The sequence below is a fragment of the Macaca thibetana genome, chromosome 13 (genome assembly GCF_024542745.1).
Source record: "Macaca thibetana thibetana isolate TM-01 chromosome 13, ASM2454274v1, whole genome shotgun sequence".
Taxonomy (NCBI): domain Eukaryota; kingdom Metazoa; phylum Chordata; class Mammalia; order Primates; family Cercopithecidae; genus Macaca; species Macaca thibetana.
In genome coordinates, this window is record NC_065590.1 from 106,784,433 (window position 1) to 106,928,253 (window position 143,821).

General features: G+C 43.0%; 4 protein-coding genes and 2 long non-coding RNA genes across 24 annotated transcripts; 2 read left to right on the forward strand and 4 right to left on the reverse strand.

Moving 5' to 3' along the window:
- Positions 1-21,639: 21,639 nt before the first annotated feature.
- On the reverse strand, positions 21,640-25,480 carry LOC126933470 (uncharacterized). The gene is made up of 3 exons (XR_007718611.1): positions 24,097-25,480; positions 23,554-23,653; positions 21,640-23,035 (listed from the first exon to the last, which is right to left on the reverse strand). It is a non-coding gene; the product is annotated as an uncharacterized LOC126933470 (long non-coding RNA).
- Positions 25,481-28,410: 2,930 nt separating this feature from the next.
- ALKAL2 (ALK and LTK ligand 2) lies at positions 28,411-36,621 on the forward strand. 3 transcript variants are annotated; one of them, XM_050753226.1, is made up of 5 exons: positions 28,411-28,663; positions 29,903-29,956; positions 30,043-30,123; positions 33,083-33,147; positions 36,040-36,621. In XM_050753226.1, exons 1-5 carry the CDS (start codon positions 28,411-28,413, stop codon positions 36,043-36,045), a joined length of 459 nt encoding a protein of 152 aa, XP_050609183.1. In that variant the 3' UTR covers positions 36,046-36,621. The 3 variants fall into 3 exon arrangements, with proteins under 3 accessions (XP_050609183.1, XP_050609184.1, XP_050609182.1); XM_050753227.1 differs by having other exon boundaries at positions 36,043-36,621; XM_050753225.1 differs by lacking the exon at positions 36,040-36,621 and having other exon boundaries at positions 33,083-34,967.
- A 2,051-nt stretch (positions 36,622-38,672) lies between these two features.
- On the reverse strand, positions 38,673-53,467 carry ACP1 (acid phosphatase 1). Of its 3 annotated transcripts, none has more exons than XM_050753228.1 (6): positions 53,407-53,467; positions 45,945-46,018; positions 45,585-45,698; positions 40,973-41,034; positions 39,094-39,199; positions 38,673-38,953 (listed from the first exon to the last, which is right to left on the reverse strand). In XM_050753228.1, the coding sequence occupies exons 1-6, from the start codon at positions 53,447-53,449 to the stop codon at positions 38,876-38,878; spliced, it is 477 nt and encodes a 158-aa protein (XP_050609185.1). In that variant the 5' UTR covers positions 53,450-53,467; the 3' UTR covers positions 38,673-38,875. The 3 variants fall into 3 exon arrangements, 2 of the variants coding, with proteins under 2 accessions (XP_050609185.1, XP_050609186.1); XM_050753229.1 differs by lacking the exon at positions 45,585-45,698 and adding an exon at positions 45,740-45,853; XR_007718596.1 differs by lacking the exons at positions 38,673-38,953; positions 39,094-39,199 and adding an exon at positions 39,207-39,708 and having other exon boundaries at positions 45,585-45,853; positions 53,407-53,461.
- A 151-nt stretch (positions 53,468-53,618) lies between these two features.
- Positions 53,619-103,379, forward strand: SH3YL1 (SH3 and SYLF domain containing 1). Of its 13 annotated transcripts, none has more exons than XM_050753208.1 (12): positions 53,619-53,711; positions 55,531-55,683; positions 65,171-65,281; positions 68,571-68,684; positions 70,826-70,890; positions 85,133-85,245; positions 86,176-86,304; positions 88,212-88,380; positions 89,373-89,451; positions 94,093-94,149; positions 101,662-101,769; positions 102,526-103,379. In XM_050753208.1, coding segments are annotated over exons 2-12 (1,137 nt in total). In that variant the 5' UTR covers positions 53,619-53,711; positions 55,531-55,682; the 3' UTR covers positions 102,717-103,379. The 13 variants fall into 13 exon arrangements, with proteins under 13 accessions (XP_050609165.1, XP_050609170.1, XP_050609168.1 ...); XM_050753213.1 differs by having other exon boundaries at positions 53,620-53,738; positions 55,564-55,683; XM_050753211.1 differs by having other exon boundaries at positions 53,620-53,711; positions 55,564-55,683.
- On the reverse strand, positions 79,113-80,475 carry LOC126933466 (10 kDa heat shock protein, mitochondrial-like). Its single transcript, XM_050753232.1, has one exon. The coding sequence runs from the start codon at positions 79,732-79,734 to the stop codon at positions 79,423-79,425; it is 312 nt and encodes a 103-aa protein (XP_050609189.1). The 5' UTR covers positions 79,735-80,475; the 3' UTR covers positions 79,113-79,422.
- LOC126933474 (uncharacterized) lies at positions 94,470-96,187 on the reverse strand. 3 transcript variants are annotated; one of them, XR_007718619.1, is made up of 4 exons: positions 96,091-96,187; positions 95,071-95,170; positions 94,831-94,910; positions 94,470-94,510 (listed from the first exon to the last, which is right to left on the reverse strand). It is a non-coding gene; the product is annotated as an uncharacterized LOC126933474 (long non-coding RNA). The 3 variants fall into 3 exon arrangements; XR_007718617.1 differs by lacking the exon at positions 95,071-95,170 and adding an exon at positions 95,591-95,670; XR_007718618.1 differs by lacking the exons at positions 94,470-94,510; positions 95,071-95,170 and adding exons at positions 94,555-94,630; positions 95,591-95,670.
- Positions 103,380-143,821: the final 40,442 nt, after the last annotated feature.

A 143,821-nucleotide genomic window follows, 5' to 3' on the forward strand; every position in this document is an offset into this window, starting at 1 on the left:
CCCCTGGTGCCTGGGCTGCAGACAGACGCCTCAATGTTTTCAACTTGGGAAACAGCCACGCCATCAAGACAGACGGCCTTTCGCTCCCACTGCAGCCAAGCCTCTCCACACCTTCCCAGTCAGCAGCAGTTGTTTCAAGAGATTTCGAAGAAGAAACAGGTTCAGTCTTGATGCCAGCTCTACACAGCAGTGACCGAATAGCCCCAAGGTTTAGTCACCTAAAGCCAGTGAGAGAGGAAGTACAGGCAAGCCCCCAAAGCTCCTGTCCAAATGGACAGAAACGTATTTGTCTTAGTTGCCTCCTGATCCCCGCCTCAAACGGTGCTTTGTAATCTGTGTTTTCTTTGGATTCACTGAAGTGGGGGATTGTTATGCATTTCTGAGCTGCACAAATGCTACCTCTTTCAGTAACAACTCTCCTAGGATTAAAGATGATAAAAAAAAAAAAAAAAGCCGCTGGCTGGCAAGCCCCCAAGCTGAACACAGACCTAGATGTGTATCACCCTCCCCACAAGTTATTTTTTCCACTGAATTAAATTCCAGATGTTTACAAGCACAGATTTCTGTGTTTCTCTGGTCAGAAACGTGATGTGGTCCGTTGTGTGGAAGCCAAGAGAGGCGCTTGGAGGCCCCCATAACGTGACGCTAAATGCGGAAATCCAGTGAAATCATGTTTGCGTAAAACTGGCTCACTTTGCTTTTTAAGATGCAGTTGTGAATGGGAGCTAGGGCACCTCCATTCCCCGTGAACCGAATCCATCTCAGGTTCTTCTAGTCAGCATGGCTACGTACCAAAACACACCTAGGGTTAAACTGGGGGTCTTCCACCTGTCCCTTAATCCCACACTGGGGACTTCACAGAGGGCCCACGCCTGACCTCCAGTGTCAGTGGAATCAGTCCCACAGCAGCCTCACGGCCCTGCGGGGCCTGCACCCAGTCTCAGGTCACAAACACTGGCCCTTCTGCCTGACCCTTGTCTGGCTTTGCGTTTCTCCTTAGCATTTCATCACCTGACACACTGTATGCTCGATTTGATTTGTCTTTATTCTCTCCTTGCCAGGATGGAGGTTCCATGAGAACAGGGCTTTCCTCTGTTTGCTCAGGACGGAGCTCCTGGCACCTGGATGAGTGTGTGGTTCGTGGGAGCAGGTGTGTGCTGAGTGCTCGGTGCAGTTACTGGCATCGAGTGGACACCCGCGGCTGTGAGCAAAGCTCTAGCAGTATAGACACCCAGGAAAGTTGGGGCCCAATTAGTGAGCTGCTCCTCCCCCTCCTCCCCTCCAAATTTTGAGTCTGTGTTGTCCACTTTGCACCTTTTCCATCTACTCTGATAGAATCATCTCAATAGGACAATGCATATTCATTTTTTGAATCTAAGTACTCTTGCATCAGTCACGAAATAGAGCCCCTGGCCACTGAGGCCTCCCTGTTCACCTCCCAGAGGCTGCCACTTTCTTCAGGGCTATCAGATGAAGGCAGCAACAGAAACACCATGACAAGGCCGACTTCAGGCTGGAAAGCTGATGACGCCCCACAGGCTCTCCAGCTCTCCCCACGTGCTTCACCCCTTTCCCTGAGGGAAAGCCCCCAGGCATTCCTGATCCCTAGTCAGAGCTGTGCTGCAGCCCCGGGGCTAGGGTGGGGACAGCGAATGTGTTTGTCCACAGACCTTCCTCAGGTCACGTTCTGAGTCTGCTTCTCACTCCTGCCCCCTCCCACCCTCCTGGTTCTGCCATGGACAAGCTGAGGTCTCCCTGGGACCAGGGGACCTGCATGGCCCAGCCGCCCCACCCCACCATCTCCCAGGCATGTGAGAAAAGATCACATTCCCTGTGTTTTGGAGATTTCTTCTAAATGTATTTTCCAACTATCATTTCATAGCAAATCAGCAAGAAAAAAGATAAGTATGTGTGTTCACCTGGCCATCTTAAACCAAAGCCACTTAACCAACTCATTTGTTTTTCTAAGTATGTTTTAACACTGCTGTGAACAATTCTCCCTCCTATTCTTTCATTCTCTCTCAGTACACACATACACACACACACACACACACACACACACCTTCCCTACTGAATAGGATCCCTCTGCTATAGGAACAATGTCTTACTCTCTCTGGTGTCATTTTTAGTTTGCATAGGAACCACTTGGCATGGTTGTTTAAAATATAAAGGGCTCTAGGCCTTAGACAGTTTGATGCAACAGCCCCAAGCAAGCCTACAAATCTGCATTGTAAGAGCTCCCAGTTTTTTCTGATGCTAGGAGTTGATAGCACATTTTGCAAAATATGCTTGGGTGTTCTGTATATAAGGCATGCTATAAACATATATTGCCTTCTTAACATAAAGGAACTAACATTCTTTCTGCCTATTTACAAACAAGAAAATAGACTTTACTTAGAAATGAAACTCAGCTAAAGGTAAAAGATGGCAGGAACATCTCCAAGAAAGCCAGAGTCAGCCTCTAAACTTTGCATCAAGAACGGCAGAGGCTTCACTGAGGGCCCAGGGACGCTTGGAAGCTGTGAGGCAGCCCCTTCTGTGCTATCGAGGAACTGGGCACTTCTCCACTCTCTTCCCACAAGGTGGGTCTCTGCTCACGGTCCCTCCTTGGGGGCCTTCCTGGGTGAGGGAGGTTGTAAGCCTACCCGCTGCACGGGGAAAGCCTAAGAGCTGGGAGAGAAGTCAACAACAGTTAACAGCCTCTGTATCAACAGTCAGCACCACAATGTACAGTAAACTTAGAAATTCAACTCCAGTGAACTCTTATTTACTTTATGGAGATCATAGACCACTTAACATGATTGAAATACATTCAGGATGGTTGTAGTCACAGATTTCCCAAAAAGGATGTAGTTATCCAATATTTCATATGTACTCACAGTTGGAAACATGTCAGGCAACAGAAAGCAACTGGCCAAGCCGCTGCATGCATGTCAGCATGGCAGAAAAATCAAGCCCATAAATCACTGTGACTCTTTGCTGCCAAACCACAGCTAAAGGTGTTCGTCAGCACCATGGGCCACCTCTCAGTGGAGCTGAAGGCAGCAGAACACTTTGGGTGGGTAGAACTTTGATACAAATGTAAATAACTTTTAACATCTCTTTTGGGAAGTATGCTTTCTTTTGTGGTTATAATACATCTAGGTCATTAACAGCCATGAGACTTCTATTACAATACATAAATGTAAGCAGAGAGGCCAAACAAACGCGTCCAGTCACAGGAGTCCTGGGAACTCGGGAAGAAGGCCAGTCACGCTGGAGGACGGGGACCATGATTATTTAATTTAAAATATGTAGATGTTAAGTAGAGTCATCTAACTCCCTGTTCAGGTGGAGGTTTTAAATCTCAGGCTTCCGGCTCTCATGTTTGATCTGATGTGGATGCTGTTGACGGCTAACAGCAGATCAATTCTTGAGACTAACATTGACTATTTCTAATCCACTTTAAGGAAAACTTGCCATTCTCTCATCACCTTTACGGGGGTGGGTAACATTTCTGATGAGAACAAAATGCTTTCTGGTCGGATATCTGAAATGAAATTGAGAAGTAGAGCAGTGCCTCGGCCCCGAACCTCTGATATCATCACCTTTCCAAGGGGATCAATTCACTTTGTAAAACTCACAGAATTACACCACCTCCATCATTAGTGAGAGTAATTAATGTCCTTTTCATTTTATTATTTTGATGTTTTTATGAAACCGTTTAAGGAGACATGTTAGACTCTGGAGGAGGAAAATCATGAACATCAGAGGCGTGTTCTTGAATTAAATGGTCAATCTCATCCAACATGGATTTCCAATCGAATTCTGAGTCACAGCCTGACAAGAAGAAATACTGGTCTCCGGATAAGTTGGAATGTGCGGAAGAAATGCTTGGGCAAAATAGATGAGTTTCGCTCTGTAAAAGATTCAGGACTTAGTGCTTGTGGTTGGAGTGGTGGACACGGCAAGATAGGAGCGGAAGAGAGAGATGGAGAAGATGCAGGGGAACTGCATCTGCCTCTGCTGCTCGTGTGGAGACCAGTGCAGGGACCATGGACGGGAGAGTCCTGATGTACTCAATGTAAATACAAATTGTGTGCTTCTTTTACAGTGAAAATGTATTCCTCATGTTATGGTGTTATTTACCAACATACAAAACTAAACACTATATCATGCTGTGTTCTCTTATGCATATCTCTGTGAAGGCCAGCCACCAACACAGCATAAAAAATAACTGTATACACTGAAAAAAAATACTCAGGAGGGAAAAACATGCTACATTAAGCAGAGCAATAGCTGACTGTAAAATCCCCAGATCGAAGTCTCGTGGTCAGCAGAAAGAGCAGAACTTAATGCTAATTAAAGCTTCATTTAACAGGAAAGGTGAGTTAATAAGTGGTCACCATAGCAACAGAAGCAGCGAAGGGTGGCTGCGTCCCCACACTGCACACCTGTTGAATCCCTTTATCTTCACAATCCATTGCACCAACCCTTACCTGACAGCACATTACCCTCTCTCAAACAGGTGGGGTCATAGTGGAACAAAGCATTTTGTAGATTATATTAAGAAATAAACTCAGAAACTACTACTTTCATATAAGACAACATGAGTTCGGTGGACCACTGATTTCAAACTCATGCACTTCACGTCCCACTGATGGTGAGCACCATGGGATGAATTCACTGTTTGGCAGCCTTGGCTTCTCGGCTGCTCAAGCTCCAGAGTCCCATTCTCGGTTTGCTGTGCTCACCTGTGGAGACTCTGGACTTCACCTTTCCTTCTGCAGCTTTTCTGGAAGGCCAGAGCCACCACCTGGGCCCCTCCTCCATCTTTACCCGGCTGGTCCCCCAAAATAATCATTATCCACTCAGCTGTCCCAGCCTCCTTGTTTGATAAAATAAGCCTTTTTACCATCTTGTTTACGTAGTTACCTTTAAAAGCCAGCATAAAAAAACAAAAGCCTTGATTCTGCTACTTAGTGAAGGGTGCCATCTTAAGTAATTTAACTTCTCTGAGAGCATGAGAATAAATCAGTAAATATTTTTTTAAGCAGTGAAACTTTTTTTTCTAGGTACAATATTAGGCAGAAACCCAATTTAAAAATAAAAGCCGAGTTATAGATTCAGCGAGGGTTAGGGACCTGATTCCGATGTGCCATCTCCCCGTTCAGACAGGGGCTTCCTGGAGCTCCTGCACCCCCAGCTTCGGTTCCTGTGCAGTTCTAGGATCAGATCAATTAACTCGACAACAAGAGAGACATATGGAGATTCCTACACAAAGACTCTCAAGCACAAAGAAATCCTGCTGCCTGCAAAGCGGAGCTGCCTCAGCTCTTGATGAACGACTTAAAATGTAAGAGTAGTTGTCATTTTCATAAGTAGTCACCTGGATTCATATCCACAGAAAAGATAAGAGTAAGCTGTCATTTTCACAGGCAGTAACCCAGACTCCTACTTGCAGCAGCAGCGCTAAGTCACATGAATCGATTGAGTCGTCAGTGGGTTCACTGATAGGTTAAAATCGTCTATATTAGGGTTGAGTTTGGTAATATGTACCAGAAAACCAACTTGCAGTGGCTTGACCAAATCAATAATTATCTTTTGCATAAAACCAGCAGCCCACAGTTAGGCAAGCCAGATTGAAACAGCAGGTCCACAATTCACTTAAGTCCCAACGTTTCTCTGCTTCATATACTCTGGGTTTAGTTTTTGTCTTAATGGTTTTAAAGCGGCTCTTACTTGCATGATAAGAGATCATGTGTGCAGCTGCCCAAAGGCCACCCTCACAACTGGGCTTCAGTGAGTAAGGAGGCAAGGGCTACCTGCCGGCAGGTGTGCTGAACACCTGTGCGACCACAGTCGGGCCCCACGTCCCCTGTGCAACCACAGTCGGGCCCCACGTCCCCTGTGCGACCACAGTCGGGCCCACGTCCCCTGGGGCTGCTCCTGTGGGCTAAACAGGTCCCCAAACCTTGCTGCCTGTTCTCACTGCTCCCTGGAGAGCCACCCCAGCGGACTGTCTCCACACTGGAGATCACCCCTCCTGGAAACTCCCTCCCTCACTCCTTCTGGTCTGGAAGTGGGCGGGGTCCCTGGGTGTTACAGCAGCTCTGTTTCTCCATAGCCTGCCCCTTCACTCTGTAGATGATGACATCACCAACCCCTCCCCTGAGTATTCTGGCAACAAAGGAGCCAGCAGACAAAACTCTTGCACAGACCACCTACTGCCAGACCTCATTGCCTCACAAAACGCTCACCCACCTACTGCTTTTAGTTCAAATTCCAGGAATTCAGATGAAGGGAAGTGCTCTCATGGGACCAGGTGCCGTTCTTCCAGTCCACTGCCCTGCAAGCCTCAGGGGAGGCCCACTGCCCGTCAGGAAGTAGCATGTGCTTTGTTGGAGGCGTTGGAAGTGCCACACGCTACATGTCCAGCCCTGAGCGGGAGAATAGGTGTAGGGACGTGCTGTGGACGCTGACTGTGGCTGGATCAGGTCCAGCTACAGAAGAATAATGAAGACTGAGGGTTGGAAAAACAAAACCTCAAGTGTGAGGCAGCCAACCTGTGACCATGAGGGACTGTCCTACAGCACAGCGGGGCCATGAGAACAGCAGCAGAAACCCCGACCTCCTCACTACCTGTGTGTGTATTAACACCCCGGCCTCCTCACTACCTGTGTGTGTATTACACACCCGGCCTCCTCACTACCTGTGTGTGTATTACACACCCGGCCTCCTCACTACCTGTGTGTGTATTACACACCCGGCCTCCTCACTACCTGTGTGTGTACTACACACTCCGACTTCCTCACTACCTGTGTGTGTATTAACACCCCGGCCTCCTCACTACCTGTGTGTGTATTAACACCCCGGCCTCCTCACTACCTGTGTGTGTATTAACACCCCGCCTCCTCACTACCTGTGTGTGTATTACACACCCCGGCCTCCTCACTACCTGTGTGTGTATTACACACCCCGGCCTCCTCACTACCTGTGTGTGTATTACACACCCGGCCTCCTCACTACCTGTGTGTGTATTACACACCCGGCCTCCTCACTACCTGTGTGTGTATTAACACCCCGGCCTCCTCACTACCTGTGTGTGTATTACACACCCGGCCTCCTCACTACCTGTGTGTGTACTACACACTCCGACTTCCTCACTACCTGTGTGTGTATTAACACCCCAGCCTCCTCACTACCTGTGTGTGTATTAACACCCCGGCCTCCTCACTACCTGTGTGTGTATTAACACCCCGCCTCCTCACTACCTGTGTGTGTATTACACACCCGGCCTCCTCACTACCTGTGTGTGTATTAACACCCCGGCCTCCTCACTACCTGTGTGTGTATTACACACTCGGCCTCCTCACTACCTGTGTGTGTATTAACACCCGGCCTCCTCACTACCTGTGTGTGTATTAACACCCCGCCTCCTCACTACCTGTGTGTATATTAGACACCCCCGCCTCCTCACTACCTGTGTGTGTATTACACACCTGGCCTCCTCACTACCTGTGTGTGTATTAACACCCCGCCTCCTCACTACCTGTGTGTGTATTAGACACCCCGCCTCCTCACTACCTGTGTGTGTATTAACACCCCACCTCCTCACTACCTGTGTGTGTATTAACACCCCGGCCTCCTCACTACCTGTGTGTGTATTACACACCCGGCCTCCTCACTACCTGTGTGTGTATTAACACCCCACCTCCTCACTACCTGTGTGTGTATTACACACTCGGCCTCCTCACTACCTGTGTGTGTTATTACACACTTGGCCTCCTCACTACCTGTGTGTGTATTAACACCTGGCCTCCTCACTACCTGTGTGTGTATTACACACCCCGCCTCCTCACTACCTGTGTGTGTATTACACACCCCGGCCTCCTCACTACCTGTGTGTGTATTAACACCCCGGCCTCCTCACTACCTGTGTGTGTATTACACACTCGGCCTCCTCACTACCTGTGTGTGTATTACACACCCCGGCCTCCTCACTACCTGTGTGTGTATTACACACCCCGGCCTCCTCACTACCTGTGTGTGTATTACACAACCTGGCCTCCTCACTACCTGTGTGTGTATTACACACTCCAACTCCTCACTACCTGTGTGTGTATTATACACCCCGGCCTCTTCACTACCTGTGTGTGTATTACACACTCTGACTTCCTCACTACCTGTGTGTGTATTAACACTCCGGCCTCCTCACTACCTGTGTGTGTATTACACACTCGGCCTCCTCACTACCTGTGTGTGTATTACACACCCGGCCTCCTCACTACCTGTGTGTGTATTAACACCCCGGCCTCCTCACTACCTGTGTGTGTATTAGACACCCCGCCTCCTCACTACCTGTGTGTGTATTAACACCCCGCCTCCTCACTACCTGTGTGCGTATTAACACCCCGGCCTCCTCACTACCTGTGTGTGTATTACACACCCGGCCTCCTCACTACCTGTGTGTGTATTAACACCCCACCTCCTCACTACCTGTGTGTGTATTACACACTCGGCCTCCTCACTACCTGTGTGTGTATTACACACTCCAACTCCTCACTACCTGTGTGTGTATTAACACCCCGCCTCCTCACTACCTGTGTGTATATTAGACACCCCGCCTCCTCACTACCTGTGTGTGTATTACACACCTGGCCTCCTCACTACCTGTGTGTGTATTACACACCCCGCCTCCTCATTACCTGTGTGTGTATTAACACACCCGGCCTCCTCACTACCTGTGTATTACACACTCCGGCCTCCTCACTACCTGTGTGTGTGTTAGACACACGTGCTTTATACATGTCTACTTTAAGCCACCTTTGAATTTCCTGTTACTTATCACCAAAATCATTGCTAAATGTTTCCATTTCAACTTTCAGATCAACTATGGCCTGAGTATGATAGACTTATCCATGCTTTAAACAGAATATATTATTTTCAACTTTGAAAATAAAAATATGTAAATCCAAATGCAGAAATGTGAGAAGAAAAGAGAGCAGACAGAGGGAAGGTCAGGCGACCTTGCCTGTCATGAACATTAAGGTCAAGGTGTGTGAATCGTGAAATTTCCAAGAGAACCTCACTGAAGCAAAGGATGGAGAAAGAATCGCATTTGGCGCTGGGAGGGTGCAGGCGTGGGTGGTGCAGGAGCTACATCATTTTTATACCCAGAAATCAACAGCCACTATTTGAAATAATCTAAATTTGTGCTGCTAACCTTCAGTGTGACACAAATCACCTGGGGATCTTATTAAAAGCCAGTTTCCAATTCACTAAATCTGTTTGGGGTGAGAGTTAAGGGCAGAGAAGCTCTTAGAGGGTGTCAAGCTGACCCTGAACCAGACTTTGAGGGTCAAGGTTCCAAATGGCATTGCCAGCAGCAGGGCAGACACTAACATTGTAGGAATCATCTCAAGAAATGAACAGCCTCTAAGTCACATGTTGAATGTGAAAGAAATCAGGGTGTGTGCGTGTGTGTGTGTTTCTCTGTGTGTGCACGTGTGGGCCTGTGTTTGGCTCTGTGCATGTGTGTTTCTATGTGTGCACATGTGTGTATGTGTCTGTGCATGTGTGTTTGTGTGTGTCTGTGTGTGTATTGGTTTAGATCTGTTCGAGAGTTTCTATTTGATGAGATCGATATATTTCCCCACTTTTTGGAAAGGACGATGTATATAGAAAGACAATGAGTACTTACGTCTTGTGAACAGAGTCTCTCTTTGACCCTCAAATGTTTTATAGAAAGTAATGATGATGGTGAGGATTATAATAAATCATGTTTCCTGAATAACGAAAAGGAGTTACAGTACACTTTTACCTATTTTTTCAAAGCGCTAGGTCAAATTTAGGTAAAGTGTGCTTGGAATTAATGAGGCTTGGAAATGCAAAATCTCAGAGCAGTAAACATCTCTTTGTTCTAATGTTCTTATGTAGTCATTAAAACTTAAATATTAATACTAAAATAACTACTGTAAAATAAAGTAAAAATGTAAGAAAATAATCAAAATAATTCTAAACCATCCACAAATGCTTTTGAAACTCCATATCTACACAGTGACATAAAGAAATTTAGATGTACCCAAGAAATAATGAATAGTGATTTTCCTTATGAAGAACTGATTGGCTTTAAAAATAAATTGACCACAGACTCTTTAAATAACAAACATCCTTAGCACATTTGAGGTTCAATTCAACTTAAATTTCACCTACATTTCTCAGGGACACACATAAGTAATTATGAGCATGTCGTCTGGGTCAACTCTGAAGAAATGCTCTGTAAAGACTCTGTAAATATTTGAAATATTTTGGTTTCCCAGCCAGTTGCTCAGGAGGGATTTCTCAGGGGTGCCAAACATTGGGAAGCATCAGGATGATGAGTCCCTTGTTTCATTTTACGTCCGAACGCTCTTGCGTCATATGGCATAGACACTGGTATTGCATATAACAGTTTCTCAGAACTGACTGCATTTTAAAAGAAGGAGGAAATTATAATTACCAAACCCCTGCGTATGGGACTATTTTTCATAAATCTGTTAATCATAAGGGTTCAAGTAAAAGCCAAAAATGTAATGAGCTCTTTCCCTTTTTGTACATACAAGTTATACTAATATAAGAAATAAGCTGGGCCCAATGAAAGCTACAACTTGAGAGTTTTATGAATTTGTTTCCACCATTGTCTTTGACTGCGATTTCAATCTGCTGACAATAAGAACGGAACTTCTTCCTGTGGTGTTATGCACATGAAACTCTCCATTAGAAACATTCATTAAGGGCCGGGCGCGGTGGCTCACGCCTGTAATCCCAGCACTTTGGGAGGCCGAGGTGGGCGGATCACAAGGTCAGGAGATCGAGACCACGGTGAAACCCCGTCTCTACTAAAAATACAAAAAATTAGCCGGGCGCGGTTGTGGGCGCCTGTAGTCCCAGCTACTCGGGAGGCTGAGGCAGGAGAATGGCGTGAACCCGGGAGGCGGAGCTTGCAGTGAGCCGAGATCGCGCCACTGCACTCCAGCCTGGGCGACAGGGGGAGACTCCGTCTCAAAAAAAAAAAAAAAAAAAAAGAAAGAAACATTCATTAAGGTTTGAATAAGGTCAAATCACAAGCATAAGAAGAGCTGTCAACCATTTTAAACAGCCATCAATTAATTTTGGCAAAAACAGTCCCTTGAGAACTGTTTATTTTTAATATTTCAACTAGAAAAGCCTTTAACATGACACTCTTCGGTGTCAGGTGTCATTTCAGTCTGGACTCCACAGGACTGGCCACATCCGCATTAATGTCATGGTTATTGGTGGCACTGAGTAAGGGTCCTCCTAAAGAAATCAGTATCAAATGTACTGAATTGTGCAAGTCGCATTTACTTCTTGCTATACAAATACTATTTATAATATAAATGCAATATAAGATCAATTACTAAAATGTGCCAAGTAGTTAAAATATATCTTAATCTTAGTAAAGTTAAAGCAATTTAAAGATACAGGCTTTACCATAAAAATGTCCCTTTTAAAGGAGGAATCTCTTCTCCAACTCAAATGGTCCCACGGGGGAAACCAGTAATCACCCACTGCCATCTGCCAACACCCCACTCAAACCAGATAGTGTTCAGACCTCAATGTGATGGTGCTAGAGCTGACCATTATTATTCTTAGTATGACAATTTTCTAATGTCTATTTTTTAATGTGAAGTAATGATTACATAGAAAATAAAAGCAATATCCAGGCTCACCTTGGAAATAGTGCAGGCTCAGTTCCAGGTCATCCAAATAAAGAGATATTGCAATAAAGTAAGTCACCCAAATATTTTGGTTTCCCAATGCATACAAAAGTGATATTTACACTATAATGTGGTCGATTAAGTACACAATAGTATTATGTCTGAAAAAAGTATAAACATTAATTTTAAAATGTGTTGCTAAAAATGCTAACAATGCCTTCAGTGAGTCATTATCTTTTTGCTGGTGGAGGTCTCCTCCATGTTGATGGCTGATGAATGATCCGGGTGGTTGGGGTGGTGGTGGCAATTTCTGAAAATAAGACAAGAATAAAGTCTGTTACATAGATCGACTCTTTTTCCATAGACCATTTCCCTGTAGCATGTGATGCTGGTTGATATCATTTTACCCAGAGTAGAACTTATTTCAAAATTGGAGTCCATCTTCTCAAAACCCTGCCACTGCTTTATCAACTAAGGTTATAAAATACTCTAAACCCTTGGTGATCATTTCAACAATGTTCACAGCATCTTCACCAGAAGTAGATTCTACCCCAAGAAACCAGTTTCTTTGCACATGCATTAGAAGCAACTGATCACCTGTTAAAGTTTAAAGTTTTATCATGAGATTGAAGCAATTCAGTTCCATCTTCAGGCTCCACTTCTAATTCTAGTTCTCTTGCTATTTTCACAACATCTGGTTACTTCTTCCATTGAAGTCTTGAACGCCTCAAAATCACCCATGAAATTTAGAACCAACTTCTTCCAAAGTCCTGTTTATGTTGATATTTTGACTTCCTCCCATGAATCATAAATGTTCTGAATGGCATCTAGAATGGTGAATTCTTTCCAGAAGGTTTTCAATTTACTTTGCCCAGCTCCATCAGAGGAATCACTATCTATGGTAGATATAGCCTAGCAAAATATATTTCTTAAATGATAGGACTGGAAAGTCAAAATTGCTCCTTGATCCATGGACTGGAGAGTGGATGATGTCTTAGTAGGCATGAGAACAACACCCGTCTTCTTGTACATCCCCATTGGAGCTCATGAGGGACCAGGTGTCAATGAGCATTAATATTTTGGAAGGAACCTTTCTGTCTCAGCAGTAGAGCTCAACAGCAGGCTGAAAATACTCACTAAACCATGCTGTCAGCAGAAGTGTTTTCATCAGGCTTTGTCATTTTATTTATAGAGCACAGGCAGAGCAGACTTAGCATCATGCTTACAGGCCCTGGGATTTGGATAGTGGCAAATCATCACAGGCTTCAACTTAAAGTCACCAACTCCATTAGCCCCTAACAAGAGAGGCAGTCTTTCTTTTAAGCTTTCAAGCCAGCCATTGACTTCTCCTCTCTAGCTATGAAAGTCCTAGATGGCATCTTCCTCCAGTAGAAGACTGTTTTGTCCACATGAAAAATCTGTTGTTTAGCGTTACTGCCTTCATCAGTGATTTCAGCTGGATCCTCTGGAGAACTTGCTGCAGCTTCTCCATCAGCACTTGCTCCTTCACTTTGTACTTCTATGTTATAAAGATGGCTTCTTTCCTTAAACCTCGTGAATAAACCTCTGCTAGTTTCACACTTTCCTTATGCAGCTTCCTCACCTCTCTCAGCCTTCATAGAAATGAAAAGAATTAGAGGCCTTGCTCTGGATGAGGCGTTGGCTGAAGGGAGTGTTGTGGCTGGTTTGATCTTCTGTCCAGGCCACTCAAACTTTCCCCATAGCAGTAACCCGGCTGTTTTGCTTTCTTGCCGCTCATGTGTTCACTGGAGTAGCATTCTCAATCTCTTTCAGGAACTTTTCCTTGCACTCACAACTTAGCTAACTGGTGCAGGAAGCTCAGCTCTGAACCTATCTTGGCTTTTGACCTGCCTTCCTCACTAAGCTTAATCATTTCTAGATATGATTTAAAGTGACAAACATGAGACTCTTCCTTCCACTGAAACACTTAGACTTCATTGCAGGGTTATCAATTGGCCTAATCATAGGCTGGGTGTGGTGGCTCATTCCTATAATCCCAGCACTTTGGGAGGCATAGGCGGGTGGATCGCTTGACGTCAGGAGTTCGAAACGAGCCTGGCCAACATAGTGAAATCCCGTCTCTATTAAAAATACAAAAATTAACTGGGTGGGGTGGCACATGCCTGTAATCCCAGCTACTCGGGAGGCTGAGGCAGGAGAATTGCTTGAACCTGGGAGTTGGAGGTTGCGGTAAGCCAAGATTGTGCCACTGTACTCCATCCTGGATGACAGAGCAAGACTCAGTCAAGAAAAAAAGAAAAATGACCTAATCTTAATATTGCTGTGTCTGTGGGAATAAGGAGGCCTGAAGAGAGGAGAGAGAGAAAAGGAAATGGTTGTTCATTGGACCAGTCAGAACACACACATTTATCAGTTAAATTCACCATCTTATATGAGTATAGTTCATGGTGCCCCAAAACAGTTACAATAGTAACATCAAAGATCACTGATCATAGATCACTATAAAACACATAATAAAAATGAAAACGTTTGAAGTATTGCAAGAATTCCCAAACTGTGACACAGAGACATGAAGTGAGCACGTGTGGTGGACAAATGGCACTGATGGACTCACTGGATGCAGGGTGGCCACAAGCCCTTGATTTGTTAAAAGGAGACTGTCTGTGAAGCACAATAAGGCAACACATGGGAAACGGTGAACATCTGTCATACATCAGCATAGCAAGGAATGTTAATGCCTAACAAGGGCATGTCATGTCCCACTCGGGAGCCCAGCGTCAATGTGCAGATAGCAGGAACCAGGAGATCCTCAGGCCACTGCCCATCTTCTGAAAGCCTTTGAAAATGATCCAAGGGCATAACAGCTGCCATATGATAGTGGTAAATCGTTCATAGATGGGGGAAAAAGGTAGATATAAAATGAATCTTTTCTGAGCACCTAAGAGGATATGGGTGGTGACAACGCACATGGTGACGGAGGTTTTATTTATTTATTTATTTATGTCTTTTATGATGTTGACTTTTTTTATTACACTTTAAGTTCTAGGGTACATGTGCACAACATGCAGGTTTGTTACATAGGTATACATGTGCCATGTTGGTTTCCTGCACCCATCAGCTCATTATTTACATTAGGTATTTCTCCTAGTGCTATCCCTCCCCCAGCCTCCCCACCCCACCGACAGGCCCCAGTGTGTGATGTTCTCCTCCCTGTGTCCATGTGTTCTCATTGTTCATCTCCCACTTATGAGTGAGAACATGTGGTGAGTGAGAACATGTGGTGTGTGGTTTTCTGTCCCTGTGATAGTTTGCTGAGAATGATGGTTTCCAGCTTCATCCATGTTCCTGCAAAGGACATGAACTCATCCTTTTTTATGGCTGCATAGTATTCCATGGTGTATATGTGCCACATTTTCTTTCTGTAGTCTATTATTGATGGACATTTGGGTTGGTTTCAAGTCTTTGCTATTGTGAATAGTGCCATAATAAACATACATGTGCATATGTCTTTATAGTAGCATGATTTATAATCCTCTGGGTATATACCCAGTAATGGGATTGCTGGGTCAAATAGTATTTCTAGTTCTAGATCCTTAAGGAATTGCCACACTGTCTTCCATAATGGTTGAACTAATTTACACCACCAACAGTGTAAAAGCATTCCTATCTCTCCACATCTTCTCCAGCATCTGTTGTTTCCTTTTTAATGATCACCATTCTAACCGGCGTGAGATGATATTTCATTGTGGTTTTGATTTGTATGTCTCTAATGACCAGCGATGATGAACATTTTTTCATATGTCTGTTGGTTGCATAAATGTCTTCTTTTGAGAAGTGTCTGTTCATATCCTTCTCCCATTTTTTGATGGGGTTGTTTTGTCCTTGTAAATTTGTTTAAGTTATTTGTAGATTCTGGATATTAGCCCTTTATCAGAGGGATAGATTGCAAAAATTTTCTCCCATTCTGTAGGTTGCCTGTTCACTCTGCTGATAGTTTCTTTGCTGTGCAGAAGCTTTTTAGTTTAATTAGATTGCATTTGTCTATTTTGACTTTTGTTGCCATTGCTTTTGGTATTTTAGTCATGAAGTCTTTGCCCATTCCTATGAACTGAATGGTATTGCCTAGGTTTTCTTCTAAGGTTTTTATGGTTTTAGGTCTTACATTTAAGTCTTTAATCCATCTTGAGTTAATTTTTGTATAAGGTGTAAGGAAGGGGTCCAGCCTCTGCCCTCTACATATGGCTAGCCAGTTTTGCCAGCACCATTTATTAAATAGGGAATCCTTTTCCCGTTGCTTGTTTTTGTCAGGTTTGTCAAAGATCAGATGGTTGTAGATGTGTGGTGTTATTTCTGAGGCCTCTGTTCTGTTCCATTGGTCTATATATCCGTTTTGGTACCAGTACCATGCTGTTTTGGTTACTGTAACCTTATAGTATAGTTTGAAGTCAGGTAATATGATACCTCCAGCTTTGTTCTTTTTGCTTAGGATTCTCTTGCCTATGCGGGCTCCTTTTTGGTTCCATGTGAAATTTAAAGTAGTTTTTTCCAATTCTTTGAAGAAAGTCAATGGTAGCTTGATGGGGATAGCATTGAATCTATAAATTACTTTGGGCAGTATGGCCATTTTCATGACATTGATTCGTTCTAACATAACATGAGCATGGAACATTCTTCCATTTGTTTGTGTCCTCTTTTATTTTGTTGAAGAGTGGTTTGTAGTTCTCCTTGAAGAAAACCTTCACATCCCTTGTAAGTTGGATTCCTAGGTATTTTATTCTCTTTGAAGCAATTGCAAATGGGAGTTCACTCATGATTCGGCTCTCTGTTTGTCTGTTATTGGTGTATAGGAATGCTTGTGATTTTTGCACATTGATTTTGTATCCTGAGACTTTGCTGAAGTTGCTAGCAGCTTAAGGAGATTTTAAGCTGAGAAGATGGGGTTTTCTAAATATACAATCATGTCAGTGACGGAGGTTTTAAACCTGTGAGCTGAGGGAGGGAGTGCACCACTGAAAGCCAGGCCTGTTGAGGGCGTCGGCACAGCAGAAATATTGCTGATGCTGCCTCAAAACTATAAAGAAAGAAGGCGAATTTCCATTTGAATATATATAGAGAGAAATACATGAAATACATCTGATGCATTGTATTGATTTTTGACCATTCAGCAGCAGAGCCTGGGAGTCACTACTGATGGGGGCCCCAGATTCTGTGAAAGCAGAGATGACAACTAAATGGGACCCAAATTCCTGAGTCGGAACGAGGGTGGCACATGCACTGTGACACTCTGAATGAAGTTGTAATCAGTACTTCACCATGACAGGTTCTAAGACAACAAAAACCCAAAATGTTACCACATAAACACAGTCCCTGAAACATGGGATTCTGAAAGGAAAACCAGGAGTGTATTTGGTCAAAGTCAACTAAATTATGAACAGCATGAAAAAAATAACACAGCCAGCTGCTTAGTTTATAGAGACAATTATATTTACTAATTGATTCAATCCTTTAAAAAGACCTACACACTAAAAAGAAAGGGAAAGCAGCCCCACTTTGCTCATGAGGAGATTAAAAGCCCAGAGCCACAGGGACTGGCTGTGGCCACAGTGAGTGTCGGAGTAGGATTCAAAATCAGCTGCCCTGCCTGGTCTCCTCTGACTCAAAGCCTTTCCTTAACTCTTACACACGACTGATGGGAGTGTAAACTGGTACAGCCACTTAAAAGCTAAAACTGAGAACAGAGCCTCTATATGGTCCAACAAACCTCCTACTGAATGTTAATCAAAGGGGAGGGAAATCTCGATATGGAAGGGATGTCTGCACCCCCCAATTATTGCAGCACTATTCACAACAGCCACAATGCAGATTCAATCCAAGTTGACAGCAACAGCAGGTGAATACAGAGGAAATGTGGCAAAATACACACTGGAATACTACTCAGCCTTAAAAAGAAGAAAATCATGTCATTTGCAACAACATGGGTGAACCTGGAGGACATCGTGCTAAGTGAAATAAGCCAGACATAGAAAGAAAAACACCGCATGGCCTCACTTACATGTGGAAGCTAAAGAAGAGCTCACAGACGTGGTGAATAGCACAGTGGTTACAGGAGACAGTGAGGGAGTGGGGTGCTGGCGGGGGGAGCTTGGTTAACACGAACAAACCTACAATTACAAAGGAAGAAGTTCTCGTCTCCTCAGAGGGTAATTGACTCTGTTTTCAAGCAGCAGAAGAGAGGATTTTGAATGCTCTCAACACAAAGAAACGAGAACTGAGGTGATGGATATGCTAATTAGACTGATTTGATGGTTACACATGGTACACATGCACCAATATATCACACTGTACCCCATAAATATGTACAATTATTACATGTCAATTTAAAAAATCCATGGGAGCAAAAAGTAGAGTTGCTTTTGCCAGAGTTTTGGGGAAGAGAGAAATGATGAGCTAGTGTTTAACAGGTCCAGAGATTCTGGTCAGGATGATGAAAAGTTCTGGAATTGAACAGTGATGATGATGGTTGTACAAAATTGTGAATTTACCTGATGCCACGGGGCTGCACTCTTAAAATGGTTAAAATGGTAAGTTTTATGTTACATATGTTTTATCACAATTAAAAATTAAATAGTACATGCATTCATTCTGAGAGAAAACAAAAGTCTCCTTCTTCAGTTTGAAGGTGTCAACTCCCAGCCCATAAGGACAAAGAGAAAACCTCAGAGTCGTGTTTAAACATGTCTGATTTATACTGAGGACAAATTGAAGAAAGTAATTTATATTGTGAAGAGTAAACTTATGGAACTCGTTGCCGAAAGAGGAGGTACAGACATAGAAATATCCAAAGACATCTACGAGAAATTGTTCATTTATTGACAGCAGCCTAACAGAACATGGTGTACGATCAGGTTTTGAGTCACCCTGAGGTTCACATCACAGCACATAAGCAGCTTTTTGTCCCACTGCCACTGTGCCCCAGTGTGTTTCTGAGGACAGGAATGAGGAACTGGATGTATCTGCAGGTCCTCGCCATAGCACAAACGCTGCACCTTGCACACACCTGGGTCCCTGCTGTGTCCAGCCCCAACCTGTGCACAGTGAGGACAGCATACCTGGTGATCAGGACAGGGTCAACCCTGAGATCCCCAGTGCCTAACTGTGCACAGCGAGAAGAGTACACCTGGTTGTAAACACAAGGTCACCCCTGAGATGCCCAGTGCTTTTACATGGTGAGGGCAGCACACCTGGTTGTCAGCACATGGCCACCTCTGAAATGCCCAGTACTTGCACATTGTGAGGGAATCACACCGGCTGTCAGCACAGCGTCACCTCTGAGATGCCCTCCCTTTCACATGTGTAGCAACAAAAAATGTCTGGCTTAACAAGTGCCATTCTCAGCTCCCAGACAAAGCAGAACAGGGTGTTGTGCTCATATTTAAAGCTTTATTTTGTATTGTGTCTGTTTTTATAAATTGTCTGTTTCTTTTTTCACGTAGGTAAAAGTTACATCTTCAATAAGCCAAGTAATAGGAACTTACTTTGCTCACCACAGTGCCTGCTCTGCCTAAAACTATGCTCAGGATGTGGCTGGCACGTGGTCAGTTTTTGCTGAATGGAGGGAAGAATTAACTTTTGGAGGCTGCACATGGTCCCAAGCTCAAGGCTATGTTTTCAACAGTACTTTTAAATGCTCTTACAGAAATGTTCATACTGGGAATGCCAATGTCAGGATGAAACAGGTGATTTCTATAAAAGATGATTCTCATAGGAAGCCAACACTTTCTCTACTCTCCATCCTCATCTCCATGCCCCAGTTCTGAGCCTCCTCCTTTTTTCGCCTGCATCAACTACAAATTTGGCTGCATCCATGCTGAGGTTTCGATTCAAATACCATGTCCTCAGAGATGATTCTACAACCACCTTATCAGATGCAGGTCCCCTCTACCCTCACCATCTTATCTCTATCTCAGCATTTGTCTCTCTCCTTCTTCCCTCTTTCTTCCATGCTCTTTTTATAACTTCCTACTGTTTCATATAGTTATCTGTTTGCTGGTGTTTACCTTCTGCAGCAGGAAACCATGCAGGAGGGACTGTCATACCTGTGGCACCTGGTGCAGTGCTGGACGTGGGGGACACTTCTCATCTCTCTGCTTAGCAACAGCATCTGACTGAAGGAGGGAAGGTCAGAAAGCCCCTGGCTTGCCTGTCTGCCCACTGGGGAGGGTGGGCAGAGGCAGGCAGGACTGGTCTGTCTACCCACGGCCCCAAACTCTTTTCGTCCATCATCCATAGCCACCTCCATAAAACACAGATCTGATCATGTTTGTCCCCTGCTCAAGGCTTGTCAATCATTTCCCACCGCCTGCAGGACGAAGTTCAGAGTACTGCAAGTGGCACTGAGAACGGCCTCTTCTCCCCTTGTCTCTCCTACACTCGGCTCCAGAAGGGCCCCTCACACATTCCAAGCATGCTGGGACCCGGCACCTTGGCTACTTTACATGTGCCTTCCCTGCCCCCTTCATCCATAAACCAGCCTCAAGGGAGTGGCCCCCACTCTACACTCAGCCCAGTCTCCAGGAGCACACAACACATGGGACACACTGCACCAAACAATGCCGGTTTCTTGTGGACAGAATTTCTCCCTCTGTCCCCTGAGCACCTGAGGACCCAAGCAATGGCCATGGGACGTGTGAGTGAATCAAAGCTTTTTAGCACGAATTCTCCCTTCCTTCCTGGAGGTGCAGACTGTTTCTGTTGGATGTCCATTTCCAAGCATGTCCAACCTGTGGCCCGCGGGTCACATGCAGCCCAGGACAGCTTTGAATGCACCCAACAGGAATTTGTAAACTTTCTTAAAACATGGTATTTCTTTGGTGATTTTTAAAAAATCTTATCAGCTATTGTTAGTGTTTGTGTGTTTTACATGTGGCCCAAGACAATTTTTCTTCTTCCAGTGTGGCCCAGAGAAGCCAAAAGGTTGGGCATCTCTGCCTCCGGTTTCTCCTGGGACCAGCAACTGGCCTGCGTTATACTGGTGCTGCCTATCTGCTGTGGTCTCAGTGTCTGTGTCTCCCCAAAGTGCTTGTGCTAAAACCTAATCCCAAGACTGATGGTGTCAGGAGGTGGGGCCTTTGGGAGGTAATGGGGTCCTGAGGGTGGAGCCTGATTAACGGGATTAGTGTCCTTAAAAAAGGGAACCCAGAGAGCTCCCTTGCACCTTCCACCAAGTGAGGACTCGGTGAGAAAGCTCCATCTATGAAGAAAGCAGGCCCTACATGAGGACTCGGTGAGAAAGCGCCATCTATGAGGAGAATGGGCTCCACGTGAGGACTCGGTGAGAAAGCGCCATCTATGAGGAGAATGGGCCCCACGTGAAGACTCGGTGAGAAAGCGCCGTCTGTGAGGAAGGCGGGCCTCACGTGAGGACTCGGTGAGAAAGCGCCATCTATGAGGAGAATGGGCTCCACGTGAGGACTCGGTGAGAAAGCGCCATCTATGAGGAGAATGGGCCCCACGTGAAGACTCGGTGAGAAAGCGCCGTCTGTGAGGAAGGCGGGCCTCACGTGAGGACTCGGTGAGAAAGTGCCATCTATGAGGAGAATGGGCTCCACATGAGGACTCGGTGAGAAAGCGCCATCTATGAGGAGAATGGGCCCCACGTGAGGACTCGGTGAGAAAGCGCCATCTGTGAGGAGAATGGGCCCCACGTGAGGACTCGGTGAGAAAGCGCCATCTATGAGGAGAATGGGCCCCACGTGAGGACTCGGTGAGAAAGCGCCATCTGTGAGGAGAATGGGCCCCACGTAAGGACTCAGGGAGAAAGCGCCATCTATGAGGAGAATGGGCTCCACGTGAGGACTCGGTGGGAAAGCGCCATCTATGAGGAGAATGGGCTCCACGTGAGGACTCGGTGAGAAAGCGCCATCTATGAGGAGAATGGGCCCCACGTAAGGACTCAGGGAGAAAGCGCCATCTATGAGGAGAATGGGCCCCACGTGAGGACTCGGTGAGAAAGCGCCATCTATGAGGAGGGCGGGCCCCACGTGAGGACTCGGTGGGAAAGCGCCATCTATGAGGAAAATGGGCCCCACGTAAGGACTCGGGGAGAAAGCGCCATCTATGAGGAGAATGGGCCCCACGTGAGGACTCGGTGAGAAAGCGCCATCGATGAAGAAAGCAGGCCCCACGTGAGGACTCGGTGAGAAAGCGCCATCTGTGAGGAGAATGGGCCCCACGTGAGGACTCGGTGAGAAAGCGCCATCTATGAGGAGAATGGGCCCCACGTGAGGACTCGGTGAGAAAGCGCCATTGGTGAGGAGGGCGGGCCCTCACCAAACACCCAGTCTGCCTTGATATTGGACTTCCAGCCTCCGGAACTGAGGAATATGTTCCTGTTGTTTATAAGCTACCAGTGTATGATATATTGTTCTAGGGGCACACATGGACTAAGACAGTGTCTCAAGCACTCTGCCTAATGGACTGCATTACAATAGTGGCAAAAATATCAGAGAAAGCAGTCTTGAAATGTCCCCATGGTTTTAGGGAAGGGTCAGGTGAGCAAAACATACACTGTTCTTAACTAGGGCTATGAATTCCTAGCCCTAGCATATCCCAGCCAGCCACACTTACATACCATCCTAACAGCACAGGTACCATGCCTCAGGCAGCAGCAGGGGCCCTCACGCACAGGTCTGAATCCGACTGCACTGGACTGAGCCCTCACCCACTGTTCTGAGTGCTGGTCACATGGAAACTTACTAATTCAGGATATTTCAGTCCACTTCTAACTATAGATTTTCTATGCAGCTGTGAACAAGTCACCAAATTCTGATGCCCCAGACATTCTCCAGGATTGGATAATGCTCTCTTTCATGCCATATTGTAAGGGATAAAATATAGGAAAAAAATAGACCATTATGACAGCAGACACTCTGAAAGGCAGTAATAGCAATAATTGATCAGTTACAAGACATTTAAACTACACTAAAAAGTTAACATACTTTACCTTATGTAATGTTTATAAAACCTCTGAGGTTGTACATACTCCTGTCACTTTAGACATGAAGAAACTGGGCTCAAAGAAGTTGTCTTGCCCAAGTTCACACATATGTGAGCAAGAATCAGAACCTGAGCCCATTTCTGTGACTTTGAAGCCCACATCCTTTGCACTCTGCTGTGCTGTGTTCTTGAAAGAAAGTGGAGTTCAGGGGAGGTGACTCTCCATCTGTTCCTCCCACCCCCTTCCTACAGCCCGTCTTCCCAGCAGATCCAAGAGGTTCTGGTGCCTCCTCCTTGGGAGTTTGCAGATGCAGTTCCTTCTATCCAGGAGGCACCCCCATCACCATGGTTAGCTTATCCTAGAAACAAACAAAAACATACTTTGGTAGGTGGTTCCTTTATGACACTTTGGATGTCTCTGTGATGAACCTAGATCATTGTGTGTGTCACTTCTGATCAGGATATTTGCTTTCCTGCAGAAAACAGATGGAATGTAGATATATCGTTGTTGTTACTCAGCATCTATGAATATAGTTTGTTGAAATATTGTCATGGATGAGTTTGACTGTTGATGTAGCCTTTATACCAAATAAAAGGGTTTTTAAAAATATGTTGATGATGGGTGTGTTCTTTCAAATTTATTCTTACTGCTTCCATCAAAGATGTCAGATTGGTGCCTCCAAATGGCAAGTAAGCATCACAGTGTTTTTAGATTTTATAACTAAAATTCAGTTTGAAGGAACAAGGTAAAGTCCATACTACCTTTAAGCCTTTCCCCATGAAAAGTCCTCTTTATCTTGGCCATGGAACAATAAATTTTTTAAAAAAGCAAATCAGCCATGCTATCTTAACCCAACCCTTTAAATAAAACTTTCACCTGATTTCTGCATAGCAGCGTGCATTTGTAAATGCAAAAGCGGTGTCGAAGAATGGGACGGCGGTAGATGACCATGTTTTTGGAATGATCTTCTTCCTCCCTAGAAGGAGAGAAGCGTTACATAGAATGCTGTACTTCATTGATCTAGAATAAGCAGCAGATATCATGCATACATTTTCACTTATAAGAGTCTATATTTATTACATTTATACTAGGAAAATTAATCCTGTTAGAAAGCTTGTCTTCCTAAATGCTTTAAACACTGTTTAGTACGTGCCTAGCATACTAATAGCATTTTGATAGCTTGAAAAAAAAACAGAATTGGTAAATATTAAAGAGTAAGCAATATTTGCTTATAGTACATGATGCTATCCTTTATGAAAGGTGATTATTTTATTCTACAATACGAACTTCATTAGATTGTTAAATGATTGACATAATGATTGAAAAATATAACAATTCATTTTAAAGCATGTGGTTAATACATACGTATTTTAGAAGTCTTTGAAGGCAGCTAATATTCATCTAAAATTAAATACATACCCTCTGGATGAAGAAAAAAATGACTGCAGTCAAAACATCAGAACTTTTTGGGAGGCTGAGGCAGGCGGATCATGAGGTCAGGAGATTGAGACCATCCTGGCTAACACGGTGAGACCTCGTCTCAACTAAAAATACAAAAATATTAGCCCGGCGTGGTGGCGGGCACCTGTAGTCCCAGCTACTCCCGAGGCTGAGGCAGGAGAATGTTGTGAACCCGGGAGGCGGAGCTTGCAGTGAGCCAAGATGGCGCCACTGCACTCCAGCCTGGGAGACAGCGAGACTCAGTCGCAAACAAAACAAAACAAAACAAAACATCAGAACTTTAACCTGTTTATGAATTGAAAAAAATAACTCACCCATCTCATGACCTATACGTAGTACTCTTAGAGTAGATTAAATACAGGTTTGTTTTTTTTTTCTCTGCTCGGTTTTCTTCCTATGATCCAACACAGTTTTCTCAAAAAGATAACCAACTAAATCAAATCTAGAAAAAAATTTTTTTCCAGTAATCCTAGAATATAGTTTGTTGCTAATTTTGCCTCTTTTCTTTTTGGCTTCCTGGACCCTTGACAGTAGAATGTTGTTCACGTTCTAAAGGAAGGAATTAAATGATTTTATATAAATATATCACCTCTTCTTGTCTGCAAATAGATGGTGAAACCCATAGTGATGATCTCAAGTGAATTATCTTCAGCTTTTTGTAGGGAACACGGCATCTTGTTTTAAGACTTGTTTTGGTAATAATCTTAGTATTATGTAATTTTAGAGTTTGGAGACCAACTAGCCCAATCACCTCATTTTACACAAAAAGTAGAGGAGAGACTAAGCGATTTGTTAAATACAGCTTCATATGTTCATCTGCACTGGGGTGCTTTACTTTGCACTAACCGGCATAGCCAATGGATTTAGCAGATCAGACTGTACTGACACAACACAGTTGATTCTTGAACAACACGGGTTTGAAGGGGTCCACTTACAGATTTTTTTTTCAAACGTGGGTCGAAAACACAGCAGCTGGAGGATGCGAAACGCACGCAGAGGGAGGGCAACTTTCCGTATTTGCGTGTTCCACAGGCCCCATTGTGGGACGTGAATGTGCCTGGATTTCGGTATCTGCTGGAACCAGTCTCACGCTATACCAAGGGATGACTGCACATGTATTTCTGGTGACTGGAGAACTCCAAGGGGTTCATCTTGACAATACCATTAACTTAAAAGTTCAATAAAGATGAACAAATCAGTGGTACACTCTAAGTTTGTTAAAATCTGTAAAATTTGTTTCTGTAATATAAAATGAGCAGCACCTAGATAATTTTAGCACGGAACTTTGTAAAAACAAATGAACACATAAATTGCCTGACTCTTAATTGTAAGATCTCCTTAATCCAAAGACCAACCAAGCATCAGCTCTGCTGCTGTTGATTATCCACCAAACCTCTGCTGAGCTGGGCAAAAGTCTTGGCCCACACTTGGATGGTAGAAAGGGCTCATTCAAGGAATCCATTTGTCCCAATAAAAACTGCAAAAGAAAAGAGATAATATTAATTACTAGCAAGGCTTCCTCGGTAGGTAGAATTTGTGTGTGTGTTGGGGGGGGGGGAATAGATCCTACTGGTATTTTATAGAAGAAATTTAGCTTTTGATTGTATAAAATACTATTCTAATAGAGTCTACGTACGTAAATTTAAAATAATAAGTGAAAATGTGTTTTCTTCTTTTTACCATACAAAGATTTTTTGAAAAACTGTCTTACACCAAGCTATTTTACAACAGTAAAATCTTCTCATGGTTCTATTTTTCTGGGAACTGCGGTGTCCACCAGCTGCGAGGTGGGCCCTGCGAGCAGGACAGGGAGCAGGGCCGGGAAGGGCCGGTTCCATCGCCAGGCGTCGCTCTCGCCAGAGGAACTCAAGTGTCTAAAGGGAAAGGGAGAAAGGAAAAATGCCTCCTTTCAAGTGCCTAAGGTCTGTTTGACATAAAATTTTACTTTTTTTCTGAGTGTATTTTAGCAGAAATGTTCACATTTCAGTCATGTTGCTTGCAAAAAGAAAAAGAAGAAAAGCCTCGCTGTGAAATCAAACCATCTGTTTTTAAAGAGAGCGGAGAGAACGCACATCCCAAGGGCGTGGGGCGGGGTCCTGAACAGGCACATTTCACATCTTCCCTCTCCACGCTGCCTCCGATTGCCCAGTTCTGCCGGACACTTTCTCCTCCTAAGGAAACAGACCCGGTGCAGGAAGAGAGAAAGGACGCGGACTCGGGCGTAGACGGGGCCTCGCGGAGAGCTCAGGGGACCGGGGCGCGCAGCCTCCAGCCCGCACCGCCCGCGCGCACGTGCGCCTGGGCCAGCATCTTCCCGCCGCGGTCCTGCGACTGCCGCGATTCTGGTGCAGGCCTTTAATTCTCGCCCACTCCGCCTCTCTGATTGTACTCAGAACACCTTTCCCAACCAGATCGCGGACTTGGAAGACGTCCAGCTCTTGCCCAGAAAGCACCAATTGAATGGGAAAGTGCGCAACTGATGGATAATACATTTTACAAGAATAAAACAAAAGAGGCAAATTGCTGAACTTTCACAGATGTGCCGGGCTTCAGCCAAAGAGCCAAACTTTCTTAAAGACGAGCCCGGGAGGCAAGTGCCCTCCTGCGGGCTTTCCCTGCCGGGGCGCGAGGTACCCGCCGGCCGAGGGTCCAGCGCAGAGGATCGCGCAGGCGGCGCGGGCCCTGCGGGGGAGGGACCTTCACTAGTCCTGTCGCGGGGGGTCTGGGGAGGCGGTGCAAGCCCGCCCCGCTCGCCAAGCTCCTGCCTCCTGGCCACCCCGCTTCGGGGACCGGGGCTTGGGGACCCGAACCTGGGGACTGGGCTCGGGCGGGGCAGACCCCTCGGGGTCCCGAAAGCGGATCCCTCCAAAACGGATGGACTCTAATTGACTTATTAAATGTCGAAGCAATCGGGCAGCTCCCTTTTTAATAGCCCAAGATCTACATTTAGACAAAAACAGAACCGAGTTCCTGGTAAAGGCGTTTCTTCTCATCCTGTCACAAGTGACAGGAACGGAGGGAAACAGGCTGGGGGAGGGGCGGGGGGAGGAGAAAGGGGGGAAGAGGAGGAGACGGGGAGTGGGGGAAGGTGGGGCAGAGAGGAGACGGGAGACGGGGAAGGTGGGGAGGAAAGGGGCGCGGGAGACGGGGCGCGGGCGAGGGGGAGACGCGGTGGAGATGCGGGTGGGGGGACCGGGCGGGGGCGGGGGCGGATTGGGAGGGGGGCGGGAGACGGGGGGGAGGCGAGAGCGAGGTGAGGCGGGGGTACTGACGAAGATCCGCATGGGGGTACGAACACTTCAGCGGCTTCTAATTAAAGCCCCGCTCGGAGCCCTCGGGGACCCGCCTGACGTCGGCGGGCGCGGGGATAAGAAGGGCCCCGAGGTCCGAGGCGGGAGTCGGAGCCGGCGCACCCCAGGGCGGCCGCGGGTCCAGCGCTCGGAGCGGCCGAGTCCCCGCGTCCCGTGCGCTCCGCCCGCCGGGCATGGAGTAGTGGCGCAACTCGGGGCGCGGGGACAGACGTGCGCACAGACGGCGGCGACTCCGGTGGCTCCAGAGGCTCCAGGTAACCGGCCCGACCCCGACGCGCAGGTGGCTCCCCGGGGGCGCGGGGCAGGTGCGGGCGGGCGCAGCGGCCCGGAGGCGAGGGGCTTCCAGCACGTGGCGCGGCCGGGGCCAGCGCGAGGGTCCGCACCCGGCGTCCTCCGTGGGCTTCGGGGACTCGGCGCCCGCCGGCGACCACCGCACAAAGGCAACGCTGGAAACTTGAGCGCTGCCGCCGGGCCCGGCGCGCGGCGCCGCGTTCTTGGAAAGAGGTGGGCGCGGGGGCGCGGCCCCTCCGAGGTCCGCCCGCGGCCGGGGAGCTGCCTGGCACCCGGGGCTTCCGAAGGGGAAAGAAAGTTGTGCCCGCGCCAGGCGCAGCGCGCTCGGCGGACGCGGCCTTTCGGGCGAAAGTTAGGAGGGGCCGGGCGGGCGGGTTCCGGGGGCTCCTTTCGGCACCAGCGGCGGTCGCTCCCCGTGGGCGGGACCTCGGGCGGGATCGTCGAGGAGACCGTGGCCCCCTCACCTGCCGGCTCGTTCCTCGGGGTCCGCGAAGCTGCGGGACCGGGTCCAGCGCCAGCGGATCCTCCCGCCTCCCCTCCCGCCGCCGCCCCGCACTCCGTCCCCCTCCCCCGCTGACTTTCTCTCCGGCCCCCCGCGCCCCTTCTCCCGCAGCGAGCCCAGCTCCCGGCGCGTGTCGGAGTCTCCCAGCCCCGCGGCCCCGAGCGCACGATGCGCGGACCCGGGCGCCCCCTCCTTTTGGGGCTGCTGCTGGTGCTGGGGGCGGCGGGGCGCGGCCGGGGGGGCGCGGAGCCCCGGGAGCCGGCGGACGGGCAGGCGCTGCTGCGGCTGGTGGTGGAGCTCGTCCAGGAGCTGCGGAAGCACCACTCGGCGGAGCACAAGGGCCTGCAGCTCCTCGGGCGGGACTGCGCCCTGGGCCGCGCGGAGGCGGCGGGGCTGGGGCCTTCGCCGGAGCAGCGAGTGGGTGAGTGGGGCCGAGCGCGCCCGAGGGCCGGGGCTGCTGGGAAATAGAATTGTCTTTGAGAAACACGTTTCAAAAAGAGACATCAATTTTGACCATTGAACAGCAGAATTCCTTTTTTTTTTTTTTTTTTTTTAAGAAAAAGAAAATAGCAATAGGTCCGCGCATGAGGCCTGGCAGAGAAGCGCCCGGTCTCCTCCTGGCGCGCGTGAGCTGCTGTGCGGGTTGGTGCTTTCCGCACGGAACTGTCACCCGTCACTTTGGAAATGGAAGCATTTCCAGCAAAGCGTTCCCAACTGAGAAGGAAGCATCCAGGCTCCTTCGTGGCCCTGCCCAGAGTGGCGGCCCACGGGGAATTTCCCAGGAAAGCATGAAAGCTTCTAATGCTTTTGTGACACAATCAGGTCAAATATGATAAGGTCAGCTTTACCCCGGCCGCGTCAAGTTAGGAGTGAATGAAGACTCTCACTAGGGGATGCCCTGCAAGGGATGCCAATGCTCCTCTTCAGAGGGCCTGACTTCACACAGTCGGGGCTCAGCCAGGAGCCCTGAACGGGGGAGTGAAGATGGAGAGGGCTGTAAACACGCAAAAACAAAGCTGAACTCAAGAACACCCGCAGGGTTCTCCCCACCCATTGTCTGCGGAGAACCCTGGTGGTGGAAGTTTGCCTGACTGAGTCTTTCCCTAGGATTCTTACCCTACAAACCAGGTTAATGCATATTCCCACTAATTTACACCTCACTGAAACGTGGTCTTTTAATCCTTATTCTAAATATTTATCTAGAAAAATTAATATTCTATAACCCTTTTTTTTTTTTTTGATGGGTCAAGTGTTCTCTAAAAACTCTGAAATGTTGTGGGATTTGATTCCCAAGGTCCTCAAAATTAAAGTGCCTAAAAGTGACTTATTCACTGGAAGTTAAATGTTTAAAAGAAAAAAAAAACGTTTTCTTACCTCTATAACTTCGTGGTCTCTGTCTGCATCCCATGGGGTAGAGAGCAGACATAATCCTGGAGTTTCAGGAGTAGTTACTGTTATTTCAAGGAAAGTAAATGTCCCTGATACTGACTGAGTCTTCTTCACTGTCGTGTGTTGCAATCCAGGGCCCCAGCCTTTTTTATTTTGTGTAAAGCAACTTGGCTAATGTGGAGTTTCCAATTTTCTTCAACATTCACTTAAGATCACATTTTTAAAAAATGCTTCCTTCAGGTAATATACTACTTTCTTTTCCCTGAAACAGAAATTGTTCCTCGAGATCTGAGGATGAAGGACAAGTTTCTAAAACACCTTACAGGTAAGTTTCCTCCTCGTTCCTCACCTCTCCCAGAGTTCCTTTGTACCTGTGAGTCTTCATGATCTGTTTCTTCTTCCATGTTCCAGGCCCTCTTTATTTTAGTCCAAAGTGCAGCAAACACTTCCATAGACTTTATCACAACACCAGAGACTGCACCATTCCTGCATGTAAGTAACAGCATTGAATTTTTATAAAATGCAAGCGCAGTGCAGGCAGCGGTTCCCACCTCTTTCCATTTCCTCATATAGGCCCCTGCCTTCTTAGCTCAAATTTGCCTATTCCTTCCTCACTATGGAGTTAGGGGCCAAGATGGCCAGACCATTGCAGAAGATAACTAACTTCTGCATCAGCTAACGCCAAACTGGAAATTATTTACAGTCACTGGAATAATAGGCTCTTGGGATGGGCTGAACTCCGATTCTCCTTCTGTTGTTAATTCTCCTCCAATGCCCATGTTTGTGCGTACTCTACTATGGCAGTCAAACAGATGTTAAGAATGAGTTGCTAAAATGACTCCAAGAATAAGATTGACCTGGATCATCTCCACTGCTCTGAGCAGACTTTTTCTTCCCATCAGTAATTATAACCTCATCACCCAAGAATTTCATTGTGATTTCAAAACTGTTTCTCTGGCTGGCTCCATCACTCCTTCAGAAATGCAGAGTTGCCCTTATCAACCTAGCTCTCAGCAGTAGCTTTCTCTCCTGTTTCTTTTCAGTCTTCCTAACCTGCTTCTGGCTATTTATTCATAACAAAACATTTTATTTCTCCAAAAGCAGCTCCTTGTTCTCTTCACTGAAGCTTTATTAGCTACAGTGATAGGGCCCTAACCCATTTTTTTTAAATTCAGACTCCAACTTTCATTTCATTTAAGGATTACAGAAAAGTCACGCAGAGACACTAGGCATCCTGCTAACTGCTGTCATCAGGGCTCTCCAGCCGGACCAGGCAGCAGACCAGACTTGCTGTCCTGCCTTCCCCCTCCAAAAACAAACAAACAAAAAGCCAATGTACACAAAGTATAAGTGCTTTTCTTTGTTTAGGCAGCAAAATTACTTCGAATAATAATAACCATCATGTATAGGGCTTCTTCTGTGTGCCAGGTGCATGCCAGTGAGCCTCAGCCCACTGAAGTAGTATCACCAGCACGTTTTGGACAAGGCTGAGGCACATGCATGCTTGGCATTTGCACCAACAGCACGAAGACACATGGAATGCAGCCTCGGCCCCTCTGACCATGGCTTTAGCGACACCATCCTCACGCCAAGGCCAGCAGCACACACTTCCTGAAGAGTTTCGTTTTCATATTCTTGGTGCTGGGCCGCACCCTTCCATGTGGACCTGGCACACTAGTACTCTGTTTTCTTCTTTTGGAATGTAATCACCTGTTTGGGAATCATTAATGTGGCTCTTGGGGCCAGAAAATTTTATCGTTTGTATTGTTTTGATGTGCATATATTTTATATTACATATTTCCTTACAGTAATAGGATCACAGATTCCAAATTTGGAAGTGACCTCTGAGTCATTCAGTCTCATCTCTTCATTTATGGATGAGGAATTGCTTTTGTGCTGTCAGATATCAGCAAAGCTAAGGCACAGATCTCATGGTTGACTCTGCAGGCCTTTTTCCAGGGCATCAAGCTGCGCCCCCATTCGATACCTCCTTTTGCTCATAGCAACTCGGCTTTGTGATACTAAGCTCCTGATCACAGCTCAGCCTGGGCCATGGAGAGGGAGAAGGCGGAGAGATCTGTGCCTTGAGATGGGAGGCTACTTTGTTGCTTTCTGCCTCTTCTTAGCCCATAAAGAACTGGAGAGCTGAAGTTGGACCACTTCTTTACTGCGTTAGGCCATATAAAAGAAAGTCCTTGGGATCCTGGAATATCAGACCTGAAGGAACTTAGTGCCTTCTCAAAGTGTGGTCCTATGGGGAGCTTGCTGGGAATGCAGAAGTAAGTCCCATCTAGACTTGTTGAACAAAATCTGCATTTTAGTAAGATCCCCAGATAATTGGTCTGCACATGAAGGTTTGCAAGACATTGCTGAAAACACCTGGGTTAAGCAGGATGTGGTCAGCCGGGAGCCTGGACATGACACAAGTGGAAGTCTTTACAATTCATTGATTAGATCAGCCATTGAAATCACACAATCCACTGCATTCATGATGTGGAATCTGTTTAGGAAAACTACATTCTAAAAGGCATGATGCTGCTTGTGAAAGAGAAAGCCAGGCGTTCAGATGACCCAGGGCCACTGTTTGGGCATCCTTTTTCCCTTTGAAAAACATTTTCTGTTTGAAAAATCCCTAACAATATGTGCCATAAGTATTTAGGAGGCATATTTTTGAAAGTAGAGCTGGCTACTTATCTAACATATTGTATACATTTATCATTGTCAATCTACCCGTTCAACTCAGATTTTCAGTTGGGTATAAATTCTTCCTTTTAATAAGATTTTTCTATTCTTGAGAAATAAACTGTAATAATTTACAAACGATTTCAGCTTTCCATAGATCTTCACCCTGAGGACATATTTTCCCTTATGGCCATGACCACTATACCTTCTCAATTTCTACAGGCAGCATGGCCAGAATAGTGGAATGGGAGACTGTGTACGATACCAAGGAGTATTAGTCTCCGGTTAGAAATGGGCACATTGCTTCTGCTCGCCATCCACTCCAGGCCTCTGCTCTGCTGACTTTTGACCCACTTTCTTTAGAATTTACAGGCAGAAGGCTTTGTCCCATGGTCAACTCAAGTTGGGATTCAGCCTGCACATGACCCAAAAGTAGCACAAGGGTATGGAAGGATTGTCACGTAGGAAGCTATTTCTGAGAGAAGCAATGGGCAGCCAGCTCAGCCATGCAGTCTTCGTGTCTGTCCCTCCTCCCTCCGCAGCCCCACTTACATCATCCCACTTCTGCCATTGAAGCTTAAGCCCTTGAAGTACCATAAATTATTAAGTCAACAACTTAGAACCCATGCCTGCAGATTAGACTCCGTATTGCTTCCAGGGAATTCAGATATTTAAAGAAATAAACGGCTTTAGTAGCTGATATACTTGCAAAAAAAAAAGTGATTTATTTAAGTAACTGACAAGGGTCTGTGATTTATTTTCACCATAGACTATAAAAGATGCGCCAGGCTTCTTACCCGGCTGGCTGTCAGTCCAGTGTGCATGGAGGATAAGGTAAGCTTGGACAGAAGTGCACTGGAGCACATACCAAAGACGGGAATCCCGCTTGGGACATGAAAACTTCACAGGAGTTTAGGAACACTCATTCTTTGGCTGAGGTAGCCGTATTCTAAGTAGAGAAGGTCCAACACTCTTATCTCAGTGCTGAAAGCTGCCCTACTGACCTGTCGACACTGCCCAGGCAGCTGCTGTTCACTGCTCACCGCACGGCACGTGGGCACTGAGTGGGTCCTGCTCTGAAACACAGCAAATCCGCCAGTTTCAGCATATGACAGTGCATAAGCCAGGAACAGACTAAAATTGTCCCTGTTTACTTTGAGGCATTCATTCATTCACTAACACTCACAAGTTAAGTAGATGACCAACATTGTCCATGTAAATTCAAATGATCACATCTGGTAAATGTTTGAGTTGTAGTCTATCATGACAGTAAGCTCATAAAGAACAACTATCCTCTTTAAATGTTTCTATCAATGGTTTTTTTTTTCATAGCCTCTAATAGTAAAAACGTAAATGCATACCACATTTATGAACTGAACTTTGTACCTTGGCCCCTCGAGGGCTGATATGCAACATGTAACAGCAACCATCAGCGGATGTTTTGAAGGGTAAGGTTTTATTTTCCTGACACAAATGCCACAGAATTCAGTCATGTTAGACAGCAGGATGCCACTGTAATTTCACTCATTTTATACTTACTACGTCTTGTATGTGTGGGCACTGCCCGATGCTGGCTACACCAGCACAAGACAGACAGGCTTCCTGCCCATTGACAGCTGTTCAGAGCACATTCATGAAAAGGGAGTTATTTTTCTAGTGGTTACTCTAGTTTGTCTCATGTAAAATGGATGAGGGTAGGTAGTGGTCTTTCCTATACAGATGTGCTCTCTGTGGAGAAGCAGTGCTTATGAATATTTAGGTAGCAGCAGCAGAAGGGGTTGCCTGCATGACCCCAACACCAGCAGGAAGCATCTTTCCCAGTAGAAGAAACTGCTGCTAATGAGAGGAATGGCACTGGGGGAGGCAGGCCGGTGGGTAATGGCGGGTTGAGACTGCGTTTTGCAGTTTCACTGCACTTTTTCTTTGGAGACAGTGAAGGTTTCAATGCCAGGCAAAGCTGGGAAGTGCTGTGTAGTAATGTCCCCCCAGGTCCCTGCTCTTTCCAGTTCTCTCGAGCCGCTCATCCACTGCCTGTATGTCACACGGACTTTCTTCTCTTTAAATCAGTGAACAGATGTATATTCCTGTCACCCAAGGTGATATGCCAGGGGAGATGTTTTTTTTTTTTAGGTATTTCTTTATAATTAAATCCCATTGTTCCCAGAGATGAGCCAGGGACATCCTCGGAAATTTTCCACTTACTTACAAGTGAGGAGAGCCAGTTCCCCACTGTTTTAGCCACTCGAAGAGCTACTCTGTCTACATGTCCATTAGCCAACCCCTGCCTCCCCTCTGCTGGCTGCTGCTGGAGGCAGCTGCAGTTACACTGAAGGACATGGTCATTTCAGTGGGACTCAGGCTCCTGGATGGGTCTCTGCATGGCACTTCATGCTTTGCAAATGCCACAGTGATGCCCCGCAGAAAAGCTGTGGCAGAATCCCCTTGATAGTCTCCAACACCCTTTACATCACTCTCCCCATCACCGGACAATCACATCAGAGCCTGACTGACGATGAGATGCAGGTAAAGGTAACAGGGCAAGGCCCAGGCTCGCAAGCTTCTGTTCCCAAAAGGCCACCTGCTTGACAGCCACAGGTGTCGCAGCTGTAACTGGGTTCATTTTGGCCAAGACATAGGTATAGTTTAAAACATTGATACCCTCTTAACTATAATTTCATAACTTCCATTTTTTTTTTTAAAGATACTTTCTTCAAAGTCCAAAAGTTTTAAACGACAACAGCAAATTGTTACCTAGCTGGTCACCACAGTGTAGATACAGTCCAGGGTTTCTCTGTGCTTTGCAGACCTCAGTGAGACACCAGAGGGCAGGCCAGGCATCCCAGGGTGCCCACACTTGTGCGACGGTGTGGCATCAGGAAGGCCCTGCAGTCCCGGTTCTGCTGGTTAACAACCTGCCACACGCACTTCTGTCCTGACACACAAGGACGGCAGGGCAAGACTGCAAACCATGACCTTGTCTTTGTAAAGGCCCAGAGCCTGAGAAAAGCAGGTGTTTAGCAGGAAGGGCTCTGCCCTCATCTCAGAGCAAATCCATTTGCCACATTCTGAAGCTCATTAATAGACCTCTTCAGCCAAAGAGAACAATGTCCCCACCTACCCTCCCTAACAGTCACAGACGCACTTCATTGTTGGACTTCCAGGTCAGTCAATCAGAAGCCTGAGCTCTGGAATATTGTCAAAGAAAAGGAGTTCTGAGTAGTGAGTGCCCAGTGCACTCTCCCAAATGCAGCCTCATCTTAGTAACCTCCAAGTTTATCATTCTTTTAAAAATAAACAGAATACCAGTGGTTTAGATATTCCAACAAAGAATGCTAGAAACAACTGTCTAATCTTGATTATTAGCTTTACCAACTCTGTGAACACTGAGGTTGCAGAACTGCCAGGTAAATCCCTGTGGCCTGGACTACTGAGGATTCTGATAGCACATATAAGACTAAGCACTCTTCTTCAAGCTTTAATAAGCATCCACATGTATCTGTGATGACTTTCATTGCTTTAGCATCGCAGCCATGTAGTAACTGCAGAAAGAAGTTATTTTTCAAAATACAGTAGACTACACTTTTTGTAACACAGAGACATACAGACGCACTCTGAGACTGCCTATGTTGATAAACATGTTGTGTCCCTAACTGAAGTGACAGGTCTTCTGGAATTCACAGGAAGAAGTGTGGATAGTCATATCAAACGCAATGTATTTGTTTTCAGCAGTGAGCAGACTGTACAGGAGCAGCACACCAGGAGCCATGAGAAGTGCCTTGGAAACCAACAGGGAAACAGAACTATCTTTATACACATCCCCTCATGGACAAGAGATTTATTTTTGCAGACAGACTCTTCAATAAGTCCTTTGAGTTTTGTATGTTGTTGACACTGTTTGCAGATACATATTCGATAAATCAGTGTATTGACAGTGATATCTGTCACTCTTATTTTAAAAACAACCACAAAAGGAATGCTCCACGTTTGATGTGTAGTGCTATAAAACACAGAGAATATTTCGTTTTCTTGATTAGCTGAAATCACAAAAAATGTTTCTTTAGAAACATAAGCAGAATCTTAAAGTATATTTTCATATAACATAATTTAATATTCCGTATTACTTTCACTGTTAAATTCTCAGAGTATTATTTGGAATGGCATGAAAAATTAAAATTTTGGTCATGTTTTAGGAACAGTGGAGTGTAAATCTGTGGCTAATTCTGTTGGTCCTTTGTATAATAAATGTAAAATAGTATTCCAGCTATTGTGCAATATGTAAATACTGTAAATAAACAAGTAATAAATGAAGTGTTTGTTATAATGAATAGTCTTCAAAGTGACTCTCTACCTCTCTAACAGGTTCACTGTTGGGAATTCGTGTCTTCAGATTTACTGAGACCATGACACTGGCAAAAGGTCACAGAATATAAAAGTCATAAACAAATGAAAACTTGAAGCGTAAGAATTTCTCTAAGGGATCATTAGCATTTTTTTAAAGTAGAGGCTACTATATATTGGTGACATAATTTCTTCAGATAGGCCCTGATTTGCTGGGAAATATTCCAAATAAGGTTGTATCCATTATTTCCCAAGCGATTTTGTAATCATGAAAATGCAAAACTAGGAGGAACCTTAAGACTTCTAAGCAGTCTCAAAATTTTACATGTAGATGTATTTTAAACAGATCTAACTGGATCCAATTTAAAAAGCGGAATTCAGCAAAGCAATGTTTCTCCATTCATACGAGCCCTTGTCGGCAGATGGTATTGTCTGGGTAGAGCCATAAGGACAGAATAGTCAAGAGTCCTAGGATTTGTTTGAGGATGTGTATTTATAAACATTAAAGAAAAACTATAGGATTTTATTTCCAAACATAAAGGAATAGAAGAGTAAGAAATTTTGACTTTGAGATAATTAAAAGCAATTACTGAATGAAGAGAACAGGGTGTAACTTTTGAAGTGTTCTTATTTAATTGTTTTCTAATTACAGCTCATTACTTGACCTTTTCTTCCCAATTTTTTATGTTTTAAGGATATCATGTTCAAATATCCAATCTATTAATATTTAATCCCCTAAGTTTTCTGTATGTCTGAGTAATTCCAACAAGAGCAAGACTCACTGAGTCTGCAAACTTTCCTCCTATGAAGACAGCGTGGCACTTCCACATGATACAGTGGGGAAACTACTCACTTTCATCTGGCAGCAGCTCATCCTCCAGGCACTAGTGAGTCAAGGATCAAACATGTCTCCTCCCCCTGGCACTGCCTGGGACCCTGACGATACTGGTCAGGAGTGCAGATGTCCTGGCCAGGCAGCTGTGCGTCACTGCACAGGAGGGCACAGCGTAGAGGCAACATGTCCAGAGGATGGTATTAGGCAAGGACATTTCCAGCTGTAGGACCTCAAACTTCTTTCAGAAACTAGACATGGTGATATGCGGCAGCAATGTGCTTATTTTCATCATTTTACTTTCTCATCCTGAAGATAAAACATGCACACATAACATCATAGATCATGTAAAAGGGACAAAACGATGTGTTCAAATGCTTCCTTGTCAATAAAAAAAACAGGCAGACACCAGATTTATATCTCTAGTTGTATTTTTATAACTCCCCAGTTTATTTTGAAATATTCATGATTTCGACATTATCTCAATACACAGAAATTACCTATATCTGCCTATACATTTATTAAATGCTGATGAAGAATACTTAATATTTAAGCATGCCAAATAATAAAGCGTTTCCCAACTTTTAAAATTATTTTTAAAAATAAGCCAATTTATATTGGACATTTGGGTTACATGTGCATATAAAAAGTGTCATATTCCTCAACTGACCATAGTTAGACTAGCATACAAGCATCCTTCTTTCTGGATATAATTAAGTTTCAGAGGCAAAATGGTTCAGATGGGAGCAAATGAGCTGACCTCCTCATGAAGTAAACTCAACAAAAATCATGAAGTATTGAAGGTGCTAACGACTGTTTCCATAAATGTTTCTCTCTTCCCTATCTTTTCAATATACAAGTGTGCACTATGGGTGTGTATAAATTAAAACCCTTCTAATCTAGACTGTGAGCTCCTATGGAGAGGGCTACTGTCAATCCATAAAAGGCCCTGGGCAAGAGAGAGGTAGCACAGGGAGCAGAGGGCACCTGCCCCCCATCAGGCCATCCACACGAACCTACTGAAGAGGTAGACTTGACTATCTAAGTCTCAGCGGGCTTAGATGCTGACCTGGGCCTTCAAGTGAGGTTTTCCTTCATTATGTTTTATGTTGCTTGTTCTACTATTTTTGTAATTGGGGCAAAGTGAGATGTTCAACTAGTCTAAGAATGCTTACTATACCCCATAAACTGTCAGAATCAAATAATTTTATTGATTCTTCTGCCAAACATAACTGATTTCCATCTACAATATTTTTTAAGGTAAGAAACAGTAAGTCAACTGAACAAAGAGCTGGGCCTTTGGGCTCTGGAACATGATTACACACTGACTGAGAATGCAGGACCTCAGGGTGGGGTCTAGTCAGGCTGGCCACAGCAGGGCATGAACCTGCCTCAGTCGGCCTTCTCCAAGAACGCTCTGCAGCACCTGACACATTGCTGGTACACCGTCTCAAAGTCAGAGTCATTCCCCTAAATGGACAGGAAAAGAAGAAAATGGCAAAACCTGCATAACAAAAACATCCTTACCACAATCTACTCTGTTATTTAATACTGCAGGATACCGACGTGGTGGATCATCACATTAGCCCTAAAACGTGAACTGTACTTACATAATAGGGATCTTCAATAATAAGTTGTTTTTGTGGATCATAGCTCCCAAGTAGTTCAATTTTAGCTTTGCAGGTTTTAACTTGATTACTTTTTCTATTCAAATCTCTGTAAAATTGAAACATGAACTTAGTTTTCTGATCTATGGTTTCAAGTTAAACAGGGACATCTGCTAGGGTCTTATGAAACATCCATATCAAAATCAAGACAGGATGACCTAATTTGAAATGAAACAGAACACTCAGCAGGCCCGTGTGGCCCCTTCTGCAGCTGTATGCCACTGCCCTCTCTCTAGGCAAGAGAGTTTGTGACAGCAGCTTATTCTCACTGATTCTGTTACACAAAATATACAATAATTATATTTTCTCCCACGAAATATATTTTGAGACAATCAATCAAGTTTCAGAGATTAAACAAAGGTGACAGAAAGGAACCCAAAACACCATCTGAACCAGTCCCCAAACAGAGGGCTACCAATTCTATCCTCAGGTGTCTTGACAGCACTTCCCGCAGCATGACCCACTCCTTAATTACTCTTCCTTCTTTTACTCCTCAAGCCTCTGCCCAAGCTGAAAACTCAGCTTCACTCTAGACTTCCACCTTTAGCTTTCACGTTGCTACAAAAGAAAAAGGCAAACTGAACTAAGTGCCTCCATTTATTTAACATTTCGACTGAGCACCTACGAAAGATGAGTCGATGAGTCAGGCATGTGCTTTATGTGGGAAAGGAACAGCCAAGAGCCCCGTGCGTGAAGTTTCACAGCAGCTCAGGAGTAGGCGCAGGGACGAGAACTGCGGGCAGGCCTAAGTCTAATGCACAATCTGGCCTAGTGACAGGGTAGTGGAATACCTCTACAAAGAAATGAATCTAAGCTGACCCACGAAAGGCAAATAGGAGCCGAATGGCCCAAGCAGCAAGGAGGAGCTTCCAGGCAGAGGAACAGCACATGCAAACGTGAGGCTGCAGGAACTCTGCTTGCCCCACACACAAAGAAACACAGTGCTCAGTGCCGATCAAAGCAAATGGGGTCTCCTAAAAAGGTGTTTTTACAATACCTATAAGCTATGGTGTCAGCAAAAACAATGAGAACAGAATAAGGACTGAAAAATAAAATTTAAAAATGCGTGCATTTTAATGAAGGTCCTGATTAATAAAAAATAATTAAAACTGGTGCATCCCTATCTGTTCATTTGTACAAAAGTAATTAAAAGAACAAATAGTTTATCTTCATCAAAAACAAGTACTATTTATGAAAAAGTAGTGATGTAAGTCAGAATCCTGGAGTGACATTAAATTATGATTACTTTCCAATGACGCCCTAAGTAGAGGACCGGGGCAGGTCAGGAGAGTGGTGACTGAGGCAGGACGGCAGGGCTCTGCCTCACTGAGCCTAGGCTTAAATCCCACCACATCTACCACATGCTAGCTGTGTGAACTTGGGGACACAACCTAACATTACCGTTTCTCACGTCCTTCTTTCACAAGATGGGGTAATAATAGGAACCTACGGTTGCAGAGCTTTGGCCTAAGAATCAATAAAACACTGCCCTGTCCAGGAATCACTACAGCAAAAATAACAAAACTGCTCTCATGTAGAACAATGTGCCTGATACAAAACTATCACAGTCAAGCTAGTTTTCCAATTAAATGATGCTATTAATAACTGGACTTTCCCTTTTCTAAGGTGTATTTCCTTGAAAATACCTAAGGGACAATTCTAGATTACTAAGTTTTTTTGCTGTTCTAAATAAATAATTCCACATATAGTGACCATCACTATTAAAACCTTTAAAATAGAAAAAGTAAATCTGGACAACAAATTACTTGGCCCATTACTGAACTGAGAGTTGAACAGACATATTCTTCAAAAACAGGATTACCTCAGATTGCTTTCATCCATACATAGTATATAATCAAACGTGGCAAAATCTTCTTTGGTAATCTAAAATTGAATAAGAAGTCAAAATACAGTGTTTATACCATTTAAGCCTAGAGTATGCAAAGCAATACTAAAAGAAAAAAAAACTGCTATATTTGAGCCTGTTATTCACTAATTAACAATTTAATTAAATAAATAATTTTTAGGATACTTTTAAGTTAGAAGAGAGTTAACCTACTTCTCAAAATTGTACTGCAAAGAAATTTTGTATTATAAAGTTCCATACAATAATCATAAAATAGTATAATGTGTAGACACAATGTTTATACATCAGCTTCAATTCCTTAGTAACATATAACACAGTCAACATACTAAAATGTCACATATTTAATCCCCTTCATTATTCTACTCTATTTTTCATTCCACAAGCACTGAACATCCTGGGCCCCAGTAACACACACGAAGCTAAGCGGATAAGCCGTGTCTGGTGGAGCTGCCCTTCTACACGGGGCAGGCAACACACAGGAGGCACAGATGCCCCGGAGGAAATAAAGCAGAGAGGAGGTACACACAGGTCTGGGGCAGGGAGAAGGAGAAGTATTAAGTTGGATGGTCAGAGGTGGTCACTAAGAAAGAGACACAGGAGTAATAACCGACAGTCCTCCTTTATTTTGATCGAATATCCATAATTTAAACCTGACACAGAAGAGAATGCGTATTTCTACTGATTGTAACCTGAAAGCTTATCATTGTTTTCTGATATAATCTATAAATATACCTACTTAAAATATAAATAAAAAGATTATTTTGTGAATTTCAACTACTATAAATAATGGCAGAATAAGAAACATAAACATACGTACTGCGGAACAAAGGCGGAAAGTGTAACTTTCCTAATACACTTGTTCTTCTAAAAAATGAGAAACTTCAGCTTTTAGCATGCACTTCCAGAAACTAGAAAGGACTGTATTTCGTCAACACTCCCATGGCACTGACTTATTTCAAAATCGAGAATAAGTACAATACTGAATTTTTTTTTCTTTTTTGTTTTTAGAGAAAAGGTCTCACTGTCACCAACGCTGGGGTGCACTGGTGAGACCATAGCTCACTGCAGCCTCAACTTCTTGAGTTCAAGCCATCTTCCTACCTCAGCCTCCCAAATAGCTGGGACTACAGGCACATGTCATAGCACCCAGCTAATTTTTTAAATTTTTGTAGAGATGGGTCTCACTATATTGCCCAGGCTGGTCTTGACCTCCTAGGCTCAAGCAATGTTGAGCCTCTCAAAGTGTTATTAGGATTATAAGTGTGAGCCACCAAGCCTGAACAGTATTATTTCTCCAAATTAGTTATGTGAGAAATGCCCTAAGATTTAATACTAAACTTGTTTTAAATTCTGGACTAATTGTAAATTTTTCATAAAAAAAGACTTAGTAATTGTCACATAATTTTTAGATGTTACAATAATTGAGAAAGAAAAGAAACAGCTATAACTTATGTAACAAATGCACAGTAAAGGATTTCCACTTGCAGCAGCTTGTGGCAAATCATCCCTACTACTAAAAACAACTAGAAACCCCATATACAAAACCAATGCTCTAGTGACCATCAGGCTTTGGGGGCCACGAGGCCGCTCTAGCTCTGCAGCTCTCGCACAAAAGCAGCCACACACTACAGGTGAATGAACAAGTCTGGCCGTGTTCCAATAAACACTGTTCATAAAAAGGTACCTCAAAAAAAGGTGCAGTCCCCAACCTGTAGACTCCTGCCACTTGCCACTTCTCTTCCCGCTAAAACTGGGCGATGACGAGGCCTCAGAACAGGGATCTCAAACAGTTCAGTAGCAGAACTCTTTACCTCTTTACAATTATTTAAATCCTATGTTATGGTTTGGATGTGTCCCCCAAAGTTCCTGTGCTGGAAACTTCATCCCCAATGCAACAACAGTGAGAGGGAGGATCTTGATCAATGCTACTAGCTTGGGAGTGGGCTCCTGACGCTGATGGGTCCTCTCTCTCTCCTCTGTTTTCCTCCTCTTGTTTTTCTAGTTCTCGCTCTCACTCACTCTGGGACCCTCTCGACTCCTTCACCTTCTACCACAGGATCAGGCAGCAAGAAGGACCTCACATCCCCATGAGCCCCTTGACTTTGGACTTCACAGCCTCTGGAACTATAGGAAATAAATCTCTGTTCATTGTAAATTACCCAGTCTCAGGTACTGTTAGAGCAGCACAAACGGACAAAGATATACAAGCAACAAAACAAAGAGAAAAAAACAGAAAAGGAAAGCAGACTCACAAATGGTCCAGATAATCAGAAAATCAGATAATCAGAGTTGCCACGGTATTTAAAGCAGTTGTGATAGAATGCTCAGGAAAACATAGAGCAAGATGTAGAATTTCACCAGAAAAATAGAATCTACAAAAAAAAAAAAAAAAGAAACTTAAAGAATTAAGTAAATAACAGACAATCTTGATACTGTTTGAAAACGGCAGAAAGATTTGTGTATCAGAAAACAGGTCGGCAGAAAATATCAGACTGAAGAAGAGAGTGAAAGGGATAGAAAATAGAAGAGCATTAGAAATATATGTTCAATATACACATAAGGTGAATCTCAGGAGAAAAGAGAAAGAGAAGTACAATATGAAAAGATAACAGCCTGGGATTTTCCAAAATTGATGAAAAGCATCAAGTCACAACGTCAAGGATCATATCTGGTCTACCACACCGAAACTGCTGAAAACCAAATTCCGAAAGAAAAACTGAAAGACTGCCAGAGAAAGTAATAGACAACAAAAAGACAACCCATTAGACAAATTTTTCAAATGATAAGCAGAAATACTATCAATCTTCAACAAACTTTTTTTAGAGAAGAAGAAGAGGGAACATCCCCAATCTGTTTCATGAGGATGTGTACCCCACTACACGGTGTCTGCTGGGCATGACTCCAACAGAACACAGCAGGTGCACACCGTTACCACAGCAGCACTATCTGCAGTAGCCCCAAACTAGAAAACCCCCCAAACCCCCACCAGGAGGAGAGCGGACAAACTGTGAAATGATATCGTATCCAGCAATGACAATTATATTGCTACAATAAACACGGAGATTCTCACAAGCAAAAAAAGCTGACAGACAACAGCATGTACTATAATTCCACTTCTATGAAGTTAAAAAGTACAACCAATTTTTTGTGGGGATTTCTGGAGGAGTGGGGAGGGGGCTATTATGGGACCTCAGGGTTGCACTCACAATCTGTGTACACAAGTCAATGAAAAGTTTACCGAAAAGAGAACATAATGTATAATAATAAAGTAAAAAAATCTCCTTTGAACTAACTGGGCAGAAAGCTCACGTATTCTAAAAGACTAACTATAAGAGTTAAAAATAAGCACCCTAAAAATATTTCATTTATTAAACACAGGTTGAAAGGCACTGAGAAAATTGAGATTTTAAGAAATGTACAATAGTTATCACACAAATTGTGACATTAGTAAAGGAAAAGAACTTGTAAACAAAGATCTGATGTGATACTGATTCATAAAACATACCTTAAAAATTTCTTAAAAGAAACGGGAAAGAATGGCGGGAACCCGGGAGGCGGAGCTTGTAGTGAGCTGAGATCTGGCCACTGCACTCCAGCCCGGGCGACAGAGCGAGACTCCGTCTCAAAAAAAAAAAAAAAAAAAAGAAACGGGAAAGAAAAAGCAAGAAACATGTGCAAATACTGCTTCTAAAACTGTTCTTTAAAAAAGTTCCTAATATGTCTTTAAAATACTTCATTTGCATCCACTCTTATTACACACTTAGTGGAAAAAAAAAAAACTGACCTTAAAAACATAAAACTTCAAAGTATGAGTGCTCATATTCTGAAGGACTGCTCCAAATAAATCTATTTTCAACAATGGCCAGTAGAAACTGGCAAGGTATGCAAAGGCCTGAAGAGATTAGGATGGATAAATTGTATAAAAATGTTTAATCACCTGACCAATGACAATTCCATTTCAGAAAAGGTCAGTCCCACAGTACTTCATTTAAATAAAGAACTCTTAGAAAAATCAACTTTAGCTTATAATTTATAATATAAATACAAGGTTATCTTCAACTGAAATTGCAGAATTTGATTGTGACTTTATTAGACTCCAAACTTCAAGTGTGGCACAACATACTATAATTATGTGTCCATAACCTTGTTGGTATTACCCTATATTACTATGGCACTTTACAGTTGAAAACATGTTTTTGTATATATTATATAACTTAATTCTAGCAACAAACTTGCAATATAGGCAGGATAATTACTATGGCCTAAATGTTTAATAAAAATTATGCAGGAAGGAACAGAAGACAGAGCACCGCTCAGCCCAAGCTCGCAGTCAGGCTCTCTCATTATAAATTACCTAGCTTTTATGTGCATTTTAATAAATAAATTCCAAAGTCATGCAAGTCTTTCAATACTGTGCAACCAGAAGTGAAACAAAATGGACACACTGTAGCTGGTTAAGCTCACCCTAAATAAACACATTCATTAATATACAAGTCTAGTTAATCCTTTCACTACTTCTCAAGTTACCGGACTCTACATATTAGAAATGGAACAAGAGCTTGTCTACCTGTCTTGCTTTATGGGCTGTGTGAATGCCATGATTTCTTAGGCAGCTCACAGCTCTTGGGTCTGGGGACCGGCCCACGTTCCAGTCAGAAACAGCACCGCTGTCAATGACCCACTGAAACACAAAACACACATCTTCAAGTCCAAGGACGGTACCTGCCGGGCAACGTGGCTCATGGGGATGCCGTGCCTCTTCATGCAGTTCTGCCCTCGGTAGTCAGGGGCGTTCCCTATCTCATACCCGGAAGTCGCCGCGCTGTCTACCCTCCACTGCAGGGGAAGAAACATGGAATTTTTTTTTGGCAATTTCCTGCCCAGAAGAGTTCAGGTTGGCCTCTTTAAGATAATGAATGGTACTTACATTCTCTGAGATGTTTTGATCAGTTACAAGTTTCCTGAAAACTGCTTCTGCAATGGGTGATCGACAAATGTTACCTTTAAAAAAAGGGGGGGTTGGGGAAACAGAGGGTTAGGTTGGACGGAAGGGCACAGGCCAGTTCCCCCTCTTCACACACCTGACACGCAGGGGCTGTGCTATCCCTCAGGAAAAATAAAGGCCACCAACACTATCCTTTGACGCCTTTGTCCAACCAGTGAGGGTAGACCCTGCTGGAGAACAGCCCATCAGGCTCAAGTTCAGTGACTTGACACCAACCGGCCAAGTACTCCAAGTATAGATGACAAAGATATCAGAATAACAATTTCAACCAAAATTATTGTTTAAAGAGCTGCTACTAAAGATCCAGGAGCGAATCATGAAAATCAAGTGGGTTGCAACCAGCTTATTTTAAAATGAAATGCAACAGAATAAAAATAAAATACAGTGGTCTGTCCCTCAGCAGACTCAGGGAGCTGGTTCAGGACACCCTCCCACACCTACCCAGTATACCAAAACCTGCATACTCAGGTCCCACAGGGGGCCCCTGCGAATTTGGAGCCCAAGTATAGGAAAAGTCAGCCCTCCATATAGATGGGTTTTTCATTCAGACAACAGGGTATTTTCCATCTGTGCTTGGTTAAAAAAATTACTTGAATAAATCCCTCGAAGTTCAAACCCCTGTGGTTCAAGGGTAAACTATGTATTTTCAAGTATATCACACATAAGGATGACTATTGTTTCACAAAACAACACACAAACACACAAACATGCATTTAAGCATAAACAGTGATTCAACACCGACATTCACTGAGCGATCACATGCGAAGCCCAGGGACACAGATCCAGGCATCAGCAGCCCAAGGTCAGGGACACCACTCTCCAGACCATGATGTCGACACCAGGGCCACCCCTACTTCAGACAGCAAGTGAGAAATTCAGGTTCCCCAGGGCTCCCTCAGGTTTGATAATTCCCCAGAATTACTCCCCAAACTCAGGAAAGCAGAACACTTACCATTACAATTTCATTATAGTAACAGTAACAAAAACAAAAATGAAAAAAAAAAAAAAAAAAAAAACCAGCCAAAGCAAGTGACCCCCAGGGCACACTCTGGGAGGTTTCCTGCCGGGTAGCTCCACTGTCCTCTGGGACACCTTCCCCTCCTGTCATCAACATGGGGCAATATTCAAAGAGTACTGCCAACCCGGGAAACTCCTCAGAGCCGTGGTGCTCTGAGGTTTTAATGGGGTTTTTGGAGGGAGACACAAAGGGTTCAACCACTGGCCATTCAGCTGAACTCAATCTCCAGGCTCCTTCCCACCCGTGGCTCAAAGCCCCCACCCTGAGTCATCTCATGAGCATATATACTATGGGGGCCACCTTCAATAACTAAGACACTCCCATCACTCCTAGAAAACTCCAGGGCATTTAGAGGTTACCTCCCAGGAGCTAAGGTAAGGGCCAAATTCATTACTACCCAGAGGAAAAAGACATAAGATCTCATCCCAAAATAGATCTACCATATACAAGCAATGTATTTATGGGAGGTACACAGTTGGCTATAATAAAAGTGGGAAAATGAATACTAATAAGCAATATACTACAGTAGCACAGAAAAAGAACGATGCTACAAAGCAAAAACAAGACGTAAGAAAATTTCCTACCAGAAAAAAGAAAGATTAGAGATGATATTTAAAGGATGATCAGGATCTTAATGGACAGAGGAAGGGAAAGGCATTTAACTCAGGGGGATTGTAGCACTAAGCAGGTGAGGCTGCGATGCTTCAGGTATAGACAGCCAGTGTCTGGAAACTGATGGGCTGGTATACAGGAGGCCTAAAACAAAGGGCCAAGACTTGGACTTTGCGTAGCCACTATGAGGAGAAATAGAAAGTCCTATGGAAAAGGGTAATATGACTTATTCAACAAACATATTTTGTATGCCCACTCTATGTGCCAAGCACTGTGCCCTAACCTGAAGACAGAAAGTTGTTTAAAACATACACCCTTCCTACAAGTTACCAAAATTACTGGCAGGGCTAAGGAAACGCTAGAAGAGCACATTACTGAATTGGAGAGACCTTGTAAGAGGCTCCTATGAAGGAGCAAATACAAGACAGTGTCAGAGTGGAAAGGTGTGGCAGCATTCCTCAACCATCATAAAGGTCATGGAAGATACTCCTGTAACAAAAGACAGGTTAACAAGAGAAAAAACATAGCAAATCTATTTAATCAGTTTTATGTGACATGGAAGCCTTCAGAAACGAAGACCCAAAGACCCAGGGAAATGGTTTTGATGCTTAGATGACCAATGCACAGCCATGTAGAAATGGAACTGGACAAAAGGAAATGATCCAATGGTAGTAGACTGAGGAGGGAAACCCAGCAGGGCCACAGCATTTCCTCCCCCAGGAATGAGGCAGGGCCCCTCTGGAATGGTGTCTTCAAGAGAAGGCAGAAGGGAGAGAGGTTTTGTAGGTTTTATGGCTTGCTTTGCGGGAGAGGAGTTCTAGTTTCTATGATCTGTGTTGGGGAAGGTAAATGACCGTTTCTATGACCTTGCTTCTGGGGCTACTCTGAGGCCTTCCAGTATCCTTAATGCCAAAGCACCATACTGAGTCCAAACATTAGGAACTGAATTTAGGAAACAGATAAGAAAAAGAAGAACTGTGAGAATAGACAGCACTAAATAAGAGTTTACTCTTTTTCATTATTAGGGTTTCTGTTTATGACAAACAAGTACAATGAGGATCTTCTAGTGTTGTAAAACACAGCTAATTCCCTAATTCAGAAAACCAACTTATTGCCTTACTACAGCCTTCAGTTTCTACATTGTAAGACCTAAGCACATTATGTAATTTTTTCTCACAGAAGACTGCAGTTTCCACAGCAGTAAAAAATCTTACCTACAAACCATAAAGGGAGAGACAACAAATTAGCCTTGAATGCCCTCTCTATGCCAATTTGTGTTGTGAAGTTGTTCCTTTCGACATTCTAAATTTTGTTTAGTTTTTTAAACAGGTACTGTCATCAGCACTATTTTAATTACTGAAAGGCTTCCCATGGGTGTGTCACTCTTTTACTTGTCACCATATACCCTGGGAATATTTTTAACAGCAAACATTGTATTTCTAAATTAAGACACTTATTATTATTTTGGAACTGTACAACAGATGCCTAATATCTCAGCATCTAAAAATATAATAATAAAGACTAGCCCCACACGTTTACAAATAATTATCATTAACTGTAAAATAACAGTTCACTTTCCCCACAACAATATGAAAACTTGCATTATTAACTGTCCTGAAGGCTAGTAGTAGTTTGCTCTGTTGATTTCAAAAGTTGATGCCACCAAATTGTGTCATGAAAAAATGGAGCACCCTGGTCCTCAGTGAAACACTGCATGTACTTCACCTACAGAACAAGTTCTAAAAACAGAACACTCCAACCTCAAATGCCTTTAAAAACTGTTTCAATCTGTAAAGTATCAAGTTTGTCTTTTCCAAATTAGGCAGACTATTTTATACCCTTCTTCAGCATCTTCAATTCAAGGATGGAGACTCATAAAAGGCAACAGGTAGGCTCTGGGAGGGTAGGGCTGTGTCTGCTATACCTGGTAAGAGACCCAGCACCCAGTATGGGTGTAGCCCAGAAGTGACGTGACTCCACCAGCATGTGCTATCTCCACCAACCATGCTGGCTGGGTCATGGCTCCTGCATCATCTTCACTGGTAAGTCTCTATCTTACAAAAACATAAAGCACCCTTCAAGATTGGGCTGTAGTAAGCAGCTCAATTATTTCCCATCATTAGCTTCCCTGGTGAAAAACCTCTGATGCTTTTCTACAGTTCAGTCTCAAAAGGATCCAAATAAATGCTTTGAAGGAACAAAACTTTTTACATTTCAAAAGCATACAACTGTTACTGTCCTCTATACGGCTACCAAATAAAATGCCACTTACCGCTCAAATTCCCTCAGAATGCAACTACTCACCACCCAACCAGTAAGGGCATGCTCCACCTCCAGTTTAATCTCAAAACAACAGCTGAAACTCTTCTTTTTAAACCTAAATTTGATCATTTCCCACCTCTGCTCAAAGCCTTCCAGTGTTTATTTAGAGTAAGCCAAGTCTTCACATGGCCTCCCAAGATCTGGATATAAAACATGGGTCTGTAAATTGGCTCATGGTCCACCTCTGTGTACAGCCCACAGCGGTAAGAATAATTTTTACATTGTTGAGTAGTTGGAAAAAATCCAAAAGTAGCGTATCTTGTGACATGTGAAAATTATATGGAGTTCTATCCAACTGTCATGTCCATAAATGAAGATCCACTAGAACACAGCCAGATTCACCACATGCATTGGTACTTTGTGCTACACCCTTTCTGTATGGCATGTGAAGCAAATCTAAAATAATTATAATCTGGTTCTTTACACAAAGAATTTGCAGACTCCTGCCCTAAAGGACCAGTGTATGTAAGGAATTAACTTCTCCCTATACATCTACAATGGAAGCACTGAGAAAACAGTCACTCAAATTATCTGCTAAATCTTCCGGTATAGATGAGGAATCTCGACTGAGAAAAGGTATGCAGCCACCAGGCCCAGCCACTTCCCTGTGGTTCATGACCATGGCCAGTATTCTCCCTTCAAAACCTTTACCTGCTTTCCTCTGGGTTCAGGATGCTTCTCCAAAATATCCTAGGCTTGCTTCCTCACCTCCTTCAAGTCTTTACTCAAAGGTCATCTATCAGGTGGGGCCTTCCCTGACCACCCCACTCAAAACTGCACTCCACTCTCATTCCCCTTTTCTGCTCTATTTTTCTTAATGCTTCATACCAACCGACTGAGTGCATCGATTAACACTGGCTGGTGACTGAGAGAACGTGAGCTCCAGAGAGGCTGGGATTTTTGTCTGTTGTGTTCACCACTCCATATATCCCTACCACTTAGAGGAGTGCATGTCATATAGTAGACACTCAACAACAACAAATCATTGAATTGTATTCCCCCCTTTTACAAGGCTTTGCTTTCCATGGTTACCCCGTGGTCAGTTTCAGTTGGAAAATATTAAATTAAGAATTCCACAAACAAATAATTCCTAAGTTTTAAATTGTGCACTGTTCTAAGTAGCAGAATAAATTCTCATGCCATCCCATTCCGTCCTGCCCCAGAAGTGAATCATGCCTTTGTCCAGCGTATCCATGCTGTCTATCCACCTACTGCCCTCTTGCTTATCAGATCCATTGTGATATGCTATCACAGTTCCTCAGTTCAAGTCACCCTTAGTTTACTAATAATGGTCCCAAAGCATAAGAGTAGTGAAGCTAGCAATTCAGATACGGCAGAGAGGCCATAAGCACTACCTTTAAGTAAAAAGGTGAAAGTTTTTGACTTCTTATGGAAAGAAAAAAAAAATCTTATACTGAGGTTACTAAGATCTACAGTACGAACAAATCTTCTATCCATGAAAATGTAAACAAGGAAAAAGAAATTCCTGACAGTTTGTCGTTTCGCCTCAAACTGCGAAAGTTGCGACCACAGTTGTAAGTGCTTAGTTAAGGTGGAAACGGCATTACATTTGCGGGTGGAAGAAATGAGCAGACACATGTTCCAATTGACAGCAATTGGGTCTGGTACTATCCACGGTTTCAGGATCCACTGGAGAGTCTTGGAATGTACCACCTACAGCTAAAGTGGGACTACTGCATATGCAAGGATCCACCTCCCCATTAACAGCAACCATGATACCTTATACCAGCATAATCGACAATACCAACCAGAAATATACAAGGGAATGGAATAGTATTTGGTAACCATCCTTAACCAAACTACTGTTTAATAAACTTGTTGATTCCATTCAGCCTTCAATGAGTCTTAAAAAATCAAATGATGGGCCGGGCGCGGTGGCTCACTCCTGTATTCCCTGCACTTTGGGAGGCCGAGGCGGGCGGATCACGAGGTCAGAAAATCGAGACCATCCTGGCTAACACGGTGAAACCCCGTCTCTACTGAAATACAAAAAATTAGCCGGGCGCAGTGGCGGGCGCCTGTAGTCCCAGCTACTCGGGAGGCTGAGGCAGGAGAATGGCGTGAACCCGGGAGGCGGAGCTTGCAGTGAGCCGAGATGGCGCCACTGCACTCCAGCCTGGGCGACAGAGTGAAGACTCCGCCTCAAAAAAAAAAAAAAAAAAAAAAAATCAAATGATGCCCACTACCAATGTGAAATAAGGCGAGCCTTCCAATTCTTCTTTCACAGAAATTAACTTCTACAAAACCTAGTCAGCGTTTATCATATATTGTCCTAAAGCTGGAAACAAAATGAAAAATAAGCCACAGTTATCGCCCTCCAGAAAATTAAACTTAGCTGGAATTTCAACAGACTACCAAATAATTATAGTAAAATTTGTGTAATAAAGGATGTCGATAAGCAATCACAAGAAGCAACTCATGGTCTGGGAAAGCAAAGGAGGAAATATTTGGGTTTGACTTTATAAAATAAAAAGACATTCCAGGCAAAATGCATAATGGGCACCCAGCCATGGAGGCTCAGTAAGCATGTGAAGTGCTACAGAACGAAAGATTCTGTAAGCCTGTGTCCCGAGAGTGTGAGCAGGAAAAGGTACAGGAGATAAAGTGAGGAGTCTGTAAAAATAAACAGAAATTTTACTCTGCAGGAAATGTAAACTCACAGAAGGTTTTAAGTAACTGGACTACTGACAATTTAGGCCTTCCTCTCAGGGTGGAGGCACCGAGGATATAACCTTGTAGTACTACACCGAAGGAAGATCCCTGAAAACCAAATGGAAAGTAAATTATGTTTGAAGTAAGGTAAGCTAAGTGTTGAAATTCCGGGAGTTAAAATATTTTAAGCTAGAAAGTTCCTAAAAGCCATTAATAAAATACACTTTTATTTTTCATGGGCAAAGTTATATAGGGACCTCCAGGTCTCCTTGACTTGGCTTTTACAATCAAGAAACCCGAAACCGTAAAACTTCATCTCCGCTTAGCTCAGATCCATATCTAAGAACGGCCTAAGGAAACCAGCAAGCAAAACAATTTTGTCATAGGACTCCGGAGGCCCCTAAGAGACCACATCAGTCCAACAACCCCAGGCCTACCTGGGCCCATTGGAGGGGAACGAGAGGGATTCTAGTAGGTGCAAAGAACGAACCTTGGCTTGTAGGGGCTGTGGCTGCAAATGCCAAAAGCCCCGGATATATGGCAGGTGCGAGGGGACCCAGGTTTACAGGGCAGGCTGGGCCGGTGCCCGGGGCGGATGGGGAACGGGGGCGCTGCGAGACACTCCTGAACACCCTAGCCCTCCCAGTCCCTGGCCTCCCCCCCTTATTGTTCCTAGCCCGGCGGCATAATCCACAGCGCCCAAGCCCGATGCAACCCTCGAAGGGACGTCAGAACATGAGTAAGTCGGCGCCCTCTTACCCAGACACACAAACAGCACGGACTTGGTAGCCTGTTCCGCCATCTTTCCGCGCGCAAAAGCGCCAACAGACCGAGACGTTCCGCACGCCGACGCGGCGCATGCGCACTGCCAGCCTCTCGCCCTGCGCGCCGGCGCAGTCCCGCACCAACGCCGCCAGGGCAACGCGTGCTGGAGCCACGCCTGCGCAATCGGCTGCAGTGCGCCTGCGGGGGCGGTTCTGCGACGGTCTGAGGGCGGGTGGGGAGGGTCCGCGGGTTAGCTGCGAGGACTGGGCCGTCGTTCACCTGCAGGGGCGGGGCTGCAGGTTGTCCGAAGGAGGAGGAACCGCGGGGTGGGGTCACCTGGAGGGAGTAGGGCCGCAGAAGGCGGGGGGGGGGTCACCTTAAGGGGGCGGGGGTCACCTGGAGGGGGCGGGGCTGCGGGTCGCTTGGAGAGGAAGGAGCCGCGGGAGATAAAGGTTACCAGAAAGGGCCGAGAGTCACCTGCGGGGCGGGCTCAGGCTCGGCGGCTCCGCGGACGGCCCACCTGGGTTGGGGCACAGCGCGAGTCCCGCGCACGTGGCTGGCTGTGGCGCGCGTCGTCCGAGTTCGCAGAGAGAGGCTGGCTGGGTCAGGCGGGGGAACCTGACTTGAGCCCCGCAGGGTCCACGCCGGACCAGGGCGGGCCTGAGCCTGGGCACCCCCCCGGGACCCCCACTCCCAACGCAGTGCTTGGAGCCGCCGCGGGGCCCTGGGCTTTTCGATCTTAAGGACGGGGCGGTTCCGAAGTCCCCGGGGGCGAAGGCCCGAGCGCGGCCCGGCGGGCGCGTGGGTTTTGTCCGCCAAACATACACGGCAGGTGTCCTGCGCCGCCGCCTCCCTCACCTGCCGCAGGTACGCCCTCACTGGGGCCTCCCAGTCCGCGGGGCGGGGCGGCGCGCCTTCCTCTTCCTGGGACCGGGCGCCACGGCCGGGCGGGCACTAGTGAGTACCGGGGTCCCACCTGTCCTGCTGCCCCCTCCCCTCTCAGGAGCTGGGCGGTGGTGGGAGGAGGAGGGCGGGAAAACCGACGATGCCTCTGGGGTTTCTAGGTCGCGCGTCTGTTAACCGCAAACCGCCCAAAGTTGAGCTAGAGCAGCTCCCAGCACTTTCTTGACCACAGCGATTTTGATTGAAGTGTAGCCACCGTCTTTTCCATTTTTAGAAAAGCTTTCCCGAAGTTTGGAATGCTGACGATGGTCGTGTTATTTTTAACTTCCTGATATTTGAATGGCCAGGTGTCAGCGACCATCCTTCCGTTCCACGGAGGCGGCTCTGAAGTTTGGGTCGGATGGCGCGCTTGGAATGCGCGTGGAGGCCTTGAGTAGGGCTCCGGCGAGGTTCGAGTTTGCCCGCCCCGCGACCTGAAAGAGAAGGGCCAGCCCTTCACACCCGGAAGGGAAGGGCCAGTGCCCCCAACACCTGGCACCGGGGGTCGCTGGGCCGCGGGGTCGTGGCAAGCAGGGGTCCTCTCAGATTGCTGGGCCTGAGCGCTGGCTACTGGGTTTTTCCTTCGTTAAGGAAGTGTGAAACTGGTCTGAATCGGTTGACCACCGTAAGGAAATGGGATTTACACTGTGGACAGAGATGTGTCCTTTTTACTTCATTTGAACCAATATGCTCGTGCCCCCATGGAGGCTGAGTTGGAAAGTGATAGGAAGCTGCCCCCGCAAGAGAGTAGGTGCTCGGTTTCTCTTCTGCTTACAGGAGATGCATGTCCTGATTTCTCGTTCTCCTAGGTGTTTTTATTGAGATGTAGGGAATATCTGAATTCATAACGACTTAGAAAATCTGTACACATAGTTGAGAGAAATAACAGGTCTCGAGGCTAAGGTGCTGTTTACTCCCATGGGCTGGCCTCTTATTAAAATACTTGGGCAGCGATTGATGTTTACAAATTACTGTGTTGGAGGTTAAAATGATCAGAGTGATAGCCTCCATCCTGTCTATCATGTTTAAGGAGAATTGGTTATTTAGTTCACTAATGTTCTATTTAAACAAAATTTCTGTAAAACTAGTAAATGTTACCCCACATTCTTTGTAAGTTAAAAAAAAAAGTTTAATGTTTGCTCATCAAAAGTGATTTGATACTTTTGTTCTGTTTAGGAAATCTTTATTCTCAGATTTCTCATTCCGCAGAAATAAGGATCTGGCATGTCAACACAAACATAGGACGTTGATGCAGTCAAAGGGAAATAACTGCTGCCCTGACTCTGCTGAGAGCCTCACAAGTCCCTGTGCACGCCAGCTTATTTGCCAGTGAGTGGCGTCATGATGAGACATAATTCTCTGCTCTTTGAGACCTAAGTACATGAAGTTTTTAAAAAGATTTTCTTTACTCTAAAAGATCAGACCAGTGTGGCATGTGTGGACCTGCTCTGTACCAAGATCACACTTTTCAGCTGGAGAAGAGGGATGGCAGGGATAAATAAAGGGCTTTCTTATCTCCCGAGGGAGCAGAGAAACCTCTCTCTGTCCTCTTCCTTCCCCTGTGGCTGGGTTCCGGGGACTGGAAACAAGCTCAGGCTAGCACTTGATGTTCAAATGGTAGTCTGGTTTAAAGTATGACTGGGGAAGTTAATGATCTGACCAGAGAGACAGGTTTTTATTTTGAGAACTGACAAACTTTGTTTCCTTAAAACAAAGGAAGTAGTTAAACCAAGGCCACAGAAAGGTAAGAATTGACTTGAGAAACAAAGGCCATAGTTGTCAAGCAGTGGGGTTCAAAATGCAGTTTTGTTAATAAAAGTAGCTTAAGGCAACATTTGAAAACCTCTTCAAAGATTAGATACAACACTTTCTTTTGGCTAAGATTTCTTCAACTTATTCTAAATATATCTTTAGCAGCATTCTAGTTCCTTTGATCTTAGATGGAATTTTATCAGTTTAGTGAGTTAATCTCCATTTCACGTTAAGTATAAGGTTTAATAATTTGATGAATATGTAATCAATAAGAACTTGGAAAACCAAATTTACTAAGCTTGCTTTCCTGTAAGTATTCCTTTCATAATTAGAGTCCATTGAAGAAAATAATATAAGGGAAGCAAAAGTTTGGAAATCTGAACTCTGGTAATGAAAGTGGTGGAGAGGGGCCCTTGGGTCTTCTTGCTTTCATTCCTGACCCTCCGTGGAAGACTAGATTGGAAACCATAGTCAACTTTCTCACCTCAGGTGGCAGTTGGCTCCAAGTGGGATTCTCATGTCCGTGTTTGCCCCCAGTGGCTCTAGCATTGAGTTTATAGACCTGTGATCAATACCTAAAATTATTTCCAGATCTTAAGCTGATTTATACTTTTGAGGTTTCCAAAGAAAAATTTTTTTTTACCGTATTTTATAAGCCCTTCTAATTTAAAAAATGTGTTACTATGAAAATTTCAAACATTTTAACTTTTTTTTTAAAGAAAACTTTATCTGAAAGTTTATTAGCTTGAGGTTTGGCAGCCACCCTTTTTTTTTAGGGAAAAACTTAAATATTTATAGAGATTTTGCATGATTCAAGGGGCTTAAGACGTTTATGAGAGTGCAAATTCTAACCACGATATGAGGTTTAAGAGGCTTCATTAGTAATGACCTGTGTCTTCGTAACTTTGGCCATATGATAGAATGGGACATCAGCACTCTGAACAGGTCATGCTCTATATGCCTTATGGTATAGCAGAAGAAAAATGGGTGAGCCATCATTTAATGCTGAGGATGGGATTTGAGGCTTATATCTACATTTTTATTTGCATATGTTTTTGTTCTGACAGAGAAATTCACTGCATGTAACTATGACTAGGCATGATTTTATCAGAAGTTGATTAGAATCTGTAACGTTTTCTGTAGTTCAACTGACACACTGAAGATGTCCTTACTGTGCCCAGCCTTGTCAACAGCTGGATCACAGTGACACAGGCTGTGTCTAGGATGAGTCTTGTGGTCTGCAGCTGTGCGAGGCTGCATCTGATTCCCAAGTCCAATGGCTCTCTTCTCATGTTTACAAATCAGGCCATGACCTTTCCCTACAGCAGGATGTTTGCAAGATCAACTCTCAACTGAGGAATTTGCTTATTTGACTGCTCTAATACTGCTTGGTTGAGAGTTCAAAGTAGAAAGTCTTCTGAGGGGATAAGATTTATGTATTATTTACAGTGCTTCAGTTGCATGTATCAGAAAATCTAGTCTAAATTGGCTTTAACAGAAAAAGATGTTGCTGGTCCATTTGACGAAGAAGTGTAGAGCTGCTGTGACTTCAGTCTGGCTCTGCAGAGCCCAGGTTCTCTCTGCACCTTCTGCCAGGCTCCCCTACCAAGGCTTTACTCTCAGACTCTACCCCCGTGGAGACAAAAATCCCACAGCAAGTGGAAACAGAAGTGCCTTGGAAAAAGTTCTTCTGGCAGCTCCTACACAAGTCCTGCATCAGATGCTGGTATTGGACCAGCTTTGGTTATAAAGCCCTGCTGTGGCACAAAGAGGAATGTTGTCCTGATACAGCAGCCTCGGGTCACCCACTCCACTCTGGATACTATGGCTGCAGCATCAATGGAAGCAGACAAGTTGTGCTGCCTCTGAAATAAAGTAGATGAAATATTCAGCAGCAGAAAGAACAAGTTTCCACTCCAGTGAACTAATTCAAATGTATCCAGCATCTAGATATATGTATAATATGTATATATGTAATTAAAATGTATTGAACATCTAGAGCATCTCTCCCAAGATAATTACCACCTGACAGTAATGGCTATAAAAGCTAAAAGTGGAATCAGTCTACATGTTTAGCAATAGGAATCAGTTGAAGCATACATCAAAATGCAGGCAGTAGTATTGGTGGGTATTAATGTTATAGATGCTTTTTATCCTTTATATTTGCATATCTATACTTTTTCCTGTATTTACAGTGTACTTGTGCTTTGTACAAATAATTGCTGATCATGTAAAAATATAGAAATACAGAAATTTTGTTGCCATACTTGGGTCTTTTGCACTATAAAGTTGAAAAATAATTCTATAATTCCTGGTTCTTTTATAATTTGATATTTGACATTCTAAATGAATTTGGAGTTTCATCTTCAATGAATTTGGAGTTTATCTTTCTGTAACACAAAGCCATGAATGAATTTTTTGTGTTTCTCCCCAAATGAACATTATCTAGTATGCAATACATCATTTCAACATAGAATTGAAATGTCATTTTTATTATATATTAAATTTGTAAAATATATTTGGGTCAATTTCTGAATTTTCTTCTTTGTACATTAATTTTTGTCCTACATTTGCATCTGCTATTATGTATTAATTACTGAGGCTTTGTAATGTGTCACAGATTCTGTCAAGGCTGGGCTCTCGTTCTTTCTTTACGTATTATTTCCTAGCTCTTCTTGCTTATTTTCCCATTTGAAATTGAAAATTACTGTGTTTTTTTAAAAGACCCTTGTAAGATAGAAGACAGATTTGATTTCATTAAGAAAAAACAGAAAAAAAAGCAAATTCAAAAGACAAGTAACAGGGAGTCAATGTTTTTAAATCATATTCCAGAAAAAATATTAATTTTTTAATGTATAATACGAAACAGAGAGAAACCCCCTGTAAATAGACAAGGTGCATGAAAAACCTTTGCTAGAAATGTAGTCAGCATTGCTCATCATAAAAGAACAAATGGAAAATGCACTGAGAGCTACTGGCCATGGCAGTGAAACGGCTCCTGCTACACTCATGGTAAACAGCTAGGAAAATAGGCAACTGTGTGTAGAGCACTGTTTGCGCATGTTGGACATGTCTGAGATCCATAAGATAAGGGGAACAGGAGGTGAACTCCATTAGTGATCATTTTCTGCCTGGAGCACTTCCTAAGCTGCAGGACAAGGAGGGGGCACCCAGAGCCCAGGCTCCTGCTGAAACGAAGAGGCAGAAACAGTCTGAAGAGGCTGAGGTAACTGGAATTTGCAGAGCATGTTACTAGCAATGAGGGACGGCTGAGAGAAAGAGCTCCAGAAATCTGCAAGGGGATCCCCCTGAGCCTTCGGCTGAATATTAAGTGCTCTCTGTGTAGGGTGAAATTTGCAAAGCAGGGCAAGAACAACTGCCATGAAGCTTTGAGGTGAACTATTCACAGTGCTTGCATCAGGCTGGGGACAGCCATTCCAAACAGCCACAATGGGGAGAGCTTATTAAACAACCAGGGCACCCAGGAGAGAACCCAGAAGGGACACACCTGATGGGTAAAATAGTTCTAAAGACTACTCTAGACACACAAACAGAACACAACAATAAGCCAACAAATGATCAAGCTGATCTGCAAGTAACTCACTGCCTGCTAACACAAGTGTCAACACTTTTAAGGGAAGCAATGAAATCTAGGCACTCAACATGGTAATATCTACAATGCTGTTTTACTAGAAAGGAGTAAAAACAGGAAAACATAACGCAGAGCTAGAAGAAGAATCAGTCAAAAACAGCTCTAGAAATGGCAGATTATGCAATTTAAAACACCTATTTAACACACAAAAATAAAATACCTAAGAATATAGGTAACCAAGGAGGTGAAAGATCTCTACAACAAGAATTACAAAGCACTGCTGAAAAAAATCAGAGATGACACAAACATGGAAAAACATTCCTTGCTCAAGGATAGGAAGAATCAATATTATTAAAATTGCCATACTGCCTAGAGCAATTTATAGATTCAACACTATTCCTATTATACTACCGATGCCATTCTTCACAGAATTAGAAAAGAAAACAAAACTATTTTAAAATTCGTATGGAACCAAGAAAGAGCCCAAATAGGCAAGGCAATCCTAAGCAAAAAGAACAAAACTGGAGGCATCATGCTACCTGACTTCAAACTATACTACAAAGCTACAGTAATGAAAGCAGCATGGTAGTGGTACAAAAACAGACACATAGACCAATGAACAGAATCAAGAGCCTAGAATTAATGCTACGCACCTACAATCATCTGATTTTTGACAAAGTCAACAAAAATAAGCAATGGGGAAAGGACTCCATATTCAATAAATGGTGGTGGAATACCTGGCTAGCCATATGCAGAAGACTGAAACAGGACCTCTTCCTTACACCATATGCAAAAAAATAAAGATGGATTAAAGACTTGAATGTTGTTAAAAACTTCAGCTGAATTAAATTTTAAGGAGTTTAATTGAGCAATGAATGATTTGCAAGTTGGACAGTCCCCAGAATCACAGCAGATTCAGAGAGACTCCAAGGATGCCTCATGGTCAGAACAAATTTATAGACTTAAAAAAAAAGGGGGAAGTGATATACAGAAATCAGAAATGAAGTACAGAAACAACTGGATTGGGTACAGCTCATCATTTGCCTTATTTGAACACTCAGCAGTGTATGAGTTGTTGAAGTATGGCTGCTGGGATTGGCCAAGACTGAGCTATTGTTACAGATGCATACTCCTAAGTTAGGTTCTCAATTTTGTCTACATATTAAGTTAGGTTGCAGTTCGTCTACAAGGACTCAAATATTGAAGTATGGAGTCCTCAGGTCATATTTAGCCTGGTTTAACAATGTAAAACCTAAAACTATAAAAACTCTGGAAGATAACCTAGGAAATTCCATTGTGGACATAATCCCTGGCAAAGATTTTATGATAAAGATACCAAAAGCAATTACAACAAAAACAAAAATTGACAAATGGGACCTACTTAAAGAGCTTCTGAACAGCAAAAGAAACTATCAACAGAGAAAACAGGCAACCTACAGAATAGAAGAAAATATTTGTAAGCTATATATCCAACAAAGGCCTAATATCCAAAATCTATAAGAAACTTACTTTAACAAGCAAGAAAACAACTCCGTTAAAAAGTGGTTAAAGGACATGGACAAAAGATTTAAACAGACACTTTACGAGATATAGGAATAGGAAAAAGTGTTCAACATCATTAGTCATCTGAGAAATGAAAAGTAAATCCACAATGAAAGGCCACTATGTACCCATTAAAATATCTAAAATTTTAAAAACTGGACATTGAAAGTGTTTGTGAGAATATGGAATAACCAGAACTCTTATAAGTTTCTGGTGGAAGCCTAAAATGTATAATCACTTTAGAGAACTCTTATGTGGCTCCTTACATTGCTAAATACACATTTACCACATGAACTGGCAATTCCTATCTTAGGTAATTACCCAAGAGAAATAAAACATTTTTTCTTTTTCTTTTTTTTTGAGATGGAGTTTCACTGTTGCTGCCCAAGCTGGAGTGCAAAGGCACCATCTTGGCTCACTGCAACCTCCAGGTTCAAGCAATTCTCCTGCCTCAGACTCCCGAGTAGCTAGGATTGCAGGCACGCGTCACCACGTCAGACTAATTTTTTGTATTTTCAGTAGAGATGGGGTTTCACCATGTTAGCCAGGCTGGTCTCCAACTCCTGACCTCAGGTGATCCTCCTGCCTCAGCCTCCCAAAGTGCTGGGATTACAGGCATGAGCCACCGTGCCCGGCCATAAAACATTTTTTCACAAAAGGCTTACAAAGGAATATTTATAGCAGTTTTATTTATAATAGCCAAAAGCTGGAAAGAACCCAATTGTCTATCAACAGTGACTGGAAGGACAAATTGTGCTATGTCCACACATTAGAATACCAGTTGGCACTCAAAAAGGAAGAGCTGATCTATGCAGCAATGTGAGTGAGTCTCAGTAATTTCATGTGAGTAAAATAAGCTAGATAGAAAAGAACACACACTGATGACTACAGGAAATTCTGGAACAGACAAAATTCATACTCAGTGACAGAACTCAGATTGGCACCAACCTGAGGCAGGGACTGGGTACAGGAGTGACCACTGCAGAGGGCATGGATGGAGTCGTCAGGGGTGGTCTCTACCTCTCTCTGTCCATGCCCACTGAGCTATACCTGTAACAGGTAGGTTTCATTTTGTAAATTGTGTCTCATGAAGTTGATTTGAAAAGCCTACACTAAGAGGCAATATTTTAACCATTCTGAGATAATTTAAAAATGCAACGTGCCAAAATACACTAATGCTGTGATGCCACTTGTTTTTAAAAGGAGTAAAGAGCTACACACATGCATCATGCACACTTAATTTTGCATAAAGTATCTATGGAAATACCTTCCTCTATCTTACTTAATGCCATTGATGATTCTTGGGATGGATTTTTTTCCTGATTTGATACTAATACTCCTGTGTTGAGCCACAAAGAACTGATACTGACATCTTTTAAATAAATTAAAATAGAACTCCAAAATGACCCTAAATCAGTTCTAACTTTTTAAAATTTTATTTTATTTTGAGACAGGGCCTTGCCCTGTTGCCCAGGCTGGAGTGCAGTAGCCCAGTCAGCTCACTGCAGCCTTAAACTCCTGAGTTCAAGTAATCCTCCTGCCTTAGCCTCTTGGGTAGCAAGGACTTCAGGTGCACGCCACCATGCCTGGCTAATTTTTAAAATGTTTTATTGGTAGAGATGGGGTCTCACTATGTTGCTCAGGCCGGTCTCAAACTCCTGGCCTCAAGTTATCCTCCTCCTTTGGCCTCCCAAAGTGCTGGGAGTACCCAGCCAGTTTTCACTTTTAAAATAAATTACATCTTTCAAACATACCAAGCACCAAAATACATCACATTTTATTAGAAATATTTATATTTTCTTAAATAAAAGAAAGTGATTTTTTCCCCTATGCTCTTTGAGCATTTGATCTGTTGAAAGAGTAAACCATGAGTTTACACTTGAGATCTGACACAGGTCTTAAGCAATTTTAGAAGTTTATTTTGTCAAGGTTAAGGATGGCCCATGACACAGCCTCAGGAGGTCTTGACGACCTGTGCTCAAGATGATCTGAGTATAGTTTGGTTTTATACATTTTAGGGATACATGAGACATCAATCAATATATGTAAGATTGATTAGATCCAGAAAGGCGGGACAATTCGAAGTGGGGAGGGGGCTTCCTGATCATAAGTAGATAAAAGACAAACAGTTGCATTCTTTTGAGTTTCTGATTAGTCTTTGAGTATGCGATTTACAGGAATAGTCACTTACGCCTTAGTCTGGCTTAGTGAAACAAACAGTGCAAAGGAAACAATAGATATGCATTTGTCTCACGTGAGCAGAGGGAAGAGTCTGAGTTCCATCTTTTGTCCACAGGGAATTTCCTTGTGGCAAATTGTGAGGGAAGTGTGTAGCTTACCTTTGTAGCTATCTTTTTAGGAACAAAATGGGAGGCGGGTTTGCCTGACAGAGTTCCCAGCTTGACTTTTCCCTTGGCTTGGTGATTTTGGGGTCCTGAGATTTATTTTCCTTTTACAAAAGCAAGCTTCCATTAGCGTACTTCATCTACATTCTGTAAATTACTGAGGTGAAACAGTGGAAATGAATGCCTTCAACCTTCTAGATCCTGACATCGTGCAGTACAGTCACACATGAGCCTCTTAACTGTAGTCAGTGAGACAAGAACTTCTCAGCCTCAGGGCTCTCGTGGTCCTGCACTGAAACACTCAGCTTCTTCGCTCTGCTGATTCCTCGTCCAGTGACAAAAGAATAGTCCATCTTCTCTGATACACTTCAGAGCTGGAAGAATTATGTGAGCTTTTTTATGACAAGCCCTCCAATGAGTGTATAAATGTCCAGGTGACACTAAAAACATAAAGTGCCATAGAAATGCAGGCCAGCATTACTTGTAGACTCAATTCCCAAGTCTCCTAGAGTTTTACTCATCGGAAAGTCTACAGGCAGCCAGTTCCAACATTTTTGACAAGAACAACAAAATATATTAAATTTTATACTACATATTATAGATACAAAATATATTTATTTTTAAATTTTAAATTCTTATTTTAAGTTAGTATTGAAGTCTGTTAATTGCAGGAAGAAGATACATAACAGAGGTTTGGCCAGGTTTTGTTTAACATCCTTTGGGGCCCACGGATTTTATAATTTCTGAGATTCTGAGAGTTTAGAGTTTCCCACTCTCAGCATAGATTTTATTTATTAGTAGAAAGAGAGATGATATTGTCAATGAGCATTTCCAGTTCATTTCCTTTGATAGGCTATGCTGTGTTAATGCTTCATTGTGTTACCAAAAAGGGGTCCCGATCCAGACCCCAAGAGAGGATTCTTGGACCTCGCGCTAGAAAGAACTCAGGGCAAGTCCATAAAGTGAAAACAAGTTTATTAAGAAAGTAAAGGAATAAAGAAGGGCTACTCAATAGGCAAGCAGTGGCATGGACTGCTCAACTAAGGATACTTATAGTTATTTTTCAATTACATGCTAAACAAGGAGTGGATTATTTGTGAGTTTTCTGGAAAAGGGGTGGGCAATTCCCAGAACTGAGGGTTCCTCCCCTTTTTAGACCATGTAGGGTAACTTCCCTACATGTTCCCTTGTAAACTGTCTTGGCACTGGTGGGAGTGTCTGTTGGCAGCTGACGCATTAGAATTAGTGTATAATGAGCAGTGAAGATGACCAGAGGTCACTTTCATTGCTGTCTTGGTTTTGGTGGATTTGGCCGGCTCCTTTACTGCATGCTGTTTTGTCAGCAAGGTCTTCATGACCTGTATCTTGTGTGGACCTCCTGTCTCATCCTGCGACTTGGAATGCCTAACCTCCTGGGAATGCAGCCTAGTAGGTCTCAGCCTTATTTCACCAGCTCCTATTCAAGATGGAGTCTCTCTGGTTCAAACACTTCTGACAATTGTATATGGGAAGAATGAAGTTATAATAAATTTCTCACTTCTATTTAGCAGAATTTTTGATTAAAATATCTTTTTTTATCTTTCAGTGAATAACCCTATACCTTCCAATTTGAAATCAGAAGCAAAAAAGGCTGCCAAAATATTAAGAGAATTCACAGAAATAACTTCCAGAAATGGACCTGATAAGATCATTCCTGGTAGGTAAATAGGATGAGTGCTGTTCATCTCTAAATGTTTTTTTCCTAAGTTGTTTTTTGCATTGTTCAACACTCCATTTCAGGCAGAAGCCTCTATCAATGCCAACAAGTAGTTCCTCCACCTTTTTTCTCATGGCTGATCCAGGGATGCTCTGGAAACCACTACCTGTTCATTACCACTTCCGGTTATTTCCAAAGGGTGTTCACAGCATAACTTGTTTCATGCCAAGGAGATCCAAATGCCAATTCACTTTGGCAATGTTACAGACCAGCCTCCCTCTTAATCAATCACAGCACATGACTCTGAGCTCTGTTTTAAAAATTTGTTATTGATAGAATAATCTTAATAATGATAGTAATTATTTTTGCATTCCTGTTACTTCTCCCATCATGAGAAAACAGTCCTCATAGACCCTTGCTACTCCAGGTGCAAGGGGTCTGGACAGGGCCAACTGCAGACCAGGCAAACCAGCAGGGCCTCTTCCCTCCCTGTCTCTCCCTTTTGCTTAGGCTTTTTCTCCTGCCTCCCACCCCGGGGTGCCAGTGCCCCAAACACCACATGTTTCTGTTCCACTTCAGCTCTCTGCAGCCTTGTCTGTCCTTCGCATTGCGTGCTAAGGACTCTGCAAGCTAACCTCGCAAACTCACCAGCTAATCTCATACATAAATTTTAATTTTGTGTTTCCTCCTTCCACATAAGGCATTTACATTCTCTAGTGGTTTAAGACATTAATCAGTAATTCCCAACACAGATGTGCATCAGTATCCCCTAGACCGTAAAAGCACAGTTCTTAAGCCTCATTCCAAACCTGCCGACTCAGACTTTTAGTGCAGTGTGTCCAGGAATGCATGTTTTAAACGTGTTTCTCATGTAATTCTTAAGTAGTCAGTGACACATAAGATCGGTCCAGAGGGGAGCCTTTGAAAACCACTATCTGTTCATCAGCACTTCTAGTTATTTCCAAAGGGTGTTCACAGAATACTTGTCTCATGCCAATTAGCCTGGACACTGTTACAGACCAGCCTCCCTCTTAATCAGAGTACATGACTCTGGGTCCTGCATTAAAGAGATAAGTTTAATTTTTCTAAGCCAGATATCTGAAGTTATGTAATAAAACTTTAAATAATATTTAAAAAATTTATTATTATTTTAATAATCTTAATCATGATATTAATTATTGTTGCATTGGCCCGGTGACTCCTCCTGTCTTGAGGAAACAGTGCTTGGTAGAGCCTTGCTACTCCAGGTGCAGTCTGAATCTGCAGCTTGACATCCCCTGGGAGCTTGTGAGAAATCTGGTCAGATGTCACAAATCAGTCTGCATTCCTCCCAAGGTCCCAGTGAAGTACACAACCACACTAGTTTCAGAAGCGCTGCTTTAGAGCTTAAAGAAAACTCAACAAGAAAAACTAGATTTTCAGTATCAGTATTCTGAAGGAGCCCCTGTCAGTGGGTGAAGCTCAGAAAAAGAAATTCTGTTTGCATGTTAGTCTAAGTAATAGATTACCCCAAGGCGTGGGTGTGGCAAAGACAGAAGTTCCACAGCCAACAGAGATCCAGGCCCACATCTCCTTAGAGTCTGGTGGGGGGCATTATATTTACATTAAAACAAAGATGCTATTTCATAGGATAAGCAATTGAATCTACAAAACATTTAAGCAAGACATCTAGATCTTGAGACCTTCCCAGTGGTGTGTTTGGCCTCCTCTAATGTTAGGATTCTAAGAAGTAAGTGAAACTTAATTTAGCAATTAAATCTATAATTGGTACATTCTATGTTATAAATCAAAAGCGAATTGGTAGATTATTCAGTGATTATTATTATTTTAGTGTCCCTGAATTTGAGTAGAAATCTATAAAAATATAATTGACATGTGGAATATGTTCATTTTAAAACATGCTTTTGTTAATATCTAGTATTCCCAATAGGGGCAATAGCAACTCTGGAAGCATTGAGAATAGAATGTGAGGAAGACATTCTGCCAACAAGTGGCTATAAAAATAAACCTGCATGACATATTATACAGCTTTTAATCTTATTACAATATAATTATAACCTTTTAAAATACAAAAATAAAGTACACTTAGTAGACAGCCATCCAGGATGCAACCTTATTTTCTGTAGCTTTCTTATTAAGAACAGCTCCACGAATGTTCTGCATGTGAACTTCATGGTGTTGGATGAATTATTTCTAAGAGTCGGTTCTTAGTTTAAACTTTGAAATGGTGGCATAATTACATGAGAATTTTAGTGTTCTCTTGGGGCATCTGCAAAGCCTTTGCTCTGTGTACTAGAGCCCCATGTCTGACTTCACTTCCTTGGCAGAATATTTGACAAAAATAATAATAAATTAAGGTACCTTAAAGTTATATGATAGGCTTCCCGTGTTAGTTTGAACGAGGTATCATTGTGTCACAAATTCACAGAATCCTGTGGGACTGTATTCATTGGATACATATACTAATAACCCTCATTTTATGTAATGAACATTTCTGAAATGTGAATAAACCAATATTTTTAAATGGAATTATATTATCAGTGTACTAATAGTTAAGTGGTACTCAAATGCTATAGCGGATCATTTTATAAAGTTAAAAATGGTTTAACATTGAAAAATTACTTAATTTTTCTGGTTTTGAATCCAACTTTTTAAATTAATACAAGGTTAATTTAGCTACATGGCTTTAAGATCAAAGTTCTAATTCATGCTGCCTTTTTGTAATTTTTAAAGTTTCTCCTTAGTACTATATGGATCTTAATTTCATTGAAAATGTAACTTTTATCTTCTATGTTGTGCACTATATCCTAAATTAATTGAAATTGCCAAAATATTTGCAATGCTAGCAGATATCAATAAAATCTCATTCAAATATCTAATTAATTTTGTCAGTTACGGGATTTGAGAATATTTCTGATGTTGTGTTTAGCACTGCAAAAATAGCAAACACAAAAAACACATGTGGGAATAGAGAGGCCTCGTGCCCGTTTGTTGAGTGACTGACTTTTGTTCATTGCTCCTGTGTGCCCTGAATTCCTAGGGAGAACCTCTGTGTACACTGACTCTGTTTTACTTATTTATTTATTTAATTATACTTTAAGTTCTAGGGTGCATGTGCACAACGTGCAGGTTTGTTACATATGTATACATGTGCCATGTTGGTGTGCTGCACCCATTAACTCATTTACATTAGGTATATTTCCTAACTCTGACTCTGTTTAACACTCGATCGTCTATCCAGGCACATCGATCAAAATACTTACCTTCCCATTGTTTTCCGCGTTAACAGCTCATGTAATTGCGAAGGCTAAAGGCCTTGCAATTCTGTCTGTGATCAAAGCCGGCTTCCTGGTGACCGCCAGAGGAGGCAGCGGGATTGTACTGGCGCGCCTTCCAGATGGAAGTAAGTTGGCGTCTGTTCACTGGAGCAGAGAATCTTCGTTCTTTGTTCTGTCTGTTTTCATGTGAACACATTGCATAGCGAGTAGGACAGGTTTCCTGCATATCAACTAAAACTTACGTAATCAGGGCTACTCGACTGAACGTGCAGTTTGGTGTCAGTGAACAAGCCACGGGAACTAGCCTTTCTGTCTCTCTCTGTCCTCAAAATATTAGACAAGACATGACACGTAGATAGATCTAACTTTGTTTTGCATGCATTTTGTAATTCTTCCATGGAGAAAATCTTTAAATATGGCAGCGTGTGCATTTCTTTTGTTTAATATGAATTCTTATTCCTCAGCTTCATGGTATGCTACTTTCTTTTGTTTTATGGAAATTGATGTGAAAATAAGGGGCCATGTGTGAACTTCTTTGTTTCTGTGGTAGATCATAAAAACTGTGACATTTGAAGAATTTTCCCAAGCCAGAATCATATCAAGAGCAGTATCATCGGGTTTTACTTTCTGGGATGAAATCTACTACTTGATTCTTCAGAGATGAATGAAAATATTTGCCATGAATCCCAAGTACTAACATTTATAGTAATATTTAAAATGCACACAGGTGTGTCAAAACCAACTAGAATGTTTTTTATACTGATTTAACATTGGCTGTTCAGTGCACACATTTTCTATTAGTAGCAGTTTTTTAGCATAATTTTATTTTATTTTGAGAGAGCATGGGACACTCACAGACAATAAGTATACAATATATGCATTTGTGAAACATGGCCTGGAAATAGCAGTCAGCAGATTCACCATTTAGCAGTCAGCAGATTCACCATTTCTTCCCAAGGTATCCCCACAGTCAGCAAGAACCTCTTCCTTATTATATGGATCAGTTTTCATAGCTCAGTGTATGGCTTTGAAAATAGGAAGAAAACAATTCTCTTTTTCTCAAGCATTATCCAAATTTCCATGGGCAGACTTCTCAGCAGTAAAACCAAACAAAGTAGAGGCACATTCCAAGGGGGCCCATTGTCAGATGCGACTCAAAGTCTATGAGAAAGTCCCCGCATGTCTCAGGTCCCCAGCTGCTCCATTGACGGGGTGACTTGCTGACCAAGGGGAGGGACAGCCAATACGAAGCCTTGAGCTCGTCTCAGAGCCCCAGCAAACCTTCCTACTGGTTTCAAAACCTACTTTTCTCTCCCTTCTTCCTGAGCTGCAGCTGCTGACTCTGCTGACAGTAATTTCAAAACTGTCCAAATAAGGCACGACACGTTCCCCGGGATTCCGGCCAAGACCAGCGTCTTAACACGGGGACAGTTCCTAACATAGGGAACAAAAAATTATCAGACACTGATTTCTGTAACCCATACTTCTCTAAGCCTAGGTAGGACAGTTCTGGATATATTCCAGCAGTATTCTATTATCTAGTATGCATGGTAGCAACCATTTTCAAAAAGTGCTTTGGCCAGACCATCCCCCCACCAAATTGAAAATATATTTTTCTAGACTTGTTTAACATGACTGTTTCTGTATCAAGAAAAATAAGCATATAGTAATCCTAAAATGAGCCATATCATGGCAAATAGAATTACTGTACTAAATGTAATTTATCTTGTTAGAATTTTAACAAGCTTGAATTTGTAGCCTATTTCTTGTGCTTAAGCATCAGAGGTGTTAGAATAGTTTTTGCCCTCAGAAATGTACAATGGAAACAATTACTATGTTACTGTTAGATAATAAACTCTCTTGAATCCTTCTGATCTCTTAAATCTATGACAGAATTCTAGCTGAAGACTGGAGCTACAGCTAAGTTGTTTTATAAAAGTATTGACAGTTGAAGTTACCAGGTGCTCTGTATGGTTAATGGTTAGGGAACCAATAGTTTGGTCTTATGCATGTTGGTAGAGAAAGATTAGAGGACGTGGGCTTGTAAGGCTATGAGACTGGTAATGAATATCTAATACTTTTCAAATATTTTCAACTTTTTAAAAATTACATATTCTTTTTGAAGAACACTTTAAAACAGGGGGAAATACCAAGTCTCATTATTTTAAATAGAAGCACTCTTTAGATTTTAGCATTTTTCCCTCCTATATTCACATGTTGAGGGTGTTTTAATGTTAGGATAACATTTGTTTGTTTTTTTTATTAGAATGGTCTGCACCCTCAGCCATTGGAATAGCTGGCCTTGGTGGGGGATTTGAAATAGGAATTGAGGTAAGTAGGTTGTACTTGTCCATACAACTGCCATATCCTCTGAAGACACCTAAGATGCAATTCGTGAAAACTGAGAGGTTTCCTAGTGTTCTTGTTGTTACCGTTGGCACCTAGGAAAAATTGTTTCCTTTATTTTCTCAATGAATGTCTAACTAAAGCTATCTGATGGTTCCCATTTTCTTTCCTTTTTTTTCATTAGGAGTAGGGTTTCTTTCATTTGCCATTTTATCTGCTTCTGTCTCATGTACATTTGTGTAACAGGCACATCTCAACACCCGGCCAGCTGTCATTGGCAGTTTATGGACTGCTCATGGCAAAGCCACCCTTCTCCTTCAGTGGACATTGAAATCACGTGGGCAGTGAGTGCATCATCATTTGTGGAAAAATCCAGTTTTGCAACATATGATATTCATATCCCTCCAAATTCTTTAAGTAGAGAAGAACTTCACGTTATTTCAGTTTATAACATTGCTCCTGGGAGTCCGGCGTCTGTCGGGCGGATGTGCATGCTCAGAGAGGTCTCCTACGCAGGGATCCTCTTAGGGCTGATGCTCATCTTCAGTCTGTCATTTTGCAAGGGACTGGAAATCGAATCTCCTGGTACGCTCAATTCATTTTCTTCTCAAATTTCAGTCCATTTCTTCCTAAACTATCCTTTGTAGATTTGCCCTGTTGACATAGTTTTAAATTCCCTCAGCCTTATTAGGACGAAGTATTTCTAACTCTTCTTTCATCTTTATTCAATCTTTCTTACTCACTGCTGTATAAATCTGTAGTATAAAAGAAACATATTTCAGTTTTGCTTATCATGACTGCATTTTTGTACCATATGCAACCAAATCAAAGCTTTCAAAAATATCGCCCTCTGGTGGAAAGTGTATTTTCATCAGGGACTGTGGCTTCCCTCCCTTTCCTTCTCCCTTCCCTCCCTCTCCTCTCTTCCCCTTTCCCCACCCCTACCCAGTCCCCTGGCCCTCCCTGTAGAAGGGCCTTTTTCTGTCAACAGATCATACTGCTAAACTGGGCTGAGTCACAACCCGTTCTTCTCACAACCCTCTGGCTCCTTGTGAGGCTGGGGGCATGCTTTGAGCATTTATTTCAAAAATGATGAGAGACTCAGAAATGATGTCTGTATTAAATTTCAATATATTAAAGATCAAAAATTGAGTTTCCATGGTAATTCTTTGAATATTTTGGACTTTTAGCCATAGGGCACATTAATAGCCCTGAAAAATAAGTACAAGTAAAATGTAGTCTCTTGATCCAGTAAATGAAATAGAAAGACTTTAAACATTTTATAGACTGATACACAGTATTTTTTTCTTTTCTTTTCTTTTTTTTGGAAACGGAGTTTTGCTCTTGTTGCCCAGGCTGGAGTGTAATGGCGCGAACTCAGCTCACTGCAATCTCCACCTCCTGGTGTCAAGCAATTCTCCTACCTCAGCCTCCCGAGTAGCTGGGATTACAGGCATGCGCCACCACACCCAGCTAATTTTGTAGTTTTAGTAGAGATGGGGTTTTACCATGTTGGTCAGGCTGGTCTCAAACTCCCGACTTCAGGTGATCTGCCCACCTTGGTGTCCCAAAGTGCTGGGATTACAAGCATGAGCCACTGTGCCCAGCCTTAGACTGATACACAGTAATATTTTTAAAAGACAATATGAGATAGTGGTGAGCTATGAGAGAGAAGACTGGGTCAGACCATTCTGGCTCCAATTCTGACCCGGGTGCTTCCACCCTGTGACGTTAGGAAGTACCTTTTCTTCTCTGCACCTTGGCTTCTTCATCTGCAAAACACAGTTAAAAATAGCCTTATATAAGTCTCTGGGCTTATATTGGTGATTAAATATGGATTTCTACAGTCAAAGCACTTGAAATGACACAAAACATAATTTTATTGTTAATATCTTCTTCATCTTTGCCGCTTATTTAGGCTTGCCATTTACAGAAACTTTATTGCAAAGCCTGTCTTTATGACAGTATGGAAATTAACTATGGAATTTCATTTAAATAACATAACTATCAACTTTTACATGTCAGTTTCAAACAGAGATAAGAAGCATCTCCTAGGGATTGGAGACATGAGCTTTAAACTTCTTAACTATGACCTGACTTTGCTTCTCAGAGCCCCACAGATAAGTCTGCGTGTAACTGTGAGTGTGAGTGATGTCACAGCATCGGCTGGTTTTCGATGTTAGCAGAAAGCACTGTTTGCTCTCCATGAAGCACCCTCAGATTCTGTCTAAGCCTCCATCCTAACGGAGCACTCCGGCCTGCTGTCTGAATGAGGGAGGGAGTCAGAACAGGAGCATGGGGCTCCAGAGCGGCTCCCTCAGGCTGTTCTCATCACAGCAGGTCTGGTGCCCACCGAGACCACTGGGGGGCTGGAGGGTGGACACGTCTTTCCTGAAGGGACCAACCTCTGAGGGCACTTCTGACTCAGGTGACCGGCTGAGTGAGCGTCCCCTTTGGGCCTGGCTTCTCTTGGAACTTGCTCCTACCATGTCCTAGTAGCCACAAATAGTAAGGACCAGCCCTCAAGTGGACTGTGAGTACCGGCAGGGCAGAGACTTTCTCAAACTTCCCAGCTACGTCCACAGAGACCGAGGAGACACCCGTGAATACTTCCTTTCTGTAAAATGGGACAATGGCCGGGCCTGTAACCACACAGGGTTTTCCTTTCAAGCACGTAGAGGGCACGCACGTACTCGGTTCGTACTATCCAATATGTGTTGAATAACTATCTGCCATTCTATTTTCATTTATTTATTTATTTATTTTTGAGGTGGAGTCTCGCTCTGTTGCCCAGGCTGGAGTACAATGGAGCAATCTCGGCTCCCTGCAAGCTCCGCCTCCCGTGTTCACGCCATTCTCACGCCTCAAGCCTCCTAAGTAGCTGGGACTACAGGTGCTTGCCACCATGCTTGGCTAATTTTTTGTATTTTTAGTAGAGATGGCGTTTCACCGTGTTAGCCAGGATAGTCTCGATCTCCTGACCTCGTGATCTGCCCGCTCCGGCCTCCCAAAGTGCTGGGATTACAGGCATGAGCCACCGCGCCCAGCCATTTTTTTACAAAACTTGTACGCACGCTCGTACGGAATCATTTTCATAGCCATGGAAGGTGGTCGTCATTGCTCTCATTTTATTCGTAAAATAACCAAGCCATGGGAATTCTCCAGTAGGAGGTAGCCAGAGAGTGGCAGATTGGGAAGCGTCTGGTCCCACATCTAGGCGGCATGTTATTCAAAAGACAGAGTTTCCTGTTGTCTGTCTTGTCTGCACATCCCTCAATGGGGAAAAAAGGAAGGTTCAGGAAAGTTACTTGATCTTGGTTTCACACGTGCTTGGGTGGTAAAGTAAAGGCCACCTCACTGTAACATTCATCTGCATAACAAGCCATCGTTTTCAGGGCACTGTACAAGGTAGGCAAAGTCCACATTATTTTCAATATACAGAGACATTAGGGCTTACCTAAGATCACATAGCTAGTGCGTGGTTGTCAGATTGGGTTCACTAGAAGCGGAGCCTGATACCAGTTCAAGTACATGTGATATACTGAGTCAATGTTCTTCGGGGAAAGAAACTGAAGGTACTAAGGGAAGCAGGGTAAAGAAGGGGAAAGGTCCAAGCAAGGCTGTTGCTTAAAGTTCAGTTAAACTCGTCTTCGTCCGTGTTGAAAGGCAGTTCAAGTTACCGACTCAAGGTCTGTTTTTTTTCAATAGACACATTTACAGCTACATATTCTCTCTAGGCATTGCCCTGGCTGCCTTCCATGAGTGTGGGTATGTTGTGTCTTCGTTTTCCTTAATCTCAAAGTATTATCTAATTTCTCATGTGATTTCTTCTTTGATCCATTTGTTATTTAGGAGTGTGTTGCTTAATGTCCACATATTTATAAATTCCCAAATTTATTTTGTCCTTGATTTCAAATTTCATTCCATTGGGGTCAAAGAAAATACTTTGTATAATTTCAGTCTTTTTAAATGGGTTAAGGCTTCTTTTATGGCCTCACATATAGACTCTTGTCTTGTGCAGTGTTCCACGTGTGCTGGAGAAGAATGTGTGTTCTGCGTTACTGGGTAAAGTGTTCTCCAGGAGTCCATTGGGTCTAGTTGGTTTACATGGTTGTTTAGTTGTTCAATATCCTTGAAAATCTTATGACTAATTGTTCTCTTCATTATTAAAAATGGGTTATTTACACATCGAGCTATTTTTGTTAAATTGTCTATGTCTTCCTTCTAGATTGTCAGTTTTTGATTCATGTATTTGGGGCTCTGATATTATGTGCTTATATAAATATATGTATATTACTATGTTTATAATTCTTATATCTTTTTAATTGATTGACCATTTTATCATTATAGTATGTCCCTGTTTATTCCTAATTATGTTTTTTGTTGTTTTGAGGTTCATTTCGTCTAATATAAATATTGCCACTCCTGCTTTCTTATGGTCGCCATCTGCATGATGCATCTTTTTCCATCCTTTTACTGTCAATCTAATGGTAACTTTGAATCTAAAGCGTGTCTCCTATGGAGCATATAATTGGATGTTGTTGTGTTGTTATTGTTCTTTTATCCATGCCAGTAATCTCTGCCTTTTTATTTGGTTGTTTAATTAATTTACATTTAATAGATTATTGATATCATTAGATTTGTATCAGCCATTTTACTTTTTTCTATATCCCATGCCTTTTTTGTCCCTCTGTTTCTACTTTACTGTTTTCAATTAAGTGAATGTTTTGTACTATAGCATTTTGATTCCTTTTATGATTTTTTAACTATGTTTTTGAGTCATTTTCTTAATGGTTGTTCCAGAACTTACAATATGTCTTAAATATTTCTAATTTATGGGAACTTGTTTTAATAAGATACAAAAACATTACTCTCATATGGTTCTAGTCTTTTTCTCCTTTTTTATGCTACTACTGTTATATATGTTAAATCTATATATGATACACACTCAGCAATTCATGATTATAATTAATAATTTATATAATTTTATGTTTTTAGAAAACTCAGAGAATAATTGAGAGCAAGTATTTACTCATTGAACTTGCCATTTTAACCTTTTTTATTTACCATTTTTGGTTCTATTCCATTGTTTCTGTTCATTCAAGTTACCATCTGGTGTCATTTCCGAGACAACTTTGCTCCCACCTGACTCTTTTGTACGGTTATTGTCAAGTGTATAATATTTCTATATGTTACAGACTTAACATATAGAAAAAATTTATTTTTAAACTGATGAGAAGAACTATGTATGCATCTATACTATTATTTATAGATAATTATCTTTACTGGTGATTTTTTAAAATGTGGATTTAAATTACTATCTAGAGTCACTTGCTTTCAGCCTGAAAGAGTTTGTTTAGAATTTCTAATATTTCTTGTAAAGTGGTTCTACTAGCAACAAATTCCATCAACTTAAATAAAACATCTTTTAATCTGGGAATGTCTTTATATCCTCTTCGTTTCTGAAATAGACTTTTACTGATTATAAGATTCTAAGTTGACCAGTTCTTTCTTTCAACATTTTGTCATCCTACTGTTTTCTGAAGTCTACTGTTTTTGACAAGAAATCTATCTGTTATTCTAATTGGGGTTCCTTTTTTTTTTTTTTTTTTTTTTTTGAGACGGAGTCTCTCTCTGTCGCCCAGGCTGGAGTGCAGTGGCGTGATCTCGTCTCACTGCAAGCTCCACCTCCTGGGTTCACACCATTCTCCCGCCTCAGCCTCCCGAGTAGCTGGGACTACAGGCGCCCGCCACTGTGCCCGGCTAATTTTTTTGTATTTTTAGTCGAGATGAGGTTTCGCCGTGTTAGCCAGGATAGTCTCGATCTCCTGACCTCGTGATCTGCCCGCCTCGGCCTCCCAGAGTGCAGGGATTACAGGCGTGAGCCACTGTGCCCAGCCTAACTGGGGTTCCTTTTATGTGATTAGTCATTTTTCTCTTGCCTCTTTCAAGATTTTTCTCTTGAGTTTTAAGATTTTTTACAATTATCTATCTGGAGTGTATCTTGTTACATTTATTCTACTCAGAATTTGTTGAGCTTCTTGAGTGTAGATTCATGTTTTTCATCAGATTGAGAATTTTCAGCCATTATTTCTTTGAAAAAATTTTCTGCTTCTTCCTCTTTTTCCTTGCCTTCTAGTACTTATATCACACATATGTTGGTGCACCTAATGGTGTCCGAGGTTTCTTGTGTTTTTGTTAATTTTCCTTCACTCTCTTTCTCTTAGTTTTTAAGACTTTCTATTGATCTATCTTCAAATTTACCAGTTCTTTATTTTGCATGCTCAGATCTACCGTTGAACTCCTATAGTAAATTAAATTGTTCTTGTTGCTTAATACAATTTTTACCTCCAGAATTTCCATTTGGTTCTTTTATATAATTTTATGTTTTTATTAATATTCTCTATTTGATAAGATATTCTCATTGTACATTTTTCTACTTCTTAACCATAGTTTTCTTTAATTCTTTGAACATATTTATGACAGCTGTTTTAAAGTCTTTGTCTGCTAAATCTGATAGCTGGACCATCTGAAAGGCAGTCATTCTCGCCTGCTTCTGTTTTTAATTTGTTTTCTATGTATGGGTCACACTCTCTCGCTTCTTTGTTTGTCTTCTTATTTTTGGTTGAAAATCAGAAATTTTAGATATTATATTGTATCAACTCTGGATGCTCAACCTCTCCCCCAGGAGCCTCTTATTGTTTGCTTGCTGTTTGTTTAGAGATTTGGCTGGACCGTTTGAATGAATTCTGTGCCCCACTACTGTGAAGCCTCCAATGTTGTCTACAGGCATGCATACAGTTTTCCTGAGATGACAGATGTTCTGACTGTCCCTGTCCCTGACCTGTGTGTTAAGCTGTTTGTCTCCCTTGGTATTACACACCGTTGTTAGCCTCCGCTAACTGCCTGCTGATCACTCCATTGTTTCCAACAATGCCGTGGGGACATAAATTGCTCCACAGTTTGATCCAGTTAAAATTGTGCTCCTGTGCCCAGGTGGTCTTTGAGGCTCATTTCTATTTCAGGAGGGCTCTTCCTAGCTATCTCTGTCGCTGGTTCTCCCTGATGATTTTCTAGACCACCCGTGGTTTTGCTTGTTGCTGTCATGGAACTGAATACCTCATCTTACCTGTTTATCACCAAAACCATCACCCACTCTCTGTTCCAAAAAATTTCACTTCCCTTGAGGAGAGCTTTGGAGCTGCCTGCCCTTGCAGCCTGTCTCTCTCTCTGCCCAAGATCTCTGTGCTGTTGCTCCAGAGCTGGAGGCTGGGGCAGGGGCTCACCTCTCCTGGAGTGACATCCCTGCAGCCTTGGGCAGGGGAGTGGCGTGGCTTGCCTCTGTCAGCGTGGAGCTTTTGCCTCACAGGTGAACTGGGGCCAGAGTAGGTTGGGCCCTGGTGCTCCTGGACTGTTGTACTGGGCTGGAGCCTCCACTTATACATGGGTTCTGGGTGGAGGAAGGAAGCTCCAGACCTCTCAGCTGCTCTTGCCTGGAATGGAGCTTCTGTACATGGAGCTGTGGGAAGAGAAATGCTGGCAGCAAGCCTCTCCTGTGGAGATACTGCAGCCCTGACCAGGGGCTAGGGGAAGGAAGTCTGTGTTCTTGCAAACCCCCTTCCCCAAGAGGAGCTTCCATCAGGCTGACCTGCAGCAGGGCACAGGTTGTAGCGCAAATGTCACCAACTCTCTCTGTCCTTACCAATATTTAATAGTGTTCATTGAATCATTGTGTCTTCATTTTCTTCACTTGCCGTTTGCCCTTAGGACAATTTCCAGAAGTGTTAATTTTTAAAATAATTTTTACCAGTTGTGGTTATTTTGCTCTCGAGAGGGTCTGTGGCCTCTTTATGCTACCATTGCAGTGGCATTCTGATTTGTAGATACATTCTACGGTGGAATGGAGATTCAACTGTAATTGTTAAGTTTTAGCTCTTCTTTTATTAGTTACAGAACATTGAACAAAGTACTTAATCTTCCTGAATCAAATCTGTAAAATAAAAAATTTTAAAGTTGAATAAAATGATCTTTAAGTACCCTCTTTCCCTTTGGATACTTGTGACTGGCAGCAAATCTTGCTGGTTCTGGGCTAAAGTTGTGGCACATTGTTTTGTGCCTGGGTTAGTCTCAGTTTTCCTTCGGACACCTCCCACACCTTCCATCTGTCCAATGCTGCAAAACCCTAACATTTGCTCCAGGTTCTTCATCTGATCTTCCAAACACAGAAAGGGATTTGAGTACCACCTTCTTAATTATTTGTGCTATTACTCTAGAATATCTGGGGAGATGCTAACCTATTCGTTGCAATGGATGCCTTAGGACATTAGAGCTTAATTCTCTTAGAGAATCCTGGTGGAAAAAGATTGCAATCTTAATTGTGTGTTCTTTTTTTTTTTCATTAGTTATCATTAGTTTATTATAAAAGAGAAATGTGGAAATTATTTACATGATGAGAGATTTCAGAACTTCAGTGGAATGGGCAGCTTCATGTTGATGCCATTTCAATAGTGACTTATATCAGTCTAGGTACTTTCCAAGAATGTCACCATCTCTAAATAGGAAATAATCCTTGTCACCTAGAACGACTTCGGTGCCTCCACATTCTGGCAGAAGAACTTTATCTCCAACTTTCATGCTAACCGGTTGAATCTCTCCATCCTTTCCTTTAGAACCCGATCCAACAGCGACTACTGTTGCTTGCAATACTTTTCCTTGAGATTTTTCTGGAAGCATAATGCCTCCTTTGGTTACAGTTTCAGCAGCAGTCCTTTCAACCAATACTACTCGGTCAAAGAGTGGAAGAAATTTTCTAAACGCTTGTCCTGCCATGACTCCCTCTGCCTCAGACTCGTACTCTGCTCTAGTGTCGTTCTTAAGGTCTGATTGTGTGTTCTTAAGGTCAGTTCTCTTAACTAACAAGATCTAGTTATGCAAAGGATGCTGCTTCGCAGCCCCTGCTGCCTGAGGCTGCTTCTGGATAGCTTATTGCATTGTGCCGTGGTTTCACTGGAGAGTGAATGTCAGACTCATTCTTCCAGGGCCGTAAGTGTAAGTGACCCTAAGCTTAGCCAGAAGGCTGGCATGGGTTAATTTACGTTTGACGATCTCAACCTTTAGACTCCCAGATTCTACAGGGCGGAGAGTTCCCTGTTCTTGGAACATCAGAGGTACTGAATAATGGTCTAAATTAGTGACTGAATACCTGTATCTGGATTAGGGATTACTTTGGGGGAGGGGGAAGTTTTTGTGATAAAGAGAGAGATTGGTAAAGAGAGTTGTGATTGTGAGAAGTGAAGATGTGAAAGTTGGTAGTCTGAGGAAAGATAATGCTACATTTTGTTTAAATACCACTTACGGATTCTTTTTGGATAACAGTTGTAGCAAAGCCCAAAGCTCAGAAAGTCCTGCTGCTGCCTTGGCTTTGGACGTGTACAGTCCTTTGCTGTGTTTCCAGCGCCAGAGCTCACACTGGGCCATCAAGCCAGAGCAGTCTGGCTCTTACTCAAGATTGGAATTTGAAAAAACAAAAATTACTCAGCTTTTTCCAGGGAGAATTTAGATGGGCCCTTTCACCTTACTGAAGAGGAAGGTATCTGGGTTACAGTTGAGGATAAATTATTGTTAGAGACCAGAGTCCAGTTTTTAAGCCCCCTAAGAATGGGATGTAAGGAAAAGATCTGTTGGTCCGAGGCATGGAGGGAGTTGCCGGGAGGGCCTCCACTTAGGCTTGGTTTGCATATTGAGAGATTGAGACTGGTCATGCCACACACAAGGAGGGAGGGAAAGGTTTATTCCCCTTGCAGTGAGGCTTTTAGGGAGAGTGGGGTAGGGAGCGTGGGGCAAGCTCCAAGCCCAGCCCAAGAGTGGCGAGAGAGAACTGCAGGCCGGAGGGGGGAGCCCAGCTTTCTTAGCCGGTTGTCCAGATGTGGGGCTTGAAGGCGGACAGCAGTCAATCATCCAAAAGGGGGTGAGGCTCTGACAGGATAACTGCCCAGGACTCAGCTGTGTGGTGTGAAGCAGGCTGACCACACGAGAGGGAGATGGGGTGGCACCTTCCGAGGAGCTGCTTTCGGGACATTCAGTCTCAGAGAAGAGGGACGTTCTGTCCCGCAGCTTCCGCTCCATGGCAGCTGTGGTTTTTCACGTTCTTGTATTTAACAATTTATTTAATTGAAACACTTGCATCTGAGTTATTGTTTTATTTTTTAATTTTATTTTTTGATTTATAGTGGAGTACGTATTTTCCTGGCACTTGTAATAATTTAATACATGCATACAATTTGTAAAGATCAAATCAGTGTGATTGGGATATCTGTCACCTTAAATATTTGTCATTTCTTTAGGCTGGAAGCATTCAAATTATTCTCTTCTAGCTACTTTGAACTAGTCAATAGATTGTTGTGAACCATAGTCACCCTACTGATCTCATAAATAAAACACAAGTCTTATTTCTTTGATCAGACTGTGATATCATTGAGTTTTAATGCAAACTTCTAAAGAAGTCTTGTCAAATACTTACAGGGTTTTCTGAGAGTGCCGTCCCAATGTATTGTTCAGCTGATCCAGATTCCTGCAGGAAATTTGTCTTGCTCCTTGTTCTACGTTGTGGAAATAAACTCAGGGCTATTGCTGCTCACAGGCTCGCCAAGCTGTCTGCAGAGCTTTTGACCTGGTTCTTGGGCTAATCGGTAGTGTCACCAAAAAACGCAATATTGTCTTATTCTTATTTCAAAAGAACTAAAGAGAGATCAGACAAAAAAAAAATCAAAAATTTTTTTTTCCTTCAGCTGCCTCTCATAGCTTGGCCTTACTTAACTGTACCACGATGCACCAAGCTGAAGTAGAACATAAGAGCCAGTGTAGCTACAAGGTCATGGGCAGAAATGTGTATTTTCTGAGTGTGTAAGTGGCAAGTATTCTGCAAGGCAAATTTGTTATCTAAAAATACATATAAGACACAGGTTATACAATCATTGGCGAAAATGCTTAACTTTGCATAAGAAAAGCTAAATAATTATCTGTCATTCAGCACCATAATCCTCAGAAATTGTCTATATGTAAAATAAAATGAACAGTTGGCAAGCGTCAAGCTGAAGCATCGGGTGTGGGTCAGCTATCTGGTAGATTTAGTTTGTCCTACAGATCTTAAGTGTATTTTATTTCATAAAATGATTCAAATTGAACATTATTAAGAACATGCTTGTATCAGGAACTCTCTTAGGGCCTTTCAAGTATAATCTCATTTGGTTATAACAGGATTTTTCTGTCACTCATATGAAAATGTTGACTTGAGAGCATTGATTTGATTAAAAAATGTGAATAACTGTATAATGAAGGCATATTTTAAACACGAGTCTGCTTGACCTTTGCATGTTGTATTGAACTGATTTCAATTCATCCCTAAACAGCCTTGAATGTGTGCCACTATTATTACACCCATTTTCCAGAGAAGGAAATTGCAGCTTTCAGCAGCTCAATGATTTGCCCAAGGTCGCACAGCATGCAAAAGGGAGTTGTGGAGTTCCCACCCAACTAGTTTTACTTTTGAGCCCAAATACTGAGCCCCATGCCAGCACTCTGTCAACTTCCAGGTGCACCTGACACCTCTATCTGATTCTGACGATCGTTCCATGAGGTGTGGGTCCTGGTAAAGCAAATATTAAACACAGAGTGGTCAGAGACACAGAGGCTGGTTAGAAGACCACAAGGTCCACAGCTCTCGAGAAACGGAGCTGGGATGGACATTGGTTCTCCATACCAGGGGTGCCCTGGCCAATGCTGCCTCCCCTGACCCATGCTGCCTCCCCTGGCCCATGCTGCCTCCCCTGGCCCATGCTGCCTCCCCTGGCCCATGCTGCCTCCCCTGGCCCATGCTCCCTCCCCTGGCCCATGCTGCCTCCCCTGGCCCATGCTCCCTCCCCTGGCCCATGCTGCCTCCCCTGGCCCATGCTCCCTCCCCTGGCCCATGCTCCCTCCCCTGGCCCATGCTGCCTCCCCTGGCCCATGCTCCCTCCCCTGGCCCATGCTGCCTCCCCTGGCCCATGCTGCCTCCCCTGGCCCATGCTCCCTCCCCTGGCCCATGCTGCCTCCCCTGGCCCATGCTCCCTCCCCTGGCCCATGCTGCCTCCCCTGGCCCATGCTCCCTCCCCTGGCCCATGCTGCCTCCCCTGGCCCATGCTGCCTCCCCTGGCCCATGCTCCCTCCCCTGGCCCATGCTCCCTCCCCTGGCCCATGCTGCCTCCCCTGACCCATGCTCCCTCCCCTGGCCCATGCTGCCTCCCCTGGCCCATGCTGCTCCCCTCGCCCATGCTCCTTCCCCTTGCCCATGCTCTCTCCCCTGGCCCATGCTGCCTCCCCTGACCCATGCTGCCTCCCCTGACCCATGCTGCCTCCCCTGACCCATGCTGCCTCCCCTGACCCATGCTGCCTCCCCTGGCCCATGCTGCCTCCCCTGACCCATGCTGCCTCCCCTGGCCCATGCTCCCTCCCCTGGCCCATGCTGCCTCCCCTGACCCATGCTCCCTCCCCTGGCCCATGCTGCCTCCCCTGACCCATGCTGCCTCCCCTCGCCCATGCTCCTTCCCCTTGCCCATGCTCTCTCCCCTGGCCCATGCTGCCTCCCCTGACCCATGCTGCCTCCCCTGACCCATGCTGCCTCCCCTGACCCATGCTGCCTCCCCTGACCCATGCTGCCTCCCCTGACCCATGCTGCCTCCCCTTGCCCATGCTGCCTCCTCTAGCCCATGCTGCCTCCCCTGGCCCATGCTGCCTCCCCTGGCCCATGCTGCCTCCTCTGGCCCATGCTGCCTCCCCTGGCCCATGCTGCCTCCTCTAACCCATGCTGCCTCCCCTGGCCCATGCTGCCTCCCCTGACCCATGCTGCCTCCCCTCGCCCATGCTGCCTCCTCTAACCCATGCTGCCTCCCCTGGCCCATGCTGCCTCCCCTGACCCATGCTGCCTCCCCTCGCCCATGCTGCCTCCCCTGACCCATGCTGCCTCCCCTGACCCATGCTGCCTCCCCTGGCCCATGCTGCCTCCCCTTACCCATGCTGCCTCCTCTAGCCCATGCTGCCTCCCCTGGCCCATGCTGCCTCCCCTGGCCCATGCTGCCTCCTCTGGCCCATGCTGCCTCCCCTGGCCCATGCTGCCTCCTCTAACCCATGCTGCCTTTCATTTGATGGGTCATGTTATTTTTCAGGTCTAACTTTGTGCTTCCACACTGCAGTAATGAATTTGAGAAACAAATGATTTCGCTGTGTTGACTTGCCTTGAGCATTCAGTTGAATCTCATTGTAGTTTCTGCGTTTATTTAGAGAAAAATTAAGTCTGCTGGGCTCAGTGGCTCACGCCTGTAATCCAGCCCTTTGGGAGGCTGAGGCGGGTGGATCACCTGAGGTCAGGAGTTCAAGACTAGCCTGGCCAACATGGTGAAACCCCATCTCTACTAAAAATACAAAACATTAGCAGGTGTGGTGGTGGACGCCTGTAATACCAGCTACTCGGGAGGCTGAGACAGGAGAATCACTTGAACCCTGGAGGTGGAGGTTGCAGTGACCTCAGATCATGCCGCTGCACTCTAGCCTAGGCAACAAGAATGAAACTCTTTCTCAAAAAAAAAGAAAAATTAAGTCATGGAAATAGGCATTCCTAGTGGAAACTACTTTGCTTTCTGATATGTTGAGCTTCTGTGACCTATAGTGAAGTGGCCCAGGTTCAGCTTCCAGTAAGGAGCACACCACTGGCCAGGAGGGAAGTACAGAAAGTCTCTCGGGACCTTCAGCTCCGTCATCCCTGGTGCTGTGCTCTTCGGGCTTGGCTTGTACGAAGTGTTTAGTCTGATGAGATCAGAGAGCATGTCGGATCCCTTCCTCCAACCTTCGTTTGACTTGTTAGCACTGACAGTTTACCTAACCCCACTAAACCCTAGGATCACCACCTACACGACCAGGTTGTGTGGAAGATTAAAGGACAAGATGCAGGCAAACCTCACAGTATCCACATGGTGCACAGTAAACGCTCACTGGGGTTTGCTGTAATTACCTGTGGCAATATTGGCTTCAAAATTCATCAGCTCAAAATAAAAAGATGGCTCTTGTCTCACATTCTTTCCTGTTTCTATTGGTGTTTTGCTGCAATGCATACGGTGTAGTTGAGTTTTAGTCAAGATGAGTTTTAAATGATATTTACTCTTAACTATTTTTAAATCAGTGGGTTTCTACACTTTAGGTATCAGACTTAGTGATAATTCTGAATTATGACCGTGCTGTGGAAGCTTTTGCGAAAGGCGGAAATCTAACCCTTGGAGGGAACTTGACTGTGGCGGTCGGGCCCTTGGGAAGGTGAGTTCTTTAAATAGATGTTAGACAGTAAAGGTTTAACAACTGCATGTTTTATTTTGCATTAATAGGAAACTTGAATTAAAATGAACAGATTTATACATCTCCAGATTTATACATGCCCAGAAGATTCGAGGTCATCACAAATAGGAAATTCGCAAAACACAGCCAGTGAGATAAGCTAGAAAATCTGAAACCAGAACACACAAGAAATAATGAAATGTTTTAGAACCATAGGCCATTGTATCTGTCAGGCTTGAACATAAAATCCACCTTCAGCTTTGAGAGAGCCAAAGGCAAGTCAGATTTTATGATAAAGTTCAGCTTCCATTAGGAAAGAAAGAGCTTTTTCAAAGTAAATCATAAAAATTGGATATGGATGTGTTTTTTTGAGCCGCGTTTACGGTACTTAAAGTGTATTTTTCTTCTCTATTAATGAAATGCTAGTCTTGGATTAATTGTGCAATGTAGAAATATTTTATACCCACACTATTTATAGAAATTACACAGTAAAATCATCTAAAAATGTTCTTGGTTCCATGAAAATACTCAATGCAAAAAGAATCCAAATTATTTAGCACTCTTGAGATGTATTTCCCAGTTTTAAGACAGGACGATCCAGTTGGAAAATATCAGACTTACAAATTTTTAAAATATATTTACACATTCTGCACTGTACTTTTTGCAACACAATTCTATATTATCACAGCCTTCTGTAATAACTTCATGTATGTTCTTCCCCCTGGCCTGTTTTTCCTCTAGGCCACATTAAAACATCTAATTTAGGCCTACAGTAAGTAAAACATAGAAACAGCTGAAGAAGGTACAGAACAAGATAATTCATTTGAGCTGGAAGAAGAGTGCTATTTAAATAGTTATCTTCGGGCTTAGAGCTGCTCACAGCTTTGTGACGCAAAATCTTGTGCTTTGCAGGAACTTGGAAGGCAACGTGGCCCTGAGAAGCTCGGCCGCCGTCTTCACGTACTGCAAGTCGAGGGGACTCTTCGCAGGCGTGTCTTTAGAAGGCAGCTGTTTGATTGAAAGGAAAGAAACTAATAGAAAGTCAGTTCAAGTTAAAGTGATTTTAATTGAAAGTGTGATGAGAAAATAATACTTAAAGAGTTGATATAATTTGCAGAGTACATTTATATATCCTTTTTACAACGTGGTTATAAGTGTGTCTCTTACGTTTAAAAATTAAATATATAAATAATATATGCTCATGGAAAATGCAGAAGACACACAAAAAATAAAAGAAAAAACATTCGATCCCTTTGAAAGACTAACACAATTCACATTTTGCTTTACTGCCTTCCAACATTTTCCTAAGCGTGATTTTTTTTGTCTTACCATATATGATGGTAATCACCATATATATTCAACTGTAAATGCTGTTTTTCCACTTCGCATTTTAAGATAGCTGGACCATCGTTCTCAGCAAACTGTCACAAGGACAGAAAACCAGACACCACATGCTCTCACTCATAAGGGAGAATTGAACAATGAGAACACTTGGACACAGGACAGGGAACATCACATACCGGGGCCTGTCGGGGGTGGTGGGGACTGGGGGAGGGACAGCATTAGGAGAAATACCTAATGTAGATGACAAGTTGGTGGGTGCAGCAAACCAACGTGGCACTCGTGTACCTACGCAACAAACCTGCACATTGTGTACGTGTACCCCAGAACTTAAAGTATTAAAAAAAAAAAGGAAACGTAAGCGTAAGGTAGTAATACCCTTAGTTGGATGCACCGATTTCAGTGATTTTCAGATGTTTGTGGAAGGCACACCAGTTACAACTCATGGGTCAGTCGGTGTTCCTTGTTGTGAGGTTTCCTGTTCTATACTCCACCTTTGTCTTTTCTCTATGTCAAATAGAGAACAATTTAAAATACAGAAATACAGTTTGATTGAAAAAAAAAAAAAAAAGAATCTGAAGGTACCCAAAGAGGTAAAGGGAAGCTTCTACTTTAAATTGCATCTGGCTAATTTTTCCTAAAATGCAAATTAAGTGGCTCTAAATTGCCACTAAAATATGTGTGAAGGCCCAGAAAGAGATAAAGAGCTAAGACTGACAGCAGGACTTCTTCCAGAACCTGCAGAAGTTCCACTAATTGCCAGCCTGATGAGGCTGGCCCCGCTGGCATTGGCCGTTAACATTCGCCACGCGTGGCAGACAGACCCGCCACTATCCGAGACAAAGCACCCAGTGTTTACCTCACTGACTCACTCAGGAATCCAACAGCACTATTTGATAAAGCTAAATATAAACCACAAGAGGTAGAAAATAGGAGGGATGGGGAAAAATAAGGTTTGCAGAACTATTCATCTTATAAAATCAAAAGTGATGTGTTGACTCCTGGTTTTATTAATTTGAGAAAAGTTAACAAAAGAATACTTTTAGAAACTTCTGGTTTGAGGCTGTTGGCAGGCCTTCCCACTAAAGTTCAACTAAACCCTGGATAAACTAAAACAAATATGTTGCTTAATGAATGACAGGGCCTCCAAGCATGTAAGGTAAATGTTTATTTAATCTTGATAAAAATAAATATTTTAAGGAAATTACAAAGCCACGGTTATAGGCACCTTTTTTAAAGAAACTTAAAAAGTAAAAACCTATAAAAATGTATGTGCTTGTGTGTATATTTATATGTGTTTATATATGAGTATGTGTGTATGTATATATGTGCAAGTATAAGTATTTCTATGATAATGTGGATGTGCTTTTTATGTTAACAAAGAAAGGATCCATATAAGGATATTTACGGTAGTTGCCTGTAGAGGTGAACTTGGGGTACATTTAAGACTTGAACATAGGATATTGCTTAAAGTTAATGTTTAAAAAGTAGTGTATATGAAGTGCTATATATGAATGATTATATATACACACCGTGTGTGCACACATGCTGTGTTTAGAAAAGATTTGTGTATATTGAAATGTTTTTAATTTTATATTTCCTATTAGATTTTATTGTCAAGATATCCGAGCTTATGACATTTTATTTGGAGATACACCGCGGCCTGCTCAAGCTGAAGATCTTTATGAAATTCTTGATTCCTTTACCGAAAAGTATGAAAATGAAGGACAACGAATCAATGCAAGAAAAGCAGCAAGGGAGCAGAGGAAGTCTTCTGTACCGTTTGGTTTTATGTTCCACTCAGTATTCTCAGAAAATCTCTTTCTGTAGAACATTCTGTCCCTGATCTCAGGTTCCCAAGAACCTACTAAGCCTCCTTCGTAGTTTCACTGACTTCACATTCTTGTGAAAAGGTCATGCTACCTTGACATTTCCTCTATACAGATTTCAGGGAAAGACGTCATTTGTCTTTTGTGGTTGCGTTTCTCCAAGGATGGAACTTGGTTGTATCAATAATACAGATAATGTTTGGGAGGCCGAGGCAGGCGGATCACTTGAGATCAGGAGTGTGAGACCAGCCTGGCCAACATGGTGAAACCCTCTCTCTATCATTAAAATAGAAACAGTAGCTGGGCATGGTGGCGTGTGCCCGTAATCTCAGCTACTAGGAGGCTGAAGCAGAAGGATCACTTGAGCCCGTGAGGTTGCACTGAGCCAAGATCATGCTATGCCATTGCACTCAGCCTAGGCAACAGAGCAAGACCTTGTCTCAGTAATAACAATGACATGAATAATAGTTGCAGATCCTGGCGCCTTGGTACGTTAGGCCCTGGGGCACCAAGGAGTTCGTGTGCCTTGTTCATGGGGCTCCACAGCCCTTTCAGAGTTGGTTTGATGCCTGTTTCATGGAGTAAAAACTGAAGCCTAGAGTTTGTCTGCCACTGCCTCTGCCAGTCGCTTGCTAAGCCAATTACTACAATTACCATCCCTGCAACTCGCAGCTCCCTAAGACCTTGCACAGATGGTCAGAGGTGCCTGGGGGACGTTGGCTTCCAGGCATGAGAGGAGCACACCCGGTCCACATCTGAGTCTTGTCGTCCAGTTCAGTTACACAGAGTCCAGAGGGATGCATATGAGCTTTGAGAGTGCCTCATTACTAAGCACATATAATAAAAGTTTGCTAAATAAACTCATTAGAAAAGAGTTATGTGTGCCTAAGTAAAAACAAGATTTAAAATTACGTGTATTTATTTTTTTGTTTCTCCCAGGCTAAAGAATTACCTCCAAAGCCACTGTCGAGACCACAGCAGTCACCTGCACCAGTCCAGCTGAACTCTGGCTCTCAAAGTAAATATTTTTGTTGCAATTAAAATGCAATTGTAATTAAGTAATTATTAAATGTTATTGTTAAGAAATCAAAATACATTGTTAAACTTTAGAGTTAAATAGAAGAACTAACATATTTAAGAGAGTAAAATAAGTGCTCAGCCTCTTCTAAATACATGAGACAAATTGTCATTGCTATAATTTATTAAAACTTCTGTTTCTATTCATAAGATACTTTCTTAAATCTACAAAGATATTTATCTTTAAAGATTTTCTCATTTATTTTCTTTGCCATTTCTTTCAGAAACCGTTATCCTCCTGATTTGAAATGACAACAAAACAAGCCTGTTTTTTTCTTATATACTCACACATTTGTAATTCTGAATATCGGTTTCAACATAATGTTCTTTGGAGCTCAGGATTTCATAAGATGGTTTTTAAACTAGATGACATTTATAAAGCACCAGGCTTTGGTCTTTATCTTTTTTTCTATCATTCATTTTGTGAATCACTCTCGTGTGTCTGTTTTTTGTATATGGAGGTCACCAGTGAATAGGAGGATGTTGAAGTAGGGACTTGGAGGTGATGGTTGACTGTTATACAAGAGTCATTGTGCTGTGGCTTTGGGTGCACAGAGGTGATGTCAACGTAGATCTGGCCTTTAGAGAACTTTCAGAAGAGGAGGAGAGAGATTACATGTAGAAACATAACTGCTATTAGTAGGAGAAGGCATATGCTGAGTTTTGCGGGGAGTAAATAGTAAAGCTCTGCAGCAGGCAGGAAGCTCGTCCTCGGGCTGCTCCTTAATTTTCTGTATTCGTTTCCCCAGCTTTGAGCCCAAGTCCCTCATATGATTTTTGGCTGTGCCTTTGTCTGGTCTAGATGTGGCCCTCCCAGGAAGATGCTCAGGAGCCAGGCCTGTTCCTCATTGCCCACCTGCCCCTGCCCCTGCGTTGTCCCCTGTTCTTTTGGGATTCGGGTGGTCGGCCCACTGCTGATTCATGTTCACATGATTGATTTATTGAAACTCGTGTTTGCAGTGACTAATGAGATGTGAGCACTGAATTTATTTTTATTTTAGATCTCAGTGATTATATAAAATTTGACCCATATGTATGTTTTAAAATATATAAAATGTCCTCACTGAGAATGGATACCTGCACATGCATGTATAAAATCCTCTCACTTATAAAAATCCTCTTAGTATCAAGTCCTTATCAGTGTGGATTTAAAAATGACTGTGGACCTTAACGTAAAAAATGCCTTTCAGTTAACGATTGAAAAGCTCCGAAGGCTGTTTCTGCTATAGAACCCCCTTCAGCGATTGCCTGTGCTGGCTTCTGGGTGTTTCCCACCGTGACCTCGTGTGTTCCCCGAACCCTTTCTTGGGGAGACGAGCGGTGCCCTCCCCATTTTGCAGTCACAGCTGTGTCCCTGCCGGTGTACAAGTTAGCCTGGCCACGTTTCTGCAGCCTCAGCCTCACTCGACAAATCTTCTCGGCTTCATCCTTTGTGGCTACGCCCCTACAGGTTTTCCGTGCAATACCATCGTTTCTCATGTGCTGTATCTCTCAAGTTTTGAACATCAGTTTTTAATTCAGTAAACTAAAAATTTAAAACTGGTGTCTACTTTTAACCTTTTATGTTAAACCTGACCTTTTCTTAAGTTCTTTATTTAAAAACTAAGTATTTTCAATTTATTTACATATCCTTACATATATATACACACACACATAATTTTATATAAATGCACATATGTTCATATGGATGGTCAGTGAAGGCAGTATTTTTTTTCTTTTCCTTTGTCGTGTTGCTTCCTTTTTTCCATTTCACCTGTATTTTAACTTACAAGATATCCTCCTCTACCCTGATTTCAGGAAAACCAGGTTCACAACATAAATTATGAACTTCCACATTTTTTTCCTCCATTCTTGTGTAGTCCTACACATGACATGTACAAACATATACATAAACATGGCCAGAATAGTTTTATTTTGTCTCATAAAAATGCTATCATCTTATACGTGCTTTACTGTATCTTCTTGATTTATTTATTTGTTATTTGTTGGTTTGTTTTGCTCAACAACTCCACATACAAATCCCTAAGTCAACTGGTATAGTTGTAATTGCTTCTTTTTAGTAATTATTTAATATTCCATGGCACAAATGTATATAGTTTACTCAGTCACTCTCCTATTAATGGATATTAACTTTATTTGAGATTTTTTCCATGCCAAACAGTGCCACAATTGATAGACTTCTAAATTAATATTTATATATACTGGCACTTTTATGTTTTTGAGATAGTTACCATGAGTGGACATAATAGGTCAAATAATATATTTTTAAAGTTTTAACAGATTTAGCAGATTACTTTTCAAAAGTTTTTACTACTTAGAGTCTCATCAATCATTCCCCACCATAACATTCACCTGCATATGCGTTCCCCACCACAGGCATTCCCCACCGTGTGTACCACCCACCATGCGCAATCCTAACCACACATACTCCCCACCATGTATACATACTCCCCCATAACCTTCCCACCATGATAGTCCCCAGTATAGTTGCTTTCCACCATAGGCATTTCCTACCACGCACATTTCCCACTAGACTCCACCATATGCATTCCCCAACATGTGTCCCACCCACCATGTGCATTTTTCACCATGGTTACTGTCCACCATATGCATTCTCCACTGTATACATTCTCCACCGTGTATACTGCCCACCATACTCTCTACCATGTATACCACCCACTATGTGCAATCCTAACCATATGTCCTCCCCAGTATCTATACTCCCCCGTAACCTTCCCACCAAGTCCCCATTATATAGGCTTCCCACCATAGACATTCCCACTATGCACATTCCCCACTGTACACATTCTCCACCATTTTCATTCCCCACTGTGTGCATTTTCAACTATTACATCCGTTATGACATTCTTCAGCTATATCTTCCTCACCACTATTAGTGCAGAAGCATCTAGAAGATTTTGCCAGTCAAGGCTAATCACATCTCCTTGTTAATTGGATTATGTTTATTCCCATTAGTGAATGTAAACATCTCTTCATATAAATTGCTGGTGCTTTGGATTTAATCTTATCTGAAAAGTCTCTTCATCTCATTGGTCTGTTTTTCCTATTGGGATATCTGTTGCTTTCTCAATTTATGGAAACGTTATCTATATTACAGGTTTTGTTGGACATTTGGGTTGCAGCATATTTCTACATTTATCATTTTTCTTTTGATCTTGTTTTTTGTAATTTTACTATATGAAAGTTTTAAATTTTATCTAAAAATATGTCTATCATTTAATTTTTATAGATTTGGATACTTTGGTCATGGTTAAGGTCTTCCCACCTCCTATACAAGAGTGTATTCATAGGATCCTAGATTTTCTTGTGATTTTTTTTAATCTTTGCATTTACTGGACACTTAGTCTTCATGTAATTTGAGATCATTTTCCCAATTTTCCCCTCCTCCCAAATATGCAATTCTAATTGAAATAGTATTATGTACTTGCATCCATTCTATAATTTTTCAATGCTAATTACATAATGTTACATGTGTACATTGATTAATTTGAGATATAATAATTTTACCTTTCATGCTTTCCATTTGTTGAGATTTTATTTATGTCTTTCAATAAGATTTTGTCATTTCTGTGCCTTTTATGTTAAATTTGTTCCCAAGTACTTTGCGATTTTGATTTGCTATGGCGAATGAAATGCACTTTTCTATTTCTATTTAAATACCGATTTTCACAGTTAAGGAAATCTTAATTTGCTTATATTTTGTTTGTCTTATATCTGGTCACTTGCCCAAAAATATTTCTAATCCGTTTTTAAAATAGATTCTCATGAGATATTTGTATCCTTTTCCCCATCCCACCAATGTTTATTTCTAAATTCTTACTTTCACAAATTTCTTAGGCCAATGACCTTCAAACTGGTGTATGCCTGTCTTTAGGAGTACGCGGAGACTGCAAAAGTGGGTGTGGGCACAGGTCACTTAAGACACACCATCTCCAGATCTCCAGCTCCTGGATAAGTTCTTTTCAAAGCTGAACGCGATGTGCAGGGTGTGCTCTTCATCTTCTATACTGTTAGCATCAGGTTTTCTACATTTGAATAAGAAAAGCAACCCCCCAGACCATCTGCCTTTCACTGTTTGTCTTCTATACTATAGAAGACAACTGATTCTATAGAATCAGTTTTTCTACAGTCGAAGAAGAAAAGCAAACCCCCAGACCATCCTGCCTCTTTCTACACTATGTTGCCCCCAGAGCGTCAGAACAGGAATCCAATGTGAAATGTGGATGCGGTTAGTGAATGGCTCTTGTGCACAGTAAATCCCTCCATGAATCAGTGATTTCTGTTTCTTCTCCTTCAACGCAATTGAAGAAGGACCTAGTAGATTGTCATCTGAATTTAATGAGAATAGTGTGTGTGCTTCTGTGTCATACAGATATCAGGTATTTATATCTACCTTACACTTCATGTATCTTTTGGCTTTATTCAGGCACAATCAAATGATGATCCTATCAATTTAGTGATTTAAAATATTGGCTCAGCCAGGGCAGGATTTGGCAATTTTGTGTGTTTTATATAATATGTACTAATAAGTTCTCAAAATCACCATTCTCTTTTTTGGCAGGTAACAGAAATGAATATAAGCTCTATCCTGGACTTTCCAGCTATCACGAGAGAGTTGGTAAATCAATAAATCTATATGTTTTAAATTATTCATATTCATTTTGTGATCACAAACTTCCTAATTAATCTGATAGGTTATGAAAATCTCTGGGAAGTCTTCAACCCTTTTCTTTAATTTATAGAATATTCACATTATTTTGAGAAGTACTTCATTTAGAAAATGCTATGCTTTTGTTGTCTTACTTGCCTTTAAGATAGTGAAGGTGACAGGAAGCTGACGGTCAGTGCTGACTGTGTAGGGAGCGTGTGCTGGGGACAGCGCTGCTGAGCCCCAGATAGAAGCTGACGGTCAGTGTCATCTGTGTAGCGTCAGTGTCGTCTGTGTAGGGTCAGTGTCGTCTGTGTAGGGTCAGTGTCGTCTGTGTAGGGTCAGTGTCATCTGTGTAGGGTCAGTGTCGTCTGTGTAGGGTCAGTGTTACCTGTGTAGGGTCAGTGTCACCTGTGTAGGGTCAGTGTCGTCTGTGTAGGGTCAGTGTCGTCTGTGTAGGGTCAGTGTCATCTGTGTAGGGTCAGTGTCGTCTGTGTAGGGTCAGTGTTACCTGTGTAGGGTCAGTGTTACCTGTGTAGGGTCAGTGTCACCTGTGTAGGGTCAGTGTCGTCTGTGTAGGGTCAGTGTCACCTGTGTAGGGTCAGTGTAGTCTGTGTAGGGTCAGTGTCGTCTGTGTAGGGTCAGTGTCACCTGTGTAGGGTCAGTGTTACCTGTGTAGGGTCAGTGTCGTCTGTGTAGGGTCAGTGTCGTCTGTGTAGGGTCAGTGTTACCTGTGTAGGGTCAGTGTCACCTGTGTAGGGTCAGTGTCGTCTGTGTAGGGTCAGTGTCGTCTGTGTAGGGTCAGTGTCACCTGTGTAGGGTCAGTGTAGTCTGTGTAGGGTCAGTGTCGTCTGTGTAGGGTCAGTGTCGTCTGTGTAGGGTCAGTGTCACCTGTGTAGGGTCAGTGTCGTCTGTGTAGGGTCAGTGTCGTCTGTGTAGGGTCAGTGTTACCTGTGTAGGGTCAGTGTCGTCTGTGTAGGGTCAGTGTCACCTGTGTAGGGTCAGTGTAGTCTGTGTAGGGTCAGTGTCACCTGTGTAGGGTCGGTGTCACCTGTGTAGGGTCGGTGTCGTCTGTGTAGGGTCGGTGTCGTCTGTGTAGGGTCAGTGTCACCTGTGTAGGGTCAGTGTCACCTGTGTAGGGTCAGTGTCGTCTGTGTAGGGTCAGTGTCACCTGTGTAGGGTCAGTGTTACCTGTGTAGGGTCAGTGTCGTCTGTGTAGGGTCAGTGTCACCTGTGTAGGGTCGGTGTCGTCTGTGTAGGGTCAGTGTTACCTGTGTAGGGTCAGTGTTACCTGTGTAGGGTCAGTGTCACCTGTGTAGGGTCCATGTCGTCTGTGTAGGGTCCGTGTCGTCTGTGTAGGGTCAGTGTAGTCTGTGTAGGGTCCGTGTCGTCTGTGTAGGGTCAGTGTCACCTGTGTAGGGTCAGTGTCGTCTGTGTAGGGTCAGTGTTACCTGTGTAGGGTCAGTGTCGTCTGTGTAGGGTCAGTGTCACCTGTGTAGGGTCAGTGTCACCTGTGTAGGGTCAGTGTCACCTGTGTAGGGTCCATGTCGTCTGTGTAGGGTCCGTGTCGTCTGTGTAGGGTCAGTGTCGTCTGTGTAGGGTCAGTGTTACCTGTGTAGGGTCAGTGTCACCTGTGTAGGGTCCATGTCGTCTGTGTAGGGTCCGTGTCGTCTGTGTAGGGTCAGTGTAGTCTGTGTAGGGTCAGTGTCGTCTGTGTAGGGTCAGTGTTACCTGTGTAGGGTCAGTGTCGTCTGTGTAGGGTCAGTGTCGTCTGTGTAGGGTCAGTGTTACCTGTGTAGGGTCAGTGTCACCTGTGTAGGGTCCATGTCGTCTGTGTAGGGTCCGTGTCGTCTGTGTAGGGTCAGTGTCGTCTGTGTAGGGTCTGTGTCGTCTGTGTAGGGTCAGTGTTACCTGTGTAGGGTCAGTGTCGTCTGTGTAGGGTCAGTGTTACCTGTGTAGGGTCAGTGTCGTCTGTGTAGGGTCAGTGTCACCTGTGTAGGGTCAGTGTCACCTGTGTAGGTCAGTGTCACCTGTGTAGGGTCCATGTCGTCTGTGTAGGGTCCGTGTCGTCTGTGTAGGGTCAGTGTAGTCTGTGTAGGGTCAGTGTCGTCTGTGTAGGGTCAGTGTTACCTGTGTAGGGTCAGTGTCGTCTGTGTAGGGTCAGTGTCACCTGTGTAGGGTCAGTGTCACCTGTGTAGGGTCAGTGTCGTCTGTGTAGGGTCGGTGTCGTCTGTGTAGGGTCAGTGTTACCTGTGTAGGGTCAGTGTCACCTGTGTAGGGTCAGTGTCGTCTGTGTAGGGTCAGTGTCACCTGTGTAGGGTCAGTGTTACCTGTGTAGGGTCAGTGTCGTCTGTGTAGGGTCGGTGTCGTCTGTGTAGGGTCAGTGTTACCTGTGTAGGGTCAGTGTCACCTGTGTAGGGTCAGTGTCGTCTGTGTAGGGTCAGTGTTACCTGTGTAGGGTCAGTGTTACCTGTGTAGGGTCAGTGTCACCTGTGTAGGGTCCATGTCGTCTGTGTAGGGTCAGTGTCGTCTGTGTAGGGTCAGTGTAGTCTGTGTAGGGTCAGTGTCGTCTGTGTAGGGTCAGTGTTACCTGTGTAGGGTCAATGTCACCTGTGTAGGGTCAGTGTCGTCTGTGTAGGGTCAGTGTTACCTGTGTAGGGTCAGTGTTACCTGTGTAGGGTCAATGTCACCTGTGTAGGGTCAATGTCACCTGTATAGCGTCAGTGTTACCTGTGTAGGGTCAGTGTCGTCTGTGTAGGGTCAGTGTCGTCTGTGTAAGGAGCGTGTGCTGGGGACAGCGCTGCTGAGCCCCGGGAGCTATAGCGTCTTCTGAGGAGCACGTGATCTCCTTAACACTTGCTGTCCAGAAGCTTTTGAATTTACAATGGAGATAAAATGCCAAAGTTTTCTAATTCTGAATTACAATTTGATCCTTATTCCATTTTCTCTGTGTTTTAGCACCATAAATTTTATAGTTCTAAGAATTTTATTTTTCACGTTCAAATGTTTTGTTATTATTGGGAGCTGCTTTATAAAACTTGTTAAGATCTACCATAGTGAAAATGGTCCTTCAACCTGTCTTAAATACTCTTCAGAGGTTCCCTGGAAAGAATTGAGCAAATGTGAGTGGGACACAAATTGAGGGCAAAGTTAAACAATCATAAAATAGCCTGTTTATTTTTTCACATTGAATACTTTCGTCACTGGAGTCACAAAGCCGTATGCTGCTGGATATATACCTGTCGGAGAATTAAACATTTCATGTAAATAAAATTCCAAAAACTTAGGTACTCAAGCATATCTTAAAAATTTATATCATGCAGATAAAAATATGTCGAACAGGTCTCTTAAGCAGCATCCCCTGAAGCGAGGCCAGCGTGTTCCTGACGGGTTTAGGGTTGGTGACCTTTCTGTTCACCCTGGTCTCTCCTCCTGGGAGCCCGCTCCGGTGTTTTTCCCAGCTGGTTCTCCTGTGGGGCTTGAGCGTCTCTCCTGGAGTCTGTACGGAGAGCAGGTGTGATGGTCTGGCTCACCTGCAGAAGATGCCGTGGTCCTAGGTGTGCAGAGAAAGCTCTGAGAGGTTTAAAAATGTGTTTCACCGTTTGTGGTTCACACCCATGTTACAGGCCACGTTAAAGAGACATGAAAAGTTTGGCCTTTGGATACAGGTCCTTTAGAAGCAAAAGTGATTAAGGTGTAAATGTTGACACCAAGACAGCGTAAACACCTCCATTTTTATCTTACACAGCCTCTTACTTTTAAAGACTCAAGATCAGACTTAGACTTAGGTGCCTAGTTGGTAAAGCACTCCTGAACTTGACAAGGTCAGCCGACTGGCTGCACTTGCCTGGGAAGGGAGGGGTCCCTACAGAGAGACGGAGCTGAGGGAAGCTGGCTGCAAGAGAGCTGAGGCCACGGATCCCGCAAAGAATGCCGTGGTGATGTGACGCTGGGAACTAGAGTTCCTTTCTCTATTAGAAACTTCCTATAACTGGCACCAAGGAAAAATGTTTCATGATAAGAAACTAAACTCTTAAGTGTGCTGTGGCGACAGGGGTTCCAATTTGAACCCCCGTACTTTCACTTACCACCTGTGGGACCCAAAGGTAACTTCACTTGCCATGGCTGGTTTCTCGGCTGCTTCTGTGTTTGTATTTGAGGACAGGGCAAGGTAAATTGTAACTCAGTTACGACTGAGATAATATTCCTTTAGCCCATTCTCCAAAGAGGTTCTTAAAGAAAAAAAATAAAAGGGAAGACTTATAGTCCACTTTTTAAATAAAACTTACTTTACGTTACTGTATTTTTTTAAAAGCAGCTGTGAAGGCATTAACCTCTTACCAAGGATTTCCTCATGTTTTCTTACCATCACTGCAGAGAAAAGTCACAGTTACATGGCCCCAGAGCCCGAGCCTTAAATTGAAAACCTGATGAAGCAGGACACTCAGTCCTCCACGTGCGAGCTCCTGAGTCTGTCTCAGCCCCACAGAGGGGCTGTCAGGCGTGATGATCCGCTTCATCACCTGTACTTTCCTCCCACCATCTTTTGGCTTCGCCCTTTGGAAGGTCCAGCTGCGTAGTTCTTGGGCCTCTCAGGGAGACAAGACTTGGAAATGCACCGTCCAATTTTCTGATCTTCCCTCTAGGGACTCTGGAAGGAATGGTTTCATAACCAAAAGCCTGGACCCTCCAACGTCGGCATTCGTCCCCTTCCTCTTACCCATCCCATAGTTGTCCGGGGTGGGGGTTCTCCACCGGGGCGGTACGCGCAATTTAGGCTGGATAACACTTTGTTGTAGGGGCTGTCTTCTGCCTCATAGGGCTCTTGGCAAAGGCTGTGTCCCCTAGTCGTGACCTTCCCAAGGCTGTGATTTTTCTCCTGAAACAGGTCAGGCCAGGGGTGCTGGCTGCAAGGAGGCTACCTTATGCAGGCTTCGTGAGAAAGTGGACTGGAAGTGAAACAGGGACATCCACAGACCAGCCTTTCTAATCCTGGGCCTCAGGGCAGCTGCCAATCACCAGTGCTGACTGGAATCTAATTCTGCTTCCTGTTTGGGAAACATAACCCCTACCAGAACTAAACTGGAACATTATGAAGGAAATGGCCAGTTCCCTCAAAGATCCTTCCGGTTTTGTAAGCTCTTGAGTATGAAGCTTAAAGGCATATGTTGTGCAGAAGGAAAGGCCCCTGTGAACGCCCAGCTTTTCAGTAACTCAGTGGGGTTTGCTTCCCGGTAACCAGGAAGGTTTGTCTTCGTGGAAGGAATCATTACTTGGTTCACCTTTTTTTAGTGAACTCATTTGTGGGCATTAAACTTCTCCTTGTTAAAATTATTTCTAATATTTACATTAAAGGGGAACTTTAAGTCATTTGGAGTTTTTCAAAGAAAAAACTAACAGGGCACAGCACTAACTGGCTTGTGAACTGTTATCTCAGAAAGCAGGTAGGCTCCTGGATCTGCTGGCCTCACTCCTGTGATTTTCATGTGGATGGAGTTTCTCCAACAACTGCTCAACTCCTGACGCTCCTGTACTCCTCCTCAGGAGGCAGAGGCATTTACGGTGAATTGGGTGAGGAACTGGGTGAGGAATTCAGCACAAGGAACAGTCAACACACATCTTAGCCTCAGTAAAGGAAAAATGTGAGATCCCGGCCCCTTCAGACCTTCAGTGGTGGCCTTGCCTTCAGCTGCACCTGGAAACCACCCATGTTGCTCCTCTACCCTCCTCTCCCACTCTGCTTTCTCCTCATTTCATTTGGAATCTGCACTTCAGAGAAAATTAGACAATACCGGAATGTGAGGGCAGGGACCAAACCAGGTCTGTGATCTCTCCTTCTTTCTCTTTCTTAGTTCATAATATATTTATTTCTCTAATTATTCATCATAAAATATATTCCTGAAACTGCTTAGAACCAATTCAGTTATCAGGGATTACCCGGAACCACTTAGAACCAATCCAGTTATCAGGGATTACCCGGAACCATAGCAGCAGATGCTGTTATTTGTACAGTCTGGAAACCCAGTGATGCAGGGCACCATGCTAATCCTCCTTGAACATTTGCCTCATAAAAGTAAAATGCTGTGATAAATGTCAGTTTGGTCTGTTGAGCACAGTTTAATATTTGTGAGGTTGTTGAGGGTCTTGGATGACCTGGAGACAAGTTTCATTGGATCCTGATCTTGGACAAATTACTCGGCATCTCTAAGGCTCAGTTTCAAATTCTGTGACGTGGGATAGGAGTAGCTGGCTCATGGCAGTGGGCGGTGTAAGTGGAGCGTGTGTGAGTGTCTGCCACGTGCCTGAGCAATTCGCGGTGGCTGCTCTTCCCAGATGCACATCGATCGGTGCTGTTATCATTGTCATCGTCCTTATTATGCATTTTTGATCTTACAAATGAGACTGCAATGTATAAATGCATGGTAGCTAAGATGGCTACAGCTCCCAGCACATTCCCTGATGTTCACAAGCACTCTTTTAACCCACTTCTTCCTGTTATCTAACGTGTCTGGGAGACAAGAGGGAGGAGAACAGAGTTCCTGGAGGGTCTTCACTGATTTGGTCTGGTTAATTAAGATTCAACTTTATTAGTGGATATCCTAAATATAATCATGAATGAGAGATTTCCAGGATGGATTTTTCTTTAGCATGAGCTTGCATCCTGATCTGATGACAGGGAAGCATGGCGTGAGCCCTGTCTAGGGTGCCCCGTCCAGGGCAGAGCACAGCCCCTTTCGTAGTGCCTGGCAGTGACTGCTCATTAACATGTGTGGAATTTAATCGTATACTCAGAACGTTTAACTTACTCTATTGTTTCTAGACTATGTCAAAATTTTATTTTGGTGACATTCTTTTAACCTTGTTTCTTAAAATTGGTAAACTAAAAGTAAATATAGGATGAAATAAAATATACAGAAATTATTTGTATTATAGAAAAAAGTAGTTATACCAGTATTATCTCTAGTGAAATTATTATTAGGATTATTTCTTTAGAACTCAACTAGATGGCACGTACTTTAAAGACAGAACGGTAGCACCATCTTGTGTGAGCTACAAATTCAGTATTTTAGTCAGAGTAGTTTAAAGTGTTGACTATTTTTATTTCTTACGGATGGACCAAATTCACTTTATTATTATTATTATTGTTTTATGGGTTCAAATAGGACCTGGCTCTAGAGTCTGGTTATTGGTGTTTTCTCTATGTCTGTGCATCTAATTGCCTAATTTATGCACAGAATTATATGACGTGTAGAAGCATCAAACTCAATTTAGCTGAGTGCTCAAAAACTGTCTGTTTCATTATATTTTTATGATGTTATATGGTTTATAATATTTAATGTCCTTTATTCATGTTAACTGCTCAATTCTCAAAGTATTTTCTTCCTTCTGCAATACGTGGATATACACATTGCATTGAAGTACTTGTGAAACATGTAGAAATGCTCCTGCCTGTGCTAATTCCAATTTATCTCTGATATTGAGAGGATGGATCAATTAAGTACAGAAATGTAAACAGCCACAAAGCCCAGGGAGAAGAAATGTCTGCTGATGAAACAGCAAAATATAACCGGGCTGCAATCTTCAAGCCCAGTGAGTAAAGAGCCAGGTTTTAAAGCTGACTCCCCTAGGGTTTGATCATGAGCTCACATATCTGCCTTTCTCCCACGTCTGCCATCCATGAAACTGTCACAGCTATCTTAGCCCCTTCCAGCTGCTGTAACAAAACACCATAGCCCGGGCAGCTCATAGACAATGGAATTTTGTTTCTCACACTTCTGGAGGCTGGATTCCAAGATCAAGGTTCCAGGAGACTCAGTGTCTGGCAAGGGCTTGGTTTCTCCTTCAGAGTTGGTGCCATCTTACTGCGTCTTCACAAGGAGGGAGTTGCAAGAAGCTCCCCTCAGGCTCTCTCTGTAAGGACACTGATCCCATTCTTGAGGGGGAAACCAAATGACCTCATCAGCCCCTGGAGACCCCACTTCTAACACCATCACCTTCGGGTTGAGGATTTCAACACTTGAATCTCAGGGGGACCCAGACATTCAGACTACAGCAATGACTACTCTATTAAAATGGAAAAATATATAAATTGTATTATCTCATAGATGATTCAAAATTTAGAAAATTATAACCAGAAGCATGTGCTAAATCCTTAGGTATATAATGTGCAGAGAAAAATAAGTTTAATAATGTGATGAAAATTACACAGACTGTGTGTTGTGGTTTCTGCCAGCCTCCAAGACACCAGCATGCCAAGCCCTAAGTGGTTAATTTGTATCTTACCAGCAGATACCCCAGTTTCTCCCTTAAAGAACATAAATATGTGAATACTTTTTCTTGTTTCAGGCAATTTGAATCCACCCATAGAAGTGACAGCGCTGTATTCATTTGAAGGACAGCAGCCTGGGGATTTGAATTTTCAAGCTGGAGACAGAATCACAGTTATATCAAAAACAGATTCACATTTTGATTGGTGGGAAGGAAAGCTTCGAGGTCAGACTGGCATTTTTCCAGCCAACTATGTAACCATGAATTAAAGTGTATACTATTTTCTTCTTTGAGAATTACCAAAAAAAATTATTTCTACACTGACAGGATTTACTAGTTAAGCAATGTTTAATATAAATTTTAAAAACTTCTGTTCTACACAATTTCCATTCAGTATGTAAAAGATCTTGTTTTTCTATATAAAAAGAGTTGACTGACATATCTTTAAATACTTTGTACTAACTTTATCACACATGCTGTGCCATAGACTATCCTACAATTTATGTGCTCATAGTTCTTTTGTGAACATTTTCAAACATCACTAAGCATTTGATCTGGCAATGTATATGGTAGCTGTATTTTAATTTGAGAATCTTGAGGGTAGAGCCACGAATTTCAATGCATACATTTCCATTTGCAAAGTGACTGGAGAAAAAGAAATCAGCTTAAATGAGGTATGAAGTAATGTTTAGAGTTGTAGCTATTAACTAGAATATGAATCCTTAGAAATCATATTTATGCTTTCAAAAATTGTACTATGCATTTATCATAGAAATATGATTACAAAGAAGTCTGATACCGTGTCTTTAGACATATGACATCTCTCAACTTTTCTTCCTTATGGGGCTACATTTGTTCATTTCCATCAGTAGCATAAACTTACGGTGATGTGGTAGACTTGTCTGTAAATAAAATTTTTAAAAGTTTACTAACTTAATATTTCAATTTTGTTCTTATTTTTTTTGTAAGGTAGGCAAAGGTCCTGTGTCTCATATGCAGGGTGAAATCCACCTCCGTTTTGGGCTACCTGAGCTCTTCCCTGAACTCTAGACTCCCCTCTCCAGCTATGCACTTGAGAGCTCCATTTGGACAAGGAACAACACCTCAGCCCTCATGGGTTTAAATCCAAACTCTTCTTTCTCCTCACTTAGCCTGCCCCTCCCACAGTGTTCCTCTTCAGTAAATGGAAATTCCATCCTTGGATTTCCTTGGTCCTTAGAGTGACTTCAGAGCCAACTTTCATTCTTCTATCTCATGGCCTCTGTCAAATCCACCAGAGACTATGTTGCCTTTCAGACACTCGCTGACCCAATATTTGCACTCCCCCTGTGCCCACCCTGAAGTGAGCTGCCCGCTCAGCCCCAGCTCCCGCGTAGACTCCTTGCTTCAGCCCTGGCTTCACCCAGCGAACCCTGCTGAGAGGAGCAGGTGCACATTGCACCGTTTGTCCTGCTATTCGCTCCTCACTGCCTTATGTCATACACACACCTGTGCATTGGCCTTTTTATTGATTGTACCTTCTTAAGACATGGAAAAGGAGAATGAAGATCCATGTTATCTTCACCCAGCGAGAAGTAAAACAGTTATTTCCTACTTTCTGAGCCCTTTCCAATCACCACTTTCTCCTTCTAACTCAAAGGGAATCATCACCCTGAGTCTGCTGTTTTTAATGCTATACTTTTCTTTACATTTTTACTACATATGTTTGTGTCCTTAAGCACTATATGGTATTTCCTTCCATGCTTTTAAACTTACAAAATTTAAAGTTTTAAATTTACAAAAGATACGATAAATTCACTCATTTACAATGGACTTATTGTAAAGAAACTATGCTTTATACGTTCAAGGAATTAAAAGAAAAGGTGGAGAACTTCAGCAGAAATTTGACACTATAAGAGAGAACTAAATGAAAAATGTGAGACTGAAAAGTAAAATAAACTAAGAAGACAATCAATGGATTTGACAGTAATTTAGACACAGCAGAAAAAAGAATCATTGACCTGAAGGCAGATCAGAAACATACATCCAGACTGAGAGTTGAAAGGACTGAAAATACTAGAGAAACCAAAAGAAACTATGGGATAAGGCAAGAAGGTATAGAAAATGAGTAGTGAAGGTTCTAGTCAAAAAGTAGACAGAAAATCAGGCAGATGCTGTACATGAAGATCAAATGCCAGAGCATATTCCAAAACTTTAAAAAGACATTGAACTACAGATTGCAGAATTACTATGAACTCCAGGCACAATAAACACAAGGAGAGTCACATATGTGCACATCGTTATAAAACTGCTAAAAACCACAAAGATAAATCTAAAAAGTAGATCAGAGGTTAATGGGTAAAAACGCACACTTAGAAAAAATAAGACCAAGTGGCTTATCGATCATTAGGGTGACTACAGTTAACATTAATGGATTATACATTTCAAAAGGGCTAAAAGAGAATAATTTGAATGTTCTTATAAAGAAAAGATACATATTTTGTGTATTTGATATAAAAGATATATATTTATGTATATGTATATACATATACATAAAGACATATGTATAAAGAAAAGATAAATATTCAAGGTGATGAATATCCCAATGCCCCTGATTTGATTATACGAATGCATCAGATTATCACATGTATATCAAAAAGATACACATCTATTATATACCAATTTTTAAACGTAGATGAGAACTGTTACAAATCACTAAGGTGATAAACAACACAATCAAAAAATAGATCAAAGATTTCATTGATTTCACTAATGAACATATATGGATAACAAATAAGGACAGGAAAATATGTTCCATATCTTTAACCATTAAGGAAAGCAAATAGGAACTGAGAGTGAGATGTTGCCACACAACCTCCAAATGGCTAAAATGCAAACAACTGACGCTATCAAGTGTGAATGAGGAGACAGAGCCCTGAAAACTCCCAGGCACTGTGGCTGGAAATGCAAAATGGCATATGGTGACTTTGGAAAACAAATGTGGCAGTTTAACTCCTAGCCCAGAGATTTCATTCCTGGGTATTTGTCCAGGGGAAATAACAGTACATGTCCACATAAAGTATTATATGATGTTCATAAGAGCTTTATTCATAATGACTCCAGACTTGAAATCCAAATGTTCATCATCTGTTTAATGGATGAAAAGCATCGTGCTCTACCTATCCCGCGGAACACTACTCAGCAGTAAGGAATGGACGTTGACACATCAACAACATGGCGCATCTTCAAAGCATTTTGCTTCGTGTCGGAAGTCACGTGCTGAAGGCGACATAAATCCACTCACATAAAATTTCTCAAAAGGAAAAATTGTAATAATGAAAAGCAGATAAATATTTGCCAGGTGCCAGAGGTTGAAAGAAGAGCTTGACTGCCAAGGTTGACAAGGGCACATCTTATGATGTTAAATTTAATAAATCTAAAACAAATACATAATGTGTGTGGCTGTCAATGGGCCTGTTAATATTTAGCAAGCTAAAGTATATTACAGAAACAGAGAAATGTAAAAAAACAGATTAACCCACCCCTCAGCATACTGTAGATCAAGCATACAAAAATGTATAAATATATATACTATATAAAAATAAAAGGTATCCAATGATTTGAGACTGTACCCTGAACTTAGGCTGCCTATTTATATCAAGTAGCCACAGAATATTCCCAAAAGTTGACCATAATACCACAAAGAAAACTTCTTTTATGCCACTATAAGAAATAGTATAGATAACATTTCCTAGCTCTGTACTACAAATAAGAAAATCCACACTAGCTTGAAAATTTCAAACTCTTAATATCTCAGGGCATATATATGTGTGCGCACCCTTGTGTGTGTGTCGAGTGAGTTTGTGTGTATACACACACAACACACACAAAATCCTAAGCAAAGAAAATAAAAGAGAAATGATTATGTTTCTTAATCCTTTCCAATTAAATTCAAAAGTATAAAAAGTCTGCTTCATAATATTAAAATTGATTACAGGCGCACGTCACCATGCCCAGCTAATTTTGTTTTGTAATTTTAGTAGAGATGGGGTTTCAACATGTTGGTGAGCCTACTCTTGAACTTCTCACCTCAGATGATCCACCCACCTCAGCCTCCCAAAGTGCTGGGATTACAGGCTTGAGCCACTGCGCCCGGTCAACTCCATTTTTTATAAACACACTTAAAAAATGTTCTAGATACTTTCTTAACAAAACTAGGCTTATTCTATCACTGGAAAACATGAGAAACGGCCCCTTACGGTAAGTCAGCAGAAGTCACCATCACCACTGTGAGTCGGTGTCGTCCTGGAGGCATTTGCCAGTGAAATTAGACGAGATGGAAACGAGAAATATAAAAGTTAGCAGGGAGGAGATAAACAACTGTTTTTTCCAGATTATAAGATGGATTACTTGGGAAATCCAAGTGAATCAACTAAAAAGAAAACAACAGGTGCTATAAATAATAAAGAAATATAATAATTTTCAAAACTAGTAATCAAAATTAAAAGCTTTCATATTTACCAAGCACAATCAGTTAGAAGACGTAATGAAAAGAACCTCTCAATTTCAAAATGCCACCAAAAGTGTTAAATACCTAAAAACAAATAAAATAGAAAAAATTTAAAGGCCTAATGAGGAAGACGCGCTTTACAGACACAAAGCTTAAACAAATGGACAAGCATAGATGATTCTGCATAAGAAACCTCACAAAGATAGCAAGCTTCTTTGGGCTATTTTTTTTTTTCTGAAAAAATAAAACAATAGGATGACGAGCCTACCAGACTCTGAAACACACCCCAAAGCTGCAGCAAGCTCACAGGGCAGTTCTTCTCTCCGATCAAGGGTGAAAATGAGTGTTTCCTGCTGAATATGTGAGCTGTTTAGTTTGCCCATTGTTAAAGTTTCTGTTTCTTCCTGATTTTTGAGTTTTTTTACATTACAGAGATGATCACCGTTTTCTATAAGTTGCACGTATCTTCTCCCAGTGTGTTTTTGTTTTTCTACAGTGTTTTTTGCTATTTAAAAAAATCCACCTTTTTATTTTCCTGAGATGGCAGATTAGAGTCTTTTAGCTTATCTCAGCCACTTGGAAATAGCAAAATAGTACATAAAGATCAACTCTGTGTGCTTTAATTCAAGAAAGAAAATGGGAATCTACTGGAATCATGAAGGACACCCCAGCTCCTAGGAGAGAGGACGAGGGCAAACAGCCCCCACAATGGCACTCAGCAGATAAAATCGAGTGAAGCCCCAGGACGAGAGAGCAAAGGGAGACCCTCTGTGACTCACCTCAGCAACCCAGGCCATACCTTTGTTTTTCCCAAGTCCTGGAACTGACTTGGGGAGAGGCTTGGAGAGCCTGAGAGGGAAACACACTGAGAAGAGCTGCAGGCATTTTCCTAGACCTGGGACCAAGAGCAAGAGGCCATTTTTAATCCGGTGCAGACAAAGTCAGCCTTTCCTTGGTGACCCAGCAGTGCGGCCATGCAGGCATTTTAATCTCAGGCCAGAGACTGGAACACTTGCTCTGGAGTAGGGTAGGGACCTCCATGGACAGAATCATGGAAAGCACCTTGGCAACAGGTGCCGAAATTGTGCTCTCCCCCGTTGCAGGCAGGGAGCAGGAGGAGAGCTGCTATAACCCTGATTCCTCCTGGGTGACAAGACTTGGAGCCAGGGCCAGCCTTGCAACCTGGGACCTGTTTGTGTGTGTGTGTGTGTGTGTGTGTGTGTGTGTGTGTGTGTGTGTGATTGTTTGGTGCCCTGGCCCGCTTTCCTGAGAGCATGATGCAGCAGGGCCCTCTGCACTCCACCCCAAGGCAGAACTCCAGGCAACTGGAGCACCTGCTTGCCTGGATCAGAAGCCTGGGCTGTCCCACCCCTCCTGGGCATAGATCATGGTGCAGCGGGGCCCTCTCCACTCTACACCCAGGCAGATCTCCAGGCGCTGGGAGCACCTGATCCTGCTGCAGGGGGCCCTCTCTGCCCCACACCCAGCCAGATCTCCAGGCATTTGAAGTCCCTACTCTTTCTGTGCAGAGACCATGTTGAAGCAGGGCTGTCTCCACTGTATGCCCAGTCAGGTCTGCAGGGATCTGGAGTACTCACTCTGCTGGATTAGGAGTTTCAGCCACACCCCCTCCCCATACAGAGAACTTGAGGATGAAAGGCTTCCCGCCTCCATGCCTAGGCATGCCTCTGGGCACTTAGTGGCCACCCACTGGATTCTCCCTTGGCACTGGTGCTTGTGCCTGCAATTATGGGACCTACAGGCAAATATGCCTGATCCAGCCCTGCCAATTTTGCTCCCCCAACCCGGGCTGGGCAAGGAGCTCAGACCTCTGTGTACTCCATGGATCAGCCCATTGCCAGAGGCAACAGAGAGCTTCTCCCAGTAAACAAGGATCCAGAATATACCTAGCCACTTGGCCACAGCCAGCTGTTACTCATAAACACCATCTACTTGCCTGTAGATCAAACTGCACAACCCAATATAAAACCTACTGACAGAAGGACATAGGGCTACAGAACCAAAGCCAAGAGACCCTACTCAGTACTCTCTACAGTCACCCACCTATGGAGAGGGGAAGGAGAAAATGAAATAGTAATATTATAGAGGCAGAAAGAAAGAAAAAAAAATCCTATCCACACTAAAATAATTACATTAGAGATAGCAGCATCTCCAGATGAAAAGGAACCAGCAAAAGAATTCTGGCGCCATGAAACAAGAGAACTATGAAACACTGCTGAAAGAAATCAGATGACACAAACAAATGGAAAAACATTCCTTGCTCCTGGATTGGAATAATCAATATCATTAAAATGGCCATACTTCCCAAAGTAATCTACAGATTCAAAGCTATTTCTATTAAAATTCCAAAGTCATTTTTCACAGAATTAGAAAACACTATTCTAAAATTTATGTAGAACCAAAAAAGAGCCTGAATAGCCAAAGCAATCCTAAACTAAAGAACAAAGCTGGAGGCATCACATTACTCAACTTCAAAGTATACTACAAGGCTACGGTAACCAAAACAACATGATGCTGTTTCAAAAACAGACACATAGACGAATGGCACAGAACAGAGAACTGAGAAGTGAAGTGAAGTGCACACCTACAGCCATGTAACCTTTACAAAGTCAACAAAAACAAGCAATGGGGAAAGGACTCCCTATTCAATCAACAGTGCTGGGATAAACTGGTTAGCATGTACAGAATATTGAAACTGGACTTATCCCTTTTACCATATACAAAAATCAACTGAAGATGGATTACAGATTTAAATGTAAGACCTCCAACTATAAAATCTTAGAAGAAAGCCTAGGAACTACCATTGTGGACATGAGCCTGAGGAAAAAATTTATGACTAAACCCTGAAAGGCAATTGAAACCAAAACAAAACTGGACAAGTGAGACCAAATTAAACTACAGAGCTTCTGCACAGCAAAACATCCTATGAACAGAGCACACAGACAACCTACAGGATGGGGGAAAAGATCTGCAAACTATTCATCTGACAAAGGTCTAGTATCCAGAATCTACAAGGAAACTAAACAATTCAACCAGCAAAAAGTGGATAATTCCATTAAAAGGTGAGCAAAAGACATGAACAGACACTTCTCAAAAGAAGACATACAAGCGTCCAACAAACATAAAAGACATGCTCAAATCACTAGTCATCAGAGAAGTGCAAATCAAGACCACAATGAGATATCATCTCACACCAGTCAGAATGGCTATTACTAAAAGTCAAAAGGCAGCAAGTGCTGGTGAGGCTGTGGAGAAAATGGAAGATGTGTACACTGTTGGGTGGGAATGTAAATTAGTTCAGCCATGGTGGAAAGCAGTTTGGAGACATTTCGAAGGAAAATAAATTGTTTGACCAAAAAGACACATGCACTCCTATGTTCATCACAGCACTAGCAAAGACATGGCATCAACCCAGGTGCCCATCAGCGGTGGACTGCAGAAAGGAATGAGGTGACGCACGCCGTGGAATACTACATGCCCACAAGAAAGAATGAAATCACATCCTTTGCAGCAACATGAATGTATCTGGAGGCCATTATCCTAAGCGAACTAATGCAGGAACAGAAAACCACACACTGCCTGCTCTCACCCATACATGAGAGCTAAACACTGGGTCATGGACATGAAGATGGAAACAACAGACACTGGGGCTATTTGAGGGGAGGGAGGGAGCAACGGCCACAAAACCTCCTACCAGGTGCTGTCCTCACTGGACACGCAGCCAAACCATATCATCCTCAGGAGAGAAAGAGAGACAAAGCATAGGAAAATTGAGCAGTTTGACAAGGGCTGCATACTCTTGAAAGTCGAGAACTTAAGACACATTCTTCTGAATCTGTAGAAATATTCTATATTTAATGGAATCAAGCCAAATTCTCCAAACATTATTCATGTATCATAAGATGTTTGTCCTACATTTTAAACATCACTAACAGTCCACTTTTGTAAAAAAGATAGTCTTCCTCATCCAAAATACTCAGATATGTGTCTTCAGTGTTATCTACCATTCAGAAGTTTATTGAGGGTTTCAAATAAAATTAAAAATGCTTGAGAAAAAGCCGCTAGTGGCACTAACTCTTTCGAATTCGGTCTCTTGCCATATAGAGTACAGACCGTGCCTCCCTGTCTTCCATTTCAGGGTCCTCAGCTGCCTGCTGATTTGATCACCAGATCCACTGAAGGCCACACTGAGTTGGTCAGGGCTCTACAGACTCAACGCTGAGTGTAAGGGGGCAGAGCCACGGACGTTCACGAAGATGCGGATTAAATTTTAACTACTCCCCAAATGTTCCTAACCAAACCACTTCCTTCCGCAGCTGTCTTAATTTTGTGTAAATGTGGTATTTCCTAACTGCTTCCAAGAAAGTTAAAATGAGGCCATAGGGATTTTCTGACATCTCCAACAAAGGAAACCTGTTAGCCGGGGCACCCCTGGGCCTGTGAGCCGGGGCGGCCGGGGCCTGTGAGCCGGGGCACCCCGGGCCTGTGAGCCGGGGCGGCCGGGGCCTGTGAGCCGGGGCACCCCTGGGCCTGTGAGCCGGGGGCGGCCGGGGCCTGTGAGCCGGGGCGGCCGGGGCCTGTGAGCCGGGGGCGGCCGGGGCCTGTGAGCCGGGACGGCCGGGGCCTGTGAGCCGGGACGGCCGGGGCCTGTGAGCCGGGGGCGGCCGGGGCCTGTGAGCCGGGGGCGGCCGGGGGCCTGTGAGCCGGGACGGCCGGGGCCTGTGAGCCGGGACGGCCGGGGCCTGTGAGCCGGGACACCCCTGGGCCTGTGAGCCGGGGGCGGCCGGGGCCTGTGAGCTGGGGCGGCCGGGGCCTGTGAGCCGGGACACCCCTGGGCCTGTGAGCCGGGACGGCCGGGGCCTGTGAGCCGGGCGGCCGGGGCCTGTGAGCCGGGACACCCCTGGGCCTGTGAGCCGGGACGGCCGGGGCCTGTGAGCCGGGCGGCCGGGGCCTGTGAGCCGGGGGCGGCCGGGGCCTGTGAGCCGGGACACCCCTGGGCCTGTGAGCCGGGGCACCCCGGGGCCTGTGAGCCGGGGCGGCCGGGGCCTGTGAGCCGGGGGCGGCCGGGGCCTGTGAGCCGGGGCGGCCGGGGCCTGTGAGCCGGGGCACCCCGGGGCCTGTGAGCCGGGACGGCCGGGGCCTGTGAGCCGGGGGCGGCCGGGGCCTGTGAGCCGGGGCACCCCGGGGCCTGTGAGCCGGGACGGCCGGGGCCTGTGAGCCGGGACGGCCCAGCACAGGCCCAGCAGCTGCGCTGTGCGTTCTCCAAAGAGCCACGGACTTTGCACAGCAAACGTCAGATACGCGGCCTGGAAATGGCGCAGTTTTCAATCCACTGCCACAGAGAGTGTGTTGGGCGGTCACACTTCTCAAAAGTCTGAAATGTGAATCCGGCCTTGAGTCGGATTCCCACTTACTTCTGACTGGTGGTGTGGGCGGACCACGGGCTCTGGAGTGCTCAGTCCGAGGCCCGTGCTGCTCCCGCTGCACAGACGGGGAGATTCACGCGGCCTCAACCCCCAGCCTCGTCTGTGAAGCACCCACATGCTGGGATTCCCAGGGGCCTCGGGAGGAAGGAGGCCAAGCGTCCCTGCTTTGTAAGTGCTCCTGATTCTTCCCTAGAGTAACACAAAACTTGCCACGCAAGCTTGACTCTTACAGGGCACATACCAATTTCCATGAAAAGGTAACCCGGACATTTACTTATTTATTTGTTTAGCTAAATTAGAAACTGACTAAATAATTCTCACATTACATAAGGAAAAGCCTCACGTTTACCAACAGAAGGTTGTCCCTTAATAAAAGCAGCCCTCACACTGCAGAACCTCCCTACAGTCAGAGTCATCCCAAATGAAGTAACTGTCGTGTCTTTTACTATGGATGTAACAGCTCATTTCCTGGTTAGAAAGTAAAAATAAATGAATTTTACAGCACTACAGAGAAGATCCAGTCTATTCACAGCCATAAAATAGAATTGTTAACAAATATGTCACCACTAATGTGAAATGTTAAAAATAAGGGAAGTTTGAGGTGATGACAGAGGATATGGGGACTCCTGTACTCGCAGCTCAGTTCTTTCTGTAAACCTGCAACTGTTCCAAAAATGAAGTCTATTAATTAAAAAATATTATCTGAAACTACCATTTGATCTTATAATTTAATCCACTTATAAATAAAATGTTTATCATTAAAGAAAAAATATAGCTTCCACTTTCATATGACAGCATTGGCGTCTGTTTTCAAGATTCAAACCCTCATATTTATGTCATGTAGTTTAAACTTCTTAAGAAAGTTATAAGTAACGGGTTGAGAATGCTCTAAGGATGACTCACAGAGCTACCTGTAGTTAGCTACTCTCTGGGGTAGAAAGTTTTAGTGGCTGGATAGAAACTCAAACCAGCCATAACATTCCCTTAAGCCAAAACCTAATCCAGAGCAAGACCCTAATTTTCTTCCATTCTATGAAGTGGGCATGGGGAAGCTGAAGAAGAAGTTTGAAGCTGCCAGAAGTTGGTTCATGAAGTTTAAGGAAAGAAACCAACTCCACAGGATAGAAGTGCAAGGAGAAGCAGCAAGTGCTGATGGAGAAGCTGCAGCAAGTTCTGCAGAAGATGCAGCTAAGATCATTGATGAAGGTGGCTCCAGTAAACAAAGAATTTCCATGTAGATGAAACAGCCTGCTATTGGAAAGCAGATGCCATCTAGGACTTTCCTAGCTGGAGAAGTCAATGCCTGGCTTCAAAGCTTCAAAGGACAGGGTGACTCTCTTATTAGGGGCTAGTGCAGCTGATGACTTTTGGTTAAAGTCAATACCGATTTACTATTCCCCAGATCCCAGAGTCCTTAAGAATTATGCTAAATGCACTCTGCCTGTGCTCTGCAAATGGAATAACAAAGCCTGGATAACAGCACATCTGTTTATGGCATGGTTTATTGAATATTTTAAGCCTAATGTTGAGACCTACTGCTTAGGGAAAAAAATCCTTCCAAAATATTTTTCATTGACAATGCTGATGGAGATGTACAAGAAGATGCATGTTGTTTTCATGTCTGCTGACACAACATCCACTCTGCAACCCCATGCATCAAGGAGTAATTGTGACTTTTTAGCCTTATTATTTAAGAAATATATTTCATTAGGCTACATCTGCCATAGACAGTGATTCCTCTGATGGATCTGGGCAAAGTCAATTGAAAACCTTGTGGAAAGGATTCACTGTTCTAGATGCCATTCAGAATGTTCATGACTCAGGGGAAGGGGTCACAAGATCAACATGAACAGAAGTTTGGGAGCAGCTTTGGGAACAGTTGCTGCGCAGGTTGTTTGTGGTCAAACATGAAGAGAGGGGAGGGGAAGCTCTGATGTGAGGGTGGAGCACCTCCCGTCCTTGAGAAGAGTGTGCCTGAAAGGCAGGGAAAGAGCTGGAAGGAGCCTCTCGGTGCCCAGGGGAGTGACCCAAGAGATGGAAGCAGTTTCCCATGTCAAAAAAGACATCAGAAATAGCGCCAAGTGTAGGCACCAAAGTCCCAAGAGGACGGAAAACAGGCAGCACTGATGGAGGCGGATCTGGAGGAAGATGTGGGAATTCCATGAATTTGGAAGTGGGGTCCTTGGCTGAGCCTGAGACGGAGGCGGCTGGGAGAAAACACGCTGTAGAAGTGTGTGGAGCAGGTCAGAGTCTCTGTGCCACCTCTGTGTTTACGTTCTTATTAGTTCCTTAAAAGAAATCTTAGTGGGAAGTCAGCAGGTGAAACTGCACAATTTTTAAAGCTTTCACTATAATCTCATGAAAGCTTGTTTCATTTTATGTTCAGCAATTGAAAAACATGTAGGGCTCTGAAAGGTGCAAGACTGGTTAGAAATCATATTGATTACTATTTTAGTGCCACTTGTGTATAACAATAAATTATAAAAATAGCCTAAGTTACTATGGAAAACTGTTTGCTGTAGACCAGGCAGTCTGGACGTAAACCCTGCTTGTGCCAAGGATCAGTTGGGTGATTTCAGCCAAAATAACATTTCTGGGCTCACCTTCCTCAATTTAAAAACAGGGGCCCTAAGAGGTGCCTCCAGGTATCGTGGTGATGATTAAATATGATCGAATATGTTCCGTGCTTGACACAGTAAAGTTTACATACTAAGATGATGAAAATAATAATCTGGAAAGATGGTATGATATGTTACAGAATTTTAAAAATCAGAGTTCCAAATATATCAATGTGATTTATTTTTAAAATGTACATTTAACAGAAAGAATGGAAAGCATGAACTCAAACTGCTAAAATGGTTAGAGCTAGTTAATCTTCATGGTGTTAATCAACTATAACTGAATATTTATTAATAAAAATAGTTATTAAAAATAGAAATCTGTTTGACAAGCCACCCATGAACAAACAGGGGACCAGGTCTCCTATCCAGTATCCTATGAAGGAGAGAAGAAAACAGATTTGCTGGTCACAGAAGTGCCCGAGGGGCTGATGGCAGCGAGGCTGGCATATCCTTGCTGTCTTACGTCTGCGCAGGTGGCCCTGGGAGACGGACCACACAGCTGGGGAGGGCACAGCAGCAGCCCTGACCCAAATCTGCCAAGTCCTCTGCCCCCACAGCAGCTCAGATGGATTCCTTTACATCTCCAAGGCTTCCAGGTCCTCAATGCTCAGAACAGTCTTGAAGTTCCCCAGGAAGGGCGACACCTTGTCCTCTGAGTCAGGGGCTGCCTCACTCACCAGGCATCTGATGAAGGGGAAGGTGGAGCAGGAGGGAGCGGAGGCCTGACTGACTCGGAGTGCAGAGCTGCCTCCAGAGCACTCTCACCTGTCACCTGGGACATCATCAATTACAAGTCCTGTTGCCTGCATTCCTCTCGCCCAGTGTGCACGTGTGCAGGGAGCCAGCCCCACCGCGGAGGCCTGTCTAAACAGAGCTGCCTCCAGCTCAGAACGTAAACACCTGCTGGTGGTCCCTGCTCTGTGGGCTATCACTGCTGTCCCATGTAGACTGGGAGGGCTCGATGGGGGGAGATGAAGCCTCATCTTTAGGGGCAGAGCTCTGGGGGTGGGGTGCTCACTGGCTTTTGAGGAAATGACCCTGCTGTCAGGACAGAAGACCTAGCAACTTGGAATGCTTCCAGATTTGCCCATTAGAAGAGCCAGTACAGAATGTTAGCTGTGTATCTCAGAGCGAAATTCGGGAAACAGAAATGTGTGTTAGTGAAATAAGAACAAGTTAGGAACAACTAAAATATACTATGAGATTATGCTCTGTCCTCACACCCTAAAGGCTAATGCCAGATTTGCACACTGGGAGGTGAGTGTATGTGAGAAATGAGGGCACAGTCCTGCACTGAGTGTGGGGAGGGCCCTGGCCTGGTCACTCCCTACTCCTGGGCTGTTCTGATCTGCTGCACCCCTCCCAGGCATGTGGGCACAGATAACCCTTGTGAAATGAGACAGAAATGTGCTTTAATAATTCTGCCACTGCAAATAACAGTAATAGAAGACATGAAAATATTAGACTAAACATATCAGAAATTTCTTTTTCTTGTGTAACAAAAAGTAGGGAGATACAAAACCCAAAGCTTGGAGGCTGGCACTGATGGAGCAGAAACCCAGGCACATTCCAACTTTCTGCCCTACGTTTTGGAATTTGTCCTCATCCATCCACCCATCTCTCAGCAGATATCCCATTAGTATCTACTATGCGTCAAGCCCTGTTCTGGGTGCTGGGAATACAGAAGTGAACAAAGGAGACGACGACATTTTATCGCAGAGCATAATACACAACAAACAAAAGTCTGATTACAGCATATCAAGATCTGAGAACTGCTCTGGAGAAACATAAATTGGAGGGGGAGGAAGATGTGTGGAGGGAGACTTGCTGTTTAAAATGGGGTCCTCAGGAGACATCTCAAGCAGCAGGAGCCCAGGCTCAGGCCACTCTGCAGTGCGGGGATCAGCTGAGCCTTCCCTGCCCTGTGCCTGGGGCAGGGAGGGGCAGAGAGGCAAGAGAGGAGAGGAAGGGAGGGCATGTGAGGCGGCTGGAGGGCTCTGAGTGTTACTCCGAATGAGCTACAGCTGTTGAGGTTTTGAGCTGAGAAGTGTTGCCATCTGATTTATCTTTCAGGAGGCTCTTCCTGGCTGCAGTGTTGAAAATCAGCTGTAAGAAGAAAGGATGGAGATGGTGAGAATTGAGTGGATTCTATGCATCTTCCCACTTTCTCTCTTTTATTCCTTTTAAACCTAATTAAACATTTATGATGCCCTCTCACTTTGACCATCATATTCTTTACACTCTTTTATATTTTCTTTTTGTCTCATGGGACAATATTCTGGATAATTTAGACATATCTTCCAGTTTTCTGATTCACCTTCAAGTGTCTCTAATTTGCTTTTTAATATTCATTGGGTTTTAAATGTCAGTTATTACAGCTTTTATTTGTGAAAGTTCTAGTGTCTTTTTCAAATATTATCCCTTTATTGTCTCTTGTTCTTGCTTATATTTTCAGGTTTTTTTCCTGTTATTTCTGTAGCCATACGAGACACAATTGTTTTGTGTTTCATGTCTGGTAACCCCATCCCGAGCCCTGCAGAGCCTGAGCGTTTCTTTGCTGTTTCTCTCTCCTGGTGCCTTGCTTCTTTATTTGTTGTCATTTTTATAGGAAACTGATCAATTTCCTGAGTACTATAATTATGTCTGGGTTTAATGTTGCAGATTTCCAGATGAAACTTGTTTCTGCCAGTTGCTTTGGGGCTCGAGTAACCCAGAACTGCTTCACGTTGGGGCATCTAACGGGGTTTTGGACCACGAGCCTGTGTGTGTGACCTATGCCAGCACTGATATAGGACTGTTTCCCATTTTTTCTCTTGTGTGTAAAGTTTGTTTCTTTTTATTCTTACGCAGAGTGCATGGCCTTCGGAGTCTCAGATTATTTGGGGATCTCTGATTCGTTTTCCCACCTTACACAGCCCTTGACTTTTTCTCCCGGATTTCGTATCCAGCGTAGCCTTCAAAGTAGAGTCCAGTCTGCAATCTGCACCCAATCTGGGTTAGGCATTATCTTACAGGATTCCTGCCTTCACTTTGTTTTTGCTCTCTGCATTCCTAATTTTTGTGCCAGCTCAGCATTGCTTTTAAAAATATCTATTTCCTCCTGTGTTTTAATGGACATAGTTACTAAAAGTATAAAATCTGGCTTACTGTTGGAAACAGACTCTTTTTAACCCTTAGTTCAAGCTGCTACAGCAAACTGCCATAGACTAGGTGGCTGTAAACGCAGATACTCATTGGAGGTCCAAGATCAAGGTGCCAGCGTGGTCGTGTTCTGATGAGCACCTGTTCTGGGCCGCAGGCAGTGCCTTCCTGCTGTTCCCTCACGTGGTGTGAGGAGTGAGGTATCTCTGGGGCCTCTTTTATAAGGGCTCTGATCCCATCCATGGGGGCTCCCCTCCAGACCTCGTCACCTCCCTAACGCCCCTCCTAACACCATCAAACTGGGGAGTAGACTTCAACTTAGGAGTTTGGGGGGAAGACAAACATTTAGCTCACAACAGACCCTTTATTTCAGTTTTGTTGTGTTAGTTTGCTTTGTTTTCATTTTCTGTTTTCTAAGGAGTTTCCTGCAATAGCTCTTCGTGGGCCTGTATCTGTGTTTGTTACCCTTTGGGAGATAAGTCTGCTTTTCTTCTATTTATTTTCTGACTTCTATCAGTTCATGCTTCATTGTCTTCTTGTGTCTCACCATCTCTCCCTTGAAATGCTGCGTTCTGGATTTGTAATCTTATAGTAGTAATGGCTGCGTTAATTTTTGTGGTTGATGAAATATTTAATTGTATTATTTATTTTGTGGAAACAATTTTGGATGCTACTTAGTTCTACAACTTTCCTTCGTTTGTTCCTTCCTTCCTTCCCCCCTTTCTTCCTTCCTTTCTTCCTTTTTCTTTTTTCTGTCTTTCTTATGAATTTTCTATTTCCTTTTATGGTCTTAATCATTGAATGAGTTTGCGTTCCTCATGCCAATATTTTCCAGTTTCCTATGAACTTGGAGAAGTCCGGATTGTTCCTTATGTAGTTTTCACAACGCAAAGATTCTCCTTCTGCGACAGACACTGCTTTATGCAAATATGGTTTATCTTTGATCCTTTGTATCAACTAGTATTTCCCCGACCCCAATTTCCCTCTTTCCCATGCAAGGGATGTGGCTTTGGCCCTCAGCATGTAGCACCCTCACAGTCCTGGGTCTCTGGTCACTGGGGTTTCTCTAGTTTCTGATTCTTCCCACACAGCTCGTACCTGACCTCAGCTGGGTCTGACAGTCCTTAGAATTCATGTGGAGTCTGAGGATTATATTAACACCTGATCCTTGTTTTGCTGATAATGGAGTTTTCAGTCACTTAAAACAAATGTATTACCATGGTGTTTTTCACTGATTTCTGGGAAGAGAGAAGAGAATGCCAACTTCTTCAGCAATATTCATTCTGCAAGTCTGCATTGACCTGTTCAAATTTTAATGGGGCGACATTTTTGTGTGACTTAGAAAACATATACAACTGTCACATCAATCTCATTGTTTTCCGAATAGAGTTAGTTAGGGTAAGATAAAACATAGTAATTTTAATTGTACTTTATGTAGATTACACAAACTATAAGCAAGTACATTTAAGAATACATGTAAATATTTGAAAACTTCAGCAATTGAATCAGCTGCTACATATGTTTTGAATTTGGGGTAATATGAACAAAATAAATTAAAAATGTATATTTTCCAAGATTCCGTTCCATGCCCATGATTGAGATCTATACCATGATATGTGAAACATCAAATCTGGATGTGGATGGTTTTTATCATAAATGTTCAAGTTGTTTCACAATAAAAACGTCCTTACTGTTGCTACAGTAACAGTTACACAATAAAAATGTCCTTACTGTTACAAAGGACTATACCTTTGCCATTGAAATTATGCTGAATTTTTAATATGACAGTGAAAATTGTCAATTATGTTTAAGGGCAGAGTACTGCATTCTCAGTTTTATAGAAAGTCACATGAAACATTTGAAATTGGGACTCTGTAAATTTCCTTTCGAAACAGGTGGTGGAGTGGTGAAAAACAAACCTTTTCGTACTCTTTCTGTACATGATGAAATAACAATACCCAGCAAGAGAATAATATATTGCTCATGAAGGCGTTTGGAAACAAAGGTATATTGAAAAAATAGTTACTGTCTTAATTTTGTTAAGAAATTAGCATGAGAAAATAGTGAAATAATTGTGATTTTTTCAAATATAAGAGGTGGTATTTGGAGAAGGGCTTAGCATAAAAAACCAAAACACTAAATTGTCTTCTGAAATGGAAACCAATTTATCCTCATCCTAGCCTAAATGACATCTACTCAAATATCCATTTGTTGCTAACACATTATAAATCTCCATTTTTTTTTTCATTCGGAAACTATCTTTAAAGTTTCATTTTGTAAAATCCAACATGTATATTAAGGTATGTTCAATTCTTCTGACAATGAAAAGAGTCAAATTCTAAAATATTTTAAGAGATTTATTCTGAGCCAAATAAGTGACCAATGGGCTGTAACCCAGCCCTCAGGAGATCCTGAGAACTTGCACCCATGACGGTCAGGCCACAACTTGGTTTTACACATTTTAGGGAGACATGAGACGTTAGTCGATACATGTGAGATCTACATTGGTTTGGTCCAGAAGGGTGGGACGACTGGAAGCAGGGGCTTCCAGGTTACAGGTAGATTAAAAGATTTTCTGATTGGCAATTCATTGAAAGAATTAAGTTATTATCTAAAGACTTGGAATCAATAGAAAGGAATGTCTGGGTTAAGATAAGGGGTTGTGGAGACCAAGGTTTTATCATGCAGATGAAGCCTTCGTAGCAGGCTTCAGAGAGAACAGATTGTAAAGACTTAAGATCTGTGTTGATGTTAATGCTGGTCAGCTTTTCCTGAATTCCAAAAGCGGGGAGAGCATAATGAAGCATGTCTGACCCCCACCTTCCCATCACGGCCTGAAATAGTTTTCTGGGTTAACTTTGGAATGACTTTTATGGAGAGACAGGGTTCCTTCAAATGGTTGGGGGGCTTAGAATTTTACTTTTGGGTTATGCTTCTATTTATTTTTGTTAAATGACACATATAAGCCCCCAGTTACATGTAAATATTTTAGTTAGTTTTTATTTATTTCAAATTATACCAATGTTTCATTTAAGTTACCAATATAAGATTTCCTTTTGAAAAAGATGAAGAGAATGTGATTCTCTCGTATGAAAAAATGTGAAATTATACATGAATGACTGATATTTCAAAAGTGGTACTATAAGAGAGTTAGGCACCTGCTTTTAAGAAAATATGCCAAATATCTGTGATTCGTGAGATTCTTAAAGCCGGCATTATGGAAGAGAAATGCTAATACAGGCAGTAGAATTGTTTTAGACAATTCCATAAAAATTGACATAGAACAATTTGAAAGTCAAGTTCTGTGGTTTGAGCTTTTATAAGCTATAAAATAAATGATGCTATGTCTGAAATCAATGAAACATGTTGTTGATTGAATTTCACTTATATTAAATTTGGGGGGCTTATAAAATAAACATGATCTGAGAAATGCGTTGCTACTGATTCTGTTCTGATGTGCATTAGTTCATTCTTGTACTGCTATAAAGAAACATCTGAGACTGGTAATTTATAAAGAAAAGAGGGTTAATTGGCTCACAGTTCCACAGACTGTACAGAAAGCATAGCTGGGGAGGCCTCGGGAAACTTACAATCACGGTAGAAGGCAAAGGGGAAGCAGGCACGTCCTCCCTTGGCCAGAGCAGGAGAAAGAGATAGACGCGGAAGGTGCCACATGCTTTTAAACAACCAGATCTCGTGAAAACTCATTCAATCATGAGACAGCAAGGGGGAAATCCGTGCCCGTGAGCCAGTCACCTCCCACCAGGTCACTCCTCCAACACTGGGGATAACAACTGGCCATGAGATTTGGGTGGGGACACAGATTCCAACATATCAGATGCGATAAAAGGTTAGAATAATCTTTGGTCCTTCAGGGACTACTCCTGCCCTAGATTTTCATCAGCATGTTGGGTTTCAATATTAAAGTCCTGAGTATCATACTTTTAGACTAGGCAAATTTGTCAGGGATTATAGTTATGTAAAATGGAAGTTCTAAATGTCTCTATAAATTAGAACAAAGGCACAGATCTAATATAATTCAATCAGAATAGACGAGTCAGCATTTCCCCTCCTCACAACCCACTGCCCAAACTGATTACATACAAGTGAGAAAGGAATCGTTTAAAATAGCAAAACGTAGGGAATTGAGGATTTCCGTGCCCTAACTCATGCGAACCTTCAGTGAAATGTCCATCTTAGGTCGGGAGGAGTCATTGTGCTGTCTGGGGATTCCCAAAATGGCACAGTAAGAAGTTCAGCCAATCCCTGCTTCAGAAAGCAATGGGACAGCTTGACAGAACTGCCAAAAACAACCATTTCAGAACTCTGAAAATTAACCAAAGGCATGCGGCAAGCTGACAGGAGGCTGCACAAAAAACCCATGCCTGGTGCATGGCAGGGTCACAGCGGCTGAGGCTGAGATCCTGGGTAGCCTGACAATAGACAAGATGAAAAATTGGAAGTGAAATCTGGGGAGTGAGACAGAACCTTGATAACCTCTCACATGTTCCTGGTGCTCTGAGAGGCTCTCGTGAGCACGGAGCTGGGCAGGAGGAAGCTCACATTCACTAAACATGAGAAGCTTGCTCACCTGGCATGCCGGACCGTGGACCCAGAATTTTATCCTTCATGTCTCCCTAGGAATGTGAAGCTACTGCACACTGTTCACAGAGATCCCCAATTGTGAAATTACTAATGGAACATCCAGGGAATAACAAGAAAAAAAAAAGACGAATACAAGTGAATTTCTTTATATAGCAGTAATGACCAAACGTAGTGGGTGCTTTAGGCATTTCTGGAAACAGCTGGGGGGCTATGATGATGTCTGGCTGTGTGTCTCGAGTGACACAGGGCTGTCTGCTGCAGTCTGGTCTTGGCTGCAGTGTTTGGGAAGTGCCTCCGCCTCACACCAGGACCCCGTGTGCATCGAAGGTGCTGTGACTGTGACATTCGGCTGCTAAGAGTGACTTGCCTCTACACTCACCTGCGGTTTTGGAGAGCCACTGCATTGGTCCATTCTCACACTGCTGTGAAGAACTAACGGATGCTGGGTAGTCTATGAAGAAACAGGTTGTACAGGAAGCATGGTAAGGAGGCCTCAGGGAACTTATGATCATGGCAGAAGGAAGGGGAAGCAGCACCTTCTTCACATGGCGAAGCGGGAGAGAGAGAGCAACGGGGAAGGTGCTGCTCACTTTCAAACAACCACATCTCACGAGAGCCCTATCACGAGAACAGCAAGGGGGACATGCAGCCCATGGTTCAGTCACCTCCCACCAGCACCCTCCTCCAACACCAGGGATTACAATTTGACATGAGATTTGAGCAGGAGTAAGAACCAAACCACGTCAGCCACCATGTAAACAAAACATAGGTTTAACCATCTCAAAGAACATAAAAGCAAAACAATGAGAACAAAACCCATTCCACACACCTGTTTTAGAGAATGCATATCACATACACACAGCAGGCAGGAGGAAAAGGACCGGCCTGGTGACTCTGACAGTGATTTGATGGGATGACAAAAGGCTAAAGCAAAACAAATTTGTGAAATGTGCACAAGCCCTATATTCTAGTTAGTAAAAATAACAAAAGGTACACCATCACACTTGCATTCTGTGTACAAGCCGCTGTTTGAAATGCGTATATTTAAAGTGTTGCTTGAAAATTCCTTTAAGGCCTGAGCCCACGGCACTTGGCATCCGGAGGGGCCCAGGGCATTCCCAGCCCACAGGACTAAGCTCGCAGAGCTTGGCTGGGCCACTGTTGTGTTTGGCTTTTCTGTGTGTTTTTGCATGCGCGTTTACATTATTTCATAATTGTGTTTTTGTTATCACAGCAGTGAAAACAGAGCTGTCTTCAGACCCAAGTTCTTGTGGGACTAAATCAGCAAAGGACAGAAGGTAGAAACTGAGCAAGACATTGCTGGAGGCGGGGCCCTTCCAGTGGAGTTAGCCAGAGTCACCTGTGGAGCCCTGCAGGTCCCAGGCTGCTGTGCTCACGTACCTAATAGTATTTCTGGGAAGGCTACCCAGACTTTGATGCCGGTTTCAAACAAAAAGTTAACAGTCTTGAGTGGCTTCTCTCTGTTTTCTCAGTGCACCTGTTCCTTGATCAGGTGGTGCTGCTGGCTCAGGCCTCGACTGCCTCTAGTTCCACACAGGAAAGCTGGCATTCCTCTTGAATGAAGTCCCAAGTACAGACAAATTTAGTAGGCAATAGACCGATCTCAAAAATTCCTACTGGTCACAGAATAATGACTTGTTTGAGTTAAGAAGAAAATGACTCAAGAACTCAGTTAAAAGCAATAATTTTATATAATGATTTTACATGAGTTTAAAATGGTGAACCTTTTTCTTTAAACTTTAAAAATATCCATGCTTTCCTTTAAGTCAAATGAAAATATTACACGTGTGCTTCAGGCCTCCTGGTTTACCAGGTACTTTCCACACCGTTCTCTCACTGAATCCTCACAACGGAATGAGGACGGGGTTATTGTGCAAATATTACTGGTGAAAAAACTTGGTTAATTCCCAGCATCACACCCCTAGGAAGTGAAAGAATCACAGCTCTAAACAGGTGGCTGTTCTGCTTCCAAACCCAGGGGTCTCGGATCAGCCATGAGAACGTGAGGAGTTCAGCTCTTCCCAGCCATGACTCTCAATCACCTACCCGCAGGGGCCTTTGATAATAATCCTCCGAGTCCTGAGCGTGAAGTAATTTCTGCATTTTCACATGAATTTTAGGTCAAGTGATATAAGAGGATTTGCAGGGTGGTCAAATGCCAGAGCTGGAGCTCCGCTGTCGGGGCTGGACCCTGGCTCTGCGGCTACCAGCTCCCTGACCTTGTCTGAGCAGCTGCCGTCCTTGAATCTCAGGTTTCTCCACTGCCAAATGGCACAAAGCAAGATCATGCATACAGGTGGTCTTGTGGGGTGCTGGGCCCGTGCGAATGCTCCCTGAGCATTATTGAAGGTGACTCCTACTACTCTTGCCACATAACACTTCAAACTTGCACTGGTGGTTTGCATACAATTGACATGTAGAAGCACATCTGATTGCTTGGATTCCAGCTGAAGTCAAGTCGTGGAGCTCTTTTTGGCCTTTGCCACTGTCTAGCATGGTCCTCAGTAGATGTCTGCGTTATGGAACCAGGAGCCCACTGAGTGTCCTGCAGGCTGTCAGTTCCGGTGTTGCTGCACCAGGTGATTTCTTGGATACTTTTTGGTTCTAACTTTAGTTTCATGTTTATTGAAGACTGGCCACACACGTAGTCCTTTAAAGTTGCTCCACTCAATCTGAGCCTACCTTTAATGCACGGTATTGCCTGTGCCTGCCTCCACTCTGTATGTCCCACCAGACAGCAATCAACTCCCCGAAAAGAGAGAAGCTGACATGGTGTCTTCAGAGCTGAGCCTGCTAACTGGTGTGTCGTAAGCACTAAAATACACTTTTATTGAAGAAATGCTGTTGACAAATGGGAGTTAGGTAAGCTTTCTAATTCCCATTTTAATTGTTACACCTATGTATATATTAAGACCACTGTATATTAAAAGTCTAATATCAGAATCTACTGTGTTAAATGACAATACGATCATCGGTTCAATCAATAGAAGTACCATATTTATTGAATAGCTACTCTGTGCCAGTCACGGCTATGCCAGCGAAGCAGAGAATTAAAAAGATAAACTGCTGCCTTGTCCTCGCTGTTACCACAGCCCACGTCAGTGAACACGGGCTCTACTGAGGAGCCAGGCTCCCTGTAGCTTGTGTTCTTGCAAAGAAGTTGAAAACCAAATCAGTGCAGTAACAAGACACAGATACATACGGGTGCGTGTTTGCTGAACTCGGGATGGCCACCAGATTGGCAGGGCTAATTTGCCCTCAGTGTTTTGTGCTTTTCCCCTAATTATTCTAGAAGGATCGTGTTGCTTTATTCCCACAGAACAAGCACTGGCCGAGGAGGAGCCCTACCCCCAGCAGACCTCGGCTGCTCCCAACGCATCACTGCCCTCAGAAAGACAGCCTTGCTCCGAATTTATTTTCATAATTACATGAACGTTATCTAAAAGAAACAAAGGACGTGGGAAAGAATAAAGTTTAAAATAAACTTTAAGCTGTGGGAATGCGGGGGCCAGGCCGGACAACAGAGAAAGCCAGAGTGAGCTCAGTGTCTCTGTGATGCTCTACTCGGCCAGCAAGAGAGCTGCACACAACCGAGATGTGTGTCCGCCAGCTGGAAGGTCAGGACTCAGACACACAATGTGCTGACTCCATCTAGAGCTAATTCATTCCAAAGTATGAGAAACATAGAGAAAAGCAGCAACTGTCGGCCACACAGGCAGTAACGTTTCTTTCCTAAAGACTGGAGTTGTATTTCTTCCATTGTGGTGCAATCTCATTGTTTTTATGGCCATATCATCATTTTATTCAGGAATGTTTAAATGCTCTGAAATATCACTTAGCCATTAAAATGTTGATTACTACAACTAAATGACAACATAGAGAAGATACATCATTTAGAGAAAATTCAGGATACACGATCTTACAAGCACTATGACAGGAGCTGAGTAAAAGTGGACTGCGTCAACAGGCCGGAAAGGAGGATTGAAGGGAAAACGCTTGGCGTGTTACTATGTCAACAGGCCGGAAAGGAGGACAGAAGGGAAAACGCTCACTATGTTACTACGTTAAGAGGCTGGAAGGGAAGACAGAGGGAAAACGCTTGGCATGTTACTATGTTAAGAGGCTGGAAGGGAAGACAGAGGGAAAACGCTCGGCATGTTACTATGTTAAGAGGCTGGAAGGGAAGACAGAAGGGAAAACGCTCGGCGTGTTACTATGTCAAGAGGCTGGAAGGGAAGACAGAGGGAAAACGCTCACTATGTTACTATGTCAAGAGGCTGGAAGGGAAGACAGAGGGAAAACGCTCAGCATGTTACTATGTCAAGAGGCTGGAAGGGAAGACAGAGGGAAAACGCTCGGCGTGTTACTATGTTAAGAGGCTGGAAGGGAAGACAGAAGGGAAAACGCTCGGCGTGTTACTATGTTAAGAGGCTGGAAGGGAAGACAGAGGGAAAACGCTCGGCATGTTACTATGTTAAGAGGCTGGAAGGGAAGACAGAAGGGAAAACGCTCGGCGTGTTACTATGTCAAGAGGCTGGAAGGGAAGACAGAGGGAAAACGCTCACTATGTTACTATGTCAAGAGGCTGGAAGGGAAGACAGAGGGAAAACGCTCGGCGTGTTACTATGTTAAGAGGCTGGAAGGGAAGACAGAGGGAAAACGCTCGGCGTGTTACTATGTCAAGAGGCTGGAAGGGAAGACAGAGGGAAAACGCTCGGCGTGTTACTATGTTAAGAGGCTGGAAGGGACGACAGAGGGAAAACGCTCACTATGTTACTATGTTAAGAGGCTGGAAGGGAAGACAGAGGGAAAACGCTCGGCGTGTTACTATGTCAAGAGGCTGGAAGGGAAGACAGAGGGAAAACGCTCGGCATGTTACTATGTTAAGAGGCTGGAAGGGAAGACAGAGGGAAAACGCTCGGCGTGTTACTATGTTAAGAGGCTGGAAGGGAAGACAGAGGGAAAACGCTCGGCGTGTTACTATGTTAAGAGGCTGGAAGGGAAGACAGAAGGGAAAACGCTCGGCGTGTTACTATGTTAAGAGGCTGGAAGGGAAGACAGAGGGAAAACGGTCGGCGTGTTACTATGTTAAGAGGCTGGAAGGGAAGACAGAGGGAAAACGCTCGGCGTGTTACTATGTTAAGAGGCTGGAAGGGAAGACAGAGGGAAAACGCTCGGCGTGTTACTATGTTAAGAGGCTGGAAGGGAAGACAGAGGGAAAACGCTCGGCGTGTTACTATGTTAAGAGGCTGGAAGGGAAGACAGAGGGAAAACGCTCGGCGTGTTACTATGTTAAGAGGCTGGAAGGGACGACAGAGGGAAAACGCTCGGCGTGTTACAGGGCTGGGGGTGTGCAGTCACGGTTTTCTTTTCCAACACTTTATATCATGTCTTATTTTCTTAATATTAATAATAACACATTAAAAATGAGTTCAAGTAGAAATTAATTTTTTTCGAAGAGTAGGAATACATAACCTGGATGTTCATTTGCTCTCACTTTATCCTTGCTAACATTTGCAAAACCATCTGGCATTTCTCCCCTGGTGCTTCCAAGGAGATCATAATTATGATGCAGACACCGGAGAAGACACCTACCTGCCGATGAGGTGACATTTGTGACCCTTGGATCAAGGTCAGCATTTACAGTATGCTATTGAAGTACTGAAACACAATTCTGCAAAACCTTCCAAATCAGTATACACATCTGTTGCTTAGAATTATTTAAACCGCCCGTAAATGTAGGCCAAATGCACTGCTTTGGTGGGCTCTGGCTTGCCCCCAGCAGGGGTGGCTGCAGTACTTAGTTGGGGTCCATTTGGTCCAGGTTTTTCATTTTCAACAGTATTGGAAGGGTTCTTTAACATAGGAGTTTTAAATGCTATAAAATATATAGCCAAGAAAGACTGAGTTCTTGATGTATGCATACAATCCCAAACTCCTTAATAGTAAAAATCAAGAGCCTAAAACCCTTAAACTTCTGTTCCCAGGAGACTATAATGGTTTCACAGAAGCTTCCATGTTTCTGTTTAGACCCTGAGAAGGGCTCTTTGCAGCAGAGAAGACACAGGTCCTTGGCCCCACCTCTGAGGTGGGCACAGCCTGACCCAGCCCAGATGGCTGTCACGGCCAGGACCAAGACACGTCCTGGCTGAAGGCCACCGTGCTCAGCAGCCGGGCCCCTGAAACATGAACTCGACGAAACTGTAGCATAGAGAATTCCCAACAATTAAACTCTGGACACCGAATGAAATCCGCCCCGGACAAAAATCTGTTTCAGTAACTACTGCCAACATTGGACGTCCCCCTGCCCTGTGATGGGGAAAAGAGGGAAAGTAAAGAGCCACCTTCCCCACTTGACACAGACAAGACTCACCAGCGACAGGGCCAGAATCAGACCCTCTGAATTCCCATTCTTTGTCCCACAGATGTATAGCTGAACGGTTTGGTCTCCCTGATCTATCTTTAAAAAATTACTTGTTAGCCAAACTTCGACTCAGCTTCTCCTCTTGGCCATGCCCACCCACGAGTGCTGGAACAAGGACCCCACGCTCCCCTCCATCTCTTCCCAGTGACTGACCCATTTCCTGCCCACTGTCCACTGCGCCACGGGCCCCTCCATGCCTCACCCAGGTGTTCTAGACTTGGTTACCCCCTCCTCCTAAAACAAAAGTGCTTTTCTGCCTGAGATGCTTGAAGGTCTTGGGGTCAAAGCATTCACCCTGGGTCATGAAGTCCTCTCCGTCTCTCGAAATGAGAACTTCAGGTAAAGTCTCTGCTTACCTGAGTCTGCATTTGTGTTTCACTGAAACACAGAGAAGACACAGAGGACAGACACTACACCGGCTGAGAACTACTCTAAGTCCTTAATAACAATGGAAAACGGACAAGAGACAGGGCCCCACGTTCTGGCAACATGGAGAACCTGTGAACTAGGGAAGCCCTCCCAGCACAGAAAATGCCAGAAAAATAAAAACACAGAACATTTTAAAATTTATGATTGCGTAAGTAGAAAAATAAGGTGAGTCTTGGAGGTCTGAATCTGTGAGAACAGGCAGCCTTGATTGGCCGAGCCTGTGATTTTCCCAGAAGGAAAATGTGGCCGAGACATGGGGTTTCACAGGTCTCACCTGAGGGTAAGTTTAAGTCCTGCAAAGGGAACAATTACCGCATGGGAAAAAGGGACAGGCCCTCAGGATACTCTGAATTCTGGTGGAGGGGAAATGAGACCGAAAATATCACCCCAGAGACTCCCTCAACTCAGTGCTTTGATTTGGGGTTCAGTCCACACTGTCTCTGTGGCCCAGGAACCCTAATTCTAGAATGGAAAGATCAGTACCAGGCGGAAGCAAACACACGCCTCTTTGGGGCAAAACTCTTTAACGACAGGCCTGGGCCACGTTCCAGGCCTCCAGGAGACTCTCCCAGGAAAGTGAGATCTGAGTTGCTCCAGCTGTGGAGCCTGGGAAGGTGGTTTTCGGGGAAGGTCGTGCCTTTCTGAGTGGCCTCTGAGAGCTGAGTCAAGAAGTTAGAGGAAGCCAGTGTCTGGTTGGGCCTGGCCAGTAACTTCTGCAGGAGCTGCAGTGAGGCTGACCCTGAGCCCAGAAAAGTTCCCGATGATTAACGGGAGGCTCTGAAAAATGCATCGTTTATTCGTAGCATTGTCAAATTACTTGACCCAAGTCAGAGGTGATTCTTTGGTTATTTGTGATCGGAAAGCGTCGTGGCTTTGCCCCACAGGGGCCGTTTCCCCTCTCAGGGAATGCGGCAAGGAGCCTGGAAGCAGACGGCAGCGGGGAAGGCCAGCCGGGTGGGGGTGCTTTGAGAGGAGAGACAGAGGCCTTTGCCCTTGCACCGGAGACACACGGTGCCGCTGAGAGAGCTGGGAAGAGGAAGGGATGTGTGAAGGCACAGATATCTTGAGGGACAGTTATTCCTCTAACTCAGGAATGAGGATGCTTCAGCTCACATTATTTCAAGGCTTCCAAGTAAACAGTAGTTAGTAAAAACACAGTAACTGTCTCTAACACTACTCGCTTAAATATATGGACATATGAAAATTTATCTCAAAAAAATAATCTAAAGAGAAGGAGAAAACTATAATAAAATATCCAACAATAGTAGTAAATGTAAGAGTCTTGCAGTCAAGCTTTAGGATCTTGTTCAATAATCAAAATAAAATGTCGATTATGAAGCAACACATTAACATGCTTATAATAAAAAGTGAAATAAATTACATGCCAGAGTATTTTTCTAAACGATGATCAGAATGAAGGAAAACATGTCACACATATGATCACAAACTGAATGTGTGGGTGGGAAAACACAAGCAAATGATCTCAGTGTAGAAAGAATGTTAACATTGATTTTTTAAAAAAGAATTCTGAGGTTTGGGTTTGGTTTTATATTATTGTTTCTGCACTAGATGATTTGTAAAGTTCTAAACATGTAGCCTCTAGATGTATTAAAGGAGCATGTAACGTGCAGTACAATGTCAGAGATGGGCAAGAAGAAGAACCATACAGGCTCCTGGGACATTTGCAGTCACACATTTGCCCGTGTCGGCAGCAGAAGGTTCTTCCTTTTCAGGCTCCCTAACCTGGAAAGAAGCTGCTCGTGCTGTAGTGTGACGGGGACACATTTGGTAGGTGTGGTCTCCAGCGTGCGTGGTTTGGTGGTCCAGGAACCGTTGCCTCCGTCTTTGCCCAGCTCTCCCTTCCCTGTGTACCCAGAGCCAAGCAAAACACCCACAGGGGCAGTGGTTAAGAATTAATTTCTATTTGTTTTGTTATCCATGAAACACAGGTTGTGAGCTAGCAAGAAACAAAGTACTTTTGGAGGCTTAGTGACTATTTTTTATAAAAAGCGACCTTCTCCTCAGGCTTATGGTATGTCCTTAGTTATGGGAAAATGTCCATATACAGGCCACCGAAGGGCCAAGACCATGTAAAATTGGAAGGTTAAAAAATTTTCTAAAATATCCCTCTCTTTCTTTGCTTCCCCCAAAGCTAGAAAGCGCTGGGAGCCAGATGTTTTCAGAAGGGAAACAGTGTCCCAGGCAGGAGCTGTCGTTTTGAGCAGCAGAACTTGGCCTCTGTGGCCTATTTATAGTTGCCCTGGGCTCCGGGTGAGACGCAGCTGGACGGGGCTTCTGGAAGCTTCCAGGCATCAGCACGGTTACGGATTTAAATTCTTCACAGGCCTCTGCCGGCCCACGGAGGGCTGGCCGAAAACGCAGGGATGGCTGACGGATTTCGGGGCAGAAAACAGCCTGGAGGTGCCCACACAGGCTGCCAGATGAGACGCAAGTCAGTTTCTGCGTCTGGCTGACACGTCTGACACGGCCTCGGCTGCCACCACAAGCAAGAAAACCTTTACAGCTAATTTTCCAGGAGCGAGAACTGGAAAACCCCAAGCATCACCACGGAATGAACAGACGTCAGCTGTGACGTGTTCTGTGGTAAACGTGTTAACATCACAGCACCCTCCCTGGTCTTGCACCATTTGGTTAAAATGGAGAACTTGCTAAGGTGTTCAAAGAGCTAAAGACCCTTAGTGTGGAAACATGGAAAACGTGCAGAGTTCAGATTTGGGAAGACTCGAGTGCCCCATTGACAGCAGCCAGGTGGTCTCAGGCAAATCTCTTTCCATAACAGATCACCGGGTTTCTTCACAGAGCACAAAGGCGTATTAAAAAAATAAAGGCAGGTGTTAGATATGTGTTTCCTCTTTCTGTGTTAGTCTCTGGACGAGAAAACATGCCGAATTTTCTTTATTTTTCTTCCATGATAGTTACAACAACACAAATTCTCTCTGGCTTAGTTTTCTAATATCTTCACCAATCACAAATCTGGCCACTACGCTCCATCCTCAAGCCCACCCAACTTTCCCCTGGGTAGCCTGGCAGAGCACACAGCTGTCTGCCTTCATCGAGTGACTTTGGCTGTATCAGTTACGGCAGCGTAGCAGTGGCTGATCGGAGTATGGGATGGGGACTGGGGAAGAGGCCAATAGAAACAGGTGCAGTAGGCCGGGCGCAGTGGCTCATGCCTGTAATCCCAGCACTTTGGGAGGCCAAGGCAGGTGGATCGCAAGGTCAGGAGTTTGAGACCATCCTGACCAACATGGTGAAACCCTGTCTTTACTAAAAATACAAAAATTAGCCAGGCATGGTGGTGCGTGCCTGTAGTCCCAGGTACTTGGGAGGCTGAGGCAGGAGAATTGCTTGAACGTGGGAGACTCTGTCTCAATTAAAAAAAGAAAAAGAAAAAGAAAGAAGGAAGGAAGGAAGCAAGGAAAGAAGGGAGGGAGGAAAGAAAGAAGGAAAAGAAAGAGAGAAGGAAGGAAAGAGAAGAAAGGAAGAAAGAAGAAGGAAAGGAAGGAAGGGAGGGAGGAAAGAAAGAAAGAAGGAAAAGAAGGAAAAAAGAAAAAGAAAGAAAAGAAAGAGAAAGAAGAAGAAAGAAAAGAAAGAAGAAAGGAAGAAAGAAGAAGGAAGGAAAGAAGGAAGGAACGGAGGGAGGAGGGAGGAGGGAGGGAAGCAAGTGCAGGGGAACAGAAAGAAGAGCGGCTGTCACCGGGCAGCGCACGTAGCAACCTGAAACTGATGAGGGCAGTTCAGGGATGGAAACCAGAGGACCCTCAGTTTCGCTATTATTTTTTTAACCTGGTGTCATAAAGCTTCTACTATTCTGGGTAATTATGTCCCAAAGTAGGCAAGCACACACGTGCTTTTAAAATTTTTATTATTTTTAATGGTAGTCACAATCATATAACATGAAATTTACCGTTTTAAACTTTTTAAGTGAACAGTTCAGCACTGTCAAGTATATTTACACTGTTGTGCAACAGATATCTAGAACTTTTTCGTTTTGCAGAACTGAAACTTTATGCCCACTAAGCACTAATTCTCTTTCTTCCTCCAACCCCCAAGCCCTTGGCAATCACCTCTCTACTTTCTGTTTCTATAACTTTGACTACTTGAGATACTTCATATTAGTGGAATCATACAGCAGCTTCTGTTCTTTTGATAGTGGTCATACTAATGAGTGTGAAGTAGTATCTCACTGTGGTTTTGATTTGCATTTCTCTAATAATTAGTGATGCTGAGCATCTTTTAATGTGGTTTGTTGGCCATTTTTAGATCTTCTTTGAAAAATTGTCTATCCAAGCCCTTTGCCCATTTTCTAATCAGATTGTTATTTTGTGATTGTTGACGCACACATGCTTTGAAATGACACGAATGACATAAGCTAATGGAGAAGTCTGGTGATCTTTTTCCCCTTAAGTGATTGATATGTATGCCTAAAATCTGGGGACTGAAGTTAGGGAGTATGTACAAGTAGAAAAGAAGAAAAAGGATATTTTGGAGTTGTATTTAGTATGGGATTTCTCAACCTCAGCACAACCAACATTTGGAACAGAACAGTTCTTTGTGGTGGGGGCTTTTCTGTGAGCTGTGAGGTGTCTGTGAGATTACAAATGGCCCTCCACCCACCAGATGCCCCAGCTCTGGTCATTGCTGCATGTTCTAAGATGGCAGAATCGTCCCTGGTGGAAAACCACTGACTTCGTGGTTTTGTGGAAGGATGAGGAGTAGTCGTGTCACCAAAGTCTCGGACTTGTTATTCTGGGCATTATCCAGCACTGTCAGGCTTCTCCGTTCCCACCCGAACAACGGAGTGAAGGCGATCTTCTGCGCTAAATCTCCTTCTGAAGATTCGCTGTTGCTTCAACTTCTGGGATACAAATGGCTTTAGGGGAAGATGTTGATACTTTAGAGGACCTTAAATGTCATTTCTGCTGTAAAAATCTTATCAAGACGCTATTTGAAGCCCACCCACATGCACATACAATTTTTTTTCACAAAACAACTAGCTTGATATTTTGATTCTATTTCACGTGTGTACTGTAAGAATATAAAAATAAAATATCTCTCTCTAGACCATTTATAAATACCCTTTAAAAAACAAACTCTAGGTAATTGCTTTCGAATTTCAGCATGAACACATATTCTTTAAGAATGACAACAAAACCTCTCTTTTCGACTTTTCCCTGGTGCTGACTTTAGCAAATAAAGTCTATAGTTTACCAAATGCTTTTTAACACAACTTCTTCTTAATTGCCTTAATTATTAAAGAAAATATCAGGTAAACCATTCTCATTTTTCCTACTAGATAGTGGAGTGTTATGTATTATTGTATATTCTTAGTATATGTATGTGTCTATCATTCTTTCACAGGCTGATTTGGAAATATATAATAGTATAAAGAAAAACACGATGTTTCCTACAAGTCTCTTTACAAATTAAAAAGTGATTGAGATTATATTGTGCAATACATTTTATATATTACTTTTAAAATTTTATCTTTTTCCTGTTTAAAAAATTATCCATAAACATAATTTTAATTATTGCATGATTTTCTATTTTCCTCTGTTTGCTAAACCATTTCTTGGTTTTGTATACATGGATTATTCAAAATTTTCACCCTTATAAACATGTTTGTGTTTCAGTTTTCTTGTGGCACCCAAGGTGTCCAGAGAAATTTCTAAAATGATAAATCAAAAGCTATATTTTAAAGCTTTTTATATATATTGCCAAATCGTTTCTTTAACAAGTTGCACAGATTTGTTCACCAGTGGAAATAAATATTCCCAATGTGACATGTTTCCAAAACATCACAAAGAGGAATGCTGTTTTTGGAATTATAGAGATATGGGTATAAAGATGAACACATTGTGGCTCATAACAATGGTCTGTTCAACAAAGAAGCAGATTTTCCAAACTAAAACTAATAACTCAGTTTATAACATAATACTGCCTAATGCTTTTGTCTTGTGCGATTTTTCTTTATGTCAATTGGGGTTCTTTCTCTTTCTCTTTCTTTTTCTTTCACATGTTGCCCAGGCTAGTCTCAAACTCCTGAGCTCAAACAATCCACCTGCCTCTGCCTCTCCCAAAATGCTGGGGTTACAGACACGAGCCACCATGCCTGGCCAGGCTTCTTTTTTAGTAGATATTGTTACCCTGGATGAGATGCTGGCAGTGTTTTCAACATCCTGTAACTTTGATAAGTTGACCACATGATTCCATGCACAAATCTAAAGAGGAAATAAAAGCTTGTAGGAGCTGGGTCAGGACGGTGGGATAAATTATAAGAAGAAATTATAGGAAAAGATGCAAACCTTCTTGGAAGGCCGGGAGGTTTTGCAAAAGCTTTGAAAGATGATTTGACTGAAGGCAGCCAAATTCTCTTATCCAGAGTCTGAGAAAAATAGGTAGATAACAAGTATGTAAGGGAATTGATCTGGATAAGTTAATTTACTTAGGCCTCAGAACCTGGCCTTTAATCATCAGTGGGTGCACTGGACTGCTCTCTCCAGGGGGCGTTGAGGGTGGAGGGGGGTGACAATGTTAATTACCAACAAGTTGTGTTGATTCAAAGCCTTTGTCATTAAATCTGTACTAAATAAATGCCCACAGGGCCAGCTTGTTGGCTCTGAAGCTGCTATGACTCCTTACAGAACCCTCCTTGGTGTCTTGAGTGGCCCGGTCCCCTGGCCACATGACCAGATGAAAAAACCTGTGTCTGCAGATATTTTTTCATCCGGCGCTCGGCCAGGGTCTGCGGTCCCTTATAAACCATCAGATCTCATAAGAACTCACTTACATCACAAGAACAGCATGGAGGAAACCACCCCATCCATCATGGCAATTACCTCCCATCAGGTCCCTCCCACGACACATGGGGATTATGGGAACTATAATTCAAGATAAGATTTGAGTGCAGACATAGCCAAACTGAATCAGTGATTTAATCCTTCCCTGGAATGGCCATAAGTCCCATTTACAATTTGGTATCTTATTGCCACAAAGAGTTGATTCTGTCAGTCTTATGATCTATATTTGAACATTAATGTTCAGTTGTGTCTAAAACATAAAAGGAAGAGGATATAATGAGACATGTCTGACCTTTTGTCCCATCATGGATGAGAACTAAGTTTTTAAGATTATTTTTCTGGAGTTCTTTTGGCCAAGAGGAGGTTTATTCAGTCAGTGAGCCAGGGGGGGCTTAGCATTTTGTTTTTCAGTTTACATTTCACCTTTTCTGTTAAGATATGCCAGAGGTAGTATAGCTAGCCAAACTTTTATTTTGTCCCATTTTGATATGAGGGTGATATGCTACCTGCCCCAGGTCTATCATGTCCCTCAGTGGGACCCCTTTGGGTCAAAAGACTTATAGCCAATGGAACATTCTAGCCCAGATGAGAATGGCAACATAAGAGCCCCAAATCAAAAGCCAAAAAGCAAAGTTACAAGACTGACTTGTCTGTAAGTTTCATGTGTTGAGCCATTGGTTGTTTAGGCACCAGTCTTTGATTTGGCAGGTCTTAACTAATTTTATCCCTCAAAACGAGTCCTTACAATCTCATGCTCCCACCTCTTCTGTAATAGTTCCTCAGCTTAGAGGGAGGGTGCTTAATTGTACAGCTTTAGCAGCAGTGTATGCATAATGCAAAACAGGTTATCCCAGTGAGATTGAACAGCTTTCCAATTCTGGAGATATTAGGTGGAGAAAGAAAGGTAATCTTTGTCGTTTTACCCAATTTCTGTAAGCTCAAATAAAAAACAAATTCTCAAATAGCACAAAAAGAAAAAAATAAGTTTTATTGCCTCTGGAAGAACAAAACATAAAGAATTAGCAACATTTCAAATAAAAAAGGTCATAAGCCCTAGTTTTGATAAAGGCAGGAGAAGAAAGCTCGTAGATAGCTAAACATTTAAATTATCTAGTATCAAGCATTCAGATAGAGGCAAAATTATTAAATGAGTCTTAATATATTTGAATACAGGCTCCTCTCTGCATCTCATAAAAGCAGTTTACTTCTCCCAGGTCTGGAGAAAAAGCTTTGGTTAATGAGTCTGGTGTCAGACCCTGGTGTCAACATTTAAGATTTAGCAATAGTTGGTACCTTTTTAGATGAGATAGCTATACCCAGGAATCAAAACCCTGTTGCTTAACAGGACAAGGATTAGTCAATAGCACCTGATAGGAACCCTTTCAAGGGGCTAGAGATAATGATACTGGAGTCTATGACCTGACTGGAAGGTGTAAAACGATTCTACAATGTTGTAGTGATTAATTTTCATAGCTTTGGTAAGTCCTGAGTAATAAGTCTAGGTCAAAGAATTAGTTTAGAATATGTATTTTGAGGACATTTATCAGAGATGTTAAAAGGCTCAAAACATTTTGTCAAAACAGAATAATAGTTATTCTTTTAGCCAAGAGTGATAATTAAAATATTTTAAAAACAAGACAGAAAGTTTCATGGATGTAAAAACTTTAATCCTTTTAAATCTCAATTTTCTTAAGCAATAAAAACCTTCAAATATAACATAGAAATTATTTTGATAAAATGTAAAATCTTTATTATTTAGGTCAGTTATTAAAAAGGCAAAGAAAAATCTGAAGTGTGATTACTTCTCTTTATGGGAAGCCCATTTAGATAACCTGGATGTCAAATGTGATGAAAAGAGTACTTGAATTTAATAAGACACAGGAAGAGAGTGTTCAAAGTTATGAGTATAACAGAGAAATACATGACTCTTAGTGACTGTAGGAGGTGTTTTCTGGTTACATGGAACAATTCAGACATATCAAGAAAAGCCAAAAGTACAAAAGCAAGTTATACTGCAGTAAAACATTGCTTTCTTAGACATTTAAGATAAAGTATTTCAGCATTAGGCCACAACAACAGTTAGAACTGGAGGAAAAATTACTGGTGCTGATGAAAAAGTTGAAGGAAAGAGTTATGTTAGGGCTTCTAAAGGGAGAAAAAGCTGAAAACAGCAAGATACAATAACAGTTGAACTTCTGAGATACGAATCTGAGAAGTTTTCAAAAGGAAACAGGTTATATAATTAAAATCAAAACCTCTTGTGATTTTATTAAGAGTAAGTTAATAACTTAAGAAAACCATGTTTTAATATTAGGGGACCAATCTGAGAAAGACTATTATAAATAATTTTCTTTTCGTTGTGGCCAACTTAATTACATATAAAATTTGTTTTGTAAATTTTCTTTTACAAAACTTATTGTCTGCATTATGACTTATGCAGACCATTGACAACATGCTTGGACTTCTTGATGTGTTCTATATGTTCCTCTTTTTAAAACAATCAGTTATTTTACTTCAGAACAAAAATTTGCCATACAAGATTCTTTTTCACACAAAATTATTCTCTTTTTAATAACCGTCCTTACCAAAAATACATCTTCATATCTATAATTTTTTTCACAACTCTTCTACCCACTGATTTCTTTTTATCTTTTTTATAAATAATTCTTAACCTCCAAATTACACAAAATTATTATTTGTAATAAGAACACAACTTACATAATTATATATTAACTATAATTCTTATTTTAGTAACTTTAAATTTTAGTGCAAACCAGGAAGCAAGAAATCCTGAACTGTCTATCAGATGCTAGGATTTTATAGACACAACCACTCTACAATTTTAGAAATGTGTTTCTCTATATTGTAACCCTTTCTTAATTGAACATAACCCAGACATCCAATGAGCATCCATTATTTAATTGAAAATAATTTGAAGATTTTAAGTTACACAGAAAGTTTACCTACAAGCATTTATCTCATTTATGTGTACTCAATTCTTTTATTTTTAACAGCGTATCTAGAATACTTCTGAAAATTAAGATCTTATAAAAAATCTAGGGATTATTTAAAGTTATTTCTGTTAACCATTTTTAAAGCCTGTGAACATCAAGTGTTTACCAAAGTAAGAATCCTACAGTTAAGGACATTGGTATTTTGCTGATAACTCAGAAGATTCTGCTGTTTTATTGAGCCAACAATTTTAAATCAATCTTATTTGTCAAGAAACAATCACAGAAACAAAGATTATTCTGTTTTTGGCTGGGTTTACAGTCCTATAACTCACATGCCAAACAATGACATCCTAAAATATCCAGCAAAGGCAAATACAAAATAATCATTAAACCCAGGCAAAAACATATGCTGATATTCTAAATACAGTTCTATTTTTACTTTACCAATAATTTAAAAAGCATTTTATTTATTAAAGATTTACTTAAGTCATTGAAGCATTTGGACTTATTCGTTTGATTTATGAGCATTTATTTATAATCTAATTTGGTCCATGCTAGACACAACACACAATGTAATACACATACATATACATCAACACATTTAAACATGTATACACACACTAGCAAAGATCCAGTAGCTTTTAGCTTGGAACTCTAGCCATGAGATAGTATCACAAACTCACCAACATATAAAAGATATATGAACCCAAATTATTTTTGACAAAATTGGGACCTGTCCAAATGGCTAATTTTTGTTTGCCCAAATGGGTAAATCCTATAAAAGCTGTGGACCACAATTTTGGGTAAAGCAGTTTTCATGGCAGTTCAATTTTTTAAAATCTTTTTAACTCTTCTTTTCTGTTTTAAATGAGCTTTTAATGTTTGCCTTTTAGCTTGAACTGGATAACTGTATTTAAAAATCCAAATAACCTTGAATTAGTAGTACTGTAGTGAGCTTTATCTCAACACCAGGAGCTTGTTAACTACGTAGCATATTCAACGCAGGCAGAAAAGAAAATGAAGAAATAGACATAGCTTCAGAGGACTCTATTTAACTCTATAGTTGCAGGTTAATCATTTCAGGTCTAAATTTTTCTTACTGTAATTTGCCCATTAGTTTTAAAACATGTGCAAAAAGAAAAAACCCAGCATGCCTTTGAATTTGCCCATGTTTTTAAATCATTAAATAACAAACACATGGAAACTGACACAAATGGAGGACTCCCAAACTAATTCTCAAAAAGAGAGACAGGAGAGATGTTTTTAGAATATTATCTCTCACAATCGGGTACCACAAATGACCTGTGCTAGGTCCAAATGGCACTAAAGCTCCAGTGTCAGAGATAGAGTCCTAACATGCACATTAGCTTGACTTACCCAGTCTTGAAGCCATCGATTCCTCAGATACTGCTTTTTCTTCCACCAGCTGGGAGCTGCAGGCAGCTGATGCCACGTAGGGCTGAGAAGGGAAAATCTCCAAGAAAAAGAGTTCTTGGTAGCTGCTGGGATGTTCCTGGAATCTTGGCCTCAGCCACAGGGTCAGATAGCCATGATCAGCTGGCACTCTTGAGCAAGTTGTTGCTCTGCCCAGTAGCATGCATGGGTAAGCTCTGACATGCTGCTGAGGGCAATTTCTCCACCCACTGGAAACTAGGCAGGCTAGATCACCTGAGGTGCGCAGCGCCATGCTGGGTGCCATAAATTGTCATTGAACCCAGGTTTGGCTGCTTGCTGCTTGAAAACCAAACTCAAGAGACAAGAGTTGATGGGAAGAAAAGTGGGTTTACCCAGAAGCTGACAATCTGAGAAGATGGCGGACTAGTGTTGCAAAGACCATCTCAAGTTTCTCAGGCTGGCTGGAAGGTTTTTATGGGGGGACGATGTGGAGAAATCATGTGCAGGGCTTGACTATTTGTGGGTCAGTGTGTGTGGTCTCCATGACTGTCTTGAGCAACGGCCATCTGATGGTCTGCCGGGCATCAGCTTGATTGCGACAGGAATACGGACTCACTGCTCAGAATTCTTCCCAGGGCAGGGTAGTCTGCAACCTTGATTCTATGCTTAATCTTTTAAGCTCGGTTCCTGGAGTTCTCTAAGTAAATCATGAGAGTTAAGCATTATGAAAAGCCCAGAATAGAAAAAAGGGAAAACGAAAAGGACTGGATAACTGTATTTAAAAATCCAAATAACCTTGAATTCGTAGTACTGTAGTGAGCTTTATCTCAACACCAGGAGCTTAATAACTATGTAGCATATTCAAAGCAGGCAAAAAAGAAAATGAAGAAATAGACATAGAGAGCTTCAGAGGACTCTATTTAACTCTATAGTTGCAGGTTAATCATTTCAGATCTAAATTTTCAGGTCTAAAAAAGGGAAACAATTGTTTCTCAAGATGGGGTGGTAATTTATGTTACGTCTTCTCCAATAGGAAGCAGTGAGTATTCAGAAATAGTGGAATGATTTTCATGTTTTTTTGGTTAAAAAAGGGGTCTGTTATCTATTTTCCTTTAAATATGCAGCAGAAGTTCACTATTATATGACTAAATTATGTGGGTTCTCTAATTGCCCTAGATTAATATGTGGCTCATTTCACCTTGATATTTTTAAAGACAAGCCTGTACTGTGTGAGGGTTAGAACACACACCACAAACAAGGAGGCTTGAGATGGCAGTGCCTCCCCGAAAATGCCATACCCCAGGACCTGCACAGGGACCACTGCTCTGAACCTTAACACTTCTGAAATGACCAGACGTCTCTGCATGAGCTGTGTTTACCCAGTTGTTCCATTTATTCTTATATTTCACAAACATTTAGTAAATTCTTGAGCTAGGCCCTGGGGACTACCAAAGGAATAATATATCTATTATTTTTATTTTATTTTATTTTATTTTATTTCAATCGTTGTGGGGAACAGGTGGTTTTTGGTTACATGCGTAAGTTCTTTAGTGATGGTTTCTGAGATTTTGGTGCACCCATCACCCAAGCAGTGTACACTATACCCAATGTGTAGTCTTTTATCCCTCACCCCCTCTCACCTTTCCTCTAAGTCCCCAAAGTCCATTTATCATTCTTATGCCTTCAAATCCTCATAGCTTAGGTCCCACCTATAAGTGAGAACATACAGGATTCGCTTTTCCATTTCGGAGTTACTTCACTTACAACAATGGTCTGAAACTCCATCCAGGTTGCTGTGAATGCCATTTTATTTACTTTTTGTGACTGAGTAGTATGCCATGGTGTGTGTGTGTGTGTGTGTGTGTAACATTTTATTTATTCACTTGGTTGATGGGCATTTAAGCTGGCTCCATATTTTTGTAACTGTGACTTTTGCTGCTATAAACGTGTGTGCAAGAAGACATCTGTTCTTAAATTGCTCTCAGTTTAGTCAGGAATACTTAAAATGGCTGCACTGCAGAATAGAACGTGTGCACAAATGATCACCTTTTAAATAGATGCATGAGAAGAAAGAACTCTGAAATGTAGTGATAAGTATGGTTCAGTGGACCCCTCAGGACCTGTCTCAGTGTGCTCCTGTAGCATCTCGTCTAGTTTCCTTGTGCACTCTGCTTTCTAGCTGCACCTGCATTATGCTTAGCACCTGCCTATTCCCTCCTTTACTCTAAACCCCAGGTTCCCCTGTGTTCTCGTTAGCACCTGTCCTATTCTCTCCTTCACTCTGTCCCTCAGCTGCCCTGTGTTTTCCTTAGCACCTGGCCTATTCCCTCTTGCACTCTGTCCTCCAGCTGAACTTGCATGTTCCTTAGCACCTGTCCTATTTCCTCCTTCACTCTGCTCTCCAGCGGCACCTGTGCACCCACCGGTGGCTTTCCAGCTGTGCCCCCTGCCTATGCCCTGAGGATCCCAGCACTCAAGAGTGAATGGATCAAAATACTGACTCCTTTTTTGGGTCAATCGTCATTCTAGGCTCTTTATACACAAAGTACAAGGCAACACATCAAGTAGATATTGTGATCTTTATTCAACTAGAAGGAAATTAAAGTTCATAAAAGTTATACCCTAAGACCTAGTGCATGGAAAAGGGGTTTGTGCGATTTTTTTCCACTGCTGCTTTTTATACTCAGCGCCCTGATCCTCCCTGAAGGAAATTCTGTTTCTAAACACTGTAGTCACTGAGATTCTTCACTTTCTTCTAGCTCTGATTTATTTGGCTTTTTTTTTTTTGGAGAAAGAGTCTCACTCTGTCACCCCGGCTGGAATGTGATGGCTCAATCTTGGCTCACTGCAGCCTCCACCTCCCAGGTTCAAGCGGTTCAGCTTGAGCCTCCCAAGTAGCTGGCACTACAGGCAAGCACCACCACGCCCAGATAACCTTTGTAGTTTAGTAGAGACAGGGTTTCACTGTGTTTCCCAGGCTGCTCTCGAACTTCTGACATCAAGTGATCCACCTGCCTCCACCTCCAA

Excerpts from the sequence above, each read along its gene's own strand:
- SH3YL1 (XM_050753208.1), top strand. Across the intron at positions 70,891-85,132 it reads GATTTGAAATAGGAATTGAG|GTATCAGACTTAGTGATAAT; the intron begins GTAAGTAGGTTG and ends TCTACACTTTAG. Across the intron at positions 85,246-86,175 it reads GCGGTCGGGCCCTTGGGAAG|GAACTTGGAAGGCAACGTGG; the intron begins GTGAGTTCTTTA and ends TGTGCTTTGCAG.
- ACP1 (XM_050753228.1), bottom strand. The coding sequence starts at position 53,449 with ATGGCGGAACAGGCTACCAAGTCCGTGCTGTTTGTGTGTCTGG. Across the intron at positions 39,200-40,972 it reads ATGGATGAAAGCAATCTGAG|AGATTTGAATAGAAAAAGTA; the intron begins GTAATCCTGTTT and ends TCAATTTTACAG. Across the intron at positions 38,954-39,093 it reads TTATTGAAGATCCCTATTAT|GGGAATGACTCTGACTTTGA; the intron begins GTAAGTACAGTT and ends CTGTCCATTTAG.
- LOC126933466 (XM_050753232.1), bottom strand. The coding sequence starts at position 79,734 with ATGGCAGGACAAGCGTTTAGAAAATTTCTTCCACTCTTTGACCGAGTA.
- ALKAL2 (XM_050753225.1), top strand. The coding sequence starts at position 28,411 with ATGCGCGGACCCGGGCGCCCCCTCCTTTTGGGGCTGCTGCTGGTGCTG. Across the intron at positions 28,664-29,902 it reads TTCGCCGGAGCAGCGAGTGG|AAATTGTTCCTCGAGATCTG; the intron begins GTGAGTGGGGCC and ends TCCCTGAAACAG. Across the intron at positions 30,124-33,082 it reads AGACTGCACCATTCCTGCAT|ACTATAAAAGATGCGCCAGG; the intron begins GTAAGTAACAGC and ends TTTTCACCATAG.